This window comes from Protopterus annectens, chromosome 8.part0 (assembly GCF_019279795.1).
Source record: "Protopterus annectens isolate FY-2018-M chromosome 8.part0, PAN1.0, whole genome shotgun sequence".
In the NCBI taxonomy this organism is placed as follows: domain Eukaryota; kingdom Metazoa; phylum Chordata; order Ceratodontiformes; family Protopteridae; genus Protopterus; species Protopterus annectens.
This window is the reverse complement of record NC_056741.1, coordinates 1,502,410,323-1,502,554,501: the sequence shown is the minus strand read 5'-3', so window position 1 is coordinate 1,502,554,501 and position 144,179 is coordinate 1,502,410,323. Positions and strand designations below refer to the sequence as shown.

Sequence of the window (144,179 nt, the reverse complement as noted above, 5' to 3'; positions counted from 1 at the left end):
CTCAAATAAATCTTTCGAGTGGAAGATTTATGGGAAGCTATCAAAATATCTCTAACAGAGTGAGATAATTGAGGAAGCCTGGCTACGGTTGGAAGTGGAGGAACCAAGCAGTGAGGTTCAGAGAGGGAGGAGGCGATGAAACTGACCCGACTGATGGGTCAAAAGATCTGGAACTAGGTCCAGACTCCACGGTCGCTCAAGAGAAATCGATGCAGAAAGGGGAACCACACTTGCGAGGCCAGTAAGGAGTAATGAGGATCAATGAGGCCTTCTGAGCGATAGCTTTCTGTATTACTTGAGAGATCAGTGGGAAAGGAGGAAATGCATACAGAAGTCCCGGGGCCAAACTTGGACTAGCGTCCCTGCTGGGTTGGCCTGGTAAAGGGAATAGAGTGAAGTATTCTCTGCACTTGCTGTTTTGGGGAGTAGCAAAAGATCGCAGTAAGGCTGACCCCACTTGAGAAATATCTCTCTCACTACAGAGTCTTTCAGAGACCACTCGTGAGGCATGAGAATAGCTCTGCTCAACTTGTCCGCAATGTGATTGGACTTCCGGGGATGTGCGTTGCTATCAGAAACGCTGAGAAGAAATCGCCCATTGCCACAGTCTGAGTGCTTCTCGACACAGGGGTATGATCTGGTTCCGCCTTGTTTGTTGATGTACCACACTACAGACATATTGTCTGTCTGGATTGCAATCGTTCCCAAGGGAAGAGAGTCTTGAAGGGCTTGCAACGCTAAAAGCACTGCTCTCATCTCCAGAACATTTATGTGCAAGTGGCATTCGTTTGGTTGCCATGTGCCCTGGACTGTCCTGCCCTGATAATGCCCCCCACCCGATCAGGGAGGCATCCGTTGTCAGAGTAGCAACCGGAGGAGGTGGAACAAATGGTCTCCCCAACAGGAGCTGGGGAAGACATCCACCACATGAGATGCTTTTGCATGCTTGCGTGATCATAATGGTGTGAGACATTGGAAGTTCCTGGTATGACCATTGAGAAAAAGCATCCACTGAAGGATCCGCATGTGGTATCTGGCCAATGGAAGGAGAGGTATGGCGCTGCCATGATTCCCAACACCTTTAGAACTAACCTGGCTTTGGCTCTGTTGTTGTTGAGAAGTAGTGATACCAATTTTTGAATGTCTGATATCCTTTGGTTCGTTAGTGTTGCAGACATGTTTACAGTATCTAAATTTGCGCCTATGTAGGTAATAGTGCGACAAGGCGACAAAACAGACTTTTCGCAATTTATTGAGATACCCAGTTTTGACAGGCGAAAAGTGTAATCTCTGGCCATCAGAAGGAGATGCTTGGTGGGAGCTGTGAGGAGCCAGTCGTCCAAATATGGAAACACCTGGAATCCTTGTCGTCTCAGGTGAGAAGCTACCACTGCCATGCATTTGGTAAACACCGGGGCAGTGGTGAGACCAAAGGGCAGGGCCCTGAACTGAAAATGACTGGTTCCCAGCCTGAAGCGGAGGAATCTTCTGGAGCGTCTGTTCATTTTATGTGATAGTACGCGTCCTGAAGGTCTATAGAGCACATCCAGTTTCCTTTTCCCAATAGGGGAAGAATGGATTGCAGCGTGACCATCCGAAATCTTGTTTTCTTGACCGATCTGTTCAAGATACTGAGATCCAAAATTGGTCTCCAGTCCCGTTTTCTTTGGAACTAAAAAGAACCTTGAGTAGATTCCGGATCCTAGTTGGTCTGCTGGCACTGGCTGAATAGCTCTTTTGCAAGCAGTTTTGAAATTTCCAAAGCTGCTATATCCCTTTGAGCGGGTGGAACATCTGGAAGGGATTTTTTGACTGATTTGGAAAGCGAAGAAAGGGAATAGAATAACCTTCGAAATGATGGACTGTACCCATTTGTCTTGTGTCAAGGATAGCCAGGCTTCTGGGTACAGTGACAATCTTCCCCGACTGCCTCCGAAGATGGGCAGTCGGGCAACACTTCAGGGATGCTGAAAGGGCTTATCGGAAGGCGTTTCTCGATTGCCCTGGTTCTGCGGACCCCTCTGCCTCTAGGGCGGCGTCTACCATTGTTGTTCCCCCTCTGCCTCTGGCGGGAACCGACTCTGTCGTCAGGCGAAGTCCCTTGAGATTGTTTACGGAACCACATCTTTCCCCCTTCTGGCCTTTGGGGTAAGGCCTAGAAGGAGTAGAAAACGGACTCCGGCGGCAGAAAGGGTCTTGCCATCAGTCTCGCACCTAGTCAGGGTTTCTTTCACTTGTGGACCAAACAGAGATGATCCATCAAAGGGGAGTTCGTGAAAGACGTCTTGAAAGGTTCCGCAAAATTGCATAGCCGCATCCAGGCGTGCCTACGTAAGGCTACCCTGTTCCTGCGGCTCTGCTCGCTCCATCGGCCGCATAAGAGGAGGCGCATGGAGGAGTTGGAAATAGAATTAAGGATAGCCAGCTGCGTGTTCATTTTTCTTGGAAACCCGTAGCTCTAGGGTCTTTCAGCATTTCACTCGCTTCTTTGTTCAAGTACGTTTGAAGGCGAGTGAAATGGCACAGGTAATTCAGCGACGCATAGTAAATGTCGCTGAGGAGAACATCCGCTTCCGTACCTATCCATGGACCTAGATTCCTTGTTAGGTGGATGGACAGGCACTGAAGGATCAGCCAGTTCCTTCTTTGTGGCGGCAGCTACCACCATAGCATCAACAGAGACTCCTTTTGATAAAAATTCCTTGTCTGATGGAGCTGTGATGAATTTGGAGGGTCTCCTGGGAGTGGGGTCCACTGAATCAGGAGCCGTCCATGCCTTTTTAGCAACCACCTGCATGAGGGGTCGAAGGGGACACCCAGGAGGTGGAAGGACGAGAGCCAAACGCCTCAAGATACACAGATTCGTCCTCCGAAGGGTTGAGGGCTGGCCAATTTCCCCTCTGTTTAAGGATCTCCAGAATGTCTGCAAATGAGACATCTTCAGAAGGGGAACGGGGGGAACCCTCAGAATCATCCAGATCTGTGTCCGGCGTGATAGACTCAGGTGAGTCAATGTGCTTCCTCTTGCACTTCCTCTTCCGAGGGGGCTCTTCTGCCAAATCAGGAGAGGCCTCGGAAGAGGATGAAATCCTCAAAGGGAGCTCCTGAGAAGTTGGCTCTCTGCGGTCCGGGATGAGGGAGTGAGTCGACTTACCCTGAGGCAGCATAGAGGGAGGGGCTGACGGAGCCGACTGTGGAGTAGAGCCAGGCTCTAACACACTCCGCATGACCTCAGCACCCCTGTCAGGCAGAGCCAGAGGTCCCCGCTCCGAGGAGCTAAGGACCCCCCTCGGCACCGACAGTGATGGCTCCGAGGCCGATGTCGGAGCCGAACTCACCAGCCGAAGCACCGAGAGGGAGTGGGGGTCGGACAAGGGTCCGATGCCACTCACCCCCTCGGAGCCGACGAGGGAAGTCCGCGCCGAGATTCCTCCATGGAAGAAAACGGAGCCGACGCGGGCCGAAGACAATTGTCTCGGCTCCGAGGTGACCACAGTCTCGGTTCCGACATGACCCGGCTCGAACTCAAGAGAGTCGAAGGAGGAAAGAGTTGATGGACGGGGCAGGCACCGACTGATGAGTCGGGCTCTGAAGCATCTGGGCTAGTGCCTCAGACTTGAGTAGTCGACTCACCACCCTCTGAAGGTCATGATCGGACAGCCTCGATGACCTAGAGGAATGAGACCTCTGGCTCCGTTCAGACAGCAGGGGAGATCCTGGAGCCGAATGAACGGAGCCAAGAGAAGGTGACCTAGACCTCTTTCTGGTTGTCGGCTCCGAAGATCTTGTCGGAGCCGACACGGTACCTCGATAACCTCGGCTCCGGCCGAGCGAGGAAGCCACAGAAACTGTGGACTGAGTCTTATCGGCTCCAGCCGGAGCCGATAAAGGCAAAGGTTGAACAACCTGAGGTCTCGGCTCAGAAGCCGGAGCCGAAGACCTCGATGCCTTGGAGGGCTTCCCTGTTGAGACAGACAGGGAATCCTCAGGCTTCAACAAGCCTCTCAATATAAGCTTGTTTTTCTTTCCTGCAGGACCCTGGGGCTGAAGCCATGGCAGACAGCACAGGAGTCCTGCAGGTGCAAAGGCCCCAGACAATAGACACAAGAAGTGTGAGCGTCTGTCAGAGACATTTTCTGACAGCACGCATCACACTTCTTGAATCCCGAGACCTTTGCTTCTTTAGACATAGCCTAACTGGTGAACACAAACACACACACAAACACACCAGTTATACCCTGTCAAAATTACAAAGTTTAGTAAAATTACTAAAAATAAAGTACAATAAACAGTAGAACACTACACAAACACTCCCTAGGGAAGGGAAGGCCTAAGGCCCAAGGGAAGAACTAAAAGTTCTTTAAACAAGAAACGGGAAAAATTAGGTTCGGGGATAAAGTTCAATGAACTACACTAATTTAAGAATAATTAAACTAAAAAAGGGGTAAAAAGAGTAACTTTTTATAGAAAAAGCTAAAACTCACCAGGAACCGGTAGAATAACCAACCTCGAAGCTGTAGCGGCAAACGAGATCTGAGGTAACTATCGCCTAGCATTGTGGGATATAAGGGGAGCCTCGAGCCGGTGGAACCAACTCTCGAGCTTTAGAGTGGCCGAGTCGGAGCCGAGGTCGGCTCCGAACCCATCCAGCAAGAATGAAGGCGAGATAGACAACTTAACATCCAGTGATAGTATCCAGAAGACAGTGTGATGTACAAGCACATATTTTATATGAGGTTGTTCAATCACAGCTGCTCAAACTTTATTGCTCAAGGTATGATTACTTATATTTTCTGCTCATTCCATGTACAAGTGATGTGTTGTTGCTTAAACTGTATGACCCTGTATGCCTTGTATTGCTGTTCAGACTAACACCTTCCAAGTGAAAAAATAAGGGAATGAAATTCATAATATGCCAACATATTGTACATCTTTCAAATCCAAAGTCACCATCTAGGTTTCTCAAGGATGCAAATGTATCAGGGACTAGAGAGTCATTGGTCTGGACTTCCTCAGCTTGAAGTGCTTGTTGAAGCTGCAAATATACAGTAATGGCCTGCAGTGATCTTATTTTGAGGGAAAGAACAGTTTTGCATAATAATGTATTACTTTCTAAGAAGGTAAAACCTTTTCTACAACTTTTTATTCAAAAGGTTCTGTACTGGATAATAGAAAAACGAGCACCTACAAAACTGACTGTGGAATTTGTCATAAAATGCTATTTTATATGTATGTATATGTAAACAGGATGTGCTGGAGGGATAGATTCCTGTCCCAGAGACTTCCTATACTCTGGAACAAGGTACCCATCTATGTCAAGCAAAGTTCTTCATTAGCACTCTTCAAGAAAAATCTTGATGAGTGGATGGGAAATAGGTAATACACCTCGGGGATCACTTCTGTGTCTCTGCTTGACAGTGGCACAGGAAAATAACTTTCTTGGGTGGCGTAAGCCATGGAACCTTGCTGGCTAGGCTTACGTAGGCCCTTGGGCCAATAGCCTAGTACATACCTATGAACCTATGAACCTATATGGTTACATGTTAAAAGATCGAATGTTTGAAACATCGAACTGCATATGGTCGAGACCATATGGTCGATGTTTCAAAACATTGATCTTTTAGCGTGTCTAAAAGTAACAGAAAGAAATTAGTTGGAAGACTATACCAACTCCGAGATCACACTACACTGAGAATACAGCGCGGAACGGGAAGTTTTCCTATTCCCTGCTGTAGCGCAATCTCGGAGTTGGTATATTTAAGTAGGGGGGTGTGGTGGGCACAGCCCCCACATGGGAGGTGCAGGGGGGCTTGCCCCTCTGCATTACAGTCTTCTAACTAATTTCTTTCTTTTACTTTTAGATATGTTAAAAGATCGATGTTTTGAAACATTGACCATATGGTCTCGATGTTCGATGTTTCAAACGTTCGATCTTTTAACATGTGTATATATGTATATGTATATATATATATATATATATATATATATATATATATATATATATATATATTTTTTTTTTTTTTTTTTTACGTTTTAAATATCAATGATATCCTTACTGAGGTAAATGCATGCTGAAAAAAGTGTGGCAGAAGGAAGCCCCTGCACCCAAAGGGGAAAAAAACCCACGTTATTTATTACAACTATTGACAAACAAGATTAACCTCAACACTTGTAATAGTTCTCAGTAGTTCCTGAGTAACTCAAATTTCCTCACACTTTTTTTTGTAAAATGCCAGAACATACTGTTTTGCTTACTTACAGACAATAACGTCTACTCATTCATTGCCAAAGAGCTTAACCTTCAGCATAAAAGCTTCAAAAATAGATTATGATTTTTCATTTTTGAGCTGAGATATTGCTCCTTCCCCTGGCTGACTGAACTGAGAGCATCTCTTCCCTACCACCTAGATGGGCATTCCATTCTTTCTTCAGCATGACTGACATCTCAAGCAGCCAATAGCTTGCATGAAAGAGCTATCCTTTGCTAGAGAACTTTTTGGGTTCTATAAATGTCTCTTCACATGGATGCTAAGAGAGACAGAGAGAGAAAGTGAGTAAGACTCCTGAAGTTGTGTCTCCATTTGAAGCTGTTTAGAGCAACAAGTAATCTTTAAGGTTATATTTCATAATATCACTGACCTACTACATTAGCATACACTTCATTGACCAAAAATAGTCGACACTCAAAAAAAAAATAAATGGTTTATTCAGGGGACAAGCACCTGTTGCTCCCACACCACCAACTGTGAAATAATAAAATAATGTGGAAAGTGCAAATTCCCACTCCCCACTGTGTTGCGATTCTCCCAAACAAATTATGGCATCCTGTGATAAGCTGGCAGTTTGATAAAAAAACTTCCTTCCTAAACATTCACTATAATAAACCTACCACAAAACATGCTGAACCAATTCTACTGATAATGGTGCAGTATTTTGTCATGTCCTATCCAATATGTCACTGGAGAAAACTTATGAGTTTATGTAGTCAACACTCAGTACATCAGGAATGTCTGTGTTCCAGATTTTGTTCTTTGTTTTGGTTTTGTGGGACTGAGAGAAGATAGAAAAGGTGAGTTTTGTTTTAATTTTATTCCTTTTCTGCCTTCTCTCTATCTCTTCTCTGAGTTCATTCATTCTCAGAGTGGGTACTTATAGAAACGGTGGGTATGAAGGCTTGTCACCTCGTGGAATGAGAGGTAGGCGGTTAAGAAGGACTCGACACCTGTAGAAAAAAAAGTGTTGTAGAATGTATTTAGTGTCACTAGTTTAGAATGTGATTTTTGAGATATAATGCTTTTTGCAGCAATTAACTGCATGTTATTTAAACAGGATGGTATTAATCATAGTAACCCCCCAAAAAAAGAAATAATACAAAAAAGAAGGCCAGCAGTCCATATAAATAGCACTGTTAAATTATCCAATATGTTAGATCACTGAAGAATGTAGACAGTTATGTGAATTGTTCCAAAGATAAAAAGAATTCTAAGGGCCAAAGCATCGAAAAAAAAATATGTGCAAGATGTGATGTAAATAGCTGATGATATCTATAGTACACCAATATCGTTAACTTACATCAATGTAACATAATGCATGCACCTAAACCTCCATTCCCGATGTAACATAATGCATATTCCTAAACTTCCATTTCCCGTGTAACATAAGGCATGCTCCTAAAAGATAGTTACATTTTTTTAGCATTTAAAAAGATGAGTGTACAACATGAGGGTATATGCCAGTAGGCTAGCTTCAAGTATTAGCACATCATATGATAAAGGAAGGTTCCACAGAATTCACTTTATAGTGTAGACCTCTTGGCATTTAGACCTTTAGTATTTTTGTTGTGTGTTATGTATTTAATCTCTTGATATGACAATTGCCATTTCACAGGTTCACTACAGGTGCTGGAGTCCTAAGTGCTAAAAAAACACTGTCTCAAAAAAAGGCAATCAATGACCTTGTAGCTCAGCTGGGCTTCTGTCTGTGCTCAAACTCAAATATGAGTTTGAACAAGCAACTACGGGGAAGGAGTAAGAGGCGGGCTTTAGGATTAGGGAGCAGGAAGGGAGTTTTAGAGTTAGGAAGCAATCAGAGGATTTAGGTTTAGGAAGCGAGTTGGAATTTTAGATGTAGGATGCAAATGGGGAGTTTAGGGTTAGGAATAGGGAATGGAAGTTTGGGTAATGGACCAGGGAGTTAGGTTTGGAACTGGGAAGGAGTTTTAGGTTTAGAGTTTACATTCTGGTAGGGCTAAGTAGAGGGTGTTGGGAGGGCTATACAGAAACAGGAGATTGGGTTAGTGGGAGTTATTTGTTTTTTCCAGCAAGTGGCAATGAGCAGGTGTTCCTCAAGCAACCAGCATGCAAGCACCTATAGTAGACCCCCATTTCACAACCTTTTTCCTCAAAGTCGTTTCAGTTAGGACTAATGGAAAAATATATATAATGTATCTTCATTTTTGCTGAGACAGGTGTACTGCATCACTTTTGGAGATGCTGATCTCAAAATAAAAAAAAAATAACAAATTGTTCAGTTACGTTTTCTGACCATGACCAAAGGTCTTCAATTTAAGGAGCTTTAATGAAGCTTTCTGCATCCCTTCCTTTACGCCTTCTCTTTTAACTGGAAATTTTTTTCTTAAAGTCCAGAAATTGCAATGTCTGTCTTAGACAATCAGTTGTTTTGGACCATGGCACCAAAAAAGAATGGTCTGGAACTAGAGTACTCCTTTTTCAGCCCATGCAACCTCAGCAAGTCCAGTTCCACAACTTTGACAGTATCAGTTCCTTCTGTGACTTCAGCCAGAATGTCCTGACTGTAATAAGTTTACATAGGTTAATAGGTATTTACTAGGCTAACAACCACAAGGGCATATTTAAGCCTAGCCATGCATCCCAAATCTCTGACAAGTTCTGGTATCCGTGATAATTGTAAGCAGGGGTTTGGGAGTTGAAACATTTACAAGCAGGAGCATGGGAGATGAAACATTTACAGGCTGCCTCTGTCTATTAGAGACACAGGTGCCAAACCAGCGATAAATTTTCTGTTCCCCATTCAATTGTCCACATTATACTTGAATTGGGTTAGGGATGAACTCTGCTTCACATGGATGGGAAGCCTGTTCCAGAGACAGATTAATCTCTGGGATATATACCTGCCTCTCCAGCAGGTTCTGTTTATATCACAGGCAAGGTTTAAGTCTTTAGAATGGGTAATTCTGATGCAGTTTGTTTTGCTGATATTCAGGAGGCCCATCAGAGTGAGGTATGCCAATGCCCTGTATGTCAGGAGTAGATCTCCCCTCAAAAGCCTGTAGGAGACAGAATACAGGGATAGGGCCTTGAGGTGGTCTGCATAGGACATTTTACTTATGCCCTGTATTCTTTTAGTGAGGAACCTCTGTAGACATTCCATTTGTTGGATATACTTAGGTACATACCAAAAAGGGCAATTGTACTCAATGACAGGTCTGGTGAAATCTGAATATAGTGGAACAATTAATTCCTTGGACCTAGAGACAGAATGGATTCTAAATCACCGGGCTTATTTTGAATGACTACGACTGAGATATAGTTCAGGATGCCAGTCATATTATTCAGTCTGGTTTAATTTGTTGAAACTCTTGGTTGGCATAAGGAATTCACATTGTCGAAATCTTTCATGTTGGGTTATGCTAAGAACATCTGGGATATGTCTTTATGTACTAACATATGCCTGATTAATTACAGTTGACAATAAATTAATTCAGCAAAACCTCGGTACCAAACACCAGACGTAAAGTGTCACATAATCATGTAGAATATGGTTAAGCAGATATATCTGGCAGATCCTAAGTCAACGTTGCTCATCTTCAGATCAGCAGTTTAGTCATTGCTGCCATGAGAGTCAGTGATGAAGCCCTGCTGCAACAATTCCTCAAGCCTGTTCTAAAGAGGATTATCCAGCTCAAAGCTTGTGCAGTGTCAGGGGGACTGAGGTATAACATGCCCATATTTGGTTTGAAAATATTCCATTGCTGGCAACAGTGATACAGTCAGCTACTTCTTTACGGTCTATGAGGCAGTGGGCACATCATTTGTATTATTATTAGGAAAGTCTGCTTCTTTTGGTATTACCTCTGGTTAGTGGTTTGGGTTGTGAGAGTCTACAGACTGATAATCTAGTATTTACCTGGGATCCTGTGAAGTTTCATGGTCACTGTGAGCATCATGTTCCGAGAAAAGACATAACAGAGACTCACAAATCAGTTTCAACAAGGTGATACAATCTTATCAAACACCTGAGTTTTTCAATTAATGCATAAACCCACGAGTGGCTAGCATGCAAACAGCATTAGTAGTCTAAATATTCCTAAGTACATTTCTTTGTCACTTCATCACAGATAGTACTAAGCATACTTACCATACCATTAAAAGTTCTGGTTAGGAGGGAACAAACGTGTGACTATTAGTGAGTCATAGGATTTATATGCTAATTACCTATGAAAAGAGGGAGGGGCTAGAGGCAATTTTTTTCTATTTAAAGGGAAAGAAACATTCCAAAGTTTCCAAGAGAAATAAGAAATGTTTTCCCACCCACCCCTTTCATCTGTGTTTTAAATCCAGTGTTTTTCAAGCTGTCTACCCATTATGCTAATTTGACCACAAAATTCACTCCCGTTCTTCTTTCACTGAATATTATGGTAAGCAAAAAAATATATTTTTGAGGAAGCACTCCACTTAAAAGAGATTTATTTATTTACTTTTCAGTTGTATTCCACAGACCTAGATTATTCAGTGTCCAGTGTTAACTACAGGTGTCAGCAAGTTTTCCTTAGACAAAATCTAATTCAAAATTGAACTCTTCCTCCTAATATAAATAATCTGGTTATACACTGTGTGTCCTTAACATTCACTGATACTAGATCCATACTTTATACTCTTTGTTGATTCTATTATCTGTGAAATTAATAGACCCCCCCCCCCAAAAAAAAAAAACCTGCTACCTGTCACCATGGTGAGTCCAAGTCTGCTTTCGCCTCTTCCTTAGCCAACCTGCTAACACTCAATTTTGTGATGCACCATAGCAACTGTCTCAACACACTTCTTCTAACAAGTACTGGTTCCACTTGCGAAAGTTGTACTTATTTATCTAAATTAGAGGCTAATATCTCCATCCCACCATCTGTCAATCTGCACCACAACCACACTGCATTAACACATCCCTAAAGCATTACTTCCACATATAGTGAGGTAGTAAAGAAATCCTTGCCTAAGTCTCCTAGGTGTACTGTTAGCTTGCCTGTGACACCTAGCACATATACTAATACCACATCCACATCCGCAATCACACCTGCTCTTACTGGGAGTTACCTCTGTTGCAAGCCTGTATGCTTAAGGTCCCATATGTCTGCAGCACATCCCAGACATGTCTTAGTCATTGGTGACTCCATTGTAAGATGAACAGATACAACACCTAACAGTTTTGCTAAAGATAGGGTGGCAGTTAGTTGCCTCTCTGGTGCAAGTATTATGGATGTCACTAGGACCCTTAAGTCCATGAACTGACCCAGATACAGTGACAACCTTGCAGCTTCCCATGTAGGGGTGAAAGAGCGTAGGTAGTCCCCTCTGTGGGAGATGCAGTGAGACATTGTTGAGCTCTCTGCTTATGTCTTGGAAGAGGTCATGGCCCTGGCATTGAGTTGCATTCTAACATAGCAAGAAGGATAAAATAATTGACTTCAATAATTAGTTGGTAAATTGGTGTCATTCTATGGTGATCCATTATGAGTCTGCATGGGATAAAATTATCTATAGGCCTAAATGCTTTGCCAGCTTCTTTCACTCCTTGTTTTTTATATATTGGCTAAAAGATTTGTTTCTTCCTCAGTGCCCTTTTTAGGCAGAGTTCACCTAATGAACATTCCAACATAGTAAACATCAATCTGGATAATATCAAGGTAGCACTGCTGAATGTCAGAAGCTTAAACAACAAAATCTCTGAACTTGAGGTCTTAATTAACCTTAAGGACATCAGCATTTGTGTAATATCAGAAACCTGATTCCATTGCAGTGATAGCACTCCTTGCATTGCAGGGTGCAGCACCTATCATGCATTCAGATCCATTGCCATCTATGGAGGTATCTATATTTATTCATAATTTCATTGTTTCTCACCAGATTTCACAATACACATCTTAAACTGGTGGAAGTCCTAGTTACACTCAGTAAAATTAAATACCACATTATAGCCAATTACAGATCCCCAACTGTGATTCCCTTCTGAACATGCTGAATACCCTTAACCAATTAGAAAAGTTAGCAGTTGAACCAAGTAGCCTTTTTATGTGTGACTTCACCTATCCACACATAAACTGGCAAACATTTACTATTGACAATAAATATGGCCAGAAATATCTGGACTTCTTAAATGCCATGTACTTGACCAAATTGTCCCTACCAATCAGAGGTGTTAACCTTCTTGATCTTGTGCTCACAAACATTTCGTCCAATTGCCCTACCCCACTTGTTACACCCTCCCTAGTCAATGTCATACATAACCACCTTGCTGTGATCTTCTCTATGACAGCTTGATTTATGGCCCCTAATATCTCCTCTGTATTCAAGGATTACTCTAAGATGAATTATTTTCTATTTGTTGATCTTACTAACAATCACAATGGTATAGATTGTCAATGAATTTTGTACCTGAGGCTCCTAATTGTACTCCTTCTTGGACAGATGCATTATGGCATCATTACCTATCCTGAATAATCATAGGTTCATAGGTTGGTACTAGGCTGTTGGCCCTAGGGCGTATACAAGCCTAGCCATAACAATTCCCTGGATATTTCTTCCCACAATATTTACTTCTCTGGACCCCTGTCTAGCAGGGGATCTGACATGATCCCTGGGGTGAATTTCCTATCTCCCATCCAATAGTCAAGGTTCCTTTTGAAGAGGGCCAAGGATGCACTCTGCTTGACATGTATGAGCAGTCTATTCCAGAGTATGGGGAGTCTCTGGGTCAGGAAACTATCCCTCCAGCATGTTTTGTTCATTGTGATGACAAGGTTTAGATCCCTGGAGCGTGTGGCTCTGAGGGATTAGGATTTCTTTAAGTGGAGCATGTCCAACAGCTCAGGGCTTGACATTGCCTTGTATGTTAAGCAGAGTTTGCCTCTGAGTTGACGATATGCCACAGAGTATAGCTGGAGTTTTTTAGACTGTCAGCATAGGGCATCTGCTTTAGGCCTGTAATTGTTTTAATGAGGTATTTCTGCTGCCTTTCCAGCTGTTGCAGATGTCTTGTGAGGTACATACCAAAAGGGGCGTTGTACTCTATAATGGGTCTAATGAGGGATGAGTACAGTGGGACAATGACCTCCTTCTTTCTGGATGAAAATCCCTTAGTGATGAGGTGTACCACATAGAAGGATTTCCTGACTGTTGTGGTGATGTGGTTATCGAAGGTGAGACCACTGTCCACCTGTGTCCCTACATCTCTCATCACACTTTCGGTGTTTAGTGTACTGCCACCTATGTGGTAATTCATGGGTATGTGGTTTTCCCCAAAGGGGATAACTATACATTTCTTGGCATTAATCTTGAGCCCATGGCTCTGGCACCAAGCATCTGTTTCTGTAAGGCCCTTTTGTAGAATATCCACATCATTTGGGGATTCAATTATGGCTCCCAGTTTGCAGTCATCTGCGAACTTTGTTAGCTAGAGTCCCTTAGTGTTGGCCTGTACTTCAGAAAAGTAGATGCCAAATAAGAGCGGTCCCAGGGCTGAACCCTGAGGTACTCCACTTGTCACTTGTTTGGAGCTGGATTTGGAGTTGGCTATTTTTACAGTCTGGGTTCTGTCAGTAAGCCAGTTGGCAACCCATTGAGTAACGTAGGGATTTATGCCCAGCTTAGTAAGTTTATCTATGATTCCAGAGTAGGGGATGGTGTCGAAGGCCTTGGTAAGGTCCAGATAGGCTGTGTACACCACCTTACCCTCGTCCACAGCTCTGGAGACTGATTCAAAGAAGTCAGTCAGGTTCAGGAGACAAGATTGGCCCTTCACGAACCCAAACTGGGTGGTGTCCAGTGTTTGATGGTTGCCAATGTCTTTGTTTATAAGTTCCATGATAATGCATTCAACGCCCTTGCAAATCAAGCTCATCAGACTGATGGGACGGTAGTTCCCAGATCCAAGGTGGATCCCCCCTTGTGGAGTGGGATAACTGTAGCTGTGTGCCACTCAGTGTGCATGAAGCCTGAGGTGAGGCTATGATTAAACATGACACTTAGGTGAGGTGCTAGTTCATTTTGTAGTTCATGTAGTACACAGCCCGGGATGTCATCTGGTCTCATGGATGCTGTATTCTTAGCTTTGGAGAGTGCAGTTTCTACGTGTGTGGCCATGATTACTAGAATTTGGCAATCTTTTGGTATTGAGATGGGCCCATTAGGGGGTGGGGGTGGGGTGAAGTTGGCACTAAATTGATCTGCCAGGATATTGGCAATATCCTTGGGATCAGTGCATTAATTGCCATTCTATTGTAGCTCAGATCAGATCTGAGCATTGCCATTTAGATTCTTGACATAACTATTGAATGCCTTGTGGCTGTCTTTAGAATCTTTGGCAATTTTATTTTCATAACTAGCTTTGGAGGATTTTATGAGGGATCTCAGCTTCTTACTGAGGCTGGTAAGGGTGTTTTTTGCATCCTGAGATTTTCCTCTTTTTTTGCAACAGTTTCTTCCTTCTGTTGTATAGTTTGTTTATGGCAGGGGACCACCAGATTGGCTTCCTTTTTTTTTGAGGAAAGCATCTTGGTTCTATTTGGGATGGCACGATTCATGCACGAGTAGATGTGCTCATACAGTGCCTTAGTGTAGGATTCAGCAATCGAACTTTCAGATCCCGTCTGCATGGGTGTCATGAAGTTTGTCACTTCTGACTTGAGTAGCGTGAAGTTAGCATTGGAGAATTTTTTTATGGAGGTTTCCTTACTGGGGGGTGGGGGGAGGGGTGTGGATGTCAAGGGTGATTTGCTTATGGTCAGACCTAACCAATGAGGGGGTGACCACTGATGTGGAGCATCTATCTCCCATGTTGGTAATGACCAGGTCTGGGATATTGGAGCCCCTGGTGGGACAATGGATTAGTTGATCCAGGGCATTGGAAATTACAAATTCCAAGAACCGTTGGGAAAAGATGTTGGTACCCAAGTAGTTTTCCCAGTTAATGGCAGGGTAGTTGAAATCACCCAGTATTAGGGTGTTTGGTTGTATTGTAATATTTTCCAGTATGTTTAGAAAGGTGTAGTGAGAATCTTGGGTCATGGTGGGGGATCTGTAGCAAGCTATAATTTGGATTTCAGTCTTACCTAGTGTTAGTTGCATCTGGAGAATTTCAGATGCATTGTGTTGGGTAACTAGCCTGGACACTCCTCCACCTTTAGTGTTCTGGTCATGGTTTGGTGGCCGAAAAGTGTGGTAAGAGTTGTAGCCTGGTATTGCAGGGATGCTCTCTGTAGCCTTGAATCAGCTCTCAGTTACTGCACAGATATCGATGTTCTGCATTTTTAGGAGTGCCTCGAGAGAATGCATTTTGAGGTTTAGACTTCTAGCATTGAGTAGCATTGCCTTCAGATTTTGCATGCTTGTATCTGTTACAGTGGTGGTTTTGTCATTTGAACCTTGCCTAAAAAAAGGCACTATAGGGGTGGCAAGAGCTTTAGCTAGTAACCTGAATCCCGGGGTGACAGGTGCAGACCATCTCTGGCAAAGCATTGTGGTTTGTCAATCATGTCTTCCCAGGCAGACAGATACTGGATCCCTTTTGAATGACATCAGAAGCTTAGCCAATTGTTGAAGTCAATCATTTTGTCCTTATACTGTGGTATCATTCTGGGTGAAGGCAGGATGCTACTCAGTGCTAGGGTCATACTTGCCTGGGCCACATAATCTGAGAGCTCTTCCATGTCTCTTTTCATGTAGTCCAGGGAGGTACGTCTCAAGTCATTCACTCCAACATGGACAATGACAGAGTCATATTTGTACTTGTTGTGGAGTGACTTGAGTGCATGCATTATGTGGTGGATCCTGGAACCCAACAGGCAGCTGACTGTAATTTTCTCCTTGTTCAGCCTGGTGAGTGGGACATCAGTGTGCCTGACTATAGAGTCACCTATGACTAAAGTGTTGGGTACATTGCCTTGCCTTAGGGGCTGTTGTTGGGTGGCACACTGGTGTTGTGAGCTATGTGTCACTTTAGTTGTGACTGGTGTTTGTTTGTGTTTCAGCTTCAGAGGTCCTTGATGCTTGGGCAGGTTAATGTTAAGGGCCTCCGTATATGTGGGTTTAGTGTTGCTATGTGTGGGTGTTGATGGTGTGGGTTTTGAAGGGCTATGTGTTGCTTGAGGTGTAGTGCAGGTGTTAACCTTCTCCTCTTGACTGTCTAGCACAATCTTGGTTGGAGAAAGCTTTGCTTCCAGTTTGGCTATGTAAGTGCATCTCTCACAGGTTGTAGTGTTGGGTGGTAGGAGAAGAGGGTTGTTTGTGTACATGAGGCAGTTACTGCATTGCCCCAGTATGCCCAGATTCATCAGGTGAACAGGAGAAATCACCAGAAGCTGACCCTTGGACATGCCTGTTTAGGTGCTATTTTTTAAAGTACAAGAGCTGTTTTCCCTTACCTTTGCAAGGTACTTTGCAATTATAGGCTGTTTAGTGCGTACGATTAATTTCGCCTTATTGACAAGGAGAGTTGAGTGCTTGTATCAGTTTAAGGCTTCCTAGTGCTTTCCGTCAGGTTTTAGAGCAAGTGCTAGTTACAAGGGTTCAGATTTTAATGCTACTACTGAGAAACCAGCTAGTTCTAAGGGACAATTTGAATAGCAAACTTTCTGGCACCTGGGATAGTTTAACCGTAGCCCAGCGGTGCTGCACGATGCAAAATGCTCAAACACACGCATTTTTAAGCCAGAAAGTTGAAAGGGATAGAAATCAGCCCAAAAAGGCTAATAAAATTACAATTCTACAGCTGAACCACTTGCTCTGCAACCATATAATTTGTACCCACAAAGAGGTCCTAAGTAGAAACTAGTTGAAAGACTTGTGTGTGAACCTTTGTATCTACAAAGTTTTTACCACTGTACAACCTGGGGTAGTGTTTCACCATGAAACAGTCACTGTAATTATTGATTTTTAAGAAATGTGCTAGTCGCTTATGCTGATACTAGCAAGTGGAAAAGAATTAAACCCAAAGACGCCAGCAACCCTAACCTGTTTATATACCTCTTTATTTTTTTCTTGTTTTCACTGTCCTTTTTGTGTCCTCTCTTTACATTTTCTTCCCAGTCCCATCACCTGTACTCTCCCTCTGCAAGCAGTCATACTGCGGATATATGCCCCTTACCCTGCTCTAGCATTATGCTAATAGAACTCCTGTGCCTTCAATCTGAGCCAATCTGGGCAAACTTTTCTACTACTCCATTCCTGTCTGGCACAACATCCTTTTTCACTACTTACTTCTCTCTGGCTTTATCTTTCCTGATTGTTTTATGCTTTCTTTGATTGTGAGCTAAACTCAGACCTGGGCGCTAGCCCTGCTCCTTTCTGCCCTCATTACGCTCGGGCTCCACTTCACTTCCCTACCCTACCCCCATTCCCACCCACCCACCCTTGATACCATCCTCTCCCACCCCTTCCTTTCCCAAACATCCAATAATAAATAACTTCCTGTCTAAACCCCCTGTTTCATCACTTCCTCTATTCAGCTACTTTCATAGCCACTCCTCCTCTACTTTTCACAGCCACTCCTCTTCTCCCCTCCCCTCCCACAAACATGAAACACCTTATAATTATAATTTCATTCCTCCTGATACTCTCCACCCTAACAACTTACCACACCTACTTCTCTCATCCATTACTTCTCTCTCTCCTACATTTTCCACTATAAATAGCAACACTTCTTCCTTTTATAATCTCTCCTCTACCCTTTTCAATCTCCCCATCTCTTGCTATCATAAACCATATAGACTACAAACACATCCCCCTACTTATAAACCCAAACTAAAGCTGCACTAACTGCATCTGCCCTTGCTTATATCTTCTCAATTCACCAACAACTTACTTGTCTCTGGGGACATCCACCCCCATCCTGGTCCCTCTGCCTCCACACATAAACTTTCACCTTCCATAACCACTCCTGACCAGTCAAAAATCTCTCCCTCTCCATTAACTCCCACAAACTCTACCTCCACTAATCACTTATCCATATATTCCCTAAATATCCAAAGCCTATCCAACAAAACTACTGACTTCCATGTATGGGTTGCCCACAAAAACCCTCACATTGTATCATTATCAGAAACATGGTTGAAGCCACATATCTCAAACAATGAAATTCTCCCACCAGGCTATAACATCTATTGCTCAGATAGGCTATCTAAAAAAGGAGGTGGTGTTACCATCCTATACAAAGACATTCTCAACCTCTCCCCACTACTCACACCCTTACCTAACTTTCATCCTGCTGAACTCATAGCACTAAACTGCTACCTTGGCCCCCATAAGAAACTAGTTATTGCTTCTACCTATATCCCTCCTGGGAACAACTTAGCAATCCTTGAAACTATCCTATCCTGGTTTTGACTTAACATTCCACATGAAACCCTCATCTTGAGTGATGTCAACTTGGACTGGTCCAAACTGAAAATAAACTCTCCCCAACTTAGTATTAACCTCCATGGTTTTAAACAACTTATATCATCTCCAACTCACTACCACAAAAACCCACAGTCTAACTCAATAATTGACTGGATACTCAGTAATTCCCCACAACTATACCTCAATCCTACAACACACCCTGACCAACTTAGCGACCACCTACCCATCTCTGTCCTTCGTGCCCCCTCCCAACTTCCCAAATCCCACATCTATAGAGTATGCCGCAAACTCTCTAACTTTGATCTTGTCCAGTTTAACTCTATTTTATCTTACATAGACTGGTCCACCCTCAAACACATCCCTCTAAATGATGCCATACAAATATTTAATAATATTTTCCTATACACCCTTAACTCACTAGCCCCCTCTAGAAAGATCAGAATAAAATCCAAGTATGCTCCCTGGCTCTCAAAAGAAACAAAGTCCATAATGCTAGAAAGAGACAAAGCTTGGAAAGCATGGTCAAAATCAAAGGACTTACCCCTACTCCATAGCTATAGACACCTGAGAAATCTTGTCAAAAAGCACACCAACAATGACAAAAGGTCCTACTATAACACTACCCAACTTAATAACAAAACCAACCCTCAAAAGGTCTGGGCCTCCATTAATAATATTCTTTCCCCTGGCTCCCCTGCAAACCCCCCTACCCAAACTCAACATCTCCTGAAACAGCTGTTCTACTCAATAACCATTTCAAAGATGCTATTAAATCACACATGGCTCCCACCACTAATCCTACTCCTCTGCCTAACCCTCCTAAACCAACCAAACACTCACCGTTTTCTTTACGCACTGTTTCCACTTCCTACATCAGATCACTTCTCCAGAAACTCAAACCCTGCTCTCCCTCCACTGATAACCTACCTCCTTCTTTCCTTAAACTCGTTGCTGATTCTATTGCCCTCCTAATATCCATACTTATAAACAGATCTATACATGAGGCTACTGTTCCCTTATCTTGGAAATCTTTTTACACCATTCCCTTACATAAAGGTGGAAACTCAACTGACCCTTCTAACTACAGACCTATAGCCATCCTATCCCCCTCTCTAAGATTCTTGAAAAATGCATCCACTCTCAACTACTCAACTACTTTCTTGAACACAACCTCCTAACTCCCACCCAGCATGGCTTCCATCCTAAACATAGCACAGCTACTGCCCTCCTACCTTTTACTCATACAATTGCTGAAGCCCTTGATAATAACAAACTGGTATCTTGTCTCTTCCTTGACTTATCAAAAGCTTTTGATACAGTCTCCCACCCTCTCCTACTATCCAAACTTTCTAACCTCAATATGACTTCCTCCTCCCTTGCCTGGTTCTCTAGCTACTTATCCTGCAGACAACAATCAGTAAAATGGCTCTCCTCTTCCTCTCTTTTTCTATTTGTCCCAACTGGGGTCTCACAAGGCTCCATCCTAGGACCCCTTCTCTTTAATATTTTCACCAACGATCTTTATACAGCTTGCAATACATCTTCCCTCATCCAATATGCAGATTATTCTACTCTCATTACTACCTCAAATAACATCACCATACTCCAAGATCTCACACAACAGGTCTTCCTAGATACTGAACATTGGCTATCTAGCAATCTCCTCATCCTTAACCCAAAAAAGACCAAACTCCTACTATTCCTCCCTCAATCATTATCCCACCACAAATCTTCCTTTGCCATTACATCCTCAAATAACACTACTATTCAACCAGAATCCCACACTAAACTCCTAGGGGTCTAAACTCCTAGGGGTCATCATCGATGATGAGCTCAAATTTAACTTACACATTCTACAATGTATAAAAAAGACAAACCAAAAGCTTGACCTATTATATCGCCATAAGAAATTCTTAACAACTTATTCCAAACACACTCTTGCTCAAGCCCTTCTCCTTCCCTCCCTTCTCTATGCTGCTCCCGTACTCACCCATATTCAAACTACTATCTTAAACAAACTACAGCAGACTTATCACAAGATAGCTCGATTTATTACCAACTCTCCCTTTAATACTCATCACTGCCTACCTCTAAACTATCTCCAATGACATGAATTCCCACATCTATTGTTACTAGCCCAAATGCAAATGTTACACACTGTAGTCCATAAACCTCTAGCATGTCCTTCTCTGTCTTCCTTCAGTACTAAGTACTCTCCACCCATACCCTTAGGACATCAAATCAGCAACTACTACAAATATACTTTATATTTTTATATTATATTATATTTTTCTCTGTTGTACATATTGTATATTTTCCAGGTATTTTTCTCTGTTGTACATATTGTATATATTTCAGGCATTTTATAGTGCATGAATTAGTGTGTCTCATATCTACATATGTCAGTTATTATAGATGGCAGGTCTAAATAATATTCCCCTAAATTGCTTTTTATTAATTTTTTTCTTTGTTGTACATATTGTACATACTTTGGTACTCTACAGTATTAGAATTAGTTTTTCCTTGACTTTAAGTATTGATTTTTTTGTAATATTCTCCATGTGCCCGCTATTACTTAAGGAATTGTAAAACTTTCCTTGCATTTATTTTTAAACTGTTTATTCTAAAACTGCATTTTTATTTCTCGGAGCTTTTCTCCTCTGGTCCCCACTCTAAATGGGCCACAATCCCAGCTGGACTAACCCAGTTAACAAATGCCAATAAATAAAATAAAATAAATAAATAAATTCAGAGGTGGAAACCACTCCTCTGGTGTTAGATAGGCAGTACAATGCTCACCACTCCCACTGGTAAGCAGTATGACTTCCCTCTATCACAGCAAGGTCTGGATAGCTCTGAACTCAGAAAATAAAGTCCTGAGGCCAGCAGAGCATGGGATCTGGACTATACTAACTAGGAAAGGCAGGAAACGAGCAAACAAGATAATATTTTTTTGGGTTAAAACAGGCTAAACAATGCAATAATACAGTAAATAAACACAGAAAAGGCTAACGCACTTGAGTGTGTAGCCCTAAACAGTAAATGCAATTAAAACTCTTCAAAATTAGCAATTTAAAACTTTTTAAATGAAGCAAGGCAAGTGCACAAATGAAAAAGAATTTAAGAGGCAGTAATACAGTAGAATAAGCAGCTAGTCTACATATACAGAGAAGTCTATATATACAGAAAAGCAGCTAAAACACACTTAAACAATTCAGATGCAGTGCAACCTAGAGCACTTGAGTTGTAGCAATATTAAGGCAAATACAGTTTTAATAAATGCACTAAAATATAGTCTATATTTCCAAAATGTTTGAGAAGCACAGTCAGAACACAAGGAGATTCAGGCAATTTCTTTTTAAAGAAAGTGAGAAAGGAGGAACAGAAGGAAAGAAACTAAGTGGGTTGGCCTTCTCAGATATTCTCTCTGTATTAGGTAGAATGAGCTAATGACACTAGACTGGGAGGAGTGTCCCAGATCAAGTTTACAGTAGGGGCGGGCAACTGCAAAGCCACCAAGTATACTAAAGCTAGCTGCTAATAGCAAGTTTAGAATTAAACCCATATGGTGGAACTACCACATAAACAAACATTATAATAAAAAGAAAAAAGCTCCTGGCCATCATTAAAAGATCTCTCAGTTTCTGGAATAGGCTACCTTTACCTGTCAAGCAAAGTACTTCCCTAGCAACTTTTAACACCAGTTTGGGCAACTGGATCAGTGATTGTAAATTTTAACCAGGAATATGTGGGGACGGTCTACTTAATGATGGAGAACTGCTAGTTTCCCATCATTACTGGGTGATACGGCTGAGCTTCTTGATTGTGTTTTTTTTTTACCATTAGCTTAGTAAGAACCTAAGAACTTATGAATCTAAGTTTCTCGAATGTCCCTAGTTTTGCCATAATACATTCCAAAACCTTAAAAAATAATACTAAGACTAATAGGCCGATAATTCCCAGGGTCAGTAAAGGCACCACAAGTGCCATTTTCCACTCCTTGGGGGCATAAACAATGGACAGACTCAGACAGAAGAGCTGATGGAGGGGATTTTGCTAAGAGACACTTTACACTTCTGAGCAGATATTCAGGAATATTGTCAGGACCCATGCAGTGTTCTTAATTTTGGAATGTGCCAAAAGGCCTTGGTCCAAATTGATCTCAGGAGGGGGAGTATGATGTGGAATGGATGGATGGGGAACAGAAGGGTGGATGGAGTGAAGCTGGAAGAGAATCTGTCCACAAGAATATTAGCAATGCCCTTGCAGATCAGAGAAGGAGGTATCATTTTTGATAAGTACAGTACAGAATTATATGTTACTTCTAATTTCCTAATACCACTGAAGAGGGCCTTATGGTTATCTTCTGAATTAGGTGCAATTCTAAGTTCACAGTTGAACTTACATTTCCTAATAGTAAGTTTGAAGGCAAAGAAGATCAGAGCTACAAGCTATGTCACTTAGATTAACTGTATGACTTCTGCTGATTTTTCTACATAAATGCAAGCATAAAGCATTGGCATATGTACATACATGCTAAAAAAACTGATCAACACAGACTCCAAACAGAACACTTTTGGGAACTACAGTTGCCTAGACACTAAGTGGTAGTTTAGTAAAACTCAGTGCACAATGCAGTAGCTGAATGGAATTAGCAAATAAAGTTGCTTTTAAAAAGACATATAAACAGGAAATTACCATCAATGTTGTCTTCTCCTTGAGGTTTTGCTTATAAAAAAAATAGAAGATCAGTATTAGGACCTGTATTTCACATTTGTAAATCTTTTTCTATCTATTGCATTTCAGTTTGCACAAAGGAGTAACAACAGTAGACTAGTAGCACACAAATATTAGCTATGGCATTTGGATGTCTATTTTCAGATGTAACATTTTCTATGTAGCTAGAATGGCTGTTGATCTGTAAGTCAGAACTTTGCTAAGATAAACCTCCACGTGTTAGTGATTTCATCTCAGTGGTAAACTTTGATCTTAATATACAAAATGCATGTTTAATGAGTAGCGCTTGAGAAAATGCAGTCTAGAAGTTGTCAAGGAAGAGAGTGCTACTGAAGAAATCACAGAAATGACTCACCAGTGTCTTTACTGTGTCTCAAAGGAGCAAGTTGAAGATGGACAGAGACAGACTGAAATGCATCAGGGTAAATGGGATAGGCCTGAAAACGTACATGAAGGACATCTTAGAGAATGCTTAAGACCAAACGTGCTTTTGCATCTTTACAGATAGACATGTAAGGAAATATTTCTGCACAGAGCTGCTGCATTCGATAAACAGTGCAACAGCAGTGATACAATAGTGGTGGGGGAGAAAAAATGAGTGCTGATGAATGAAAGTTGTGACCACAAGAGTGTCATGAAAAAAATGGAAATACAGAAAGCTGTAATCTGGTTACTACTTAGGGTTGTAGTGTTGCTATAGAAACAAATATGTGCAGCAGTATTGGTCATTGTAGAAATCTGGGTTCAGTATATACCTTAACCGGTTTTGTGGGCAGTCTGGCACATTGACAATTACTTTAGTTTCCTTTAAGTGACAGGAAACACAGAACTGCCTGCAGTGGCAAAAGAAATGTTATGAAAGCTCAAGTGAAGATGTACTATATTGCATTACCCAGTCATTGTAGTGGCACAGGCTGCTCTGCATTTGCAGTCTTTTTTCACAGGTTTGGCATCATTTACTTATGTTTTTAAGGCTATAATACAAGATATTTTTATTACATTAGTTTTATTGCCATTCTGCACAGAATGAGATATCAGCACACAAAAGACTTAGATTCCTTAAACAAGGGATACAATTGACAGAAAAATTAACAGCCTCTAAGAGTTCAAGTAGCATAACCTAAGGTGAGTATGTTAATAATTATCATTTTCTAGTACTACATAGTTGCACTATATTAATAAATTTAAATTCAGACTGATGTTATAATTTGTGAAGTGTACCAAATATCCTCTTAAACCATCTGCCAATGTGGATAGAAAATAACACAAAACAGTGCATTTTTCACAATCAGCCCCAAACCGAATAGTCATTTTGGTCTCAGCCTTTTGAAAGGATAGCCTACCTCTACCATAATCATGCAAACTTATATTACTTTGCCCCTGGCCTAGAGCTAAATCTACAAAATGCCATAAAAGAGACAAGCTCAGCAGATAGTCATTGAAGAAAAGGTCACCTCTAAATGATATTGACAGCAGGTCTGCATTTCAATCATATCATTCACATACTTATATTAAGTAACAAAACAGTAACTGAAATGCATACTGTCAGAGTGGAAAACATATAGATGATTCTTTTACAAACAGTGTATATCATAAGCATATTTCTGATTGGATGTAGCAATGCATGTAGGCCAGCCAAAGACACCACTAAAAATTACTGAACTGCAAACTTTACTAAAATGAACAGTTCTATTATAAGAACATTAACACCTCTTCCTCACACCTTTTGTTGCTGGAATAGCACTAGAATGGAATAATGAGTTCCATCTTTCTGGAAATTTTAAGGGAAGTTAACATTGATAACAAATATGGTGGACATACCTCTCAAATGTACAGATTTTCGTAGAATATCCAGATTTTGGCCTCATATTTTTGGTCCAGTTTTCATAAAATTGTGGTTTTCTAGCAAATTAGTGACAAATCTTTAAATACTGAAGTTAGAAAATAATGACAAACATTTGAGCTTTGGAGTTCATATTCTTCAGAAAATTTATGCTAATGCAAAACCTGTTATTCTATCAACTTTCTAAGTTTGTAAGAGCAAGATTTAAAACTTGTCCCTATTTTTGGCCATTTGTCACACTTTTATTTATGGCTTTGTCCAAATTTCTTGCTGTAAGAGGTTGAAAGGTATGGTGGTGGCTAAACTGAGAAGAAAGAGGGTGTCTACATATACGGCATAGGTAAAACTATGTCACTTCACTTTGATTGCATAGTACAGGAAGGTTTTCTACATCCTGTAAAACAGATGAGCTACAGACATCAAGCATGTCGGTGCCTGTAGGTGCTAGCTGAACAACAGTGGGCACATGAAAAGGTCACTCTCTTTTTTAATTTATCCAAGTCTTTTAGGTTTCTAATACCATGGCGGGAGTGGACCCCCATTCCTAAGTGAAAGTACGATTAAAGTTCATGAAATTAGTATTGTTTCAATCTTTGATGTTAGCCAGAAGTGCTCTTCCAAGCACCCACAATGTGTCCAGTAACATATCTAGGTATGATTGTAAATTCTTACTTATAAGACTCATTCCTCCTACTACCATTGCAATTATCTGGGTATCCTTTTTCCATGTTGTCCTTGTTGCGGCCTGCAGATCCTGGTATTTTATGACTTTGTGTCTCTCTGTACATAAGACACTATGGCATCTGGGTGATGCAATTTCAGTGATCAATGTTACTTTTGTCTTCTTTTCATGGACTACTATATTAGGTTTTCTCGCATCTATTTTTCGAACTGTTGATAATGGGTGATCTCATGTAATATAAATTTCATTTTTATTTATTTATTTGACATTTGTTGACCGGGATAGTCCAACTAGGCTAGTGCCCTTTTTCAGCAGAGGCTCGAAGAGAAAAACTCCACAGTCCAATTAAGCAAAACATTTACAGAATTGAAGTAAAATCCAATAAGAATACAATAAAAATTACAGGATTAAAGTAAAGGACAAAAATATATACAATAGAGTAATTAAGCAGCAGTTCATTTAGGTACAAGTAAAAATCAGCAAGAAATGCATTTGGTCTATGATAGCAATTGTTGAGCAGCAATTGTGTCTGGGGGTATTAAATATAAGGCAGTTGCAGGTTGAAGACAGGAATCATGTATCCAGAAGTTAGGAAGTGAAGGAGAGTGCTTAGTAGTAGTGGCTCGTGTTTCCAGTGTTTTTCATCTACTTCAATTTTATGATGTGTGTACAATCCCCAGTGCAACAGCCTTGCCACATTATTATGCCTCTCAGTATACAATCATTAGTATATCGCAACCAGCAACAAGATGTATGACTGTTTCCAATTCTGTTTAACAAAACCTACATTTGTCTTTTTCTCCCACATGTTCAATGGACTTTGTAAACTAACGTGTACGTAGTCCACTATCTTGGGCTGCCAATATTAATCTTTCATCTTTTGGTTTAAATTCACCTCTGCTTTATCATTCCTGCATTCAATACTGATCAACATGAGGTTGTTCCAAGATTTTTCTATACTTACAGCTATATTTATGCAGTTTCCGCACTTCTTGCCATGTCATCTGATCTTTCACCTTATAGTCTTTCTTTTGTTTTGTTTTTTGTCAAATTCAGTTGCTGCCCGAGTTTCATCTACTTCTGGTTTGATTTCCATTCCTGCTTGAGGCTGATATGCCTCTGCTAAACTAAGCAGGGAACTTATTCTCCTCATGTTTTAAAACGTTCACTACATTTGGATCTTGTGAGGTCAGCAGATATGTATGCAGTCCTAAAACTGCAGAACTATACAAGTAATCAATTTCAAGGATGCCCATACCTCTTTCAGAATGGGGAATATATAGTCTTGGTATGCACTGATTTTTTTATACATCATTTGGGTAGCATGAAACATCCTTCTTGCTTTCCTGTCCAACCTATCCAACACCTTTCTGGGCCAGTCAGTCACTCACTCCAAAATTCTACGTTAGGACAGGAAGAGCAAATTGGCTTATAGCTTGGACTTTGGTCACTAGATGCCAATGCTCTTTTCAGTATTAAGTCTTCTAAAATATTCCTTTCTAATTTTTGTTCACATTTGTTCATATTTTATTGTTGATCCTTCATTAAATTACCAAATATTTATACATTCCCACTTGCTCAAGTTCTTTTATGTCATATTCTTGTCCCAAACTGATGTTTTCTTGGTGCTGCAGCTTTCCAACTTTAAGTTAGCATTTGCACATTTATCAAGACCAAATGACATTCTTATATCATCTGAAAAAGATTTGACCACTTGCAGTTGTGCTTTCAGTTCCTCATCTGATGAGCTATAGAGTTTTAAATTGTCTACAAAAAGAAGATGAAAAGTCTTTACACTTTATTGTTTTCTGGGAGCCAAATTGTAGCCATGACCTAATCTGTTAAGCAGGCAGCTTAATGGGTTAAGGGCAAGACAAAAGAGCAGTGGTGACAAAGAGTCACCCAGGAATGTCCCCCTTTGGATTTTTATCCCTGGAATAATAATTTGTTCTTTATCATGGCTGAACTGCAAAGTGATTTGCCACTGTTTCATGGTCACTGTAATGTAATTGATCAGAGCAGGCTGTACCTTATAGATTTTTAAGCACTCTTTTATCCATGAATGTGGGATACTGTCAAATGCCTTTTTGTAGTTTATCCATGTCATACTTAGATTCTTTACCTTCTTACAGTTCTCTGCTGTGACTTTATTTAACAACAAATGATCCGTCTTTCCATATGACTTTCTTTTTTCTACTGCCATGATTGACTTTCCTTTTAAATGACTATAAACTCTGTCCACATCAATTCCAGTATATAGTTTATAGGTTGTCAGAAGGTAAGTTATTGATCTATAGTTTTTAGGATAGCTTGCAGGTTCGCTCTTAAGTAAGAGCATTGTTTTTCCTGTGATTAACTAGGTTGATGTCTGTTCAGGGTGCGCATACAAATAGATCTTACTCATGGCTAAATCTTCATATAAAGATGTTAATACTTTTAGCCAGAAGTTAGGTACTGCATCTGGGCCTGATTTATATATATAAATGCATATATATATGTATATATATATATATATATATATATATATATATATATATATATTTATATATGTATATATAATTAGAAGCTTTTCTTAACTTTATTTCAGTCTCTCTGGCCGTTACTTCATCCCATTTCATATCCTGTACGTTTGAACTTCTTTTTCTATTTTTTACTTCTTCTATCCATTTAGAATCTTTATGTTCCACAGGATCTTCATAGATATTTCTCCAAAATGTATCTATTTCTTCTTTTTTAGGTGGTGTTTCAATTCCTTTTGTCTTGTTTCCCTATCGTATATAAAACATTTTGGGTCATCAATAAATTGCTTATTTTGTATTTTTCCTTTATATTTATCTGCATATCTTCTAAGTTTTTTTATGCCTGTACTGATATTTTTAATTTATTATTTGCAATAGTGTACAATAGATTCTGATCTGTTCTGATACTGTACATTGCTTTTATCACGGCTATCATTCTGAGCATTTTTGTTGATCTGTTCCCTTTTTTATACTCTTCTAACAGTGATACCTCTTGTCTTAATTGCTTTATAGTTTTCTCCATTCAGTACTTCCATGATGGCATTTGATTTCTCCTCTTCCTTTCCCTTACTGCCCTGTGTTTTTGTGGTAAGAATTAATCTGTTACTAATCTAGCTGCACAGTAATATATCCTATTTATTTCTGTTATAGCACATTAATTTCTATCTCTCTTGTCGCCTTTTCACACCATGTGGCACATTGGCCAACGAGCACCCCTCTAGTCACTTGTTGCTTCTGTGGTTATTGTTTTTTATGGGGTTGAGTTGCTAGCCTGATGCCCAACCCTTCTCAAAAGGCATACCATACACTCACACACACATTCACACCTAGGTACAATTTAGAGTGGCCAATCCACCTGCAGCATGTCTTTATAATGTGGGAGGAAACCCAGAGGAACACAGGGAGGACATTCAGACTCTGCACAGAAGGCACCCCAGCCGAGAATTGAACCAAAGAACCTCTTGCTTTGAGGTGACAACACTAACTGCTGCACCACCCGCCACTCATGAATTTCTATAAACAGTCCTAGAAGTTCTATAAACAGTCCTTGTGAAGGCACTAGAAGTTCTATAAACAGTCCTTGTGAAGGCACACCCAAGACTTGAGGATGGATTCAGCTCCAGCTATACTATTTTCCTTTACTTGCTGATTTATCATCCCTCCATTTGGACAATGCCACCAGTGTGACTTCCAGGCAATGAAACACAGATAGTGTACTGACTTAGGCTGGTCCCAATGTCTTTAATGACTGTGGCCACAAGCAATAAACTTAGTAAATGTGCATAGGGATCTAGGCACAGTAGATATCACTTTGATTGTTAAAAAGTGACAACATTTTAATGGAAAAGCCATGATCTCTCTCTCCCTCTCCCTGTCTTTCTCTGTCTGTCTCTGTCTCTCTCTTTTCTTAGATGTGAAACTAAACAGTGCACATGAAAGGACTTTTACCCAGAGACCAAAACTGTTCCTAATATCTTTGGCGCTAGTACACTCCCTTTATAGCTATTGTTTTGATCTACCTGCATTTCTTAGTATGTTACACAAGGCTGAATATTTCCCTGTAATTAGAATTAATTATGTTGATCTATCTGCATTCCTTAATAGGGTTCAGGAGGGGGGACTTTTTGTATACTGTTTAGGTAAAACTGTAATCATATTTTTCTTTGACAAAGTGTCTGCAAATGTGTGAATTTGTCAAACATTTTAAGTGATCTTAAGTAAAATAATTTCCTGTTTTGACTATTTTGTATATTTAAAATGCATAAGGATACTTATGCAAGTACTTTATATACAGTAGACATTTGTCACACCAATCTTCAGAAAAAATGCAAACTTGGCCAAACCACAAGATTAAGGCACATTACTTATTTTTTATTTTTATCTGAGTTATTATTGTGCAACTAACTGCAATATTCTTGAATTACTGAAGGAAGAACAAAATGTAATTTGTTTACATCACTGAGGCAGAGGCTGGGTGCTTTGAAAGGAGCAATTTGCCATCCTTCTGCACAAGTGTGCTATTAACCTCCCAGATCAAGCACATTGTTTGAGACTTTGACTGGCTTATTTAACTCACATAACTGGAGAGGTACAATATATATTGTTGCATGTGTAATTAGATGGTATCTGAGATAACTGCACATCTGGGATGATGTAATAAATACAAGGCAATGTGTTGTCTACTCCTTTACTTTGCACACCATTATATAATTCATCTGTGAGTCAGTGAGTGAGTGTTTTCTGAATGCATTTTTGCCTATGCATAGAAAAATGATACTCAAGTAATTTGCAATATAAATGCTCAATTTTCCTTATCAATTTTATGATTAATTATGAAGGTTACCTACTGGTGTACTTTTGTGATACTATTAATGCAAACAATAGGCTTGATAGTGTGTGCAGTAAACATTTCTAATGCAGGTGTGGTGAGGCAAACACATAGTAGTAGGGTGCATCTCAGCCTTGCAAGTTGTGCAATAGAACTTAGTGTTCAAATAAAGGGAACAGGAGTCGCTCAGGTGGCATAGATGGATAAAGGCCTGACCATGACCCAACTAACTCAGGTTTGATTTGCTGCTCAAGCAACAGGGAAGGATGGGCACACCATGGTGGGTGATAGGACACTCCCTAAGCAGAGGGATGACCCATAGAGGGGAGTTGCCCTCAGATAAGCAACAAGCAAGAGCAGTGGGGAAAGGGAAAGGAAGTGTGTAGGGCATGTAAAAGAAACACCCCTGTACAGAAGCTAAAACAGACAAGCCCCTGGGATGTCCATAGTATCCACAATCAGCTCCCACTATTTTGCAGTAAGTCCAGAGTAGTAGGAGACTAGGTAGTAGATGCAACATGGGCAGGAGGCACTGGGGGTCAAGACAATAAGAATGATATGTAAGAGGGGACCAAAAAAAAAACACTTAAATAATGGGAAGAAGAAAATATTTCTATGGACATCATGGAGGCTTTACAAAGTAATACATGCACTAATTAAAGTGCAAGCATCTTATGCTACCTTTTATGCTATTCTGAAAATATGTACAGTATCCCCTAGCACAGATTTAGGTGATATTTGTGAATTTCAATAAAGCAGTATAATATTGTTTTTCATATTTTGTGCTCTCTCTTCAATAACCGAAATTGCTCTTCTACAAGGTAAGTTCTCAGTTTGTTTTTTTTTTTGCCTAACTGCAAAATATCTCTTTTACAAATCACATGTAAAAATCAGTTTAAAGATACAGATACATATTGCATATTGCATGACCATAGAGAAGAATATCATGTTCATCAATTATCTAACATTTCCACCTCAAATTTGCTTACATATTAAGACAAATGCACATGCTCGGGTAAGGGGTAGATTTAACTTCTGAATCTATAAATGTTAACTTTGTTATAAACTTGTGTTGGATTGTTAATCTGGGGAGTTTGGTTAGTCATACCTATAAATAGGCTCAGAAATATACTTGTATATTTAATGCATTACGTACTCAACATTTACTTGATACACTCCTCATTTATACTTCTGCCTTTTAATGTTTGCTGCATGCTCTCCTGACTTATCCATGTGCCTGCACTGGTGTCTTCTGTGATAACTAGTACGATTATTACCTGGCTTCCCGCTCTATTTTTCACTCCTAATCCTCACTAATTTAGACTCCTTTAACAGACAAATGTAAACACTAATTTAATTAACTAAATTATTTGATTGAAAGATGGAACTTGTTATTCATAAGACCGCCTATCTCCATAATGTCGGAAGTAGTAGGCGAATATCAGTCATTGTACAACATACTTGTAGCCAGTGTTTGTAATTTCTGTTAGACCAGATTGCATTTATGCTGTCTGTCTATGTTCAGTAAGATGACCTTACTTATTTAACAATACTGCAACATTCCTCACATTTTCTGTATGGCGCACTTGCATGCTTAGAGTTTTTCTCCAACTACTTTTTTTTAGTTTTCTTCCTGATCTTTACGACTAATCTGGTCAACAAACTAAATAATAAACAACTATATTCTTCTGTACTTTTGAGCTACAGTACTTTCTGTTACTGTGTACCTGCTACCTAATACAGTACATACAAACTAGTATACTAGCTGTAATGCGTATCTTAGATGATGTACCAGTTTTGGAACTCATATAACACATATTACTCTGCATTTGAATTTATATACTTCCTGCTAGTATGGAGCTGCTGTCTTGTACTGGATGTTAGAGGTGACATTTTATCTGTTCCTGAATGTAACATAAGTGATTATTTATTTATTAATGAATGCATGTATTTATATATCTGTTAACTGGATTGGTAAGACCATCTTCAGTCACAACAGGGCCATTGTACACTAAACAAATAAGACAGAATATAGTAGGATACCAAAAAAAAAAAATATGAGGTAGTTCAGTCATTTGAGTTTATTATCTTTACACAAGCTACAATTAATGGTATTGGTATTACCATGATTTGTAGGTTTACATATGTACTGTAGCAACTTAGAAATACATTTCTCAAAGGGGGTATAAAAATAAAAACTGAAATAACTTCTTGTAATTACATGTCTCATATTGTACAATAATTATTTCCATTTGGCTTCTTTGTAAAGTTTGACAGAGAGACTTTCTTGAAAGATAAGATACATGATCTGTGATCTTTTGTTACACGGTAGGAAATTTCATATAGCATGGTACTATGGAAAAGACTGGCTTTTGTCAAGTGGGAACAGTAACTTTTATCCTTAGTTGCATGGCAACATTAATTTTTCACATGTATGGTTAAGAGCTCAAACTGAACTTCTGTGATATAGTGGAAGAGTAGTCAGGGTAAAGCAGTGTGTACGCTAGTACAGAGAAGATTACTGTGTCACAGATTGGCAGTTAGAAATTCAGCATAAAAGGGTGACGCACAGAGGTTGTTAACAAGCAGATACGATGTGTTGTGACTAAGAAGCAGATCCAGCTGTTTGCTCCCTTTTAACTTGGGTGAGTTAGGGGTCAAAATATGTAGGTCATATCATAAGTGAGACATCAGTAAGGTATTTTTGGAATACTGATTCTAGCCTGAACAAAGAGCCGTTGAACATGTCTGCACATGGTTTTATTTTTATTTTTTTTTGTGAGTGTGTAACTTGTACTGATGGTGTTTATATGGGGCATGAATGGGTGAATGGCATCTCATTAAATTAAAAATATCTGAATAGGATGACATGTTCAACTGAACTATCTAACATTAATGATATGAAGGAATAGAGCAGAAGGTTCTGGTCCATTGGTCCATTGGTCCATCAGTAGATGGTGCCAAAGGTCACAAATTTTGTTTTGTCAGAGTATGAGTTGTGTTTTTAGTATTATTCATTTAGCTTTGTGTGCTCTGCTTGTGTGTTTTCAAGGATGGAGTTTAGTAACTGATTTAGTTTCACTATGTGCTATTTCCTGGGGAGATTAGAAGTCCCCTGAAGGAATCCATAAACAAGGGTTTCTTTGTTGGAGATAGAGTTCTGAATTTTAATTGAAAAGACTTAAAATTCAAGATAGTTTTGAAGCCATTCATGGGCAATTTGTTAAAATCTAAAAATATCACTTAACATACAAGAATGGAGTGATTAAAAGAATCAAATGCTTTTACATACAAGAATGGAGTGATTAAAGTAAATCTTTTGCATACAAGAAATTAAAAGAATCAAATACTTTTGGAATTAATGAATAAGGCTCCAACAGTGAGTTTGCCTTTGTCACAACTCTTATATATAAAAGGCATTTAACTTATCACAGAGCTGTGGAAATTCTGTTTTCTTTATTATTTAGATGAGGGTCTGTCTGCTTTGGCACTAATATTAATGAAGATGAATGAAGATGGGTAGAGCAGTAAGGTATTAAATGCCATTTTTCTGGAGTCGTAAAAAATATATATGTGTGTGTGTGTGTGTGTGTGTGTGTGTGTGTGTGTGTGTGTGTGTGTGTGTGTATGTGGTAAAATGAGTGAAAAGGTTTCAGATATCTCAGTTGTCTGTTGAACTGACACAATGTAGTTATTTTAATATTTTCATAGGATATTTTTAAAATTGTTCATCAATAAAATATTTATGTTCTGCTATATCTTTATCAATTGTCTATTAGAATTTGCAGACTGTTTTCTTAGTATTTCCCCTTTGTAATTTTTGTCTCAATCTTAAGATATGATTTAGGTAAAAAGGCAACAGAGCATATTAAAGCTATTGGTGGACTTTCTTTCATGTTAGATATTGCCCTTATGTTTTACTTTAGCTTTGATGTCCTGATGTAATAAGTGGCTGAATGTTGATTCTATTCTTCTAGCTGTAAGGGGAAAGGTTTGCTCTGAATATATGTCAAGATATTATTGAATAATGCTATGACACAGTTGATGTATTATTTAGAGAGCTACAGCAATTTGTTAGTAAGAATACAGTAAGGAAAGCTGATTACTTAGCAAGGGCTATACATATGACAGTCACTAGTAGGTCATGCTTAGTGGATTTATGTAATCTGGCGGTTACGAGTGGGTTGTGATCAGTAAGGATGTTAAGACTGATACTAACATTGTAGCCTCATTCTGTTCTCTTTGTTAAAATCCAGTCAGTGGTATTACAGCCAAAGTGAACAGTAAAAGGTATTATGTGGGAAAGGCTCTGGACTGCTTAGGCTTGTGACTTAGGCCAGACCTGATTATCACAACAGCACTCTCGATTCATAGAATTCATAGTAGTTATTCTAGAGAAGGGGGATGCTCTGGATGATGAATCTATCTCTGCATCACATTCTGTCTGGAGATGAAAGTACAAATCTTTGGTTCTAGTGTTAGCTGAGCTGTTTGACTTTCTGAGATATAGGAAGTCAATAGTGCAGGAAGTGAGACACAGAGTACAAAGACGGGGCTTTCAGTCTCTCCAGATAACTAAGGTTCTCAAGACCAGAGATACTTCTTTTAGGAACCTATGGGGCTTTTTTTAATTTTTGAGATGCTGAGTGCGATACAAACAAAATGGAGCATTGTGCTTCATGATACATCTAAACAGTGATGAATGGAGAGGAATGATAATACACTTAGATCTAGAGGAAATATCTTTGCCATAATATGTTGTGCTAAGGAGAAGGGTTTCCTGACTAAAGTAGCTACATGATGACCAAAGGAATGGGCACTGTCAACCCACATGCCCAGGTCTCTAACTACCTTTTGATTTTGTAATGGTGTTATATATAATGTCTGTTTTAGGTAACTTACGTTTTCCAGAAAAAAAAAGCAATAATGTAGTTTTTAGAGTTCAATTTAAGTCCTTTTTTTGCACAAAAAGTATTAACAAGGGTAAGACCTTTCTGAAGGGAACAGATATCTGAAGATGTTTTGACAGTTACACAAAGTTTATAGTTATCTGCAAATCTGGTTAACCAGACGTCATGGTTATCATTTTTGACATCAGAGAAATAGATGCTAAATAGAACAGGACACAGTGCAGATCCCTGATAGACTCTAGTTGTTACTTTAGCACTTTAATTTTTAAGACATTCACATTTTGTATTGTTCAAATCTCCAGTACACTGTAACTTTTTCCACAAAGTCTGCACTTAAATTGCTTGAAGACAGATAAATATGACTGATATCATCTATTGCTACTCTCAGTGTTTATATTATATACTGTTTGTTTACTGCATATAACTGGATACTGGCTGTGTATTCTGACAGGATATGGCTGAAATGGGCATTTACCTCATAAAATGTTAATGTTAAGTTATCCATTGTGTGCAATCACCTACTGCTGTATATCTTCAACCTGTTTTCCCTTGTGTTCCATTTCAGATTGAAACTTGACACTGGCTAAAGATGAATAATTTAAATACTTGGAGCTAAAGCAACACTTACATGTTGTTTTATGGATATGCAGTTGTATGGTGTGGTTTATGGATTTATGCCTTCCCAGCCCTGAAAATACAGCACTGTCTATATGCATAAAGCTGGAGACAGATGTGTTTATTATCATGTCACCTACCTCATCCTTGAAAAGAACATTGGAGTTGTCACTAGAAAGATAAGCAATGACTGGAAGGCAAGTTTCCAATCTTACCTTTTCTGAATATTCTGGTAGGCTGTTGGTAGTAAAAATGTGTATTGTTTTCTAGCAGGAATACACACTGTCCTATAGTGCTATCTCAGCATATATGCATTATAAGGCAAAGATTCCTACACCAAACATCATATATTGATTACTTGATGGTACTTTATGATACCAACACATTACTCTGGTTCTGCAGAACCTATAGTGGTTGCCTACAAAGTCTCAAATCACCTTTAAAGTTTAGCTTCTGTCTTATTTAGCCACATAACATGCATCCCCAGTTAGGAAAGCATCCCTGATCCTCTACAACCTTTCGAGATCTTTGCATTCCTCTTCCACTTGCTATTGCAGAGATTCCTGAAGTGCACCTGGAAAAGGAAGAGGAAGGGTGTGGCCATGCCAGACTGCCAGGTTATGAAAGAACACCATCTGCCCCCACACTAGACACAACATCACAATAGAACAGTGGGAATGTAAAGTGATGGATAAGCAGTCTTCTGTCTCTATGGCTGTGACTGGCACAAATAATATCTCCAGCTTGTATTCCTTTGTTATTTTATTCCTTTAACTTTTTTTCTTCTCATTTACTTTGTTTCGCCTTTAGAATTATAGAGTTACTTGTGTCTCCTTCCCTGTTCACAGGATTTATTTATTTAGATGATTTTCTAATGTAGCTCATAATGTCAATTTGCTTTCTTTGATAGCTCCCATTAACAGTGTTTTAATTTGCTCATGATGCTTGGTTCTTTGGAGAGAGTTGCAGGAACTGGCCACATAGTGCACAGTCACAGTGGGATTCATAGATACACTATGCACTTTGTAACACTGGTGTGCACAGAATTTTCTGAAAACTGGATGTACATGCATCAGAAGACAGTGAAGAGGATATTAAAGAAATTCATATATAACCTTGTATTGTGACTGGTCATTGTGAAGATTGCATACAAGCCTTTTTTTTTGGCTCATTAGTATTTGTTTTTGTATTACAACAGTGTTTTTATTTCATTTTACTAATGAGACGTTAATCCCAGTTGCTTGCATACTTTTTTGTTTATGTTTTTTTTTTAGTAAAACTGCAAGAAAGATGCGAGACGAACATATGTTGTTGAACCTATATAGTAGCATGAAAATGTAAAAGACTTGTGATTTTTTTTCTAAGTGTATAAAAAGGATGCAATTGTTGTTTTTCAGTGGATATGCACAACTATATCAAACAAGTATTTGTCATCCTATAAGACTAAAGTGTAAGTGATTTACTATGCAGTCACAGTGAAAAAGCTATAAATAACCATGAAAGTCAAAGCTGTAACCTTTTTTGGGGTGGATAAAAAGCAGACAGGCTGCAGACAGATCATAAACTAAAGTTTATGTTTTGTTTTATTTGTGGGATTGTAGCTTCACACACACACACACACACACACACACACACACACACACACACACACACACACACACACACACACACACACTCATCACCAGGCTCGACTTATTCTTGCCTTACTGCCTGCATTACATCTTGGATTTTTTCAGAAAGGCCTCAGGAGGTGTGGCAGGGACTACATGCCAATATGTCAACATTATTAATTGTCCTATAGCAGCAGCTGCCTTGTATTTCCCAGTATAATGCTGAAGAATGTTGTTTAGGGGGTCTAATCTATGCAGTGGGGACAGCAGCATTTATCAACATGTAGCTGTTATGTTGTGACCCATTGTCCTGTTTGATGCTCCCGACCACCCATTTATTTAACCTAAAATAAAACTAAGAAAAACTCACAGAGATATCACTGCAAAAAAAAAAAAAAGAAAGATCAGAACTAAACATTTTATTCAAGATTTAGCATTTTTATCCCCTTATTATCATAAACTTCATCAAAATAGTAATACCTCCTGAAACATTTTTAAATGCCTTCTAAAGTATAATGTGACACAAAAATTACAAAAAATAAAAAGTGCTGGAATAAAAAATACTAACAATAATGTTTTTACACTTACATAATATAATTTAAAATAATGGGCTCAATTTACAATAAGCACTTTAGTATTCAGGTTCACATTAAAGTCTGATACACAGTCTTCCCCAAGTTTCCATTTGCCATTCCAGTTTTGTATTTGTATAATTCTGTTTTTGTATTTTAATTCCCATTCATGTGTCCTATGCAATACACGCCATCACAAAAAACTGCAACATTTATACCCTACTAGTACAAAGATTACTGACATTCTTATGTGTTATTTCATATATAGAAGTCTTCTCAAGATACATATTTAGCAATGTAAACTTGTGGGATTATAATTAAAGTGATCATCTATGCAAAGTCCTGTATAATGTGAAAACCTGATTACTACCTGTGTAAATAAATCTACAATATGAGCAACTCCCACTTTGAAATTACCTTTTAAGCTATCCTCCACCATCTCATTTGTACCATGTCACTCTAGCAGAGCTTTTAAATGAGAATTGTCTTTAAAATAAAATGGGGAGCTTTGCCTACCACTTTAAATGACTCTTTATGCCAAAAATTGTTTTCCAATTGTTTTGGACGATGGCTGTCTACACTATTACTACTTATAGAAGCAGTCAATCAAAATAACTGGGTCAAATCTTTATGTTCATTAATATTTGTATGGTGTTGTCTATTTTATGTCCTTCTCAAAATGGACATATAAACATTGCACCTGTGTATTTTTACTTCATCCGTCACAATCTGAGCAAACACTTATGAGTAACCTCTCTCCATAAATAATGTCTTTAAAATTTCAGTTTTTGCAAGCTATCAAATCTGATTTTAATTTAGAAAAATGAGCAAATTGACCTTTCAAAGCATTTTTCATAATATGCACAGGGTGACAGTCACTGAAAGCAAGTATTCATGAACAAAATGGAATAGACAAAGCATCATTAGCAGTATTCTATGGCATCCTTATATTAAGAAAATTTACAGTAGCTACCAACTTCCTGTCACTTCTTCTTTTGGCTTTTCCAGGTTAGGGCTCACCACAGTTGATCACTTTTCCGCTCATGATTGACAGTAGAGTTTTACAGTGTCAAGTTGTCAGCCTGGCACCCAACCTTCCGCAGAAGGCACACACATGCATGCAGTCACACCTAGGGCCAGTTTAGAGTGTCCACTCCACCTACAGCATGTCTTTGGGATGTGGGAGAAAACCGCAGCACCCTGAAGAAACCCACGCGACCACAGGGAGGACATGCAGACTCCACACAGAAGGAACCTCAGCTGAGAATTGAGCTGGAGAACCTCTTGCTGTGAGGTGACAACGCTAACCTCTGCACCACTGTGGCCGCCCTACCAACTTCCTGTCACTAAATTTTAAAAGGTCATCTGTACTGCTGCAAAATGAACTCATCCAAATACTCTTGTGATCCCACTAAAAAGAACTAAATTATCTGTATTACACCTACAAAATAACACAAGCTTGAACATATGATTAGTATATTAAAAATCAGACTCGCATTAATCAATACCAAATTTGCAAAAGACAGGGCCATAGTGGCCATCATTTGTATATCTTTGATTTGCTTAAAATACCTACCACAAAACAAAGAAATTGGTTTAAAAAATAATTTCTACAAGTGTGTCTATCACACAGATAAGAAGCAATAACCCTTGCTGCGATGTGGAAAAGTAAATGACAAAACAATACTGGTGAAGAATTTCTTTAATGCAGAATGTTAAGGGCTTTAATTTGTAAATAGTGGAACTTTATCAGAACACTTAAATGTATCCAGTTCATTTAAAAGCTGTTGCATAAAATTGCATGGTCGATCTAGGCCAATTAATTTGAAACATCAATCAATATAAAAAAACATATGCAATACTACCAAGACCGGAAAAACAAACTAGCGATAACCACCACTAATTCAAAAGCCAAGAACTCGACTCAGGCCAGTCCAGAACGTAAAAAACATGAAAAAACAACAAATTTTATTAAGCCACTGTAAAAGCTTTTCGTTAGTACCTTGCACTAACTTCTTCAGACAAACAAAACATTCACACGATTACAAGTGAGTTTAAATACCAGCATTGAAACACTTAACCATGCCCTTGCTCTCCCTTTAGCTCCTTAAAGGTACAGATCACAGCTAACTAAGGTGCATTTGCAATTCTCTATTAACATAATAAAAAATTCATACACCGAGACTGTAATAATAGCAGGCTTTGAAACTAAAAGAAAAAAGCCCAATATTTTGATTATTAAACTGTATAAAATAGATAAATATGTAAAATATATAAAATAACATAAAAATAAAAATAAAAATAAAGATGTTCAACCTACAGCATAAATACTAATAGAAGCGCGACACTTCCTAATCAAAAATTACCTATGCATACATTGTATCTTGCCTGCTTTCAAGTAAAATAACTAATGTAATCAATATAATAAATATAATGAAATTAATGCATACTGTCCTAAGCATCTAAATAACTAGAACAGCTACCCAAGAAAAATAATATAATATTATAATATTCTATTATTAGTATTTATGCTGTAGGTTGAACATCGTTATTTGTATTTATTTTTATGTTATTTATATAAGAATTTTGGATCCATTACTAATAAAAAGAAAATGTTTTGCTATACTAAGGGGGTTGTTTATATTGAAGTATGTAAAAACTGCCAAGGTTATTATGTGGGGAAAACAAAAAATGTTTTTAGACTTAGAGTCTACCAACATTTATATGATATCATGCAGAAAAATATGAAGAATGCTTTATTTAGGCATATTAATGACCAAAGTAATCACAGTTTTAGTTTTTTTATTCTTGAACAAGTTGATTTGGGACAAAAGGGCAGACCTGTTAAGGAATATTTGGAGTACATTGAGTTAAAGTGGCAGATCAGACAGAATGCATACTCCCCTCCAGGTCTTAATGATAGAATTTCTATAGCACCACTTTTGAAACTTAAACAGTTATTTATGTTATGATTTATTTATATTGTCATTGGTATTTTTTGCCTTATAACATTCTTTACATGTGACACTATTGATTCAACATTTGGTTAGCTGACTTTTTGTGTACTTGCAAATAGGGGGAGTATTCACTACTACCTTACACTTCCTGTGATGTTTCTTAATTGAAAGGAAATGATGTGGGGTAATATTTTAGTAATTGACTATGTGTGTATTTAAGGAGTTATCAGCCAGCAATTCACTGTTCTGAAGAAGTCTGAGTATTGACGGAAGTGCTTAACTTGTTGTTTTATCATTTTTAAACTGTGACTTTATGTGTATTTGTACTTCATTTTGATCATTGGATTGAGTAAAGAATTTTTTCATTATTCGGGCTCCGTCTCGTTGGATACCACCTTGCATCTGCTGTTCATTCTAGTTTTTATTCTGCTTACTCCTTATTTTTAGCTTTTTTCAATATGGGACAAATGTATTGCTTGTGTTTGCTCTTCCTTAATCTTGGTTATGAGTTCAAACTCTTATGTTGCCATCAGCCAATGGCTTAAGATGATGGTCAGTGTTGATGGGACACTCCAACCCCATATGCAAAAATAGGAAAAAGGGGGTTATGGATGGATGGACTCTTGTTTTGTCAGCTAAAGCCTTCCTATTTTAATTTCTCGTACACTTCATAAAGTCAAAACATACAATTTCTAATATGGAAGCACAGGGCAAAATTAAAACTGGTAGCAACTCATCCAATCAAGTTACATTAAAATGGGAATAATAAACAAAAGAAATGGACTATAGGATCTATATTATAACAATGAACAATCAGATGATCGAACACTGTTATATTAACCCCTAAATCTCAAATATACATATTTCCCCAGGGAAAAAAATCGCTGTTCCTAAAAAAAAAAAAAAAAAAACACTAAATAAAGTTGGGGACTTCGCCCCCCACACTCCCCCCACTTAAATATACCAACTCCGAGATTGCACTACAGTGGAGGAAATGGCACTACCCGTGATTTCTTTCCCTGGGTAACAAAATTCACGGTTTCGGACGTTCGCTGTTTTGCTGGTTCGACGTGTAGTGTTTGAACTAACAGTGTTCAATCATCTGATCGTTCGCTGTTCTAAAGTAGATCTGAACTATAGACATGTCAGTTTTACCAGTAAAATGCAAAACACAGTATCATATCTCTAAATTTATTAACTCTCAGAAGATACAACCATGAGGGTAAGGAGAAACATCTGTACCCTCAGTATTCTGTGATTTTACTCAAAACATTTTCTTTTATTTGACAAAATTAGGACTTGACTAAACATGATTGAGAAATCCCATTTTGATTACACTCACATCAAAAACATACGACTCCTACAAAAAACTACACCCACCCTTATGTTTTTTTTTCCTTTTATTAGCATTTGGATGCCATTTTATGCCACAATTAATACAATTCATTTAACAGTGTTTCCCCAGACTGGCAAAGTCCTTAGCACATTGTCCTCCTTTATCACCCAATGTGGGGAACACTGTATAATAGAATTTTACCTATTTATAAGTTCATAGGTTTTTACTAAGCTTATGAGCAAACAGACCAACAAGAGGACAGACCATCAAGAGGCTTAGTCATATTATCCAATACTGGTAAGAGATTAATAGTATCCCTGCTTAAGCAGATTTTCCCCATCTAGTGCAGGTGAAAATTTTGAGCCTCTCATCCAGTCATCTGGACTTTTTTGAATGTTTATTTATTTATTTATTTTATTTATTTATTTTACATTTGTTGACCGGGCTAGTCTAACTGGATATATGTCCATTTTCAGTAGAGGCCCGGAGAGAAAAGCTCCAAGCATAGGCAGTGACATATGATATATTACATGCAAATAAACAGAATATAAAGTTAAAACATTTTTTTGCCTTGTTTACAGATCTACAGACATTATAATTTATATCTAGTACAGTGGAGGATAGCATATTTAGAGTAAGAATACTCTTATATAGTACTAAGAAGGAAATCTTGTTAAATACTAGTTAGAGGTTAGGTTACTGGTTAACCCAGGTAAATGTAATAGAACAACAGAGCAGAGAAGTCTAGGGAGAGTACGATAGGGATAGAGATATTAGTCGGGGTTAGAGCAGGGGCATAGCCAGTGTGTATTAAGGTATTCTTTATTTATTTTTTATTTATTTATTTATTTAACATTTGTTGACCGGGAAAGTCCGACTAGGTTCCACAGATCCTGTTTTCAGCGGAGGCCCGGGGAGAAATTAAGATATTTTTTGAAGAGCAGTGTGGAAGAAAGAGTTGTGAGTTCCCTTGGAAGCAGGTTCCAGGTTTTTCCCACTGTGTTAGTGAATAGTGAGTCCCCTGCCTGGTTGTTTGATTTAATAGTGGAAACTAGAAGCTTATTAGCTGAATGTAGTGTTGGCAGATTTTTATATGGGGTAATCAGATTAGTGAGGATTGGGGTATTCTTGGGGTGGTAAAGGATCTTTTGGGTGATGGTGTATTGTTGATAAGGTAAGTGGTTCTGCAGTTCTAACCATCCTAGTTGTTTGAGGTTGTGACAGTGGTGGGTTCTGAAAGGGGTACCAGTGGCAAATATGGCAATGTTGTTATAGTCTTAGATCAACTGGTGCCCTAGGCAAAAGGGCTCTATGGCGCCCCCCAGTACACCACCCGGTGCCCCCATCCTGGTCTACCTACACCAAATAAATACTGGAAAAGTGCCCCTGCTAGAGCAGCGTCCTAGGCGGCCGCCTAGTTGGCCTATGCCTAAGGCCTGCTATGAGCTGGTTGCAAGTTTGCTAAGGTTGCTTTTAGATAGATTGGTATAAATGGCAGAAGCATAGAACAGGGTAGAGATAAGGAGGGTCTGGGCAAGAGTAGTTCTAGTTTCCGGTGTAAGGAAGGGTTTGATTCTATAAAGGGAGCCTAGTTTTCTGTTGACAGATTTTATAATAGTATTAATATGATCATCATAGCTAAGGTTATGGTCTACTGTAATTCCTAGGAGTCGGGTTGTAGTGTCTGGAGCTATGCTAGTTCCATTGTTGGAGGTTACTGTGAAGTGAAATTGTGGTGACTTTTGGGTAGGAGCAAAAAGCAATAATTTTGTTTTTTTTTTTGGGTTAACAAGGAAGCTATGTTGCATGAACCAGTTTTCAACAATATTAAATACTGCTTGGGTGAGGGTCTGGAGAGAGGTTAGGGACTTAGCTGAACATATTAAAGTAGAATCATCTGCATATTGTATACAGGTGGCTTGTGGAATTTTGGCATTGAATGCACCTATTTAAGCTGCTTGTTATTTTATAGTAGTGTCTGATGAAGCAACAGCAGTTGTGAAAGCGCTTACCTTTTCTTTTTTGTTTTGTTTTTGGTTTGAATAAACGTAGTTTTTGTGTGTTAACTTGGTACTATGAAATGGCCTGAAACCATGCTGACAGTTAGCAAGTAAGTTATTATGAAGAAGGTGGTCAAGTAGTTGTTGGTGGATGCATTTTTCCATTATTTTAGCTATTGGAGAGAGTAAGACAATTGGTCGAAAGATATCTCAGTACAAGTACCACCTTTATGTAGAGGGATGATATGAGAGACTTTCCAGATGGAAGGGATTGTGCTTTCTGTAATTGTTCTATTTATAAGGGTGGAAATGGGATAGGCAATGGCTTTAGCTGCTATTTGCAGGTATTTAGCTGGTAGACAGTCAGCTGAAGGGGTGCATGGTTTGAGTTTTTGAAGGAGGGTGCAGACAAGGTATGTAGGTATGGGTTGTATATGAAAAGAGGGAACTGGGCTGTTTGTGGCAATTAAAGGGTTAGTGCTAACAGGTGGTAATGTTTTAGCTAGAGTCTGAATGGTTTCAATGAAGTAGTTGTTAAAGGCATCAGCAATTTGCTTAGGGTTATTATGGGAGATACCTGATGGGGCAGGAGTTTTAGAGTGCCCCGGCTGAAGTAGTTTGTTAATGCCTGACCAGAACTTTTGTGGTTTTTGCTGGTGGGTTTGTTGGAGGTGAAGGTAATAGTTTTTTTTTTGTCAAGCAGAATTTCTTTTTTGGTGGCATTTCTTAGCTGTTTAAAGTAAAGGTAGTCTGATGGGTTTTTGGAGGATCTCCATTTGGCCCAGATTTTATTACATAGAAGGATATTTTGCCTGTTTTTTTTAGTGAGCCAAGGTGCAATGTTGTCAGGGAAGTACTCTGATATGTTAGGCGAGATTATTCCAGCCAAGGGGAATATATTGGTTTACATACCTGTCATGCTGACAGGCATCATTAATGTGGCAGCACAGATTTAAGTCTCTAGAGCAGGTGTTTGCTTTATCCCTAGTTCTGAAGGAGCTCAAAGAGTGTGGATTCACTTGTAGCATTAAAGATTAAGTAGAAATCATGACTAAAGAGGTGCTACAACACTGAGTAAAGAGGTAGAGCTTTTAGTCTATCAGAGTAGCTAAGGGTACTAAGACCTGAGATTTCTTTGGTAGCAATATATGGAAGTCTCTTTAACTAGTTTAAGTGCTTAGTGGGGCACATGCTAAAGTGGGCATAATATTCAATGATGTGAGGCACATGACAAAGGGGGCACTATATTCAATAATGGGCCTAAAAAAGGAGGAATTATGTAGTACTATAACTTTTTTCAACCTTTGGGAAACATCGGGAAGGCTAGGTTTTGCAAAGTAGAAGAATTTTATAACTATGACATCACATTAGCAAAAGAAGAGTTTGTTACCAGCATAGGTACCCAAGTCTGTGATGACTGGATCACTTTAAAGTGAAATGTTATATATGATACGCAGTGCTGATAATACATTTTTTTACCACATCAAACATTTGTTTGGTCAATTTCAGCATCAGAATGATATTTGATAACTGCCTCCAGTTTGCAAACTTTAGGGTTTAGATCTAATATGGTGATTAACAAACTTATACCGCAGTTCTAAATCTTTTGCCGTTCTATTCAATTTACTCATCTTTTGGTCATTTGATTAGTGTCTAGTTAGAAGTTTCATAGGATCATAGGACATTACTAGGCTAATGACCCTAGGGCCCTTACAAGCCTAGCCAAGTTTTACCCTTTTTCCATGATCAGCACCTATTGCCCCTGTCCAAGAAGGACACAGGTGGAGCCCCCAGGGAGAATTTATGGTTACCCATCCAATCGTCCAGATTGCATTTGAAGAGGGCCAATGAGGTGTTCTGTTTGACATGAAGTGGGAGTCTGTTCTAAAGGTGTGGTAACCTCTGGGAGACAAGTTTGTCCCTCCAGCAGGTTCTATTAATGTCACATACCAGGTTAAGGTCTTTAGGGTGAGTAACCCATATACCATTTGACTTGTGGATATGCAGCATTTCCAATAAAGAAGGGTCAGAGATTGCCTTATATGCAAGGCAGATATCGCCTCTGAGTAGTCTGTATGAAACAGACGAAAGTGATAGTGATTTCAGATGATCCACATAGGACAGATGCTGAAGACTTTGAATTTTCTTTGTGAGGAGCCTTTGTGGTCTCTCCTATTGCTGCAGGTGCTTGGAAAGGTACATACCAAAAGGGCCATTGTACTCGGTTATTGGCTTGTTGAGGGAAGAGTACAGGGAGGTTATAACTTCTTTATTTCTGGAGGCAATGCCCTTACTTATGAGATGAGCAATAAAGAATGCCCTTCTTACCACTGTGGAGACATGGTGATCAAAGGTAAGTTTTCTGTCAACCTGTGTGCCCAGGTCTCTCACCACTGAGTGCGTACTTATGGTATTGCTGTTGATGTGGTAGTTAGCAGGAACACCGCTCTTACTAAAAGGGATGATAATACATCTTTTGCATTGAGTTTAAGGCCATGACTTTGGCACCAATCATTTGTTTGTGTAAGACCCTCTTGTAGGATGTTGACATCATTTGGAGATTCTATGACTGTTCCCAGTTTACAGTCATCAGCAAACATTGTCAGCCACAGACCTTTAGTTTTTGCTTGTACTTCAGAGAAATAGATTCTAAACAGTAGAGGTCCCAGGACTGATCCTAGTGGAACACCACTGGTTACAGGTCTGCTGCTGGAGGTGGATTCCCCTATTTTGACTACATGGATTCTATCAGTTGTAGATCAATATATGTGTATATACCTTTAAGACGCTATCCAAGAGCTTGCACAAGAGTATAAATACTGAGCACATGCAAGCCTGACTGCCATTTTGTAGTTAGCTTTTGAGATGTGAACATGTATGTATGCATGTAAGGTCTGTCTGTTAACTAGTTCGTTCATATTTAGAGATGCTGCTATCCATCCTAACATGTTTCTATGTATTAAAACATCTAAATGAAACCCCAAGCCTTCTTATTATTTGTAATAAAGACAAACGAGTGACATGGTGCCAGAAATGGCATGTCTAAAGGACATGAAGTCAGAACCGGCATATCTAAAAGGACCTGAAGTCAGAAACAGCATACCAAAGGGGTAAAACTTCACAAAATAGGTCAGAAATGAATTTCAGGTATTAAAATTTGCTCAGTACTATTTCTTTTGGTATAATATGAAATGGGGCATACAGAGCATTCCAAACAATATTCGCATAAACAGATATGTACGATATTGATAAAAGTATTCAAATTACTACGGAAAATGTTTGAAATAAAGTCTGAATTGCATAAAATGAATAAAATAAGGGGGAACAACCGCATTTCCACAAAGCATATGTATTTTCATATTAAGCAAAGATATCTGAGTTATCAGAAGTGTATAAAGTGTTTGCATCTTTGTGCAATGTTACAGTAAAGTATATTTCGCAAAGTACATCCATTGCAAGGCATATTTTGCAAGTAACGTATTTAAAGAGTTTATTGTGCATTTGAATGTTGTTAGAAGCTCACATAACAGTTTGTTCATACATAATTACAAGGGCCATATTTTCAGTGTGTTTGTGTATACTTTGTGGGCATGGCAGACGGATTTCAAAAACCCAGTACACTTGTGTTTGACAGTAATATTGCTGAGAACTGGAGAGTGTTTGAGCAAGTGTATGACATTTTCATACAGGCTGCATTTTCTGATAAAGATGACAGTGCAAAGGCATTTATTCTACTTAATTTAGCTGGGTCAGAAGCCATAGAAAGGGAGTGTTCATTTGTGTATGCACCTGCTATCTATAGTGGAGAGGGGGAAACCATCATATTGTTGTACCGGCTGAGTCAAGGAAGGACTCAGGGTGCTTAAAACGTAAATTTAGAGAAATGTGTAACCCCTAGACAAATGTTACAATGGAAAGGCACTTATTTCACACAAGGGATCAAAAGCCTAGTGAAACTTTTGCAGCATATATAACTGACCTGAGAGATAAGGCTAAAATGTGCACATTTGGTGAGTTAAGGGATGAGTTGATAAAATACAGACGTGTGTGGCATAAACGATAATGCTGTGTGAAAGATTTTGCTTCATGACAGTGATTTAACTCTGAATAAGGTCATTGAGATTTGTCAGATATACAAGCTTACAGAAAAGCATACACATATGCTTACAAATGAGAGCAGCTCTAGAAGGCACAGTGAGTTCATGTTGATAGTATACAGCATATTATTAAAAGAAACAGGCCCAAGCAAATGGCAGCTGTAACCCCTGCAGCACTCACTGGTAAACCCTAGACCTTTCTAGCAAGTTCCAGAGTCCACACAGTCTCAGTGAAGCATAAGAGTGAGTCAGCAAATTCATAGCATTGGCCCTCACCCAGTTTCATTGCCAACTGTCATAATTATGGTGGTAGTCATGAATCTAAAAGGGGAAAATGTTCAACTTTTGGTTAATGCCACAAAAGTAATAAATGGAATCATTTCAAAAGATTTTGTAAGTCAAAAGGCCCACATTCTTTTATTAAAAGGGAAAGAAATGAGTTGATCAATTAGAAAGCTATGGAGAAGACTTGCCGCCCACTCCTTATGTTGATGGTGTGTCAGTGCTTCTTGAAACAGTCAATGCAGTAGATTTAAGGGCCAGGAATGAAGCATTTTGTACTGCTTGGATAAATGGCAAACCCATAGAGCTCAAAGTTGATAAAAGCTTCAAGTGCAATGTTATGTCAGCAGAAACATTTGCTAGAGTGTAAAGGTGAAAGGCTTGATTTGGCAAGGTGTACAAAGCTTGTTGCTTATGGAGATGAAGAAATTCAAACTGAAGGCTCAGTAGTGCTTTCAAGTTACACTGCTGGAATGCTGGAAAAAGCTATGACTTGTTATTTTATGTGGTCAAGAGGCACATCCAGTCATTATTAGGGATCAGAGACAGTTTGAAAATGGGACTGCTTTCATTTAATAAGGAAGTTCACCATGTTAGCTTAAAAGACCACTACTCTAATTTTGCCCAGCACATTTTTTCTACATATGCTGATCTTTCCAAGACAAACTATGCAAATTTCCAGTTGTGTACTCCATGAAGTTAGACCCAGAGGTCAGTCCTGTTATCAGGCCAGCACATAACATGCCAATAGTCATGCAGGACAGAGTCAAAGCCGAATTAGATAAAATGATGTAACAAGGTGTGATCTGTCCAGTGGAAACTCCAACAGAATGGGTATTTTCCATGGTAGTAGCTCATAAGAAAAGCTCAGATGACATCAGAAGATGTATTGATCCACAAAATCTGAACAAAGCACTAAAAAGACCTCATCATCCAATGAGCACAGTTGAAGAAGTCACGGTCTTAATGCCAAATGCCAATATTTTTTTTGTCTTAGATGCAAAGAGCTCATTTTGGCAAATTCAGCTTAACAAAAAATCCTCTTTCCTCACTACTTTCAGTACTCAGTTTGGCAGGTACAGATTTTTGAGAATGCCATTTGGGATAAATTCTGCAAGTGAAGTCTTTCAGCATGCAGTGGAGCAATTTTTTTCTGGGTATCCTTGTGTTATAGTAGATGACATATTAGAAGGAGGTTGTGATGAAGCTGAACATGACAGAAACCTCAGAAAAGTTCTAGAAAGGGCACGCCAACTGAATCTTAAACTCAACCCACACAAATGCAAATTCAGACTACAAGAAGTTCCTTATGTTGGTCATTTATTTGCTAGTACAGGCCTACAGCCAGATCCTTCAAACCAATCAGCCATTCTCGAGATGCAAGCTCCAGGCAATGTTCAAGCCCTGCAATGTTTTCTTGGCATAGTGAACTACCTAGGCAAGTTCATTCCAGACTTGAGCCAATTATCAGCGCCACTCAGAGACCTGACACGTAAAGATGTATCCTGGTGTTGGTTACAGCAACACCAAAGAGCGTCTGATGTTCTGAAACAGGGAATTGCTAGTCCACCAAAAACTATAATGTTCACAAGCCAGTTACACTTTTCTGTGATGCTTTGAAATTTGGTCTTAATGCAGTCATTCTACAAGAGGATCAATCTGTTGCCTATGCATTGAGATCTCTTACCCAAACTGAGATGTAGTACTCCAAGATTGCGAAAGCGCTTTTGGCAATTGTGTTTGCATGTTCCAGGTTCCATGATTATGTTTATGGTAGACCTATCCAGATCAAAACAGACCACCAACCATTAGTCACTATTCAGAGAAAGCCAATGCATTCAGCTCCAGCCAGACTGCAATGCATGATGCTGAGATTGCAAAAGTACAGTTTCAATCTTGTCTACAAGAAAGGCAAACTTCTTTATCTTGCTGGTACATTATCCAGAGTGCCTAGAAATACCACTGTAAAGAGTGAAAATCAAGGGTCTCATCTGATTGATGATTTTGAAGTCATGGAAGTGAGAAATTTTTCTTTCACACTCCCAATGAACTGAGAGATCACATAGCTACAGATCCAGTTTTACAGTGGCTCAACCACTTCCTCAATCAAGGATGGCCATCAAAGTAATCTAGCTTACCTCAAGAAGTGCAACCTTATTTTCCATACAGAGATGAGATTTTTGTCTGATAAAGGTATCATTATGAAAGGTCCGAAGGTAATTGTTCCTAAGTCCTTGCAACCAGAGTACATCCCTATCTTGCATCATGGTCACCCAGGAATCAAATACACAAAAAGAAGGGTGAGACAGATAGTATTTTGGCCTTCTATGTCAGAAAACATTGAGAGAGCACTTTCTTCTTGTTCAGTATGTAATGGCACAAAGCCTCATCAACAGAAAGAACCACTTCATCTTAACCAGATTCACAGACTACCATGTACGATCCCACACAGTTATTTCTGACAAGGGCACACAGTTTACAAGTCAACAGTTCAAAAGATTTGCTGAAGAATGTGACTTTACTCATGTCACAAGTAGTCCAGAGTACCCACAGTCAAATGTTTTTTTTCAGAACGTGCAGTGCAAAGTGCAAAACAGTTACATGAGAAGTCAAAATCACATAATACTGATGTTTTCTTGAATCTCTTGAATCTCAAAAATGTTCCTTATGATAAACATCTTGGTTCACCTGCTCAGAGACTTCTTTTGAGACAAACCAGAATCACATTACCAGTAGTCAATTATTGGTTCCATGTGTCAAGAACAACATATCAGTAAAAGCCAATCTGTTGAAAAAGCACCTTTCCCAGAAGTCCTGCTACAATAAGACCAGCAAACCGCCCAATCCATTACGAGAGGGAAAAGTGGTAAGGATGCAAACATCCAAAGGTTATGATCGGATTGGTGTCATGAAGAATATTAGTCCAGAGCCGAGATCAAACATTGTGAAAACAGAAGAAGGAATTTTTAGGCAGAATCTGAAACATTTGAGACCGGTGTCTGAGCCTATACCACAGCAGACAGCCTGTGAGACAGACTCTTTATCTCAGAGTGAGTTGTCCAGAGTTCCCATTCCAGAGGAATTTCCAGAGGACATTCCTGTTCCCATGAAGTTCCTGATATGAGTTCTGCACCGCAGACAGTCTCTGTTGCTAAATCTACTCCCATCTGTTATGTTACAAGATATAGTTGAACCTCTAAACCTTGTAATAGATATGAAGCAACTTGGAGATGAACATTGTGTTTTGTTTCTGATGTACATAGTAATGAATGCCTAGCTCTGTTATTGTTTTGCATAAAGGGCAATCTTTTTAAGAAGGAGGATGTAGATCAATATATGTGCATATACCTTTATGAAGTTATTCAAGGGCTTGCACTAGAGTATAAATACTGAGCACATGTGAGCCTGACTGGTCTTCAGTAGTTAGCTGTTGAGATGTGAACATGTATGTATGTAAGGTCTGTCTGTTAACTAGTTTGTTCGTATTTAGAAATTCTGCTATCCATCCTGATGTGTTTCTATGTATTAAAGCATCTAAATGAAACCACAAGCCATCTTATTATTTGTAACAGAGATGAATGAGTGACAAGTGAGCCAGTTAGCAACCCATCTAATGATATAAGGGTTGATACCTAGTTGGGTGAGTTTGTCAATGATGCCTGATTGGAGGATAGTGTCAAATGCCTTGGTTAAGTCCAGGTAGGCTGTATGCATAGTATCAGAGATAATCTTACTGCTGTCTGACTACATATTCTTTCTACCTCCATGATCAGCGTGTCTATAGCACGTTATCGAAAGTTTACTTAATCTAATCAATAAAGGTCAAACTTTATTGATCGATTAAGTAAAACATCGAATAACGTAAAAAAAAAACAAATTAAAAAAAAACTAAATGGAGTAGGCAGGGGGCAAACCCCCCCTGCACCTCCCACACCCCCCTAATTAAATATACCAACTCCGAGACTGCACTACATTGAGGTAAACGGAAATCTCTCCTTACGGAGATTTCCATTTACTTGCACGATGTTCTTCACTTTCAATATTGTCATGCCGACAATATCAGACTCAATATTGTCAGCTTACGACAACGTGAAGTAGACCCTGACCAGCATACTATCAAGCAAAAGTAACTAACATTTGCATAAGGAATTATTAACTTTGTCATTGTACTAACTCAGGAAAAAGTGAATCATGCATTATTCCATTTACTCTGAGTCAGACTGATCTTTACATTACTATTACTTAGTAACTGAGGTGAGGAGGGAAAGCCCAATGATTGTTTGTGTTCTTACTATTAGAATATTATACCAATAAGTTATGTGGCAGGACAAGAGGTAAGGCTGTTGGCAGATTTTAAAGTAGCTGCTTTGATTTTATTTTCCCCATATGAATAAAGAATTCATGTTATCTTTTTGGGTCATAGGGTTTATTGCAAATTTAGTGATTTAGGAGGTTGCACTTACTATTCATGTTGAAAGGAGCAGAATGAGCAGAATGCTATAAGTTCTGTACTCCTAGCAAGTACTTGGATTTCTATTCCAATACTAATACTGACTGAAATTCTAAAGGACTGCTGCACTCTTAAAATGAGATTCCACTCACCTAAGATGGCAACAGCTTAATTGGATGCTAAGATCCCAGGGGAGTTAATGAAAAGTGTAGTGAATTTCATTGATGCCCTGGCCCAATTTCATCTCTGTATAAGTACCACTTAAGGCAAATGAAACTAGTTTCAGTTGTCTGATAGTATTTCTGACAGTGATTGTGAAAACAGTGCAAATGATTTTTATAAAGACAAAATGCTTTATATTACTTCCCCAGTATCATTTTTTAGAAGTATACACACTCAGTTTAGTGGTTATATAATGGTTTGGACAGCTGTTGCAAAGGAAATATATTTTTTTCAAGAGCAAAATGTTATTAAATTAGTTCCCTGAGAACATAAACAGCAAACAAAGAATGTTTCAGCTTGGTGTGCTTGTGAAATCAAAGTAACTGACTTTTTATCAATATCAAAATGCTATATATTCCTTTCTTGTGGTCATCCTTTTTATTTGAAGCAAGTAAAGGAAGTTTAAGTTGTTTGCTGTCTCCTGAAACAACGTCACTTTTTTATCAATGGAAAAAATGCTGTGTGCTCACATTTTCATAGGTAAATACTAGGCTGTTGATCCAGGGGACCAAAAGTTGCCTAGTCACAGTACCCAACAATGAAGTCATTAGCCAATCTACCTGCTATCATACAAAAAAGTCCTGTTTACAGTACTGTTGAAATGTATATTTTTGAGCAGGTGCAAAGGACATTATTAATATTACAGGTGTGTAAAAGTTTGCGTAGAACCAAACTGCAGAGGCCATGTAGGCTAGGCAGATAGCCCTCTTATGGTGCTACTATCACTAGAAGATTGAATAAAGCAAAAGTGCTTTAAGCCAGTCTGTGCAACTCAAAGAGGACATGACCATGAGTGTTTTTAGTAAGAAACCTCTGTGTTTCTCAACTTGGCTCATATGCCTGGTTATGTACATAGCAAAGGGAGCATTGTACTCAATTATTGGGCCGATGCAGGAGGAGAAAAACAGAATGTGATATACCCTTGTTAATTTCCTAACAATGGTAGTCAAATGGTCGTCAAATGATAGATAATTGTCTATAAAGGTACCCAAGACTCTGATGACTAAGTCAACTTTTCATAGGTTCAAAGGTAAGTATTAGGCTAGCTGCCATTGTGGACCATTGTAAGCCTACCCAATTTCCCTTTTTTGTGCTCAAATTAACGTAACCAATTTGGTTAGAGATTGGCCTCATCCATCTCATGGTTGATAACTTGTGGGGCCCATGCATATGATAAAGCATTTAGGAGGTGCATCTGTCCATTACTATTACAGGGGCAGTCCTGGGATAAATATTTTTGTTTCCCATTGATAGATCCAAGTTGCGCTTGAATATCGATGGGGTGAACTTTGTTTTATGTGCATGGGGAGTCTGCTTTAGCATTTTAAAGTTTTAGTGGCAGTGTCTCTTATATAATAAAAGCAGATGTATTTATGCTTGCCAAAAGACACAGTGATGCATTTTGTGATCTTTAATTTGTAGTTGTGGTCAAGGCACCTCTTGTTTGTGCATGTTAATCCCTCTTGAATTATCTGCATGTCAGTCAGTGTGCTTGTGACTGCTCCTAGCTTGCAGTCATTGGCAAATTTGGTAGCTAGCCACAGGCTCTTAGTTCTGGCCTTGACATCAGAAAAGTATATGGCAAAAAGGAGAGATCCCAGGACAAATCCTAGGGGACACTATTGGTAGCTATTCTTTTAGATGAGAGTGTGCCTCCAACACTAACATACTGCATTCTACCCATTAGCCACTTTTCTACCCCAAGGGTAACATTATAGTTAACTTTTAGTTGAATTGACTTGTTAATGATGCTAGGATGATCAATGTTTCAAAGTCCTTGGCAAAGTCTAGGTATGCAGTGTGGATCAATTTACATGACTCTAATGCCAGAGTGACATAATCAATAAAGCTGACCAAGTTTAAGAGGAAGGATCTGCCACTGACAAACCCAAGTTGATGAGTGTCCAGGTTTTTGAGATTTCATATGTTCTTGCTAATAAGTTTCATAATGAAACATTATATCGTCTTACAGAAAGGGCTGGTGAAGGGTATGGGTCTATAATTGCCTGGATCAATCATAAGATCCCCCTCTGAAGAGGGGTGACTACTGCAGTTCTTCATACTTCTGGCACAAATCCAATGAAGAGGCTGAGATTGAACAGATTTAATACTGGGTCAGCCAGATGATATTTTTGCACTAGCCAGGAGATAGCCTAGCACACTTTCAGGTCTCGTGGAGCTGGTATTACTGACCTTAATCCTGAGAGAGGCACAGACATGCCCATGTCTAGTGGATAAATGAAGGGAGAAAGGAGGTGAAGTCTGAGCTGAATTTATCTACTAATATATTGCCAATTTCTTCTGGGGTTGAGTATGCAGTGTTATTTAAGACCAATTCAGTTCAATTATGGGTGTTGCTTGTAAGGTTCCTAGCATAGCTAAAAAAGGTCTTATGGTTGCCCTTGACATGAGAAGCAATTCTTAAGTCATACCTACCCTTGAAAGATCTGATTATGTTTCTAAGCTCTTTATTCATTCTTGACTGCTAGACAGTTTAGCTTACCTTTATGGGCTAGAAGTTTCTTTGAGTATTATGCAGTTTGTTAATACAGGCATTCTACCAGTTAGGTTTGTTCCTCAATTTGTTATTGTGTTTATGCCTTATGGGGACAAAGGTCTCAATACAGGCATGTAGATGTGTGTAGAATTTATTGTTGAAGGTGGTAGTGTATGACATGGGGTCATTGAGGTGGGGAGGGTGTTTGATGTCATCAGCTAAATAAAGTACATTATCTCTAGAATAGTCCCTGAAGATGGTAAGGCTCCTACATGTTTAAGAGTTTACTATTAATGTAAAAATTACAGATTTGTGTTAAGATTTGATCAGTGAATTCACAACCAAGGGTGCTGTGCAGAGCATGGCTATATTGGTAAGAACTGGGTCCAACACTCTATTTCCCTGTCATTGGATCCAAGGAGTTGGCTTTAACATGGTCCACAAACATTTTTGTTTGTTTATTCATGAAGGAGTTAGTTTCCCCAGTTAGTTTAAGAGTAGTTGAAATCACCCAAGAGGATACTATTGGATCAGTCATGAGTGATACCAATTTGTTAAGGTAAGCATAGTGATTAGTCAGCATCATGGATGGGGTACAGTAGTTGGCTAAGAAATGGTACTTGTTTTTATTTATGGAGAGGAGGATGTGAGAAATTCAAGGTCATTTTCCTCTGTTAAGAGTCTGGAGGTGAAATGGCTTCTTAGGAACACTGATACATCTCCATCAAATGCACACCAACCACCTCAAAACTAGGTTTGAGGGTGTGGCAGATAATATGTCACTGTAGCATGAGGGGTAATTTCATTATTTTGAAACCATTCCTGTTACTACAAACAAGTCTACATTCTCAAAAGTCAAGAATGCTTGTAGTATGTGCAACTTTTTGTTTAGGCTGCTAGCCTTGCCCGCTAGTACTTTAGTAAAAGTCAGTTCATACTTGGCTACATAGCTAATTTGAGGAGTCAGACTTTTCCTAAAAAAGGCACTGTAGGAATTTCTTGGCCAATGTACTGAAGCTATGATGTGAAAGAAGCAAAACATTCTTATCAAAGCATCCAGGGATGTCAAGCATCTCGTCCCAGGCTGATATATATTGGATGTGCTTGACACCAGCAAGCCAGAAGTTAAAGTAAAGTATCTTGTATTTGTACTGACGCATCATTCTTGGTTCATAGGTAGGTACTAGGCTACTGGCCCAAGGGCCTAAGTAAGCCTAGCCAACAAGGTTCCCTGGCTTATGCCACCCAAGAAAGTTAATTTCCTGTGCCCCTGTCGAGCAGAGCCACAGAAGTGATCCCCTGGGTGTATTTCCTATTTCCCATCCACTCATCAAGATTTTTCTTGAAGAGTGCTAATGAGGAACTTTGCTTGACATAGATAGGTAGCTTGTTCCAGAGTATAGGAAGTCTCTGGGACAGGAATCAATCCCTCCGTCATGTCCTGTTTATTGTGGTGACATGGTTTAGGTGCCTAGAGCGTGTAGCTTGGAGGGATTGGGATTTCTTTAGATGTAGCATGTCCAACATCTCTGGGTTTAACATAGCATTATATAGAGACCTTCTCAGAGTATGCAATATGCTACAGAGTAAAGCTGGAGTTTTTTTGAGACGGTTAGTGTAGGGCATCTATTTGAGGCCAGTAATCCTCTTTGTGAGGTACTTCTGTGGCCTTTCCAGCTGCTGCAGATATCCTGTGGGGTACATTCCAAAAGGGACATTGTACTCTATAACGGGTCTAATGTGTGCTGAGCAGAGGGAAACAATGACCTCTTTTTTCCTGGATGAGAACCTTTTTGTGATGAGGTGTGCCACATAAAAGGATTTCCTGACTACTGTGGCGATGTGATTATCAAAGGAGAGACTACTGTTCACCTGGGTCCCAAGGTCTCTTATCACACATCTGGCGTTAAGTAGACTGCCTTTTATGTGGTAGTTCATGGGTACAGAGTTTTTACCAAAGGGGATGACAATGCACTTTTTGGCATTGAGCTTGAGGCCATGCCTCTGACACCAGGCATCTGTCTCAGTGAGGCCCTTCTGTAGGATGTCCACATCATTTGGGGACTCGACTATGGCTTCTAGTTTGCAATCATCTGTGAACTTCATTAGCCAGAGGCCTTCTGTGTTAGCCTGTACTTCAGAGAAGTAGATACCAAACAGGAGAGGTCCCAGGACTGAACCCTGTGGTACTCCACTTGTCATTGGTTTGAAATCAGATTTGGAGTCTGCAACTTTTACAGTGTGGGTTCTGCCAGTGAGCCAGTTGGCAACCCATCTTGTGATGTAGGGATTTATACCTAGTTTAGCTATTATTATAGAATGGGGGATGGTGTTGAAAACCTTAGCAAGGTCAAGATAGGGTGTGAACTACCTTACCCTTGTCTATTGCTTTGGTGACTGCCTCAAAGAAGTCAATCAGGTTCAGAAGGCATGATCTGCCTTTCACAAGCCCAAACTGGGTGGGGGTACAGAGTTTCGAGGTTACCAATGTCTTTGTTTATGAGTTCCATGATGATGCGTTCCATGGCCTTGCAGACCAGGCTCATCAGGCTAATAGGGTGATAGTTCCCAGGATCAGTGGTGGCTCCCCCTTTGTGGAGTGGGATAACTATTGCTGTGTGCCATTCAGTGGGCACAAAGCCTAACGTGAGACTATGACTGAACATGGTGCTTAGGTGGGGAGCCAGTTCGTTCTGAAGTGTAAAATACAGCCTGGGATGTTGTCCGGTCCCATGGATGCTGTGTTTTTGGTTTTAGAGAGTGCAGCTTTTACCTGCATAGATGTGATTACAGGGACTCTGCATTCTTCCCGTATAGATATGGGCCCTTTAGGGGGTGAGAGGGGGTAAAGTTAGCACCAAACCTATCTGCCAAGATGTTGGCAATTCCAGTTGGTTTTGTAATTTTCGTGTCGTTGTGCTGTAACTCAGAGCAGATCTGGGTGTTGCCATTGAGATTCTTGACATAGCTATAGAATGCTTTGTGGTTGCCCTTAGAATCAGTGATGATTTTGTTTTTGTAGCTAGCTTTGGATGATCTTATAAGAGATCTCAGCTTCTTACTGAGGCTGACCAGGGAGCTCCTCCACTCATGGGATTTTACTTTCTTTTGTAACAGTTTCTTCCTTCTGTTGTAGAGTTTATTTATGGCAGGGGACCACCAAATTGGCTTCCTTTTTTGAAGGATAGCATCTTGTTTCTGTTTGGGATAGCACGATCCATGCACTTGTGTAAGTGCTTACAGAGTGCATTTGTGTAGGATTCAGCAGTCATAACTATATTGTCCATCTGCATGGGTGTCATGAAGTTCACCACTTCTGTCTTAAGAAGCATGAAGTTGGCTTTGGATAATTTTTTTACAGTGGTTTCCTTAATGGTGGGTGGGTGCGGGATTCGGATATCTAGGGTGATTAGCTTATGGTCGGATCTCACCAACGAGGAGTTGACTTCAGGTGTGGGACATCGGTCACTCATGTTGGTAATGACTAGGTCTAGGATATTGTTTCCCCTGGTGGGGTGTGGATAAGTTGATCCAGGGCATTGGAATTTATGAATTCCAGAAAGCTTTGAGCGAAGGAGTTGGTACATGAGTAGTTTTCCCAGTTAATGGTGGGGTAGTTAAAATCGCCCATTATTAGGGTGTTTGGTTGAACCCTAATATTTTCCAGTATATCAAGAAAAGAGGAGTGGGAATCCTGGGGTATGGTGGGGGATCTGTAGCAAGCTACAATTTGGATTGCAGTTTCACCCAGAGTTAGTTGCACTTGGATAACCTCGGATGCATTATGATGCGCAACTAGCCTGGAGTTGTGGATATCCTTAATGAATATGGACACACCTCCACCTTTGGTGTTCTGGTCCAGGTTAGATGGCCAGAAAGTGTGGTATGAGTTATAGCCTGATAATGCAGGGGTGCTCTCTAGAGCCTTGAACCAGGTCTCAGTCACTGCACAGATATCGATGTTCTCCATTTTAGGGAGTGCCTCGAGTGACTGCATTTTGAGATTTAGACTTCTGGTGATGGTAGGATACTGCTCAATAACAGTTTTTCACCTACTTCATATGCATATTCTAAAAGTTCTATTATGACCTTCTTCATAAGATCCAAGGGAGTACATATCAAGTCAGTCCCAGCCATATGAGCAATGAGGCAGTCATACGTGTACTTAGAGAGAAGGGACCTGAGGGCCCTTGTGACATTATGGATCATTGCACCAGTGAGTCAGCTAATCACCCTGTCTTTGCTCAGCTTTGTAAGTGTGATGTCTATATGTATATATGACTACTGAGTTTCCAATAATCAGGACAATGCTGAGTCATACAGTTTGGCCATGTTGCCTTAAAGGCTTCAACAGTTTGGTCAAGTTTCCTTAAGGCTTAAACAGTTTGATCATATAAATCCTTAGTGTAGCTGTGTTTACAATAGAGTCATGCTGAGTTGTGTGGGGAGTTAGAGTTGTAGATGTCAGACTGCATGCTGTTGTTGCTTTCCCACAATTATTTCAATATACTAGATGCTGGCTTCACACAAGCATAGACTGCAAAGCAAGAATGTTGTGGATAAAATTAGTTCTAGTTACTTCCTAATGCTTCTGATAACACTTCTGAAAGCATTGCAATGGATTTTTTTTATCAAAGCAAATTGATGCATGTTGCTTTCCATAATCATTTTTTACTTTCAGTCATATTAATTTTTGACAGCAGTTATGAAATCAATGTCTTTTACCATTAGCAAAATACTGTGTGCTACTTCCCTGAGATCACCTTTTTTTACTTTACATTAGTAACAATATCATTTGTTTGCATACACTACTGACATCACTTATGAAAGCAATATCCCCCTGGATTCAGCAAACATCCATGCAGGAATAACTTATTCCTGCACAGAAGCGACCGTGGCTGTTCAGCACGGCAGCGCACCATGCATATGTATGAAGGCGCGCTGCCGTCCTGTAAAATGGACATGGGTCATTGTACGAGTGCAAGGGGTGCATCTGAGAGCATTGCTTGCACAATACACATGCCCCTTGCACACTAGAATTGCCATACGGCAATTTAAAATGATCGAGAATGCTCATAACACCCCCAACCCGTCAGGGTACGAAATGTGGACTCAGCCATAAGGGACAATCATCCCTACAAATCCAGAAAGTTGATAGAATAACAGGTTTAGCATAAGCACATAGTGCACACTTCCTAACCCGTTAGAGTAAGGAGTCTGGACAAAGCCATAAGGGACAATCGTCCCTACAAAGCCAGAAAGTTGCTCCAATAACAGGTTCAGCATTAGCATGAATATTCTGAAGGGTACACATTAAAAAACACAACAAATAAAAAAATTTTTTGGGATATGCAATAAAGTTTAAGCATAGCTGCACGGGTGTGTCTGTTGTTTAGCTATGCTTAGCCCAGCTAAAATGGCTGGATAAGTTAAAAAGCAATAGACATCCAGTATAAGCATAAGTATAATAGTGTAGTGGTTAGAGCATACACATTGTCTGTAGTCATTCATGGTTTAAGCCTCACCAAAGCCATTTCCATTCTGTATGTGTAAACATTACAATTGTAATTTATTTGTATATTTCTGTAGGAAGTAACTTATTTTTCTCAACCAGAGTAGTGTATTAGGCCCAGATGTCAGGTGTCAATGTAATAAAGTAGTGAAACCCCCATATAAACACAAGTGCCACATACAGTATAGTCACACAAGAATAAATTAATCACAGCATATTGGGGGATGTCAGGGAAGGTAAATAAATCTATATTATGTAATGAATGATGAATCAATCTCATACAGGTGGTAGACCAATACAATAAAACATAAGCAAAGCTAAGCATTCCACAGCTATGTTGACCGGGTGTAAGCACTGTGTACATATGAATACTAAAGAAAAGAATAGCCCAGCTAAGTGGATTTGCCCAGTGATAAGCAGTGCTGAACCCGCCCCTTTAAACACTGCCAACTTTAGCTAAGCAGGTTTGCCATAGCTTAGCTGACCTCAGCAGTTTCAAAAGAAAACAATCACGGCAAAGTGTGGGAAATCGGATCACCTACAGAACACCAACAGCCCAAAACACCATCACCCATATGGCCGACACCATACGGTCGACACTCACAATATTGACACCCCCCCTGTACCTTTAATATACCAACTCTGAGATCACACTACTGTGCAAGAATGGAAATTTTTCCATTCCGCACTATTGGGAGATAGCGTTTCCCCATTGTCGATATTCTGAACGTCCACCATATGGCGTCGGCCATATGGGTGTCGGCGTTGTGAGCTGTCGGCGTTCTGTATGGGACCCGGGAAATCGGCCCTATTTAAACCCTGTAGGCTGGAATACAGTCCATAACAAGTTGGAGCTCATCACTGCAGGCATCATGGCTGGAGTAGGAGAAGGTGTTCGTTTTCGTGCACAGCGCTGGGGCATTCTGGAGTCCAGGGTCATGGTGGGACCCCTTGTTGAAAACCATGATTTGAGATTGTTGCAGGGCCAGTACCAGGGCTCAGAATATAAAATGGAGGCCTGGGACTGTCTACTGGAATCCCTCGGACTGGTAAGCAGGTTTGGCATCACTATGCTGATCTCAAGCGGAGAAAGAGGGACCTTCTGGACCAGTGGGAACAACACGCTTGGGCAGAGAATGCCCCAGTAGTGTGTAAGTATCAGTATCAATTGTTGTTTAAGATAGTCCAGGCTGTGTATGTGATGGATAGGTAGTCATAAATATTTTTCTGTCTCCTGTACAGCTACAGCTGAGAAGGCTTCATACATGGAGGCACATAGATGCAGGTTGCAAAGGCTGTGCCATGAGGCTGATGAGTACTGATCTAGCTGGCAGTATAATCAAAAGTAGTAGAATATCATCTGTCAGTGCTGTAATCTGTGTATTGTTTGAACCAAATAAAACTGAAATGACCACAGACAATGCTAGTGATATACATAAAACAGTGATAACCTGTCAATAACACTATACAATTCTGGACTGTTGTGTTTTATTTGCAATGTGTTAGTAGGAATTGGAAATGTGTATAGCTTTTGCACAGCAAATATGGCTCTGATAGCATTAAGTATCTGAGGTTCATGTGGCAAATAGTCAAGTCTTGTACAACAGATTAAGCATAACAAAGTTCCCCTGCACTATGATCTGATAGCTGAATATTAAAAATGCTTGCTAACCCTTGTTCCTTGTAATGTAATATCTAAAACTGTGAGTACACAGTAGAACAACTGTCTGCCATGGAGGAATGTCAGAAGTACAAGGTCAGATTGGCCAAATCACAGACTAATAGGTAGAAAACACTCACACAAGAAATAGCAGTTCCTTAATAGCTTGTTTTGATAAACATCAGCATTGTGACTACTTTTTGAACAAACTGGCAGGGTTTGAATCCCGGGAGTGGTATTAAGCTGTTTGTATATTTCCACACAAGAATATGTGAGTATTGTTACAAACAGTTAGGTAGTGTAAACACACATTTTCCCACAGCTTCGGCAGGTAAGGCAGGCTGGATATTAACCATAGGATGTGTCTCTTATACACTGTGTAGAACACACAGTGGCCAGCCCCAAGGCTGCAGATGACAGCAAGAGAAGTACATAGACCACTTAGTTTTCCCCAAAAAATGTCCCTCATGTGTCAAGCCATCACAGCTATTGGTCACTGTCCCCAGCACCCATGGTGCTGTACAAAAATGAAGGTGGACTTTGACATTAGCACACACGCAGTATGATTGCACATATCAAAGCAAACCCTGTTACTGTGTAGAAACAGTTAGGTACTGTTAACCCAATTTTTTCCACAGATCCGGCAGGTAAGTACAGCTGTATATTAGGTGTACGAAGTTTGAACTGATAACTGTGTACAACACCCACACCACAAGCCTATAGGTAGCTGTAATTTCAGGTCATATCTGGAGAGTACTCAGTAGACTATAATGTACAGAGCAGTTGTGGGCAATGTAATAACAAATAGTTGTTCATTTCTCTGTCTCACCCCCACACTATCTGAAACAATAATACAACCAAAAAATAAATGGTATGTTTTTAACAAACCTACTGTTGGGACATGTTCCCCATTGTTATACCAATATTTCAGTGTCAGTTTATTGCTGTTCCCTGTTGAAATGAAATCATTGGTGGCCTGCTGCTATCAATGCAACCTGCATGATGCTGTAATATCCACTGTGGCTCCATATCTGCATGTGTTCTGTTTGCCATGCAACTGATTGAACATTGTGTTATGGTGTCTATTGGAACACCCATGCATGCTGTTATAACTAATCCTGGCATTGTATTATTCATAACTAACCAACATATGTTGTAAACTGTCAACAGCCTAGCTCGTCTGAGAAGGACAATCCAAGCAGATCCACCTGTTCCACCTCATCTGGCTATGGCACTGGGCCCCAGCACATCTGGGACCCACCCCGGATCTTCCTTGCCCACTGGTCCTGCAGCATCCATGGGTGTAACTGCTTCAGGGGATGGGGCTCACCCCACCTTGGAGTGGGAGTGGATAGGATCCTGTCACCCAATGTCAAGTCCGGGGTCTGGTGTGTAGGGAGATGCAAAAGGAGTTTGCAGCTCAGCTACGCCAGCTTGAGGGCCGCATGGCACATCTTGAGGGTCAGCCTGCCCCTCCTGCTCAGCCCCTAGCACAGCCACCTTTGGGGCTGTGAAGGTGCAGTGGTGACTGCCCATGAGTGGGGACCTTAGTTTGACTGTAACCATTTGTGGGCTCATGTGCCTACGATTCCCAACCACCCTCCCCATCAAGGTGTTCACCCCCCACATGTTTCATACACCACCCCTGTCTGCTGTCTTGTCTGTCTTGTCTGTTTTCCTACCCAACCTCCCTCCCCACATATACCTAATATCCTTCCCCAACAACCCACTCTCACCTTAAAAAAAGGGCAATCTGTTCCCACAAAAAAAATATGCCCCATACATAGTTGTCCATTTCACAGACATGTCCACTGGACACATGTAATCTTGTCCAATTGCCTAGACAACACATTACTGTTATCCTCACCCCTCTCTCAAGGGTATGAGTATCTAAATTCGCCTCCAAATTCAATACATATGCACATCTGTTGCTGCAGGAAAAATGGACAGCTATGGACCTTCTCTGCTCCCATCCTGCACATCTCTATCCATTTTTCATCTTGTTTTTCCATCTACATATTCCTTTTTTCACCACTTTCCTATCACCCCTTTTTCTTTTCTTTCAAAGAAATTAGAGCAGGGTTTAGCGGGAGTAAGTGCCAGAGTAACCATATTTTAGTAACACTTAGCTTCACACAAACCTGCTTAAAGCTGATTTAAAGTGCCTTAATCACCCTCCCACCATCAGCCGTTGTTGTGACCAGCAACAAAATTAATCACTCCTGCCAAGCCTTGAACCCGGGACCCTTCACACTACAGTCATCAACCGTTCTACTGCACCATCTGAGTTCTACAAGCTGCTCTTGCTTTGCCTAACTTATCATGCAGTCTGGTCATTTAACATTAATGGAAAAGCTAGCAGCCCCAGGTCTTGGACCCAAGACCTTGAACAATACAGTCAGCGGTCATACCACTACACCATCTGATTTACATAACCTATGCTTGTTTAGTCAAACATAACATTCAATACAGCGCCTATATGTTTAACCATGTATTACCATCACTGAGTGGCAGGCAAACCAGTTGACATATGCTCAAACACAGAATAGGTAAACAGTAGTTATCTTATCTAACCGGATTTGTGCATTGGTAAGCACCACTAAGACAAGCCCACACAGTTTAAACGCCTGTACATTTAACCATGTGTTAGCTCCACTTAGCCTTGCACAAACCCAAGAAAACCCACATAAAGCCACTTTAAAGTGCCTTAATCACCCTCTCTCCATGAGCCCTTGTTCTGCCCAGCAACAAAATAAACAGCCTTTGCTGGTTTTGAACCCAGAAACATGTACACCATTGTCACAGCATGTAACCATTAAGCCATATAAGCTACAAGAGCTCAGGATGATTTCATGAACATATCTTGCAGGACAATCACTGTACTATAGGAAATGTATATTGTGGAAGTAGTAAACATTCAAACAAGATACACATGCATATACATTTAAATATATATATATATATATATATATATATATATATATATATACATATACATATATTTATATGTGTGTAAACATATATCTGTGAATGTTTGCTGTATGTATGTGTGTATATATATATATATATATATATATATATATATATATATATATATATATAAAACACACTTGCAGATAAATACTGGTAAGCCTAGCAAACACCACAGTATAATGGCTGTGTGGCTAGATATATCCCCCATGAGAGTCACACAATACCCCTACATATCCTGTGGCAGGCCATACTGTAGATAGAATGCTGGGATGGTATGGGACATTCATCTGATGACCCCACACATACACAGTCCAAATAACAAGTACACACTATGCCACTACATAAATATGATAGGCCTTACACAGTGGCCAGACATACAGCAATCTCTTAGGTGAGTAATTGAAATGACTAAAGAGAGCACAGTGAAACCCAAACAGCCAGTAATCCTACAGTTGCCACCTTATCAAATGGCCAGAGTGTGATATGTTTGCACAAATGAGAATGTTTGCATTAAAAAACACACATAACACCACTGTTTTCCCAAAAAAGGCTTATTTCTGGACTATTTCAGTTGTTTATACCATGTAGGTGTGTAAAATACAACATAACTGAATTATGCAAATATTAAAGGAAACATGCAATACATTCTTGCTCCTACCATCTCAGGACATTTTCCAGTTGTCAGAATTGTCATCAGCAGTACCAAACCTCTCAACTTGTTATAGGCAAAAATATGGACAAAGCATAACATGATGGTGGGCAAATAGGGACTGTTTATAAATATTCTCTTACAATCTCAGAAAGCTGATAGAATACTAGAGGTTTTCCAGTCGCATTACTTTTCTGAAGGATTTTGAGTCTTACAGTAAAGTGTTTGTCATTAGTGAATGAGTCCAATCCTCAGCTTTTTGCCAGAAAGGAACCTAATTAAGGAGGAACACACAAAAGTTATGAAGCAAACATCTGGATATTATGGAAAATGTGTACAGTTGCGGGTTATGAGTAGGCCACAACTGGCCAAACAATGACCATGCCTTGCACAGAGGGACAGGTGTTAACCAAAGTGAGCCACACAAAGTATCAGACACTGATGACATGGCAAAAGCCTTCAAGTAGTACAACAGTACAAAACACACTTGCCTTGAATGCAAAAATCAATCAACACTCAATTACATGATTAAGCCAACAGCCTCCAATTACACTCCTCAGTGAACCACCTAGTGGGGAAAGTATGAAATGTCACAATGTAAATTGATCCTTTACATAACAATGCTTCACTTCAAACTGGTCTGTCAAACTGACAAACAGACTGTGTGCCAAACAGTAACCTCTAACCCACCACTGTCCCCATCACCATAGTATCAAAAAGTGCAGCTATATACTGTTTATGTTTTTATTAGTAATACCTCTCACATGTAGTAACAGCCTAAGAGTCAAACATGTACCCCCCCCAAAATGTGTTACATGGGTATATAACATTGTTTACTATACACTGACCTCTTGACTGTACACGGTCACACATGTTGTCTAGCCTATGGCCAATATTTATGGCCCCCACCCCAAAACATGAGTGGGAGTCTGCATCACTAGGATGAGAGCAGAAATGTCAGCCATAAATAATGATAGCCCATACCTATCAACCTCTTACTGCATGACATATGGACAAAGCCTGGTATATAGGTTCATAAGTTCATAGTTTAGTACTAAGCTAACTGCCCTTGTGAGCCATTTTAAGCTTAGCCAATTATCCCTTGTGAGACTCAAACCCTGCACCTTGTGTTTGCAAGACAAACACCTTAGCCATTAAGCCACCCTCCCACCCTATAAGTGTATATAGGGCCAAACACAGGGCCATATTCGATATATTACACTCATACACTGTGAAAGTTGCTGGTGTTACAGGACTGTTTGCAACATATCCTTCCTGAGGGATATGCAGTCACAAACACTAATGCATGTTTCCAGTTACTGATAGCAGTTAACAAAGTATGGCAATGATTTGTCAACAACAACACCCATTTGGGGAACACACTAAATATACCCAAACCCTGGCCATTATGTGTATAGCCCTACATTTGAGAGCTATGCAGACACATAACGTTGTCAGACTGTAAGATTTGCAAAACTAGCATGCACACACAAACCATGTTAAACTAGCAGTATTCAAAGCATATAACAGTGATACTCAGACTCTGTCCCTACGTCTGGAATCTTACATAAACCTGTAGTTGGCCTATGTCCACATGTCATGTTGTAAGAGATATTCTCACCTGCTGTCTGTAACACTGCTGCCCACACACACAGAAAGGATGTGTTCCTTTTAGGCAAGGTAAAGGGACAATGACCACAGGAAGTACACATTTATAGGAGTGGGTTGCCATGATACTGGCTATTGGAAGAACTACAAAGCTGCTCTGCATGCAATTAGCAAGTGGGGAACACCAATTGGTGCACAGACCATCACCTATCCATGACCATCACCTACAAAAGCCATGCTGTCACTTAATCAAACCCACTCAATCCCTGTACTACAGAGAGAGAGAGAGAGAGAGAGAGAGAATGACACAGAGTGAGACAACAACCAAACCAAAGCACTTAGGTTTGAATATAGAACAAACCCCCCAAAAAAAAGTATGTGAAACATTTAAGCATGTAATTCAATGTATTACTTATTTTACTTATTTGGTCTGTAATAATGCAATAGCTGAGTTTGAAAAATGTATATGTGGCAGCAAAACTTGCTGTACTGATGTCCTGCTGTACAACTGCTATGACCATAGCTACTGGCTCTGTCAGCAGTGGGAGAAATCACAGCCATACTTGTCAACTGTCCAAATCTTTATAGAATGTCTAGATTTTGAAATCAGACTGTTATGTCTGTTGCTCTTGACATTTCTACCTGTCTGAAAAATAGCTGAGGACTGACGTCATGAAGTAATAACAAACACTTGAGTGTAAGACTACACATCCTTCAGAACAATCACAGTAATGCAAAATGTATTATGCTAAAAACTGTATAACTCTGTAACAGGAATATGTACGATTTGTCCCTATTTAACCCCCCCTCCCCATCATATTAGGCTTTGTCCACATGTAATGCTCTAAAACTTTGAGAGGTGGTATCACAGCCCAGGAGCCTGACTCACCCTGGGAAAGGACAGCTCACATTTGCCAACCAGTAGAGTGTCTGTCAAACAGTTGTGACTGTGCCACTGCTAGGTCAGTTAATGAGATGTTGTCCATATCCATATGTTACCTGTGAATATGAGTATGATATATGTTTGTCCTGGAGAGCTAAGAGACATATATAGGGCATGTGGATAGTACAGTACTGTTGCAGACATGTGTGCTGAACTGCATGTGATATCTTGAATTAATAACATTCAACTGTACAGTGTTCTGGTGGACAATAAGCACATTTGTGACTGATATCTGTAGATACACACAGATATAATTGACCTATGTCGGCCAAACCAGTGGCAAGTCTTCCAGCAATGACAATGTAACATAATAGTATAGTTATGACTGTTGGACATCTTCCAGGTTATCACAGTGGTGTCAAAGGCTAATGTGCAATCAACTTAAATATGTATGTTACAGCTAGAGTAATAGTACAGTCAAACACAGTCTTGCCACCATCCACATGGATGATGGCCACTGTCATCCCTATACACAGAAATGAATGGATGATAGAGGATTATGCAATTAACTGTGCAATATTGGTTGGAATAAGATAGTTCAGGGCCAGGAGTGTAATGACAACTGATTATAGGGTTAGGTTGTAGTTTGTAATGTTGTCAAGTAATATTCTGTGTTGATGTGCAAGTAGACAACCGTATGAGGTTGTGTAACCTTTTCTCCTGTTTATGTCTTCCAGTTACCATGCCATAAGGAAGGCTACCAGCCTTTACCTCCATTGGAGAATGATGTAATCATTCAGTATCTCATACAGCACTATGATGTCCTGTTTGGACATGGCACAGAAGCCCTACATGACCAAACAGCCCTCTGGGAAGAACTGGTCAACAGGATGAATGATGCTGGACAACAGAACCAGCATTATGACCAGGTCCGTCATCGCGCCAACAAAATTTTGCATCATGCACGGAACCGAGCAGCTGCTGTATCAAGGGAGCAGATAGCCACAGGTTGGGGTGCAGCCATCCAGCCCTCACTGACACATACGGAACAGCTCCTTGCCAGCTTTGGTGCACCCACCCAGCACACCCACCATGAAGCAGAACCCAGCATTGTTGAGGTGGTTGGCACCCAATCAATGTCTGAGGAGCATGCAGGTAAGGCCACAGTGCACATAACTAGAAGAGTGTTGATTCTAAATTTCTATCTGTAGAGAATCTGCATGCATATATCAGAGAAGATAGTCTGTAGCTGTAGTTTAGTAATGCACAGATCTGCACATCTATGGTGTTGGGCTGCATATTCTGTAGTATTTCTGTTTGTTCTGTTAATGTTCTGAAATGCTGCTTCCACCCTGTAGCAATGCCACATGAGTGGCTACTGAAATTACCTCTCTCCCACAACTATGTAGGGCCCTCAGGTATACAACTGGGGCAGCAGCCTGTGGCTGGTGAGTATGGGGTTATTTTGTTCATGTTTGCCAATATACCAGCCATGTTAAGGCCATGCTATATGCCTTGTACACATTTATCCCACCTACCTATAATGCATGTTGGACATGTTCAGTTTTGTTGGTGTTAACTGCACAGTATCACAGTGGTCACCATGGTGAAGGGTTGGTAGGAGTCCTGCAGTATACCTCACAACCTGTCAGTGCAAGATGTGTGGACAGAGACAAGGCAAATGGTGGGACAAATGGCCTGCAGTACTGACATGTATGAAACATAACCCTCATACAGTCGACACAACAGTGTACACACCCCTATGATGGTGTCAACTGCTCCTGATATATACAATGACAGAGCACAATAACACATTCCACACCCTTTACAACCCATAAACTGCACCTAACATATGCAATTAATGTATAAAATAGAATTCTATGTTAGGGTAACAAATATGAGGTGTACAAACCTTATAATACACTGGAAGCATACGTGTGTACACACTCCAATTAACATATTGTGGAGGCAGCTTGTGATGTACTGACAGCATTCACTCTTCTGCAGTACACACCTGCCATCAAGAACAGGCCTCTATGTCACACCATGTAATGGTCTGCTGTCTGAGAAGTATGTCCATGACAATTGGCTATCTGCCTGCAACACAGGCAGCCATGGCTTGCAGACATCTTCCAAGGCATGACATGGATCCCATACCTGAAAGGAAGTAGTCAGGACTAGGGTAAAATAACATTACCTCACTACTGTATATTCCATGGCAAACAGTGCAGACAGTCATCTAGAGGTGTATTAAATATGGGACGACAGTAATGTTGACAAGACACAAATGGCCATCCAATACAGATGTCAATACACAGTGCAAACTGGTCAGGGAGGCTACCCAGATACATGCAGCAACACTGAGGCAGTTGCACAAATGTCTAGCAAATCCTGCCTGTGTATTACGTGCATCAACAATCACATGGAGTCTGCATAAGTGTGACCTATGGGTTAGAGTAAGTAGATGGGAGATTTATCCCACAAGAAACATCATCCAGGCCTCCGTACAGGTAGTAAAAGCATGACACCAGGTCTTCCAAAGGTATGTATTGCAATGTGTAATGGTGTCATGAGACCAAGGCTCAAACCTACAGACAGTAGTCCTAAGGTTACATGTGGTGCACAAGTAGCAGCTCACATCACATCAGGGCTACCATCCCCAACTTGAAGGTTGCTGGTGTCAGAGTACACCTTTATGGTTGCTGTTCATTACTTGAAAGTAGGCATGTAGACATGGTGGAGTAAACGTGGAACACTGCAAACTAACACTCATGTGTAGCCCACAGCTGTCAGGCATCTGCAATAAGGCTGAGGATAGGGAGGGGTGTCAGCTTCAAATACAACAGTGAATTGAAGCATACATCCAAAGCTAGCTAAGAATGGCCATATCTTAACACATTCAAGGTTATGAATTGGCCCACTCATAATACACACTCCACAGCAATACTGAAGTCCCTGAGTGACTTCCATGGACTGTGCACATGAGTTGGCCTTGTAATCTGGCAGAGTTGTGGTACCTTTGTAGGGAAGGCGGACCTAATTATGCAAAGGCAAGGGTGTGCCATGCTACTGTGCCCCTTCCAGGAATAGTGACTGCTGTATTTCAGTTAGCAGGTGCTTCAACAAACCATTGGTTTAAGGGTGCGCATAGTTTTGCACCCCCATATGGTACGCATCTCAGTCAGCATCTCCATGACTGACAGTCATCTGACACAGGACTGGATTGCATAGGTCATATGTCACATATCAGGTGTGTATAATATTTTTGACTGCAGTAATGTGGCCCCATTGCATATCACAGAAGAGGCTGCCATGTCAACAGGGGTGTGTATGCTCTTGAAATCCACATGAGGCTTGGAAGGTTGTCAGTGTACACAGATGTTATTGCACATACATCAACTGATGATGAGGTCTGGGAATCACATGTCAGTCTTCATTAGTGACATCCATCCTCATATCATCCCAGTCATGTGTCAGACAAACACATAGGGGTTGATAAGAACAGAGCAAACATAACTGCTACACATCTAACACATTCAGCAATGATTTGTATAGTTGCGAGGTATGCTGTACAGTGCTTGCAGTGTGCTGTACAGGTGCACAGCATTAATGTGTACATGGGTGCAGTGTGTCCCAGGGGAATGGGCATCACCTACTAACATGACTCCTGCATCCCACATAGGTATATTGTTTGTAACCAGGATTTAGAATGGCTGCACTGCCTGATATTGAGTGCCATATGTCATGCATGTCAATTGTTGGGTACTGAGGTCTGTGTAATATGTTTGTGCCACCTCACCTGTAAGTGTGTATGTGTGTAGAAGTAAACCATAATGTACAGGTCTTAATTTACATTTCCTGTCTGCCCCTCACAGGTGGCGAGGTGGGTCAGGGTCCCGCCTGCAACCAAACTGATGTTAGTGTCCATACAGACTCTGACAGTGATAATAGGCATAGTGAGGCACAGGCAGGCTTGTCAGGGGCTGAATCTATGCCATTGGTTGACATCCCACTTTTATCCACCCCATCTCCACACAGAGTCACAATGCCCATACATACCCTATCACCAGTGGCCATAGATGAGGGACAGTTGGCAGGTGGTGGCATGGGACAGAAAAGTGTGGTGACTATGGCAAGTATGTCTGTACACAGCAGCCACAGCTGGATGACCAGCAAAGTACCACACATGGTGCTCGTAGGAGGGCTGCTGGCCATCATGCCCCTGGCAGAAGTGCAACAGCAGGTATCACCAGACACATGTTTTGAGCCATCATGGAGGCACAGACACGTATGGAATGTTACACCAGAGATAGTCTGAGGCTCCAGAGGGCTACTCTTCCTGCTGTATGTGACAACATCCGTGATCTTGCAGGTGCCCACTGTTATTTTGTAGAGATCATGGATAGATGGTTGGGTGAGATGGTGAGAATCCTCGACCGTGTGGTGTCTGTGGTAAAACATGTGGTGGAAGTAGGGCGTCAGTCACATGGATGTAGGTCAGCAACACCAACAGGTGGAGGTCTATGTGGAAATGCAACAACTCACAGCCACACCTGTAGTGGCAGTACTAGCATTATCACTGCAGGGGGGGGTAATGTCCACACCACAATGCAGCGGGCCATGTGCATGTGGTCCTGGCCATTTCCAACAGAGACATGGATCCAGCAGACAATTGTCATCATCAGGGGAGAGTAACATATCTGGGCTTCTGCCTGGTAGTGCCCATGCAACCTCTGGCAGGCACAGTTCCCATGTCCGTGGCCGGACACAGTGAACTGTACACCCTGCCATGTACAGTCTGCAGCTGTCAAACAAACTCCTGTATAGGGCAGCCACATGGCAGAAATGTGTGCATACATACATACACACACACACACACACACACACACACACACACACACACACACACACACACACACACACACACACACACACACACATCACCAACACAGCTAAGGCACCTAAATACATACACACACCACATCTGCACAGCCCATTTAATAAAGAACCCCCTAACCCACACACATGATGTTAACCAAACAGCTCAGTCTAGGCCTCTGGCAAACCCACAACACACCCTGTGCATATGATGATACCTGTCCACATCCCTGTCATCCATTCCATCGATGCAGTGACATGCTAATACGGTTCTGATGCACAGCATGAATGTACTAAGGTTTAGCAATGTAATGCTGTTTAACATCTTGTCAGCTGTTATGATTAATGCTTACACGTCAGGGTGTGTAGCTGTCCAGCCATGATGCATTATAGCTGTCATTAACATTGACTGATTGTGGTCTCCATAATGTATTCTGTTTGTGTTCTAGGTGGCTATGTGTCAGCAGGATGTTGGTCTGCTGTCCTTTCCTACAAGGGGTGTGACACTGTGGTAACACATTGTGTCATATTCCGGGTACAGCTGAACACAAGTAACAGGTCTGTATAACAGTTACAGCATGTGGCACATGGCTGATATATCTGAGGGGTGTATACAGGTGAGTGCATGGTGGCTGATGAAAGTAGCTCTTCTACAGTGGACAATGGTAAGTGTACTGGGTGGCACACACCAAATGTTTATGAATAACACACACACACACAGACTTTGGTGTTGATGCAATACACAAAGACTACTGTTCACATGGATGTACTTCATTTTGCAGTGAACTCATTTTGGCCTATGTAATGCCACAAAGACCAAATTGCCAAAACATCACATCAGTAAATAATCAGTCTGCCAGTTTAATGTAATTGACAATAGTACTGGCAGGGTATATGTCCTATTCCCCAATGTAGTGCAATCCTGGAGTTGGTAAACATAGATATGCTGGTATGAGTGGCACAGCCCCCCACTTTGGAGGGTGTGGGGTGGTGTAGAGCCACACATAGTGTGATTAACAACTACTTAACCTGTTAACATATACTGTACAGTATAACAGCACACTAAGTGGGGGGATACGCACAACAATAACCGCAATATGGGTGGCTGTGCCCACAACAACCACACCCAACTATATATACCAACTCCAGTATCACTGGATAGCTGTACAGTGGGGAAGAGGGCATTTACACATCCACTACTAGTTTTGATGGAATTCATTTCCACGAGATGATTGCTTTGAAATGTTACCTTTTCCCAGTTAGTTCTCAGACAAATGATCTCCAGGGACATATATCTTCTGCAAACTGAAGGAGATCCCCTCACATATACACACACTTACTTGGTAACACTGAGAGTAGAATCCCTACCTAGGTACTTATTGCTACTAATGTGTTTCGCCTTAATTGCACACACCACAGAGCTTTTAGGGTGAGGTGTGTCCCGAGTTTCCTTTTAAGTGAAGAACATCACCAGGCCTTGTACAGTATGGTAATGGAGGATGTACTGGGTGTTAATGAACAATATATAGTATGACATACTGTCATGTACACATTGACAAACACATACAGTCATAGACACATTTGACAAACCTGGGTTTAGCAGTGCTAACTATCTTGTCAGTGAGTCCATACTGTTACAGAGTTGTTGCACACAACACATGCATTATTGGGCTGGATAGTGTAATCAGTTACCTGTATGGTTGCTGGTGACAGCAGTCCTCATACAGTGGACTTTGGGACATGTACTGGGGGTACCATGGTGTGAAAACAGTATAACCAGCACCCACACCCAACATTGGATATTGTACTCACTGAAATCCATGATAATGCTCTGACATACCCACAATCACACATTGACCAGAACTGCAATACAAACCCTTCTCTATCTAATCAGTGCTATTACAGGGATATGCATTTATTGCACATGCCACAGGGATAGTAGGGTGAGGGTTTGTCATGGCTCTCCTAACATCAGCAACAACACCATCCCTTATAATGTATGGCAAGGTTTAGTGTATTTGGAGAATGTGGCCTCAGAATGCTGTCTCCTACAAATATGCAGACTCGCAATTGCGCATGTGTGTACCAGGCTAATGTCCATGGAGAGATGAGAAGAGTAGGGCATGTGAGTACATTGGTACCATGCCACCTGACATTTGTAAGCAGGCCATCTATCAACTGATGCCACATGAGTGATCCCCAGGGTGACAGTTAAATTCAACATCCACTCATCTGTTTTTCTCTTGAAGAGGGCCAGTGAGGTGATCCAATTGACATGTATGCAAAATATATTGCATAACATGGCCAGTGTCTGGGTTAGGGATCTGTACCCAAACATGTTCTGTTGACTGTGGTAGTCTGGTTGAGGTATCAATGGCAAGTGGTGCATACAGAGTGGGTTTTCCTAGCTGTGGCATTCATAAGACAGCTGGGCAAACATGTAAATGTCAGCCAATCAGAGATTGCCTGTAAGCAGCCAAGATGAATACCTGATATCTGCACATCTGTACAGAGGACAGACAGAAAGTAGCTAGCCAACAGATTATGCATTAGGATGCATGTTTTGATAGATAGATGCTGAAACTGACAGGTATGCCATTACTACATGACAGCAGTCCACAATGACATATCATAAAAACATAGTAGTCTACAGTTAATATTAACATTTCAGATCAATATCCAATAGGAGATGCATAAAAATATACAGGTCAAACACCAAGAACATGATACTCAGTACTCAGAGTCCAGCTTTGCATGCAGGGGTGTATGGTTCCAGTACTACAATCTACAATCTACTCTTTCTTGGAAAAGCAGTGTTAAAAGTAGTAATGTAATGATACAATACATGCATGTGTGACTGAATATAACCTGGGATACTACCCAAGTATGAAACACATACAAAGAGAAAAGATTGTGGTACTACCCATGTATACTCAGGTGTTCCATACAATATACTCACACCCCTTGCTACTGTAATGACAGCACATAGAAGCATGTTATGTACATGGAATTAAATACAGTAATTAAAGATGTCATTACCCTGCTATTTTATCAGACTGAAATGTGATCACTGGTTACCAGGGCTGAGTTATGCTTAGCAGGTGCAAGCATTGCTTTAATGTAAATGCTAAGCAGATTTGCGTACTGGTAAATTAAGCCTACACGGTGTAAGTGCCTATTCATTTAACAGTACATTTCCACCATTTACTATCAGGCAATTTCATACAAACCCACTTAAAGCTACTCAGAGCTGCCTTTACCAGTCTGTATCCAACATTCCTTGTTCTTCCTAGCAACAAAATAAACAGCCTTTGCCAGTTTTGAACCCAGGACCCTGTATACTATAGTCACAGCAGTTAACCACTAATCCTTCTGAGTTGTGAAGATGTCTGTTGTTTTTCAAATATATCATTCAGTACATATACTGAATAGTAGTGAACAACTGCTTTGACTACTACAATTGTTTAGTACTTGTAAGTGAAAATGGTGTTGAATCAGTCATGTCCTTATATGTAAATATACACATAGATTAATATGGTGGGATACATCTGAGAAGGTATGTACAACACTCATATTTACACATAAAAGGATATTGATATATGCTTATACACATATATACATATATATATATTCATACACACACACACACACACACACATATATGTATATATATATATATATATATATATATATATATATATATATATATATATATATTTCTCTCTCTCTCTCTCTCTCTCTCTCTCTCTCTCTATATATATATATATATATATATGGGTTCCTATTACCAGATCGAAAGACCATAATCGTGAATACGAAAAGAGTGACACGGGTTGCGCGAAAGACGGAAACGCCGAACGTCCAAAATAGCAAAAATTTAAATGTCGAAGTGTAATGGTTGGCCCGTCTGTGGTATAGCTCCATAAGGTAAGTGTGCGATAGACAGGACTTTAGGGTTAGGATGTAGGTTAAGGTACGTGAATAGATAGGTAATGTATATAAGATATAGTGTAGTGTTAGAAGTAGGGATTTATTTAACTGTATGTATCTGTATTTATTTTTTTGGGGTGTATTTACGGACCTTAGGGTTAGGGAGGGGTTAAGGATAGTGCATAAAAAGTTGTGTATGTGGGGTTTAGTGTAGTGTTGGAAGTAGGGTTTCGTTAAATGTATGTATGTGTATTATTTTTTTTTTTGAGTGTATGTCTGTAGGGGATGTGTGCGGTAGTTACAGACCTTAGGATTAGGGAGGGGTTAAGGATAGTGCATAGTTAGTTGTGTATGTGGGTTTTAGTGTAGGGTTAGAAATAGGGTTTTGGTGCTTTTCTTTAGGTTAGAAGTAGGGTTTAGTTAGTGCATGTATGTGGTTTATTTATTTTGTTTGGGTAGGTAGTATGTAGCGAGTGATGGGGTTGGCTGACTATGACAGTTTGTTATCTTATTTTTCGCTGTTTAGTGCGTTCGCGATTTTCACGGTTCTCATTATAGGTGTCGACGTTTAGGTATTCGCGTAAAGGGTTTTTTGATTTGGCAATATAGACCCTATATATATATATATATATATATATATATATATATATATATATATATACACACACACACACACACATATATATGTGTGTGTGTGTGTGTGTGTGTGTGTGTGTGTGTGTGTGTGTGTGTGTGTGTGTGTGTGTATAGTATATGCCCATATGCCCTTAACATGTAGTGGAGTCATACCTCAGCACCACAACTCTCAACTGCTTAGTGCAAGGGAACGTTATGTGTGATTTGCAGTTATAAATGTAAAATGTTGCTACAGTGACAGGGGTTGTGTCAACATACATGTTGTGAAGGAAGGCTCTTCTGAAACTGACATGTATGCCATCAGTTGCTGACAGACATCATAAAATCATCATAGTGAAGTACCACACAAATCACAGTAATGATCCTGTGGAATACAGAGGAAATAAGAGCAATAAACATGGACAGTCTGAAACAATCTGGTCATTCAGGAGGTATACCCAGAACGCCTTAGTTCAAGAAATGTGTTACAAGCCTGACAAAGGTGATTTTTAAAGCCATGAAAAAGGAGATATATCAGAAATACTGGACTAGATAAGCTCACACAGTTGATGCATCCACACCCTCCTGTCTGTCCCAATACATATTAACTGGAGGAGCAGAGATTCCAAGCCACATACTTCACAATAGTTAGTGACATACATCTTCACACCAGCCCACTGCTTTGTCAGAAATACACAACACATATGGTGGCCAGGCAACATTACATCTGACAAATATCTGGACATAACATCACACTAGGGTAAATACACTGCGCTGCTAAGCATGTCACCAAGCACTGTCTACACTTCAAGCAGACTGCCACAACACTAACCCAATTTACCAATGGGGGAATACATATGTAATTGCAAATAAAGCAGGCACTACAGGCATGTAACAGCATGGAGTAACAGATACCAGTGTGAAAGTGCATACCCACAACTGATCTCAACACAGTCACAGTCACATGATGGTAAGCCTAAGTAATAGTACAGTCTATGGCCTGTGTGAACAAACGTCATCATTATGTTTGCCACTCACACACTAACCCTACATATACTGGCCCAATTCACAGTGTAGTCTGATACCTAACTGTGGTATGGGACATGTCTCAGTCTGACCCTACAAACATATAGACTGATAGGGTATCAGAAACTGGAGCAGCATGCACCGTCAGACAGAACAGGACCAAGAACACTGACGTCTACCCTAGTCTGTACACAGGTCAAATAACATGATCATAATACACTGCTACATAATACAGATACTCTGCCAACAATCACCATAAGTACACAGACCTTACTACTGTACAGACTACCATAGAATGTTCAGGTTTCGTCCTCAACTATTAGGCCTCCTATACATTGCATGTATGGCAGTCTGATATATCAGTGGCTTGATATCAGGAATTATGTCAGTAAATAATGGTATACTGTACATATCCACCTCTTACTGCATGACATATGACTTGGGGGACAGAGACACAAACACAGGGCCAATATTGACATATTGCAGTTATAAATTGAGAACATTGCTGGTGTAGCAGGGTTTGTTGTGACATATCTCTTCTGAGGGATATGAAATCAGTAACACACATGGATGTTACCATTTTCCTGAGTACAATCATCAGAGTATGCTACTGCATTTATAAAGACAGAAAATGCTTGAGTAACACAACAAATCTCAGGGTCCAAACTCTGACCAGTCTGCGGATAGCTCTACAGGTGAGAGTTTTCTCAACCACATAACAGTGTCATTCCAGACTTTAAATCATCCAGAACAGCCATATCCACGCAAGCCCTGTTAAACCAACATTACTTCAAATGTAGAACAGTAATACTTACATTCTGTCCCCATGTCTGGAACATCCCTCTCCAGTTTGTTGGCCTGTCTCCACAGTGTTTGTTGTAAGAGGTATTTCCAATTAGCCTCTGTGATGCTGTATGTCACACACCCACATGAAGTCCTGTTCATAGTGAAGAAGGGCCAACACCCACTTACACTGCTTACTTATATGAGTGTGTTTCCATGCAATTGGCTATAGGAATGATACCACAGGTGTTCCACATGCAATTAGCAGGTGGAGGACTCCAATTCATGCACAGGCCATCAGCTGATCATGAGCATTACCTACCAAAGTCAAGCTACTGCCTATGCAAAACAGATACATTTTCAACATCTACCAGAGAAGGGGAGAGAGAGCGAGAGAGAGACAGAGAGACAGAGGGAAAGAAAGAAAGGGAAAGATAAAGAGCCAAGCGTGTTTGTGTATGATCTGTGGGTGGAGAGAGGTCTCTGGGTATTATAATAGTTTCCTATATATAAAAGTACGGCTGTGTAATGTCTACAACATCCTCTATGGTGTTTGACAACTGTTGGCCTTGTAATGTGACATTGGAACATATGGGTCCTCAATATGAAAATGTAGCAAACCCCATCCTGCAATAGATCCTGTTATTTACACAATCACACCAACACCCACACAGGACACTGATGACACACACACACTTGCTAGTACTGAGTTTCAAACCCCTACTTAGTTATGTATTGGTACTATAGTGTTACGCAGTTATCTCCAGCGCCATGGAGCTTATATGTTGGAGAGCTGTCCAAAGGTATATTTGAAGGTGAGTGACATCAGCTGCAGTGCTAAAGAAGGGGTAAGGGAAGTGCATTTAGTGTGAATGACCACCAAAATCAGGTGTCAACAAAAACTCACACACTCATTTTCACAGTTGTCGGGACCAGGATTAGAACTTCTACCTAATTAGTTTGCTATGTTATGGCATCACACAGTTATTGCAAGTGCTACAGAGCTTATATGTTGGAGAGTTTCCAAAGGTATCTGTGAAGGTGAGTGACATCAGCTGCAGTGCTAAAGGAGGGGCAAGGGATGTGCAGTAAGTGTGAATGACCCCAAAATCAGGTGTCAACAAAGACTCACACACTCTCACACAGAAACACACACATTTTCACAGTTGCCAGGACCAGGATTTGAACTCCTACCTAACTAGTTTGCTTCACTATAGTATTACACAGCTATCACAAGTGCCATGGAGCTTATATGGCTGTGACTTGGCCAAAGGGTTATTTCAAGGTGACTGACAGCAGGCATGCTAAAGTGAGCAATGGCAGGTGTAGTGAGTGTGAATGGCTTCAAAATCATTCACCTCCACACACCCACATACATTGTCACAGTTGCCATATCTGGGAGATTAGAACTCCTACCTAACTAGTTTGCTAAATTACAGTATTACACAGTTATCGCAAGCACCATGGAGCCTATAGGGCTGCAACTTAGCCAAAGGGTTATTTCAAGGTAACTGACATCAACAGGCATGCTAAAGTGGGCAGTGGTAGGTGTAGTGAGTGTGAATGGCCTCAAATTCATTCACCTCCACATACACACACATGATCACAGTTGCCATATTTGGGATTAGAACTCCTACCTAACTAGTTTGCTATACTACATTACACAGTTATCGCAAGAGTCATGGTGCTTATTATGCTGAGATTTGGCCAAAGGGTTATTTCAAGATGACTGACAGCAGGCATGCTAAAGTGAACAATGTCAGGTGTAGTAAGTGTGAATGGCCTCAAAATCATTCCCCTCCACACACACACACACACACACACACACGCACACACACACGCACACACACACACACACACGCACACACACACACACACACACACACACACACACACTTAGTCACAATTGCTATATCAGGGATTAGAACTCCTACCTAACTAGTTTGCTCCACTACAGTATTACACAGTTATCGCAAGCACCAAGGAGCTTACAGGGCTGAGACTTGGCCAAAGGGTTATTTCAAGGTGACTGACATCAGCAGGAGTGCTAACATGGGAAATGGGAAGTGCAGTGTGGGTGAATGAGCCATAAATCATTCCTCTGGAATCACACACACACACACACACACACACACACACACACACACACACACACACACACACACACACACACACACTCAGTCACACACAACTTTACATTTGACAGGACTGAGTATACAAATGCTACATGAATACTTGTTTTTACTATTGTGTTACACACTTATCACAAGCCCCACAGACACTCTAGGGCTGAGGGCTACCAAAAGGAATGTCTACAGTGATTGACATCAGCACATCATGTGATATCAGCCAGTTGGATGTGTAGTGGGTGGGACAGGCCTCATAAAAGAATTTTTTCTGTCACTCTCTGTCTCTCTCTTCCCCAAATCTCTGAGTGTGTATGTTTGATATATTATAGTGTGTTGGCCTAGGATATGTGTGAGTATTCATATCCAATCTGTGTGTGAAGCATAAATGGTGTACAATTTGGTGTGTGTGCACAGACATCTGCAAATGACAGATATGTATAGTCCACTGTGTTGTCAGACATGGGCTTCATTTCTCTAAGTGTAGGAACATGCCCAGTATGACCTTCTGTATTTAGTGTGTGAATCCATTCCAGGTAGGGTTGTACTCCAGGCCAGGATTTGGTGTTCTCAACCTATAGATAGCAACCTGTTTCTGCAGGATATCTTGCAGATAGGTTGACAATATGAAGTCACAATGGGCGACAGATAGGGGGATACTGTAACTATTGCTGTCTGTGCTGCTTGTGTTACATGGTTGGTGTTAGAAGAGATATTCAGACATATGTGCTGTTTTACACTGTGATGTATTATGTCATCAACTACTGACAGATATAATTATTTGCTCATAGTTATTTACTGGAAAATACAAGATGAATGAAGCTGAGTCCAGTATTGTGGTCCGCAGCCTGCACATTCTTGCACACTCCTGCCATTCTGGAGGGGTAGCTACAGACACTTGTTGATGGGTCTGTGTAAATGGTCCAGCACCTTGGTAGTATGGTGGCTGAGGATCCCCTTCTTGTACATATATCAACTTAACAGAATGGCCATATCCTGCTGTGGCCATACCTCTCAGCTGTACAGATTCACCCAGATTACCCAGAGGCAGGGCTCATATGTCTGGTTAGTTCCCCTTCACATTGTGGTTTAAAATCAGGTTTGTAGCCACCCATTACTGGGTTTGCAGGCAGGGGTAGTATGGGCACACAGAGTTTCAGACTTCACACACTCCATGACATCCATGCATCTACACCCCCAATCTGTTATTATATCCTCATGCTAGCATTATGCGAGCAATATCTGGGAAGTATCCCTATAGGTGTCTCTTTATCTCAGTGGTATTTATGGACTGGTCCATGTGGGGGGGGGGGGCATGCTACTGGGATTTGGCAATATGGCCTTGCATTTGTGTTCTGTTGACTGTGTTAGTTTATTTGGGACCACTACGGCTGAGGTACAGGCCTTTGACAGAGGACTGTAAGCCATCTGGTAGTGATGCAGGCAATCTGTAGCAGACTAGTCCATTCTGCCACTCCGACATTCACAGGCTGCAAGCTAGTAGATTTCCCTGGGGTGACAGGGTAAGTGCGCAAGGTGTTAATGGCAATAGTTCCTGTACATATTGACCCATTGGTCCAGATGCAGGCAGGGTGCTGCTTACAGCTAGGGACACACCTGCGTAGGACACCTCTTCAGCATGCTGAATTCTGTGGGTATTTCCATACAGAAGTGGGATCATACTGTACTCATTCCCAACAGCAAGGATATGACCTCTGATAAACATGTGGCTGATGATGGGGTGAGCTGAGTACATGTGTGATATGGAAGCTACTTTCAGCTGACTCACAGATATACCTGGGACATTCTCAATATGCTGTCTTGTGCAGGGACATAGGCAGTCTCTCATTACTTCATAACTGTGCCTTTTGTGGTCTGCCAGTGATTGTCCAGACTACATCAGTATTCCATACTACACAGACAACTAATGTGCTGCTAACCTGTATGTACAATTCCAAAGTTGTGTGCAGTTGACAGGTACATTTTATGCACTCTGTCTATGGTACTTCCACCTGTATTCTGTGTGTATGTATAGGCCCACATTCATGGCATGTCCATCTTTCAGACAGTGACAGATATTGACATCTGGACAGTGAGTATGGACGACTGCTGTCATGGGGATTGCTGAGAAGCATTGTGGCTGGCACTGCAGTTGTCAGAACCTGGCCCTGTCATTCACAGTACTGCCCATAGGACACCGAGACACAACCCTCCATGTCTACATGCTGACCACTTCCACACAATATTGAATACATGACAACCTAACACATGGACCCCTGCATATGGTACACATGCAACAATCTATCCTGTAGATTGGGCCAGTTCAGGTAATCTGTGCACCACTGTTATTATACCTCACACTTACATGTTACTGCATTTCTAAATAGGATTGTTGGGGGGGGGCACACCTTACGACTTTAAACATTTTCTATGACTGCTCTGGTATTTCAGGTACTCTGTTGGCTTCCATTTCATTTTGTATGCTGACCTATCATGCAGACTGGAGGCATATCAGTAGTGTACAGATCTTAGGTTTTATTGACCTACATCTCAGTTTCAGACTTCTTGCCCTTCAAAACTGACATGCAACTGCTAGGTATGTAGGTCTGGAGGGAGGCTGTTAACCATTGCCATCAATTGGAGGCCTTAGCCCAGCCTTTCTTTATGGTCATCTACACCTGTCCTGCTGGCTGAGGCTGGTGGTGAGTATGTGACCCTCAGTGACATGTATGTGTGTGTCCTATGGACACACATTTGGGCCACCATATGTACTGCGGTGGGATTTGTCACCTTGTCTAGTACTGCCTAGTATGTTGACAGCAGTATTTGTTATGGATTTCATGCTGCCCATATAGGTGTACACTATCTGCTGCCATCCCATTCAGCCACCCCAATTCCCTTGCATGCTCACATCCATACCATAAATACAACTATCAGAATATACTACTCCATTCAGCAATTGAGAGGAAGACTGAATTACTTTGTGACTGTGCCAGTATTGAGGACAGTGCTGGAGAGCTGACTATGTCGGATGCACATAGTACATTCCCTATACATGGTAAAGCGTAGGTAGTGTCATGTTTGGCATCCCTTTTACTGTATGTGCGAGTCAGAGAGAGGTGTCATTCCCTGGGTCCCTACCATGTCAGTGTATGTGCTATGCATTGTCTCTTTGCCAAGGCCTGGGAATACTGGGCACGCCTCCTAGGTAGTTCTCCCTCTGAGTCCCACTGTGCCTGTGATTGCCTTGGCAATGGTGGGGGCTGTGTGGCCTTACCCCATGCTGTTCCTCCTGCAGCTCTTTCCGCAGGATCATACTGTGTAGCATGGCACATACTATGAACATTTGTGTACATGTAGTTGGAGAGTACTGCAAGGCTCCACTGGATATGTCCAGGCAGCGGAACCATGACTTGAGCATCCCAAACACATGCTCTGTTATGATTCTGGTTTGTGCGTGTGCCTCATTATGGAGTTTTTGTTCAGGTGTATGTGCATTTCTGAGGGGTGTCATCTGCCACGGCTCCAGTGCATAGCCAGCATCCCCAACTAGGTGGCCATATGAGATGTCCCCACTGGCAAATGCCTGGTACAGCTGTGTCATATGCCAGATGTGGGAGTTGTGACAGCTTCCAGGACTGCCAGCACACACATTCAGGATAATGCCCTGGGCATCACACACAACCTGGCAGTTGATGGAGGGGAAGCCCTTGCAGTTTATGTAGACCCTACCTCACTCACCGGGTGGTGCTTTCATTTGTATGTGCATGCAGTCTATAACACCCACTACATCAGGGTATTCTGCTATTTGGTGGAAGAGACAGATATTGCTGATCAACACCTCACGGGTGTTGAGGAAATATATGTGCTCACCAGCATGTGCTGACATGGCATCCAGGAACTGGTGGAGTACCCTGGATGCTGATGCCTGTGAGATCCCCATGATATCCTCAGTTGCCCTTTGGAAGGTACCTTTGGCTAGTATTCTTAAGCCTACACATACCTTGGTCTCCACTGGGATGGATTCCCCCTCTGTTGGTTCTGTGTGTGAGGCGTGGCTGGCACAGCTCAACAATTTGCTGTAGAATGTCCCTGTCACCCTATAGTGCTCCACTATCTCCAGCTCATGAACCCCTGGTAGGTTACCCTGGGTCTGTATACTCTTCTCCTTCTCCTCACTGTGGGTTGGTTATCAGCATTCACATCCTCACCACCCTCAGCCTCTTGCACATATTGATGTATGAGAGCAACAGCAGCCCCTAACATTTTGTTAGTTTTGTCAGGTAAAAATTCCCCCATTTGTTTACACCAGTGATGTAGAATTTGTGGGAAAAACAGACTGGAAGATGTTTTCATTGTTTATAGTAGTGTGCTAGGCTGTTCCATGTGTAATTGGCTGATTCTGATACATTTCACCTGCCAGCTATGCTAGTTCTGCTTGATTGCCTTCCTACTGCTGTTTTCCCTTCCCATTGCCTTCCTGTTTAAGCCTTGAGGTGTGTTGCGCATACCCAGTGCTCAGATGTGAACAGAGCTGCTATTTCCTGTTTTTTTTTTTTTGTTCAAAACCCGGTGCACAGCTGGATCGCTAATTCACCTCATTTGCATGGTTTCACCAGCAAATGAGGTAATTAACAGGAGCATTTGTGCACATCCTGGGAGCTCGTTCCTGGATCAGTCGTCAGCCATATTCATGCAGCAGCTCTTGTACTATTCCTGCACTCTGTGCAGAGCTTGCTGAATCTAGGGGATCTTGTTTTACTCAGCAGCACTATATACTATATGTTGCTTCACCTGTCATCATTTTAAAACAACATGTGTAACTTTCTGGTCATTTTGAAATGCTGTTTGTACTTCTCCCTCATCATAAACTGTAAAGCAAGAACTGTTCAACCTAGCTTAGGTAAAATCTGTTTCAGTTCTTTACTAGCACTTTTAACAGTGCTTGTGAAAGCAATGGAACTGACTTATTTAAAAATGCTGTAGCTTACTTCCACCCAGGGACATCGGGAGGCATACGCACTGTACTGATTTCAGTACAACTTATTTAGAAGGGGGCTAGCTTTTTAACTAAAAAAAAAAGCGTTGGCTCTTTAAGGATGCTTGCTGGGTGTTGTGGATAAGGCGAACGGGAGCTGACATCATGTCTGGCTGGCTGCGAGCAGGAAATTAGCTTGAATGGAGCAATCGTTAACAGATAGGAGTGCAAGTGGGAAATGGATCAGGTAAGGTGAGTATGTGTGAAACAGATTAGGAAATTATGGAGTGTGTGTGTGTGTGTATGCCCCCACATAACACAATAGGTGTTTAGGCTCAAATCCTGTACTTTGCTTCAGGGTAAGAAGAGCCTAAAGTCCCTAACCACCACCATTTCTGAACTTTGTTCAGATTTTTATTTCTAACAGTTGTGAGCTATGGTGAGAACTGAAGTTATATTCCCCAATTGTGGTGAGAAGTGAGAACTGAAGTTGTATTCCCCCATTATTATTTTTGTTGTTTGTCCAGGTTTTTTGTGCTAAGGTGTGAAGTGAGAACTGAATTTGTATTCCCTCATTATTGCCTTTGTTTGTCCAGGTTTTTTGTGCTAAGAGGTTGAGAGCTATCTAATAGCCATTAAGTTTCAGTCTTCCCATTTTTCAAACTGCTGATTTAGCATAGTGGTATGTTGCACTGACTGTATTGCATATGGTTCTGGGTTCAAGACATGCATGGTGGTAACACAGCATTTTATTCTAGCAACTTTCCAAAATTATACAAGCAATGTTTAAAATGTGTCCCTGGTTTTTGGGCTTTTGCCCCCCCCCCCAATAAATGTTGGCTTTTGCCAGATTTCTTGTCCTACAAAGTTCAGAGATACAGCTGAGTGTCGAGTATATTTTACAAGGAGCTGAGAGCTGCAGGGGAACTAAAGTTTAGTGCTGCTTCTGCTGAGTCTGCTTGTATTGTTAATAGCACAACAGGTAGTGTATTTGCTTTTGATGCAGAAGGCTGTGGGTTCTTCTCCCACAGTAGGTAATTGCATTGCTGATACTGTACTGTGTTATAAAGGGGGTGGATGCTGTAGTCCTTTTTGGCAAAGATATCTAGTAGTAACTATGAACCTGTTATCAGTTTGCCATCCATTCCCTATTGCAATATTACTAGTGTATCACCTTTTTAATGCAACATAGGCAATTTATTCCTCAAGGGCAACAGGCACTTTATTTGTAGATGAAACAATGAAATATAAAGTTGTTTGCTAGCAGCAACCTCTTCATTAGTTACAGATTTCTTTAATGTGGAATTGTGTAGATGGCTTTTACTAGTTCAGAGATTGTGCATATGTACTGATACTGGTGGACTGTAGAAGTTTGAGTAGACTTTTATGATGGAAATGTTCTGAATTGGGCTGTTTTGTCATTATTGATGCATGCATTTTGTTTCATTGTTTACTGGAAAAATGTTCATAACAATAAATTTAAAATGCTGTCTAACAACTATACTGCACTGTACAAGGATTATAATTTAATACAATTAGGAAGGTGTATCAAAGAGCACGTGTATGTTCCATGTGCAAGGGGCCTATGATTTGAAAACAGCACAAAGTTAATCTTTATCTGCCACTGGAAAAATGTATTTTCTTTGAATGTGGGTTTCAATGCTGTTTCATTGAATGTGAGTTTCAAGGGCAGAGAAGGTTTAATGCTAAGTCTAGTTTCATTGTGAGAATGCATTGCTTTATTTAGCAGATATTTATTGGTGTTCGTGCTGTAAAATGCAAAATAAAACTTTTCTGGCAAATCATTTAGGAATGAAGTCATTAAATAATGACAGACATTAAGTTTCAGAAGTCATAACCTTCAGAAAAATGCATGCTAAAGCAAGATCTGTTATTCTATCAACTGTCTTAAGTTTATACAAGATCAATTTTTAGTACTGTTTGTATGTTCCCCCAATATATTTCGGTTTGTCCATATTTCCTGCATTAAGAGGTTGAGAGGTACGTGCAAATAAATCGCTTTATAGAATTAGGAATATCCAAACCTCTCAACTGTTCCCAATTTTGGCTCAAAATGTTGCTCCCCCCTAATAATCCCTCTGCAAAATAGCAATTTTGGAAGAAAACGTGGAGGCTTTACAATTATAAATAACTAATGATCAGAGTTATACATTACTTTTATTTCAGAAATGCATGTAGATTCTCTAATTTTGTCAGCTGCTCAAGTTAACAGTGCTCATATTAAAATGGTGTCCCTTCTTTGACAGGTTCCCAGCTGTATTGTCTGGCAATTTTATATTTTTGCATCACATTTGTGGTCCATTTTTCATAAAATTGCAGTTTTCTGGCAAATTAGTGGCAAATCATTAAAGACTGAAGTTAGAAAATAATGGCAGACATTTGAGTTTCAGATTTCATACCTTTCAGAAAATTCGTACTAATGCAAGACCTACTACTATTCTATTATCTTTCTAAATTTATAAGGGCAATATTTAAAAAAAAAGTATTTATTTTTGGGCCTTTGCCTCAGTTTTATTTATGGGTTTGTTGCTTTAAGAGGTTGAGAGGTATATGTGTGTGTGTGTGTGTGTGTGTGTGTGTGTGTGTGTGTGTGTGTGTGTGTGTGTGGTAAGTAGCATACCTCTTAACTGTCCGAATTTTGCAGAATGTCCAGATTTTTGCCCCATATTTTTTTGTCTGTTCCTCATAAATTTTGTGATTTTCTAGAAAATCATTGAAGGCTGAAGTTGCTAAATAATGACACATTTGAGTTTCAGACTTTGTGTCCTTTAGAAAAATTCATACTAGCACAAATCCTGTTATTCTAGCAACATTCTCATACTAGCACAAATCCTGTTATTCTAGCAACTTTCTAAGTTCACAAGAGCATTATTTAATATCTGTCCCTGTTTATTTTAGGCTTTGTCCATATTTTTTGCACTAAGAGGTAGGTGGGGTGTGTGTGTGAATGAAACACCCTAGTTAGGGGTAGCAGGTGGTTAGTAATTTACTCAAGCTCAAAACCTGTACCTTAGTTACAGAAAACAAAAGCATGAATCCTCTACCCCAACTACCATGCTGCATTTTTCAAAGAACTGACTTTCAGGTTCATTTTCAATTCAAGGAACCAAGTTTGAGTGAATCTATATTATATTACTGAAGAGGCATTACAGCAAATGCCTCTTCATCGATACTAAAAGAGCGAACCATGAATTGCAAGAATGGCTGTAGCTTGGCTGGGGAGGGGGGTAGCAGTTTGAGAGCTGTGAGTACAAATTTGAAAATCCTAGCTACGTCCCTGCTTCCACCAAGCATTTCTGGTGGTGCATCTCTAACCATTAATTCTATTGTATAGATACAGTACAAATCAACATTTCACAACTTCTTTTACTTCTTATTTTTCTTTTTACAGGACAATCATTCTATTTTATTTTCATCCGCCATTCTAGTACCTTTATATTTTGCAGACATCATTCCCCTTCAGTATTACTGAATTTAATTGAGCTCCATAACCTATCTCTCCCTTACAAAAATTCACTGATTTCTTAAATGCAACTCCTATAGTTTCTTTCCCTACCTTTACAAAAGTATTTTGCAAAAGAATTCTGTCTGTGTGACTGTGCAGTCTGTTCTGCTTGGTTGTGATATTTGAGGATGAAATTTGGCAATGTAGATTAATTGTTCTGACTTATTTCTAATTCTTTATAAATTTGTTACATATCTTTAATCCAGCAGCTACTACTGCCTTATGAATGTTTAAAATAATATACGAAATAGCTGAAAAGAAAATTAAGTGAAGTTTTAATTTAGAATGCAACTTTTCTGACAACTGATCCATATCACCTACCTTTTCAGTTGTGTTATTTTATTCAATAAGGGAAAAAGAGCTAAACACATAGAGTGGCATGCAACAAAAATGTGTAAGACATAAATTATAGGTTCTTATGCTTTTTCTGCATATGGCACCACAGTCTAATATTACATACATGAAGCATATTTCCATTATACCTCTTCATGATAAAGCAAACATTTATCTCCCTTACAGGCTAAAATGTACACTAGACATTCAAAATGCCTCTTCCTGTCTGTGAGTCACTATAGTGATCTATAACAGAAAAGTGGGCATAGCAAGGGTTTATAAAAGGTATGAAGGATTTATGAATTACAGGGAAGAATTGTCAACAATCTGCCATTGCTTTTATTGGGTAATTGATCTCCCCAAGGGCAACCTTAGACAAGAAAGGAAAACCAAGGTTTTGTCAGAGAAAGATCCAATGAGAGGAGGGAAAAGTGTCATGAATAAGATCATGTGTCAGGAAGAATGAAATGATAAGAGTTGCAGAAGGGGCTGACTTTGTTAAATGTATGTAACACAACACTGACTACTGGGACAATGCACACTCCCAGTGTAGTCCCTGAACATTGCTGCCTGTGACCAATGGATTGCATGGGATGTATAATGCTATCAATTAATGAATGCATGAGTAGCATTAGCATCTGTGGAAGTATGGCAGAAGTCAACATGAAGGTGGAGGTGCAGGACTGATGGAAACAGTATTGGGAAGAACAGATGTTCATAAGAGGTGGCAGAATGTAGGAAGAATGACCTAATGAGATGCATTTTGACAGGAAAATAACTTACAGTGGACCTTTTAGCAGAGTAAGAGGTTCTTGAAATTTTTGCTGTATTTTCACATGTGCCTGCTTCCTACAGTGATGACATGAAACAGACTAACACATGTAGATGGTGTTTGGGGTCATAGTGTAGAAACCTTAAAGAGTGGTGTGTATTTCAGATGATGGAGCTAGGATGTGTGGAGGAGTAAACAGAGTGGGCTGATGAAGATGGAGTTTACACTTGCAGGCAGCAGCTCTGCTATGCATCAACAATCCTTTTCTCGCCTACATTTCTGTGGTATAGATGGATGAATCCCTTAGTATGACCCAGGTGACCTGGATGTGATTAGAGGTATGAGCAGCAGTGAAGTTGTCAAGAGAAGGAAGAAGAATAACAAGTCTATGTTTCCTCATGTCTGTCAGGATGAAGTAGTTTGGTGTTCATGCCTGCACTACATGCTCCATAATAGTTTCCATGATGTGTATTAGAGAACACACTGAGGAGGAGACAACTTTGGGAATTATGCCATTGTTGGAAGCATGTTACATTCATTGCATCAACTCATGGCACGCCTATTTAAAGGCTGACTGTCATGTGTGGGGAAATGTAAGTACATATAGCAAAATCTCCAATTCACTGGAGAGTTGAAGGTATCACTCTTTGCATGGTTAGCTCTCACCCCTAACAGAACAAGTAGGATATGTGGCTCTCACCCCGTTAGGAAAGAATGGATCTATAGAGCAGCCACACAGGAGAATCAATGGTCATGGGAGAGCTGCATCCAAATTGAAATTTACACAAACTCAAATGGCTCCAAGACAGCACAGAGATACAAGGAGAGAGAGAGTGTTTGTGTTGGGGAGGGGATCTGAGTATGTATGTGCATGTATCTTTGTGCATCTGTGTATTTGTGTGTGTTTGTGCATGTGTATAGAAAGTGATAAGGTCAAGGAGTGTTGTGTTACACAAAGCAAGATGAAAAAGATGTGCAAGGAGAAGTAAGCAGGCAGAATTTTTCAATTCTGAGAAGTAAGGAAAGAGATTTGCTTAGAGTAAATAACCCAGTCCTGGACAAAGTGGAGGGGTGGAGGACAAGTTTGCTTTGCATTCTCTGCCTGATAGTGCACATTACTGAATGAGCATTTTGCATGTGCAACAGCCTTATCCTGCATATATGTTACCCATGTAAGAAGAGAAACAAAAAACACCCTTTAAGAAAGCTTTGATACAATCAGGGAAGGAATTTAAGAGGGTAGTTGCTCATGAAAATGAGTAGAATATGGTGGTAATAAATAGAATTAATTCAAAATGAAGGTGGGTTTAATCAGGTTAATTACATAACTGTGTAGTTCTACAACATGGGGAGAGACAAGATGTTGTTGCCTTCTCCACATAGGATTAGCCAGAATCAGAATTCTATTAGTGTGCAGATACCTACAAACAGGAAGACTGACCAGCACATGTATTTTAGCATGCAGACATAAACACACACACACAGACACATGCACGCACATACACACACACACACACACACACACACACACACACACACACACACACACACACACACACACACACACACACACACACACACACACACACACACACACACACACACACACACACACACACACACAAACACATGAATACCCAAATGAATATATATAAATTTCCATGCCATAAGAATATGCAAATGTTCTCATAAAAAAAAAAAAAACAGCTGCACAATTAGATAAACAGTTAATTAAGTTTCCACAAGAAACATGAAAAAAATCTATAAGCCTAACTTTATTATATGTAAAGAGAATGCACAGATTGCTGTAAAATATCAGAGAAAGGTCAGCTTTCAGGAATTATATGAAAAAGTTAATACCTTTAAAGTACAGGATTCCGTCATCGAAAGATACTGCATACATTATCTGGGATGACATTTCCAATGATTCGGCCATCTTTATGCTGTCAATCTTCAAAAAAAAAAGAATGAATAGCAATAGAATTAGATTGCTTGTAAAAATTGTGATAAAACATGTCGGTGTGTGACCTTGAAGCCCTTACTACCAGTTGCTTCAGATTAGTCTTTTCTAATTCATATCTAAAAAGCAGCCTTAAAATGAATGAACTTAAAATGGTCTGCAGTAAGGTTTCATAACTCATGCTCTGACATTGTTTTAATTTTATTTTTCATATCTGCTGTGGAAATGGTTGTTTTTATCAGCAGCCATTGATTTCCCTCTTTGTCTTTCTCTCTGTCTCTTCAACTCATTCCATACTTCTTAAACAACAAATTTTTAAGGACTCACAGTTTTTTCTTATGGGTAGAGATCTCTCTGGTTGTAGGAACAATGGCATACCCACACACCATCTTAATGAAGATTTTTCAGTAAGTGCAACAGGACTGTGTATGCCTAATTGTGACAGCAATGAACTATACATATGCAATGAAACAAGCAAAATAGGATCATAGGAGGTTACTAAGCTATTGGCCATGAGGCCCTTATAAGCCTACCCAAGAGTTTAGCCCATGTTTAGACAAATCAGCACCTGATGCCCCTGTCCAGCAGGGACATGGGTGGAATCCCAGGAGTATATTGTCTGTTTCCCATCCAGTTATCCAGGTTGTGCTTAAAAAGGGGTAAAGAGGTATTTTGCTTGATGTGGAAAAGGAGTCTATTCCATAGATGAGGGAGTCTCTGGGACACAAATCTGTCCCACCAACAAGTTTTGTTGATGTCACAGACTAGGTCGAGGCCACGCGTGAGGGTTACTTGAGTGGAGCTTGACATGCAGATATGCAGCAGTCCCATCAAGGTGGGGGTCCATGATCCCCTTGTATGCCAGGCAGAGGTCAGCTCTGAGGAGTCTGTATGAAACTGAGTAGAGGGATAGGGTTTTTAGCCTATCTGTGTATGGTAGATGTTTGAGGCCCTGTATTCTCCTGGTGAGGAACCTCTGTGGTCTCTCCAGCTGCTGCATGTGCTTTGCAAGGTACATGCCAAAAGGTGCATTGCACTCAATAATGGGCCTTATAAGGGAAGAATACAGGGATGTTATGACCTCCTTGTCCCTGGATGAGATACCCTTACTTATGAGCTTGGCCATGTCTGAATGAGACCCTCTTAGGAGATGTTCACATCACTAAGGGAACTGATGACAGCACCCAGCTTGCAGTCATCTGACAACTTGGTCAGCCATAGACCACTGGTTTTGGCCTGCACCTCAGAAAAGTATATCCCAAATAACAGAGGCCCCAAGACCAAACCCTGAGGTATGCCACTTGTTACGGGTCTACTGCTTGAGGTGGCTTCCCCTATTTGACTATGTGGGTTCTATCAGTGAGCCAGTTTGCTACCAATCTGGTAAAATATGGATTGATGCCTAGTTGAGAGAGTTTATCTATTATGCCCAAGTGGGGAATAGTGTCAAAGGCTTTAGCCAGGTCAAGGTAGGTGGTGTGCACCGTCTTCCCCTCAGCCATGCCTTTAGAGACTGTCTCAAAGACGTCGACCACATTTAGAAGACATGACCTTGCCTTGATGAAGCCAAACTGTGTGGGACCAAGTGTCTGGAGGTTGCCAATGTCCTTGTTAATGAGGTCCATGATAATCCATTCCATGGCCTTGCAGATCAGTCTAGTTAGGCTGATGGGTCTATAATTTCCTGGATTGGTGGACGCTCACCAGCTGGGACAAAGCCAGTACTCAGGCTTTGGTTGAATAGGGTGCCTAATGGTGCTGCAAGTTCTTGCCTGAATTAATGTAGAATGCAGCCTGGGATGATATTGGGTCCCATGGAGCCTGTATGTTTTGCCTTTAAGAGAGCAGTGATGACCTGCTCCCTAGATATAAGGGCAAGGGGGCAGGTACTGGGGATGTCCTGATTTACTGATGGGGGGACAGAGGGGTAAAGTTTTCGCTGAATCCATCAGCCAACAAGTTTGATATATCTACAGCATTTGTATATGTGGTGTCCTTGACCACCAGTTCTAAAAAGATCTGGGTGCTTCCTTTGAGGTTGCAGACATATGTGAAAAAGGCCTTATGATTGTCTCTAGTAGATGTGACCAATTTGGACTCGAAGTTTGCTTAACATAAAATGTTTTTAATCATTAACAAGGCCAGTGGATCATAAAAATCACAGCAAGAATGTAAAGATTAGTTTTTATTTTACTATGGAGAGATTAGTAAGGTGAGGCAGGTAGGAACTGGCTGGATACTATCCAAATATTTCATTTCAGGGTGAGAGCACCAGATGATGTGCATGTAAATCATCATATATGCATTACGTGTGGGAGATGAAGGACTGAGGGCATTGCTGAAAGTATTATTGAAAGAACACAAAATCATTTACAGTGGCAGTTTAGAAATCATTCAGGGCAAACCGACATTAGGAGAATTGGGAAAAATGGAATGCTTGTCAAAGCTGACTTGATATTAATCAATTTCTGATATAGCTTAAAAATATGACAATATTTTCAGGTTATCATGACAAGCCACTTGGGTAGTTAGCCTTATACAACATTTTTAGACTTACAAACAAGGAGAACTAAGCATCCATAATTGTAGATGACAATATACACTTATCAAGACTACATGCTTTGGCTATCATGCTTAACATAACAAAATGCAATTTTTATTAATAGGTTCATAGGTTCATAGGTTCATACTAGGCTATCTGCCCTAGGGCATTTATAAGCCTAGCCAGAGTGTGTTTGGCTTTCGCCACCCATTTTAAATTAATTTTGCTATGCCCTTTTTCGAGGTAAGTATACTGTGCCTCTGTCTAACAGTGACACATAAGTGAGACCCGGGGTAAACCTACGATCTCCCATCCACTCATCCAGATTCCTCTTGAAGAGAGTCAATGAGGGACTCTGCCTAACCTGGACTGGGATTTTATTCCAGAGTGAAGGGAGCCTCTGGGTTATGAATCTGTCCCTCCAGCATGTCCTATTTATTTCAGTGCTGAGGTTCAAGTCTCTCGAGCACGTAGCTCGATGGGATATGGATTTTCTGAGGTGCAGCATGTCCATTAATTCCGGGTTGGACATGGCTTTATGTCAGGCACAGATCGCCTCTGAGCAGGCGGTATGCCACTAAGTAGAGCTGGAGTTTCTTTAACCGGGCAGCATATGGCATTTGTTTGAGCCCTTTGATCCTCTTGGTGAGGTACTTTTGGGGTCTTTCCAGTTGCTGCAGGTATCTAGTAAGGTACATCCCAAAAGGGGCATTGTACTCAATTATGGGCCTGATGAGGGATAAGTAAAGAGGCACGATGACCTCCCCTGAGCTAGATGTGAATCCCTTCCTGATTAGGTGGACTATATAAAATGTTTTTCTAACCACTTTGGCCACGTGGTTGTCAAATGAGAGATTGCTATCAACTTGGGTCCCCAGGTCCCTAATTACTTCTTCTGTACTTAATGGATTACCACCTATGTGGTAATTTGTGGGCACTTTGTTTTTGCCAAAGGGGATGACTATACACTTTTTGGCGTTTAGCTTGAGGCCATGGCTCTGGCACCAGTTGTCTGTTTCTATGAGGCCCTTTTGGAGGATGCTTGTGTCAGCTGGAGAGTCGATTATGGCACCCAGTTTGCAGTCATCTGCGAACTTGGTCAGCCACAGTCCTTCTGTGTTGGCCTGTACCTCCGAGAAATATATACCAAACAAGAGAGGTCCCAGGACTGAGCCTTGTGGGAGCCACTTGTAACTGGTTTGGAGTCTGACATGGCTCCAGCAATTCTAACCATGTGGGTTCTGTCCTTGAGCCAGTTTGCAACCCATCTAGTGACATAGGGGTTTATATTTAAGCTGGTGAGCTTATCTATAATGCCCGAGTGAGGTATTGTATCGAAGGCTTTTGTGAGGTCCAGGTAGGCTGTGTGGACCACCTTCCCCTCATCAATGGCCTTGGTGACTGTTTCAAAGAAATTGACCAGGTTTAAGAGGCAGGATCTGCCCTTAACAAAGCCGAACTGGGTAGGATCCAGTGTCTGTAGGTCCACAATATCTTTATTTATGAGGTCCATGATGATCCTTTCCATAGCTTTGCAGACCAAGCTAGTCAGGCTTATGGGTGATAGTTTCCAGGATCCGTTGAGGCACCACCTTTGTGGAGAGGGACCACTGTTGCTGTATGCCACTCTTTGGGTACATATCCTGTAGTAAGGCTGAGATTGAACAGTAGTTTTATGTTTGGGTTTAGCTCTTCTTGGAGTTCATGTAGGATGCAGCCTGGGACACCGTCTGGTCCCATTGATGCTGCGTTTTTTTACTTTGGAGAGGGTGGCTCTTACCTGAGCATCTGAGATGTCAGGGGCAGCACACTGCTGGGATAGATATTTGCCCTTTTGGTGGGGGAGAAGTTTGCACTGAACCTGTCAGCTAGGATGTTGGCAATGTCTGTGGGTTTGATGTATTTTTTATCATTTTGGACTAATTTTGAGCATATCTGGGAATTCCCACCCAGGTTCCTAACATAACTAAAGAAAGCCTTGTGATTATCCTTAGTGTCCTGTGCAATTTTTCTCTCGAAGCTGGCCTTAGACGATTTTATGAGTGCCTGTAGTTTTTTGCTAATACTGATCAGAGATGCATTCCCTTTTTGAGATTTTGCTCTATCATGTAGTAGCTTCCTCCTTCTATTGTATAGTTTGTTTATGGCTGGGGTCCACCAGACAGGACGTCTGCCTTTGGAGGATTGGGTCTTGGTTTTATTTGGGATTGCATGATCCATGCATTCCTGAAGGTGTTCATAGAATGCGTTTATAAAGGATTCTGCAGTCTGGGCTGTATTTTCCACAGGTTCGGGGGCTTTGAAGGATTCCACCTCGGTTTTGAGGAGTGTGAAATTTGCTTTAGAGAAGTTTTTCACTGTGGTTTTCTGGGCAGGGGGTGGGGTCGGGATGTGAATATCCAGTGAGATTAGTTTATGGTCTGATCTTACCAGTGAGGGATACACTTCTGGTCTGGAGCATAGAGTCCCCATGTTGGTGATGATCAGGTCCAGTATGTTTTTCCCTCTTGTGGGAGTGGTAACAAGTTGTTCCATAGCATTTGAGTTTATAAATTCTAGGAACCTTTGGGCTAGGGTGTTGGAGCTAGAGTAATGCTCCCAGTATATGTTTGGGCAGTTGAAGTCACCCAACATAATGGTGTTTGGAGAGACCTTCATATTTTCCAGTGCTCTCAGGTTGGCCGAATGGGGTTCCTGGGTTTGGGAGGGTGGTCTGTAGCAGTCTATAAACTGGAAGGCAGTTTTACCCACTGTTAGTTGCACATGGATAGTCTCTGATGCTTCGTGCTGTACCACTAACCTGGAGGTGTGGGTATCTTTGACGAATATTGATACTCCCCCTCCTTTTGTGGTTCGGTTCAAGTTTTGGGGCCGAAAAGCATGGCATGAGGTATAACCTGGTAGTGCTGGTGTACTCTCGGGAGCCTTGAACTAGGTTTCGGTTACTGCACAGATATCGATGTTCTCCATGCTAAGGAGAGTTTCGAGTGCGTGCATCTTGAGGTTTAGACTTCTGGCATTGAGTAGCATTACTCTTAGTTTCTTATCCCTTGTGATACCTATGGAGGTGGGTTTGTCTTTTGAGCCTTGCCTAAAAAAGGCACTATGGGGGAAGCAAGAGCCTTTGCCAATATCCGAAAGCCCAGGGGTGACAGGTGCAAGCCGTCCCTAGCGAAGCATCATGGCTTGTTGAGCATGTCATCCCAGGCTGACAGGCATTGGATCCCCTTTGAATGACACCAATACTTAAGCCAATTGTTGAAATTGATCATCTTGTCTTCATATTGTGGCATCATTCTTGGTGAGGTTAAGATGCTACTCAAGGTCAGGGTCATACTGGCCTGGGCTACATTCTCAGAGAGCTCCTCTATGTCTCCTTTCATGTAGTCCAGGGAGGTACGTCTCAGGTCATTCACACCAGCATGGACAATGACAGAGTCATATTTGTACTTGCCTTGGAGTGACCTGAATGCTTGTGTTATGTGGCGGATCCTAGCACCCGTCAGACAGCTCACCATGACCTTCTCCTTGTTAAGACTGGTGAGCGGGACGTCAGTGTGCCTGACGATAGAGTCACCTATTACAAATGTATCAGGTGTGTTGTTTAGCCTTAAGGACTGTGACTGTTTGGCACACTGGCTTTGTGAGCTATGTGTTGCATGTGTTTTGTTTTGGGGTAGCGGTTGCTTGGGTGTCTGCTTTGGAGGTCTCTGCTTCTTAGACAGATTTTTATTTAGAGCCTCTGAGTATGTTTTTGTGTGTTTATGTGTATGGTTTGCTGTCGTGGTAGGTCTATGTGAGACTGGAATCGTAGTGAGTGTGGTTTCCTTCTCCTCCTGACTGGTTATGCCAGTACTGAGTTGAGAGAGCTTAGCCTCCAGTTTGGCTATATGGTTGCATCTCTCACATGTGTTGGAATTTGTTGGGAGGAGGAGAGGGTTGTCTGTGTACATGAGGCAGTTGTAACATTGCCTCAAGATTCCCAGATTCACCAGCTGGACCAGAGAGGAGATTGACAACTGACCTTTGGACATGCTAAAATAGTATTGGGAATTCCTTTATAATTGAAAAAAGGGCCAATGGGGAACAAGGTACTCAAGGGGAGTTTGTGAGGGTGCAGTGCTTTTAATTTTTTAGTGCTGACTTATATAATTGCTTTAGTGAGCAAGTGCCAGGTAACTTAAATGCAATGTGTTACAGGTAACTTAAATGCAAAAATGACAAACAGTAACATTCTTTCAAGTGAAACAAGAAAATAAGTACAGTAAGCAATGCAGATATCACTAGGGATCCACGGAAGCGCTGAAAAGCTGTGTTTTAGGTGGAATTAGTGTTTCAGCTAAATAACAAGCAAACAAACACCAAGCATACAAACAAAGCTAGATTCAGCAGGCCTGGATCTAGTCTATGCTACAGCAAACAAGGTGTACCAATTTCAGTAAGAAACAGTTGAAATATGCAGGCACTATAAGCCTTTAACCAGAAATTCCCAGCTCAGAAGGGCAGGGTCCAGCCTCTCCTCCCACAAGAGTGCAGACCACGAACCTTCTTAATGTAAAATAACTGGCCTGAAGCCCAAGTGCTTAAACCAGAACTAATACACTTTTAGGATAACAGACATTGAGCCCTCAATCAGCAGTTCCCAACTTAGAAGGATGTAAGCTACCTGTCCTGCCACCACAGTGCAGGCCACAAACCTTCCTAATGTAAAACAACTGGTCTGAAGCCCAAGTGCTTAATCCAAAAGACTTAGAATGATAGCTACACTTTAATCAAGTTACTACCAAGCAGTAATAAATACAATTGAATACTTTAAAGAATGCCTGGATTAGTGTTCAAGTTATACAAACAAAGCTAGATTCAGCAGGCCTGGATCTAGTCTATGCTACAGCAAACAAGGTGTACCAATTTCAGTAAGAAGCAGTTCAAATGTGCAGGCACTATAAGCCTTTAACCAGAAATTCCCAGCTCAGAAGGGCAGAGTCCAGCCTCTCCTCCCACAAGAGTGCAGACCACGAACCCTCTTAATGTAAAATAACTGGCCTGAAGTCCAAGTGCTTAAACCAGAATTAATACACTTTTAGAATAACAGACACTGAGCCCTCAATCAGCAGTTCCCAACTTAGAAGGATGTAAGCTACCTGTTCTGCCACTACAGTGCAGACCACAATCCTTCTTAATGTAAAACAACTGGTTTGAAGCCTAAGTGCTTAAACTAAAAGGCTTAGAATGAGTTTCACCAAGCAGTAATAAATACAATTGAGTACTATTAAGATGACACAAAAGCAAAATAAAGTAGGAAGAAACACAAATACAGTAAAAGCAGATACAATTTTTTTTTTTTTTGAGTGAGCAAATGAGATGGGCCCAGGAGTTACAGGACAGAAACAATTGCAAATGCAGGCCTTCAAATCAGAAAGTTGAGAGAGATGGAAGACTTCCCAAACGGCCAATAACTACAAATTCTGGGCCAGAACCACTCCTTATGTGGTAGACAGGTTACTTAATGCTTACCACTCCCACTGATAAGCTAGAAGGCTTCCCTCCAACACAGAAAGGCTTGGGGGGCTCAGAAGCTTACAAACAGTCCTGGATACAGCATTCCTTTAAATAAGTATGATTTAATTGTTAGTGTTATAGCAGCTGAACAGAGTTATGATTCTGGTGCTTACTGAGTTGGTCAGGCAAAACACAGACATGTGTGCATGTTGTAAACCCCTCAGCAAAGCACTCAGCAGTCCTATAGCTATGAAGGTGTTCTGGTTGTCCTGGACAGTATAGGTCTATATTTCTGAAAAGCTTTGAAAATCTATAGCAGATTTCACTGCAAATATTTTATGACAGATAGTAGAGGACAATATTTAATTATAAAGCCATAAACAGCTTTATGACCATGCTGTATGACATCTCAAATGAATATATAGCGAGACACAAAGGATGCTATTATATATATTTAGAGACAAAATAATAACATTTATTGAAAATACATATGAGTTGCACTTTAGATATAATGTGATCGAGGTAATGGTACCAGTACATACATATTCCAGGCATATATTGCATTCCTTATCCTAAAAAAAGTAACAAACCCACCTGCTTATACAGTCTGAATATAATGCAACTTGGTAGACTGGCAATAAAATAACTACGACTGAAGTTGTTGCCTACATGTAGAAAGCAATACCAATTATTATGCCTGCCTTTTAAAATAGGTAATGCATCTAAAGTTACCATTCTCCCTTGAGAACTTATTTATTTTATTTTATTTTATTTATATTTTAGTTGTCAGAGTAATGCAGTGATCACAGTACGACCAATTGCAGGCCCAGACATTCATCACTGCATTATTCTAGTAGGTCATTTTACCACTCAATAGGGCATCATCTAGAAGCAGAATCTTACCTGTGACAGAAAAATATCATACTTGTAGAAAAAATGCATATGATACTTACTTCCCAGAACACCAGTTCAATATAAATATATTCTGGACTTGAGCTGCATTTAGCACCCTGAACTGCAGTGATATGCCCACCCTGTATATAAACCAAATATAATGCAGCTTGGCAGAATATAACAGTAAAAAAAACTGAGCAAGGCTTTTTCTGTTGTCTACAAGTACAAAATACCTCCATCACTTGTCAGTTTTTACTTAAACCTTTAGGAAACTTTACTTAGAGAATCAGGTATATCAATACTTTTGATTGGACCATTTTTCTTTAGTATGTACAGTGAATTTTGGTAGTGAAGGCATCATTCTGGTATCAGAAAATGAGATTATTAAATAGAAATATGTATATTTTTTACCTGCAAAGTAATACCACTTAATTTAGATATGTTCTCGACTTGTATTATACTTCCCACCCTGACTATGTCCTATAGCCACTCTAATGAAAACTGATTATAATAAGATTTGGCAGACCATGAATGTGCAATGACTCTGCAAGTTAGAATTCATCTCCATCTAATTTTATTTATATTTGGAATCAGTAAGTAAAAAACTTATCTGCGTGTTTCAAAGTGAAAGATAATTCATATAAAATATTAGCAAGCATTAAACATAGCATACATTTTTTAAATTCTTTTAAAATATGCATGCTAACATTCAACCCAACATAGAAATATATATTTGAACAAAGAAAAATGATTCTATACACTGAATCTGGGGACTTATCCTAAAAGCAAGTATAGTCCAAGGTGAAAAGGAACTAGCATGAGTATACCTCAAAGTAAAAGCTGCAAAGAAAATTTCCATATGAGGAAGAAGATGGTTATGGCACAACCTATAAAACTTTATCTTATTCGATATTTAGCCTTATGTGTTAAAGAACAGTGATCTTATTAGAAAACATCATAGACTTCCCTATTTTGCAGTATTACAATTTGTAAACAACTTGAATACGACCTACCTGTAGAAAGCATATATAGACAGATTTTCATATTGTCATATTTCATTCAGAAATGTATAAAATCTAGAGCATCTGCATTACTGATGACTATATTTAATGTAATATTTACAAGCAAACTATAATATGCCAGTTTAATTTTAATCCCACACAGAAGGAAGCACATAAAGAGATGAGCAAATAAAATGCAAACATATAAAGTAGTTTAAAAGCATTGAAACTCCTGACTCATTATGAAAGTTCAGAGCTATCCAAACACACACATGAAAAAACAACTGCAAACACCACAGCACACCAGACAGTGGACCCACAAATGATCTCCACACAGGTAGAATATCAAAGATGAAAAACAATTTAATAAGAACTGCACAAAAAGACTTCCACTGTTACAAAATTCCTGTTAAGTGGTTTCACCCAGTCCAAATACCAGGCTTCATCAGAACAGTGAATATCATATTCAAACAACTTTAAATAGCAGTTAACAAGTCATATGACTCCCCCTTCCCACCAATAAAAATGTGAACATTGTTAAAAACATACCATGCCTACATTTTTAATAACACACAACCTTCCATATGTTGTCAACAGTTATACAACTGTAAATCAGTTCATTTTAACAAAACAATACAAAGTGATTTATAATCTGGCAGCCCTTAGTTTTAATAAGCTGCTAATGCTAATATTAACATTCAGCCCTGGAGCTCTCCCTGCGTCCAGTCTCAGTTGCCATAGCAGCTCCTTGTACTCAAGTCTCGATTCCCAACTACCACCTCGGGGGTCAACCATAACTTGTTCCAGAACCAAAAACTTAATATTCATTTCCTTGCAAACTTGGGCATGTTTAAAAAAAGCATTTGTATCCTTCCCCTTATTTACTTCGTACACCCTCCTTTTCAATTGCCTCTCCATTTTCCCTATATAAAAACTCATACAGGTCATACATAGTCCCATATAAACCACACCTTTTGTCCCACAATTAAAATATTTAGATGCTTGAATTTTAAATTTCCTAGAAGGAATATACACTGATCCTTGATTGATCATGTAACCACATTGATGGCAGGCACCACATTTATAGGTGCCTTTTTTTCTACCTCGTGTGTCCTGAAACTCAAACCCTCTTTCTATTAATTCCTTAAGGTTCATGTCCCTCCTTCTCACAAAGTGGGGATGTGTGGGGAGAAAACCTGAAATTTCCTCATTCACTTTTAATATAGACCAATACTTCATGACTATTTTTTCTACTTCAGTTGATGTTGTGGAAAACATATGAATAAAGGCACCATTCAATTTAGATGCCTCAGGAGTGCACGTTGCAGAATCAGTCGTTCCAATACCCAATAAAGGGAAGAATTTAGAATCTCTATTGTCAACAACTTCTTTAACCACACTGTCTACAAGTTTTTTTGGATAACCCCTTTCTAGAAATAAGGAAATAATAAACTTCACCTCTTCCAAGAATTGGTCCATCAAACTTGTCATCCTCGAGGCTCTGATCATTTGGCCCTTCACAATCCCCTTTTTTTGATAAAAAGGGTGTCCACTATCGAAATGCAAATATGCATTTGAAAATGTCTTTTTTCTAAACACTTTGGACTGAAAACATCCATTTCTATAATCCTTGTACAACGTAACATCCAAATAGTTTAAACTAGATCCATTTACACATGAAGTGAAGGCCAAAAACTCCGTAGATTCATTAATATAACAAAAAAATTCCTGCAATTTCTCTTCCAAACCCTTCCATAATAAACAAATGTCATCTAAAAATCTTGTATAGTAAGTAATATATCTAGCCCAGTCAGTTTGTAAAACAAATTTTTGCTCCCAAAAGTATAACACACAATTGGCATATAAGGGGGCACAAGGTGCCCCCATGGGCACCCCCTTCTTTTGCTGGTAAAATTCACCGTTAAAATACATAAAGTTATTCCTTAGGACCGTTTAAGTAAATTCAACAATTAAATTAATTGTATTGCCATCCAATCCTGATTCCATAGTAAGCACCTCACCAAACCATTCCAGGCCGATGCCATGAGGAATACTTGGGAAAAGTTCAACCACATCTATAGTAACCATCCATATGTCCACTTCAAATTTATCCTTACTCATACCCTTCAAAAATTCCCATGAATCTTTGTTAATATGCGGTATTGATGCCACAAATTCCTTCACCTTCAAATCCACATATGTGGCCAAGGGTTCTGTTATACTACCACCACCTGCTACTATGGGTCTAAAATTAATGTTACTAATCCCTGTGTGTGTGTCTTTGGAATCGCGAAAATAATCGGGATCCTGGGCTGATCAACATACAAAAAATTGTATAACTTCTCATCAATACTCCCCTGTAGCAAATGGTCAAGTAAATAATATTTAATTTTGGCATAGGCTATATTGATCTCATTACGGGAAACCAAGGAGTAGTGTTCAGTGTTCTGCAAGATGTTATACATGTGTGTATCATAATCCACCGTATACATCAACCCCACCCCACCCCCCTTATCAGGTTTCATAACCCTACACTTTTGTTCATTTAACATTCTCAATATGTGGTCATCATCCTCTGAAAAATTCAAACTCAGACCGTACTTAAAATTCAATTCCTTAATTTCCTTTTCTATAAGTTCCTCAAATATCTTTAAAAATGGATGGGTAGGGAGGTTAAATAAACTCCTCCTAGAAAATTCATGCTGTGTGTATTCTTGTCCTTTAAATAAAATATTTAAATTTAATTGTCTAATAAAAAGTTTCAGATCAATAATAGTATTGGCTAACAACCCAGGACGAGCTGGAACAAAATGGAACCCTTTAGAGAATAATTCAAAATGTTCATCAGTCAAACAAATGTCAGTAAAATTGTAAATAGTAAAATTCCCTTTTTTACAAACTCTGTTCTCCTGATTGCATCCTTCTCCATGTTCATTACCCATGCCTTCTTCTACAAAATCACTGGGCAAGACATTTAATTCTGGGGGTAATTCCACCCCCTGCCCCTGTATCTCCCACCCCTCCCAACCCTCTGATATTGAAAATCCTGAACTGAATGTTTTCTCTCTTTTTCGGCCAACCTCTCACTTCTCCTGAGGGCTGGTTGTCCCCCCGAAGAACCTGCAAACTGATTGTTTATATTATGGCCTTCTTCTGTCCTACTATCAAAAACATTATCCACTTTGAGGGGCGGAACGGAATGCTTTTGCTAAAGGGTAAGCTCTCCCTTCCCTATATTCAAACAAGTCCTTCTCAAGTTTCCTTAATTTTCTGGTAATAATTTTTTCACAATGATTATCAACCTCCCTAAAAAAAATTATCATATTTCATTTTCTCCCTACTGAACATACTATCACTTGTAATTTTGTGGTGACCAGAATTCAGTTCATTCAACAGGGCCTCGGTTTGAGCCTCATATTCACTTATCATTAAATTCATCATCTCAATACCTGTCCTGTTAAATAATTCGCAAAGCTGTTGATACAAAACACTATCTTGCTTAACATTATTGGGAAATTTAAAAACCCGGAGTCCTTTCGGGACTCTATTAACTTGAACACATTCTTTTAAATAGTCAATTTCTAACTGATTAGTTTTAAAAGCATGCAATTTTTCACTAAAAACTCCAAAATGATCGTCAAAATTAACAGTATTGCAATTAAATGTACCTTCATTAAAATTAAATCGCCTGGTAGTCCATGTTTCAAAAGTAAAATTGTTCATATTATCAATCGCACAACATTCCTGCAAGTTCTTATTATTGTTGTTTCCCAATACTTGTTGTGACTGTACATGCTGTGCATTCATGTTGGTACTACTCGTACGAACCTTGCTTTCTGCTACAGCCCGAGAATACGTCGTCGCATGACCATTTCATAACTTTTGAGCATCAGGAAGCTGCTGTTAATTCCCCGGAAAACCTGACGATGTTTCGGGTACGCGTTCACGTAAATTCTCAGTCAACTCAGTTAATAGGAGTATAACTTGATTAAATTCACTCCTAGTAACCAGAGAATTATCCACAGAATCACTACTTTCCCTCAAAATAGATGGAGTATCCAGAAATTTGTCAGAGTCCACTCCTTCGGCCATGAAGTAAAATCAAGAATATCCAAACACACACACATGAAAAAACAACTGCTAACATCACGGCACACCGGACAGTGGACCCACAAATGATCTCCACACAGGTAGAATACCAAAGATGAAAAACGATTTAATAAGAACTGCACAAAAAGACTTCCACTGTTACAAAATTCCTGTTAAGCGCTTTCACCCAGTCCAAATACCAGGCTTAATCAGAACAGTGAATATCATATTCAAACAGCTTTAAATAGCAGTTAACAAGTCATATGACTCCCACCTCCCACCAATAAAAATGTGAACATTGTTAAAAACATACCACGCCTACATTTTTAATAACACACAACCTTCCATATGTTGTCAACAGCTATACAACTGTAAATCAGTTCATTTTAACAAAACAATGCAAAGCGATTTATAATTTGGCAGCCCTTAGTTTTAATACGCTGCTAATGCTAATATTATCATTCAGCCCTGGAGCTCTTGTGGGACAGCATTGATACAACATCAAAATATTTCATGTGTTTTTTAAAAATAAAATATGTAGTGTCATGTGATATGCTGGCTGTGGTCATGTGATACTTGTTTGCTCTTATTTAAATGGTGATTATTCTGTGTAATTGTATTAGCATTGAGAAAGGGTTGTTACCCAACAGCTTTGCTTTAATAAAGTTTTTCCTTAATGTTAGAGCGGTTTATTTCTGAGCAGTGAAAACCACCCAGGCTAATCATCACAAAAGTGCTCATGAAACCTTTGCTACACTGATAGTAAAGTATTTCACAATTACTTTTTCAAGGTGAAAGGGCTTTTTTGTTGTGTATCCAATGCACGTGTTGATTTCAGTCAACTAAGAATAAGTCAGGGACAGACCTCATATTTTATCTACTGAATTTATTTATTTAAGCAGACTTAACAACCTCTGGAAAACTCAGTCATATTTTAATTTTTTTTTCTTCTACATTACTGATTCCATTGTATAAAATATTAACAGTTTATAATTACCATATGAGGTTAACTTTTATTGCTTCACTTTCTTTCTCATTAAGTTTTATAAAGTAAAAGAAAATTTATGCAGATATTAAAATATTAATTTTGGCAGGAGGTAATTATTGTGTATTTAACTTTGTCTATTCTGCACTGACTAAACAATTTGCAGATTCTTGCTAACCACTAACCTCCTCTTTCCTATTATTCACTGCAAGTTCTCTCTGCATTGTGCCAGATATACACTACATATTATATTTCAAACATTTTAAGGTACTTTTTAGTTTACTATTTTGATACAGTTAAATATTATTATTATTATTATTATTATTTTGCTGTGTTGTGTGCCTTTATGTTTCTTGAGTCTATACTGCTGGGTTAAGTAAAAAAAGGTCCAAGAGGATTAATGATCTGCCCCAGTTAGATATCAACTGTCATAAGGAAACTGAGGCAATGCAAGATAAATTTTAGCACAGAGATATCCAGAAAACATTCTTTCAGCAGCTACTGAATATGTTTTGAACAACCATTCCACTTTTTCCACTTTATATACTCCACAGTCTAGTTGTGTGAAAATCAGGCTGTCCCCACTTGAAAGATGTGACCTTTAAGTCATGAGCTATGATTATAATTTATAGTATGGATCTGAATTCTTTTACTGATGCTGTTAAAAAAAATGGTATTTTAGTGGTGGATTTTGAAAAAAAGTGATAATGCATTAAAAGTGTATTTGAAAAATGTTTTTCATAGATCCTTGACTTCACAAGATTCAGTGGATACCCCTAGCATTAAGAATTTGGACACATTTGCTTGTAATATATCTGGACAGTACAAATACTATAGCAACTAGTCCTTGATATTGTAGTGTAGCTACTGGGAGTACATATCAGCCAGGTGTCTACTTTTAATGTAATACTACACAAGTAATTTATTTTGCTGAGTACCTTAAGTGTGCTGTTTTTTAAACTGGTAACACTGTACATAAGTATCAACATGAATAACATACTTAAGCTATTATTCATAAGAAAAAAATGGAACCACTGATCTTGCTAAAGTTAAGTATCAAGATGAATGTCATACTTTGGTATTCTTATAAAAATGGAAGCACTGCTCTTGTTAAAGTTAAGTATCAAGATGAATATCATACTTCTGTATTCATTATAAAAATTAAGACAATGGTCTTGCTGAACATGCAGTTTATTGTCAGTCATTTAAGTATTTTTCATGTATTAGAGCACCTTATACTGAATATTTGGCAGGAGACATTGAAAATGGGTCCCCTACACATGCTTGAGATGAACTTGCTAGAGCATCAGTAGCTCAGAGGGAAAAAAAGAGGAACAGCATAAGACCAACTACTTTTTCCCATAGGAGATCATAGCTAGTGAGATTTTTAATCAGCACTTGTTCAGAAAAAAAAAAAAATTTCATCTGCTTTATTTTACTTTTGCATCATCTTAAAAGTACTCAGTTGTATTTATTACTGCTTGGTGTAACTCATTCTAAGCCTTTTGGTTTAAACACTTGGGCTTCGGACCAGTTGTTTTGCACTGAGAGGGTTTGTGGTCTGCACTGTAGTGGCAGAACATGTAGCTTACATCCTTCTAGGTTGGGAACTGCTGATTGAGGGCTCAGTGTCTGTTATTCTAAAAGTGTATTAATTCTGGTTTAAGCACTTAGGCTTTCAGGCCAGTTATTTACATTAAGAGGGTTCGTGGTCTGCACTCTTGTGAGAGGAGAGGCTGGACTCTGCCCTTTCTCAGCTGGGAATTTCTGGTTAAAGGCTTATAGTGCATGCATATCTGAACTGCTTCTTACTGAAGTTGGTGCACCTTGTTTGCTGTGGCATACACTGGATTCGGGCCTGCTGGATCTAGCTTTGTTTGTGTAACTTGAGCACTAATCCAGGCATTCTCTAAAGTATTCAATTGTATTTATTACTGCTTGGTAGTAACTTGATTAAAGTGTAGCTATCATTCTAAGTCTTTTGGATTAAGCACTTGGGCTTCAGACCAGTTGTTTTACATTAGGAAGGTTTGTGGCATGCACTGTGGTGGCAGGACAGGTAGCTTTCATCCTTCTAAGTTGGGAACTGCTGATTGAGAGCCCAGTGTCTGTTATTCTTAAAGTGTATTAGTTATGGTTTAAGCACTTGGGCTTCAGGCCAGTTATTTTACATTAAGAAGGTTCGTGGTCTGCACTCTTGTGGGAGAAGAGGCTGGACTCTGCCCTTCTGAGCTGGGAATTTCTGGTTAAAGGTTTATAGTGCCGGAATATTTGAACTGTATCTTACTGAAATTGGTACACCTTGTTTGCTGTAGCATAGACTAGATCCAGGCCTGCTGAATCTAGCTTTGTTTATATACTTGTTGTTTGTTTGCTTGTTATTTAATTCCACCTAATACGCGCTTTCTCAGCTCTGTGGATCACTAGTGATATCTGCATTGCTTACTGTACTTATTTCCTTGTTTCACTTGAAAGAAAGTTACTGTTTGTCGTGCACTTAAGTTACCTGGCACTTGCTCACTAAAGCAATTATATAAGTCAGCACTAAAAATTAAAAGCACTACACCCTCACTCCCCACTGGCCCTTGTTTTCAATTATTAAGGAATTTCCAATATTATTCTAGCATGTCCAATGGTCAGTTGTCAATCTACTCTCCAGTCCAGCTGGTGAATCTGGGAATCTTGAGGCAATGTTACAACTGCCTCTCCTCCTTCCAACAAATTCCAACACATGTGAGAGATGCAACCATATAGCCAAACTGGAGGCTAAGCTCTCTCAACTCAGTACTGGCATAACCAGTCAGGAGGAGAAGGAAACCACACTCACTATAATTCCAGTCTCACATAGACCTACCACGACAGCAAACCAAACACATAATCACACAAAACATACTCGGATGCTCTAAATAAAGATCTGCCTAAGCAGCAAAGACCTCCAAAGCAGACACCCGCTACCCAAAACAAAACACGTGCAACACATAGCTCACAAAGCCAGTGTGCCGAACAGTCACAGCCCTTAAGACTAAACAACACACCTGATACACTTGTAATAGGTGACTCTATCATCAGGCACACTGACGTCCCGCTCACCAGGCTGAACAAGGAGAGGGTCACGGTGAGCAGCCTGTCGGGTGCTAGGATCCGCCACATAACACAAGCACTCAGGTCACTCCAAGGCAAGTACAAATATGACTCAGTCATTGTCCATGCTGGTGTGAATGACCTGAGACATACCTCCCTGGACTACAGGAAAAGAGACATAAAGGAGCTCTCTGAGCATGTAGCCCAGGCCGGTATGACCCTGGCCGTGAGTAGTATCTTACCCTCACCAAGAATGATGCCACAATATGAAGACAAGATGATCAATTTCAACAATTGGCTTAAGTACTGGTGCACTCAAAGGGGATCCAATGCCTGTCAGCTTGGGATGATATTTTTAGGCAAGGCTCAAAAGACAAACCCACCTCCATAGATATCACAAGGGATAAGAAACTAAGAGTAATGCTACTCAACGCCAGAAGTCTAAACCTCAAGATGCACGACTCTAACACGACTCAAACTCCTTAGCATGGAGAACATCGATATCTGTGCAGTAACAGAAACCTGGTTCAGGGCTCCCGAGAGCACCCCAGCACTACCAGGTTATACCTCATACCATGCTTTTCGGCCCCAAAGATGGACCGACCACAAAAAAAGGGGAGTATCGATATTCATCAAAGATAACCACACCTCCAGGTTGGTGGCAAACATCAGAGACTATCCATGTGCAACTAACAGTGGGTAAAACTGCCTTCCAGTTTATAGCCTGCTACAGACCACCCTCCCAAACCCAGGAACCCCACTAACCTGAGAACACTGAAAAATATGAAGGTCTCTCCAAACACCATTATATTCTTCAACTACCCAAACATAGACTGGGAGCATTACTCTAGCTCCAACACCCTAGCACAAAGGTTCCTAGAATTTATAAACTCAAATGCTATGGAACAACTTGTTACCACTCCCACAAGAGGGAAAACATACTGGACCTGATCATCACCAACATGGGGACTCTATGCTCCAGACCAGAAGTGTATCCCTCACTGGTAAGATCAGACCATAAACTAATCTCACTGAATATTCACATCCCGACCCCACCCCTGCCCAGAAAACCACAGTGAAAAACTCCCCGGCCTGTGGAAAATATGGCCCAGACTGCAGAATCCTTTATAAACACATTCTATGAACACCTTCAGGAATGCATGGATCATCGATCCCAAATAAAACCAAGACCCAATCCTCCAAAGGCAGGCGTCCTGTCTGGTGGACCCCAGCCATAAACAAACTATACAATAGAAGGAGGAAGCTACTAAATGATAGAGCAAAATCCCAAAAGGGAAGGCATCACTGATCAGTATTAGCGCACTCATAAAACTGTCTAAGGCCAGCAAAATTGCACAGGACACTAAGGATAATCACAAGGCTTTCTTTAGTTATGTTAGGAACCTGGGTGGTAATTCCCAGATATGAAAAATACACTGAACCCACAGACATTGCCAACATCCTAGCTGAATCCAAGCAGAGTGCTGCCCCTGACATCCCAGATGCTCAGGTAAAACACAGCATCAATGGGACCAGACAGGTCTACATGAACTCCAAAAGAGCTAAACCCAAACATAAAACTACTGTTCAATCTCAGCCTTACTACAGGATATGTGCCCAAAGAGTGGCGTGCAGCAACAGTGGTCCCTCTCCATAAAGGTGGTGCCTCAACGGATCCTGGAAACTATAGCCTGACTAGCTTGGTCTGCAAAGCTATGGAAAGGATCATCATGGACCTCATAAATAAAGATATTGGGGACCTACAGACACTGGATCATACCCAGTTCGGCTTTGCTAAGGGCAGATCCTGCCTCTTAAACCTGGTTGATTTCTTTGAAACAAACACCAAGGCCATTGGGAAGGTGGTCCACACAGCCTACCTGGACCTCGCAAAGCCTTTTCGATTCTACTCGCCAAAAGCCTTGATTACAATACCCCCGGGCATTATAGATAAGCTCACCAGCTTAAATATAAACCCCTATGTCACTAGATGGATTGCAAACTGGCTCAAGGACAGAACCTACATGGTTAGAATTGCTGGAGCCATGTCAGACTCCAAACCAGTTACAAGTGGTGTCCTACAAGGCTCAGTCCTGGGACCTCTCTTGTTCGGTATATATTTCTCGGAGGTACAGGCCAACACAGAAGGACTGTGGCTGACCAAGGATGACTGCAAACTGGGTGCCATAATCGACTCTCCAGCCGACACAAGCATCCTCCAAAAGGGCCTCATAGAAACAGACAACTGGTACCAGAGCCATGGCCTCAAGCTAAATGCCAAAAGTGTATAGTCATCCCTTTGGCAAAAACAAAGTGCCACAAATTACCACATAGGTGGTAATCCATTAAGTACAGAAGAAGTAATTAGGGACCTGGGGACCAAAGTTGATAGCAATCTCTCATTTGACAACCACGTGGCCAAAGTGGTTAGAAAAACATTTTATATCCCACCTAATCATGAAGGGATTCACATCTAGATCAGGGAGGTCATTGTGCCTCTTTACTCATCCCTCATCAGGCCCATAATTGAGTACAATGCCCCTTTTGGGATGTACCTTACCAGACACCTGCAGCAACTGGAAAGACCCCAAAAGTACCTCACCAAGAGGATCAAAGGGCTCAAACAGATGCCATATGCTGAAGAAACTCCAGCTGTACTCAGTGGCATACCGCCTGTTCAGAGGCGATCTGTGCCTGACGAAGCCATGTCCAACCTGGAATTAATGGACATGCTGCACCTCAGAAAATCCAAATCCCATCGAAGCACGCTCTCAGAGACTTGAACCTCAGCACTGAAATAAATAGGATGTGCTGGAGGGACAGATTCATAATTCACTCTGGAATAAAATCCCAGTCCAGGTTAGGCAGAGTCCCTCATTGACTCTCTTCAAGAGGAATCTTGATGAGTAGATGGGATATCGTAGGTTTTTACGTATTACTTCTGTGTCACTGTTAGACAGAGGCACAGTATACTAACAAAGGGCATAGCAAAATAAATTTAAAATGGGTGGCAAAAGCCAAACACATTCTGGCTAGGCTTATAAATGCCCTAGGGCAGATAGCCTAGTATGAACCTATGAACCTATGATTCACTTCTTTACAAAGATTTCTCCCTTTTTAGAGTTGGTGTGACTATGGAGTTGGCAAATATAAGTGTGGGTGGTCTGAGAGGTTTCCCTCACATCAGGGGTGGAGGTGAAAGCATCCTTTGCAAAAAACAAGTTTGCCTTTTTGGATTTTGGGCATTAATTTTTCGTTCCTTTGCAACATCGACTTTCAGAAAGTTTGCATTTCATAGTCAAACATTGAAATGCACTTGATTGTTGAGAATACTATTTGCCAACACTTTTAAATGCTGACAAATCTCTCAGTTTTAATGATGTCATTAATCATAACTGCAGTTTAAAAACAAAAAGCTTAAACATTGATTTATTAAATTGCTGGTGTCTGATTTTTTTTGTCACGTGATTCTAATTAAATGCTATTTTATGGGTAAGTAGTCAGATAAGGTTCCATTTTTTGTCAGGAATGAAAGTGTTTATTTGTTAATTTATTGGTTGTTACATTTTAATAAAATCCACTCAGTTTTCTGAATCACTGGAATAGCTTTTCCTATCTTTGGAATGGTTTAGCAGTCCATCAGCCTGCCAAAAAAGTAACACCTATAGCAGACTTACAGAATGCCAAGCACTGCCATTTAAAACACAGAAATTAGCTCCCCATCTACATAAGGTGGTGTGTTTTATCTCTAACTCAGATTACAGTTATATGATATTTTAACTAATGGAAGTGAACATTATAAAAGTTTCCCCATTGTAGAGACATTCAGAATTGTTAGGAATACAGATATAGCCTAGTCAAGACACATATTTACATGAAACATGTATGTTAACCTTAAATAAAACTAAAAACATTAATCGGTTTTAAAAAAACTTTTCTATGTTAGAGAGAGACTTAATATTATTAAGATGTCAATACCTCATATGATCTTATTTCCACTATAGAATTTATTACCTCCTCCAGCAGTTAAATGGATTTATCAAATAAAATGTGTACTAACTGGATTTTTATGGATAGGAAGAATACTTGACAAGTCATAGTTGTTCCTATATGACAGGGTAGACTGTTTTAAAATATGTAATTGCGTGTACATTTACAAACATCATTAATATTCAATATGATGAAAATGGGTCTATGCAGCAATACATAACATAACTGAAACACAATGCATTATTCTTAGGTTGTTAGAACTACAGTCTCATGAATCTGGGCTAATACAATATTGTAATCCATATCTATCCTAGTTATTTTTTTCCTAATAATAATATTTTATTGCCAGGGATAAAAAATATATAAGAATATATAGTCGTTTTCCCATAACATAGCATATGACCCCAAATGTACATATATACACTTGGATTATCCAGATTAAGATCAGATAAACATCCTTTCATGGACGCCAGAACCGCTCATTGTGCCCTGAAAATGCTGCTGATATAGCGATTAAATGGAAATATTCACATTGGTGTTTCTGAGGTAACTACAAGCTTAGGCAGTCAGAAAAAGATTTTTGAGTATTATGGAAATGTCTATGCAAGTGCTTTTGAAGCATACCTATCAACTTCTTTCCTCAAAAATTTTGGACAAAGCCAAAAATAACAGGGAATAAAAGCTTAAAACTAGGGACAATTTTTAAACATTTCTAGTTAATTTAAAATTTAATAGAACAAGTTTTGCATCAACATGTATTTTCTGAACAATATGAAACTTTAACATCTTTCATTAGTGACTGGCTGTAATCCTACACATAATTCTCAAGTTTTGCTTAAGAATTCTGGGCAAAGCCAAAACTAATGGAGGTTAAAAGGCCAAAAATCAGGGACAGGTTTTAAATATTGCTCTTTTAAACTTAGAAAGCTGCTAGAATAACAGGTTTTGTATTAGCAGGCATTTTCTGAAATCTCAGACTCAAATGTCTTATTTTTTAGTGAGCACCATCCTCAGTCGTTTACCAGAAAACCACAAATTGTATGACAAGCAGCCAAAAATATGAGGAATAGTCCAGGCATTATATGAAATTCTGGAGAGTTGAAAGGCATAACCATGAGTGATTTACCTTTTATGAGGGACAAGGGGAAAATATGAGGCAAAATCAGGATTATTTTCCAAATTTCTGGACAGTTTATTTATTACTTGATTGCTATTTGTTTACCAGCTAAGTGGGCTGGTCTATTGACCATTTTCAGCCACAACCTGGGATCAAAAGCAGTAAAGACAACAATTTACATAAGTATAATAGGACATTACATTCACATACATACTTCATACAGTTGAGAGGTTTGTTTTATAACTAAAGTTTGATTTCCATCAGATGGTACAGACCTGCATCATTCCTGCCTTTATCCCACTGAGTACCAGGACAAGATTTGGCTCTGCTGACTATTAGGCTGTTTTCAGGCAGAATTTTTCACATAGGAATTTTTCATTTGAGCTATACTGACTTCCAAGGTAGTAATCACGTCACTGTATTTAATTATTCATTAATTCTCTTAAACTCACTTTATGCTATTCAGGATCATTTTGTGGGTAGGCAAATATTTTTGACAAGCTATTTGAGTAAACCATAAAAATAGTTTAGATTCATAAATTTATAGATACTCCAAGACCAATGAATCTTATGAACATTCATGTCTTACCAGTCATGTCCCTCAGGCAGCACGCCATCTCCAGGAGAGCCATTTCAGTCAAACCCAGAATAAATCTGTGGATACCCATCCAGTCATCTAATGTATACTTAAAGTAAGAAAGTGAATCATACTGCTTAATATGTAGGTGATGTTTATTACAAAGGTGTGGGAAGTTCTGCCTTATAGGCATGCCTCTCCACAAAGTTGTATTCTACTTGGTGAAGATTTAGGTCTCTGGTTCTAGTACTGGTGGATATAGTGGACTTGCAGAGAAGCTGGAGGACTAGGGCATCTGGGTCTCTAATGATGCAGTAAGACAGACTGAGGTCTCCCCTAAAAAGTCTGTAAGATACTGAATAAACGGATAGAGCTCCTTGTGATCTTTCTGGATAGGAACCTCTGAGACCTTGCTAATTGTTTGATATGATTAATGAGATACAACCACAAGGGGCACTGTACTTGATAATTGCCCTGATAAGGGAGTGATTACCTCTTTTAGACCACGATGATATTCATTTGGCAATTAGGCTGGCTAAATAAAAGAATTTCTTGACATCCCTTTTGACACGATGGTCAAAACAGAAGGGCTATCAGCCAAAGTACCTACCATGACAACATTTTCATTTTCTAGTGTTTTGTTGTCTATACCATAAGATGAGGAGAGGGGTTGTCTACCAAAAGTGATGATACTATACTTTTTAGAATTTGAGCCCATTTTTAGTACAGGAAAAGCTTACTCAAGAGAGTGTGGGTGTCATAGGGTAATGTAACAACAACCCCCAGTTTGCAGTCATCTGCAAACTTTGTTGGCCTGAGGTCCTGAATATCTGCTTGAAGATCTAAGAAGCAAATACCAAAAATGAGAGGTCCTGTCACCAAGCCTTGAGGGACACCACTGGTCACTTTCATACTCACTGAAGGGTTATCTACAGTTTACAGTGTGTGGGTTCTGTCTTTCATCAAGCTATCCATCTTTCCACATATGGGTCTTTTTTAAAGCAATTAGCTTTAGTATGACATTAGCATGGGGAATAATGTGGATGTCCTTTGCCAGCTCAAAATACAACATATGCACTGTGTGGCCTCCATCTACAGCCAATGTAACCTTTTTGAAGAAGGTTATCTGGTTAAATATACACAGGATCTACCCTTTACAGTGCTAAACTGTTGGGGGTCAAGTCTAACAAGAGTCTTACTATTACAGTTTATGACGTTAGTTATAGTATACCGCATGATTTTGCAGATGAGACTTGCAAGGCTGATACAACTTTAATTACTCAGGTAATTTGTAAGGCTATTTTTATGGAAGTGCATCACCACTGCAGTGCACCACTCATCAGGGACAAAGGCAGTAGCTTAACTTAAGTTAAACAATTTGAGTGGTATATCTGCAAGGGCATATTTAACACTATTTATTATGCAACTTGGTGTATGATATGTTGCAACTGATAAAGATATAATGAAAAGGATTGCTGTATACTAGAATCTGACAAAACCAAGCATCTTGCATTTTTTTTTATTCAAGTGTTACAGTACTATAAAGTGTTTTATGGAGAGTAACCAATCTTGTTGATAAGCTGTGTGCATCACACAGCTTAGCAACAAGATCTACTACTCTCCATAAAGCACAACACTTAAAAGGATCTGTCCTTGGCAGTACTGAATGTTTTGACTCTGTTCTTTGATGAAATGAAACCCTAGGAAGTGGACTCCATGGACCCATAGCTGTCCAATGTTCCTTCTATGCAAATACAGTGAGCCCCCTGCTTCCCCTCTTTCTGGTTTTGCCACACCATTCACATTATTTTTTTCTTGTTATCTCAGACTTTATTGTACTCTTCAGAATTTCCTGAATTCACAGGTTCATAGGTATGTACTAGGCTATCTGCCCAAGGGCATTTATAAGCCTAGCCAGAGTGTATCGGCTTTCGCCACTCCATTGATTAATTAACTGATCCTCTGTCAAGCAGACCCAATGAAGTGATCCCAGGGGTGTATTTTCTGTTACCCATCCACTCGTCAAGGTTTCTCTTGAAGAGTGTTAGTGAGGGGCTCTGCCTGATGTAATTTGGAATTTTGTTCCAAAGCATGGGGAGTCTCTGTGACAGGAATCTATCCCTCCAGCATGTTCTATTTATTGTTGTGGTGAGGTTTAGCTCACTAGAGCATGTGGCTCACAGTGACTTGGATTTCTTTATGTGGAGCATATCCATCAGTTCTGAGTTGGACATGGCTTTGTAAGTCAAGCAGAGATCACCTCTGAGTAAGCGATATGCAACTGAGTACAGCCGGAGTTTTTTCAGTCGGGCTGCATAGGACATATGTTTGAGGCCAGTAATCCTCTTGGTGAGGTACTTTTGTTGTCTTTCCAGCTGTTGGAAGTGTCTTGTGAGGTTCATCCCAAATAGAGCATTGTACTCTATGATGGATCTAATGAGTGAAGAGTAGAGAGGCACTATAACCTCTTTATTTCTAGATGCGAACCCTTTAGTAATTAGATGTGCCACATACAAGGATTTCCTAACTACTTTGGCAATATGATTGTCAAAGGAGAGATTACTATCTACCTGGGTCCCCAGATCTCTTATTACCTCTTCTGTATTAAGGGGGCTGCCACCTATGTGGTAATTTGTGGGTGTTTTGTTTTTCCCAAATGGGATGACTATGCATTTTTTGGCATTTAGCTTGAGGCCATGACTTTGACACCAGGTGTCCGTCTCAGTAAGGCCCTTTTGGAGGATGTCCTTGTCAGCCAGAGAGTCAATTATGGCTCCCAGTTTGCAGTCATTGGCAAACTTGGTTAACCATAGTCCCCTTGTGTTTGCCTGTACTTCTGAGAAGAATATGCCAAACAGTAGGAGTCCCAGGACCGAGCCTTGCAGGACACCACTTGTGACTGGTTTAGAGTCAGACCTGGAGCCCGCTATTCTTACAGTGTGAGTTCTGTCTGTAAGCCAGTTGGCAACCCATCTTGTGACATAGGGGTTTATGTTCAGCCTGGTGAGTTTTTCTGTAATACCCGAATGGGGAATGGTGTCGAAAGCCTTGGTGAGGTCAAGGTAGGCTGTGTGACCCACCTTTCCCTCATCTATGGCATTGGTGACTGTCTCAAAGAAGTCAGCCAGGTTTAGTAGGCTAATTTCAGACTAATATTCATAAAATCTAACAATGATCTGCCCTTAACAAAGCTGAACTGGGTCGGGTCAAGTGTTTGGAGGTTCCCAGTGTCTTTGTTAATGAGTTCCATGATGATGCGCTCCATAGCCTTGCAGACCAGGTTAGTTAGGCTTATGGCGCAATAGTTACCAGGGTCAGTTGTGGCCCCTCCTTTGTGGAGAGGAATAACCATTGCTGTGCACCATCCTATGGGCACATAGACTGTGGAGAGGCTGAGATTGAACAGTGTGTTTAGGTGGGGGGTTAGTTCGTTCTGTAGTTCATGTAAGACACAGCCTGGGACACCATCTGATCCCATTGATGCTGTGTTTTTGGCTTTTGAAAGGGCTGTTTTCACCTGTGCATCTGTGATTTTTGGGACACTACACTTTTCCGGTATTGTTGTGGGCCCTTTTGGAGGTGAGAGGGGGGTGAAGTTTGCACTGAATCTATCTGCCAGGATGTTGGCAATATCATTAGGTTCAGTATATTTTGTGCTATTTTGAACTAGTTCAGTGCATATCTGTGAGTTGCCACTTAGATTCCTAACATAGCTAAAGATGGCTTTGTGGTTATCTTTTGAATCCTTCACTATTTTTCTTTCGAAGTTAGCCTTGGATGATTTCATGAGGGACATTAGTTTCTTACTGATACTGATCAGGGATGTCTTTCCTTCTTGGGATTTGCTTTTTTTCTGAACTAGTTTCCTCCTTCTATTGTATAGCCTGTTTATTGCAGGGGTCCACCAAACTGGTTTCCTTCTCTAAGAGGAGTGAGTTTTGGTTTTGCTAGGGATGGCATGATCCATGCGTCCTTGTAGGTGCTCATAGAGTGCATTTGTAAAGGTTTCTGCATCTTGGGCAGCGTTTTCCTTTAGCATGGGGGCTGTGAAACTTACCACCTCTGTCTTAAGTAAGGTGAAGTTTGCTTTAGAAAAGTTTTTTACTGTGGTTTCCTTAGTTGGAGGTGGTGGTGGGGTGTGGACATCCAGAGTGATTAGTTTATGGTCTGATCTAACCAATGATGGGTTGACCTCCGGTGTGGAACACCTGTCACCCATGTTGGTGATAACCAGGTCCAATATGTTTCACCTCTGGTATGGGAGTTTACCAGCTGATCCAGGGCATTTGAGTTGATGAATTCCAGGAAGCACCGGGCCTGGGAATTTGAACTCGAGTAGTTTTCCCAGTGAATGGTAGGGTAATTGAAATCGCCCAATATCAAGGTGTTTGGTAGGACCTTCAAGTTTTCCAGTGTCTCCAGAAAGGTGGAGTGGTGGTCCTGGGTCATGGAGGGTGATCTGTAGCAGGCCACAATTTGCATTTCAGATTTGCCCGATGTTAGTTGCACATGGATGATCTCAGAGGTATCATGCTGCGCTACTAACCTGGAGGTGTAGGTATCCTTGATGAATATGGATACACCCCTTCCTTTTGTGTTTCGGTCCATGTTCTGTGGCCGAAACGTATGGTATGAGTTGTAGCCTGGTAGTGTTGGGGTGCTCTCTGGAGCCTTGAACCAGGTTTCAGTTACTGCACAGATGTTGAAGTTCTCCATACTGAGAAGTGCTTCGAACGTGTGCATTTTGAGATTTAAACTCCTGGCGTTGAGTAGCATAACCCTCAGTTTTTTGTTAATTGTGCTGTTTACGGAGGTGGGTTTGACTTTTGAGCCTTGCCTAAAAAAGGCACTATGGGGGTAGCAAGAGCCTTGGCCAGTATTCAAATGCCTAGGGGTGACAGATGCAAGCTGTCTCTTGCGAAGCAATGTGGCTTGTCGAGCATGTCGTCTCAGGCTGACAGACACTGGATACCATTTCAATGACACCAGAAGCTTATCCAATTGTTGAAATTGATCATTTTTTTCTTTATACTGAGGTATCATTCTTGGTGAGGGCAGGATGCTATTCAGGGTCAGGGTCATACCAGCCTGTGCTGCATGATCAGAGAGCTCTTCCATGTCTCTTTTCATGTAGTCCAGGGAGGTACATCTCAGGTCATTCACACCAACATGAACAATGACAGAGTCATATTTGTACTTGTTCTGGAGTGACCTGAGTGCTTGTGTTATGTGGCAGATTCTGGCTCCCGACAGGCAGCTAACAGTAACCTTCTGCTTGTCCAGCCTACTGAGTGGGACATCAGTGTACCCGACTATAGATTCACCTATTACTAGTGTGTTAGGTATGTTATTTTGCCTTAAGGGCTGTGATTGTGCGGCACATTGATTTTGTGTTTTATGTGTTGTCTGGTTTGTGACAGGAAGTACAAGTTGTTTGGGTGTCTGCTTTGGAGGTCTGTAATGCTTTTGCAGGTTTTTATTTAGAGCCTCCGAGTATGATTTTGTGTATTTATGTGTATTTTTTGACAGTGCTGTTTTAGTAGATCTGTGTGCAGCTGGAGGTGTGGTGCAAGTGTTAACCTTCTCCTCTTGACTGTCTGTTTCAGTCTTGGGTGGAGACAGCTTAGCTTCCAGTTTGGCTGTATAATTGCATCTCTCGCATATGTTAGTGTTTTGTGGTAGGAGGGCAGGGTTGTCTGTGTACATGAGGCAGTTGCAACATTGCCTCAGGATAACAAGATTCACAAGCTGGACTGGAGAATGCACCTGAAGTTGCCCTTTGGTCATGCCTGAATAGTAGGGTAAGCTGCTTAGTCGCTTGGTCGGTGAGGGGTGAATAAAGAGCCTTGCCCTGCTGGGCAATCAGTGTCAGGGTATATTAGTGCTTGCTATTAGGTCTGAGCAAGTGCTGTGCTGTAAGATGCTTTTTGAGTGCTTAGGTTGAGAGTTAGACTAGTTTCAAGTGAAAAACTGAAGAGGAGACTTAGTGGAGCCGCGAATAATTTAACTATAACTAACCGGCACTGCCCGGTGCGCAAAACCGTGCAAACGCGGTTTTTATAGTAGGGAAATGAAAGAGATAGAAATTAGCCCAAACTGGCCAATAAACTACTAACTTCTGGTATGGAACCACTCCTCCAGGGACAGATAGGTTGCTCAAAGCTCCCCTCTCTCACAGGTGAACACAGAAACTTCCTTCTATCCAAGTAATGTATGGGCAACTCAGAAACTAGTATCACAGCCCTGAATTCAGCACTAGCCTGAAAACTGGACTATACTAGCTTAGAAAGGCGGGAAACAAGGAATTGTTTTTTTTTTTTTTTTGTTGTTGTTTTTTTTAAAAGATAAGGCAAAAACAGTAAAAAATACACTTAAAACAGCTTTAAACGACTACAAACGATCATAAAAGGCTATTGCACTTTAGTGTGTAGCCTACAACAGTTAAACAAATTATTTAAACAAAAAACAACTTTTTAAAAGTGCAGGCAGTCAAATAAGTATAATATGTGAAAAAAGCAAGCTTTTAAATCACTATAAATGCTGGAAAATCTGTGTTTAGGTGGAAAACAGTTAAGTACAGCAAGAAAATACAGAAAACTGATACTTAATGGGCGATTTCAACTACTCCACCATTAACTGGGAAAACTACTCATGTACCAACTCTTTTGCTCAACATTTTCTAGAATTCATAAATTCCAACGCCTTGGATCAACTTATTCACACTCCCACCAGGGGCAGCAATATCCTAGACCTGGTCATTACCAACATGGGAAACCGGTGTTCCACACCAGAGGTCAATTCCTCATTGGTCAAATTTGACCACAAGCTAATCAGCCTAGACATCCACATCCCACCCCCAGCCCCAATTAGGGAAACCATCGTAAAAAACTTCTCAAAAGCCAACTTCACACTTCTTAAGACAGAAGTGGCAAACTTCATGACACCCATGCAGACGGACAATAGAGGTATGACTGCTGAATCCTACACAAATGCACTTTATAAGCACTTACACGAGTGCATGGATCATGCTATCCCTAATAGAACCAAGATGTTATCCTCCAAAAAAAGGAAGCCAATCTGCTGGTTCTCTGCCATAAACAAACTCTACAACAGAAGAAAGAAACTGTTGCAAAAAAAGAGTAAAATCCCATGACTAGAGGAACTCCCTGGTCAACCTCAGTAAGAAGTTGAGATCTCTCATAAAGTCCTCCAAAGCTAGTTACGAAAACAAAATTGCCACTGACTCTAAAGACAACCACAAAGCATTCTATAGCTATGTCAAGAATCTAAATGGGAACACTCAGATCTGCTCTGAATTACAGCATAATGGCACTAAATATACAGAACCAACTGATATTGCCAACATCCTAGCAGATAGGTTCAGTGCTAACTTTACCCCCCTCACCCCCTAGAGGGCCCATCTCTATACCGGAAGAATGCAAAGTTCCTATAATCACGGCTGCACAGGTAAAAAACACACTCTCCAAAGCCAAGAACACAGCATCCATGGGACCTGACAATATCCCAGGCTGCATTCTACATGAACTACAGAATGAACTGGCACCCTACCTAAGTACCATGTTCAATCATAGCCTCACCTCAGGCTTTGTACCCACTGAATGGTGCACCATGACAGTTATCCCACTCCACAAAGGGGAAGCCACGATGGACCCCGGGAACTACCACCACATTAGCCTAACGAGCCTGGTCTGCAAGGCCATGGAACGTATCATCATGGAACTCATAAACAAAGACATTGGTAATCTCCAAACTCTGGACCCTACTCAGTTTGGATTTGTAAAAGGCAGATCATGTCTCCTAAACCTGATTGACTTCTTTGAAGCAGTCACCAAAGCCATAGATGAGGGTAAAATGGTTCACACAGCTTATCTAGATCTCGCCAAGGCTTTCAACACCATCCCCCACTCTGGAATTATAGATAAGCTCACTAAATTAGGTATAAATCCCTATGTCACAAGATGGGTTGCCAACTGGCTCATGGACAGAACCCACACTGTGAAAGTAGCGGATTCCAAATCCGACATCAGACCAGTGACAAGTGGAGTACCACAGGGTTCAGTCCTGGGTCCTCTCCTGTTTGGTATCTACTTCTCTCAAGTGCAGGCCAACACAGAAGGTCTTCGGCTAACAAAGTTTGCAGATGACTGCAAACTAGGAGCCATAATTGAAACTCCTAATGATGTGGACAAACTACAAAAGGGCCTCACTGAGACAGATACCTGGTGTCAAAGCCATGGCCTGAAGCTCAATGCCAAAAAGTGTATTGTCATCCCCTTTGGTAAAAACTCTGTACCCATGAACTACCACATAGCTGGTAGTCTACTTAATGCCAAAAATGTGATAAGAGACCTTGGGACACAGGTGGACAGTAGTCTCTCCTTTGATAATCACATCACCACAGTGGTCAGGAAATCCTTCTACGTGACTCATCTCATCACAAAAGGATTCACATCCAAAAAAAAGAGGTCATTGTTCCCCTCTACTCATCACTCATTAGACCCATTATAGACTACAACGCCCCTTTTGGTATGTACCTCACAAGACATCTACAACAACTGGAAAGACCACAGAAATACCTCACAAAGAGGATTTCTGGCCTCAAACAGATGCCCTATGCAGACCGTTTAAAAAAACTACAGCTTTACTCCATCGCATATCGCCTACTCAGGGGCAATCTCTGCCTAACATACAAAGCTATGTCAAACCCAGAGCTGTTGGACATGCTCCACTTAAAGAAATCCCAATTCCTCTCAGCTACATGCTCTAGGGACCTTAACCTTGTCGCCACAATAAACAGAACATGCTGGAGGGATAGATTCCTGTCCCAGAGACTTCCCATACTCTGGAACAGACTGCCTATCTATGTCAAACAGAGCTCCTCATTAGCACTCTTCAAGAAAAATCTTGATGATTGGATGGGAAATGGGAAAGTCACCCCGGGGATCACTTCTGTTGCTCTGCTCAACAGGGGCACAGGAAAATAATTTTCTTTGGTGGCGAAAGCCAGGGTACATTTTTTGGCTAGGCTTGTATGGGCCCTAGGGCCAATAGCCTAGTACCTACCTATGAACCTATGAACCTATGAATCACTCCAAAGTCTCTGTTCTAAGCTAGAAGCATTCTATCAGTTTAAGGCTTTCTAGTGCTACCCAGTTGGTTAGTTACAGGAAAGATGGGAAACAAGTGCAGATGTGGTTTTAAACCAGAAAGTTGAAAGAGACGGACAAACTGTCCAAATGGTCAGTAAACACAATTTCTGGGCCAAGAACCTCTCCTCTCATGGTAGACAGGCTACCTAGTGCTTACCACTCCCACTGATAAGCTAGAAGGCTTTCTTCCAACACAGAAAGGCTTGCGGGGCTCAAAAGCTTACCAACATTCCTGGATACAGCAACTCTGTATCTGGACTGGGCTAGTGACAGGAAAGGTGGGAAACAAGCGCAAGTGCAGCTTTTAAACCAGAATGTTGAATGAGATGGGAAAAAACTGCCCAAATGGCCAATAGCTACAATTTCTGGGTCAGGAACCACTCCTCTTGTGGAAGATAGGCTACCTAATGCTTACCACTCCCACTGGTAAGCTAGAATGCTTCCCTCCAACACAGAAAAGCTTGGGGAGCTCAGAAGCTTACAAAGAGTCCTGGATACAGCAAATCTGTACCTGGACTAGACTAGTTACAGGAAAGGCGGGGAACAAGTACAAACATAGACTTTTAAGCCAGCAAGTTGAAAGAGATGAAAAACTGCCCAAAAGGCCAAATAAACTACAATTTCTGGGTCAAAACTCACTCTTTCCATGGAGGATAGGCTACCTAGTGCTTACCAGTCCCACTGATAAGCTAGAAGGCTTCCCTCCAACACAGAAAGGCTTGGGGGGCTCAGAAGCTTACTAACAATCCTGGATACAGCAACTCTGTAACCGGACTAGGCTAGTTATAGGAAAGGCAGGAAACAGGCACAAGTGCGGCTTTCAAACCAGAAAGTTGAAAGATATGGAAAAAAACTGCTCAAACAGCCAATAGCTACCAATTTCTGGGCCAGGGACCACTCCTCTCATGGCAGATAGGTTACCTGATGCTTACCACTCCCACTGATAAGCTAGTAGGCTTCCCTCCAACATGGAAAGGCTTGGGGGGCTCAGAAGCTTACAAAGACTCTTGGATACAGCAAATCTGTACCTGAACTAGACTAGTAACATGAAAGGCAGGAAACAAGTGCAAACATAGACTTTTAAATCAAAAGGTTGAAAGAGATGGAAAAGCTTCCCAAACGGCCAATAAACTATAATTTCTGGGCCAGAAACCACTCCTCCTGTGGTAGATAGGTTACCTAGTGCTTACCACTCCCACTGATAAGCTAGAAGGTTTCTCTCCAATACAGAAGGGCTTGGGGCGGGGGCTCAGAAGCTTACCAACAGTCCTGGATACAGCAAATCTGTACCTGGACTACTCTAGTTATACGAAAGGCAGGGACCAAATGCAAAACGGGCTTTTAACCAGAAAGTAGAAAGAAATGGAAAAACTGCCCAAATGGCCAATGAACTACAATTTCAGGGCCAAAACCCACTCGTCCCATGGTAGATAGGCTACCTAGTGCTTACTGCTCCCACTGATAAGCTAGAAGGCTTCCCTCCAACACAGAAAGGCTTGGGGAGCTCAGAAGCTTACCAACAGTCCTGGATACAGCAAGTCTGTATCTGGACTTGACTAGTTACAGCAAGGCAAGAAACAAGCTTAGAATTTTTTTTTTTTTTTGTTTGTTAAAGAAAAGCAGCTAAAACAGCAGTAAATACTATTCAAATTGTAGTGCAGGCCACCACACCCAAGTGTGTAACAACACTATGGCAAATACAGTTCAAATAAATGCAATTAAATTAACAAATGATTAAAAAACAAGTGCAGAAGGCAGTAAATTAGAAGGCTACTAAGAAGCAGTAATAAGTGCAGAGTAAGAGCGACTAAACAGAAGAGCAACTAAGACAGCTGAATAATATATGTATATATATATATATATATATATATATATATATATATATATATATATATATTTGTTTTTTTTTTTTTTTTGAGGGAGGGAACAGAGCAGGATTAAGAGGCTACAGGGGTGGTCCTTCCCAAATGCTCTCTTTGTACACAGTAGCAATGCCTGAAATCAGAATATGATCTCACTGCACTCAGTTGAGTGAACAAATGAGATGGGCCCAGAAGGAGTATCCAAACACAAATTTACAAGAAGGGCAGGCAATTTCAAAGCCACCAACATTAACACCAAAACAAGAACAGGGAGGATGGGTGAGGAACTAACTATAGAGAGATAGCCACAACTTCAGCTGAGTCAATATTCAGTGAAAAACACAAATAAATAAATTACAGTACTATATGCAAAAGAGCAGATAAAACTTTACTTAAATTCACTTATACGTCCAGCTGATTTCAGGTAGATGTTAGACGGCCAAAGCTCTGCTATCCTAACTGGCCAATACTACACTATAATAAATGAGGAAGAAATAATCAAATTAAGCTTAGGTCACGGCTCCCCAGAATCCACTGGATTCTATATGCTCTGATTTGTACTTTAGAGCCTTCTTTATTTTCAGATCTCTTGAGCCAAAGATAAGCTGAACAAAAATTGTGGGTGAATAAAGACATTCATTCTTACTCTTCGTTTTCTTCCTGCATCCTTTCACCACTAAATGGCAAAGACTGCAGCGTAATAACTCTGGAGGAAGTAATAGAATTAAGCTGATAGTCTGGAGGCTAATAAACCTCAGACGTCATGGGGTTCTAGATGCTGTGATGTACATTTTACAGCTTCGCCCCAGCTTTTTGTTACAGTTATAGTTTGGACAAAAATCATAGCTAACTAAAAGAAATACCCAGTCCTATTTTTTTCTTTCAGTGACAAAAATAAGTAGTGTCCAAGGCTTAGTGATCAAAGCTGACAAAAAGTAGTTCCCAGTAAACTGAGACTATAAATGCTTGTAAGGCTACACGAATCATATCTTAGAACAGTCTCTGTCTCCCCATCAAAAGAAAAACAAAAAGATAGCTACTTTCTTTGTGTATTCCTCTGATGTTAGATCGGGATGAAAGTGAATGAACAGGTAGCATCAGTCATATATTTCAAGTTGCTGCTTTCACAAATTGTACAGTTTGCCTCTTCACCCCCATTCTCAAAAGACAGCTACCATCTGTATATCCATCTGACAAACAGACTACAGTAACATATTTTAAATGACTGATCTTAGATTTATATTCACAATATGCATCCTTACTCTACCCCCAAAGTTAGCTACCCATGTTCACTTCTGATATGTGATTGTAAGATAAGTGGGAAAAAATGATCATAGTCATCTATATTCACCACAAACAAGCAGTGGGAAGCTGTTAAACACATCAGTCAAACTTTTTTCTAAAGTCTGACTGAAGTGTTTAACAGCCTGAATGAAGTGTTTAACACCTTCCCACCACTGGCAGCAGCACGTGTGTTATAGCATTAATGCACTTTTTCCCCCTAAATGTTGAGTGTGTGACTACTGGATCATACACCATATACGTGGAACATTAATTTAATTTATAGCTTTCTATAAAATTTCTGTGCAGTCATTCCAAATGTTTATTCACATTTTCACTATACTCATCTTCTATCATAGTTACATATGTATGTATATATGTGACATAGGGTTATCTATTACAACCACGAAACCGCAATTGCGCGAATACGGAAACATTGACACATATTGAGCAAACCGCGAAAACACCAAACGTCCTGAAGTGTGAAATTCAAAATGTTGAATTGTCATAGTTGGCCCTTCTCCAGTATAGCTCCTTAAGGTAAGCGTGCAATAGTTATGGACCTTAGGGTGAGGGTGCGGGTTAAGGTAAGTGCATACATAGTAATATATGTAAGCTTTAGTTTAGGGTTAGAAGTAGGGTTTTGTTAAGTGTATGCATGTGGATTATTTATTTTGTTTGGGTATAGCTCCTTAATGTAGTTGTGCAACAGTTACGGACCTTAGGGTTAGGGTGCAGGCCAAGGTAAGTGCATACATAGTACTATATGTGAGCTTTAGTTTAGGGTTAGAAGTAGGGTTTTGTTAAGTGTATGTATGTGGATTATTTATTTTATTTGGGTAGGTAGTATGTAGCGGGCGGTGGGGTTGGCCAACTATGCCGATTCGACATTTTGAATTTCACGGTTCAGGACATTCGGTGTTTTCGCGGTTCGCTTAATATGTGTCAACGTTTCTGTATTCGTGTATGTGAGGTTTTGCAGTTTTGATATAGACCCGTGACATAGTGCTATGGCAGTAGACAGCTAAAAATCTGCCCTTTTAGATTACTAACTGGCCCTTTTGCCTGCCAGCCTCCCTCTTCCCATTCTTCAGCAGCTTCCAGCACTCCTGCATCCTTTGATATCTAACTCATAAAACATGAAACATTTATACAAAGATAAACTAAGGATGCCAAGAAACAGAAATTATTAATAAGAAAAAAATAATTGAATTGATTTATCAAATTCAACGGGGCAACATCAAGAATAAAATTTACTCAGAGAAATTGAAATGGGAAACTTCTTTGCAAACATCCTTTTTTGAACATGGCTGGACAACATGAGAATGATTAATATATTATATAAATCAGTGAGAAACAGGTTTATACAATATTAGGTAATGTATGGTATTCATTTTTCCTCATACTGATTATATTTAATGCATTCTATAACTAACCCGAGGCAATGACACTGCCAATATGAACCAGCTGATTTATATCAGTTGTTGGTTGTCATGTTCCCAAATTATGCAGTATTCGAGTAGAGCACATGAAATTGTGTAAACTTTAATATGTTCAAAGGTTCCACTCTCTCCAGAGGTATATTTGTTGGATATGCTATATTCCCAAGTTAAATAAAGAATAAGATATATATTGCAACGATGGTTACTTAGCAAATTATATCAGATTGTTGAAAATCTTCTTCCTTACTGGAGTTTCCGGTTACTACATGGTGGATGCCATACGCTGAAGACATACATTGTCATTGGGAAAGTTAATACAAGTGACTTAAAGGTTGATACTCCATTGGATTTTTGTGTTTATAGCTTTCTTTTCCTTCTATTTTTTCTTCTGTCCTTCATTTTAATGAAACATTTTATAGCATTATATGTATTTTATGGAATGGGGTGGCCACGGTGGTGCAGCGGTTAGCGTTGCCACCTCACAGCAAGAGGTTCTCTGGTTCAATCCTCAGCTGGGGTGCCTTCTGTGTGGAGTCTGCATGTCCTCCCTGTGGTCGTGTGGGTTTCCTCCAGGTAATCCAGTTTCCTCCCACATCTCAAAGACATGCTGAAGGTGGAATGGACACTCTAAATTGTCCCTAGGTGTGAGTGTGTGTGTGCCTCCTGTGGAAGGTTGGGCACTGGGCTGGCAACTCAACACCATAAAACTCCACTGCCAATCATGAGCAGACAGGTGATCCGCTGTGGCAACCCCTAACCGGGAAAAAGCTGAAAGAAGAAGAAGAACATATGTATTTTATGGAATATGAATAAAAGAGGAAAACATGGAAGAGAATCATGTTTTTTCTTCTCTTTGATAGCTCATAGATATAAGTTGTTTCATGAAAAAAAAAATAAATAGGGTGGTCAAATGCAGTACACATTTAATTTTCAGGTGAAACTTTTAGACAGCAGGGTACTGACAGGAAAATCCAGTTTGCCTAGGCTGGATATGCTCCGATTTCCTTTTATACCATTACATATATACTTTGTTTTTAAATAAATAGCTAATTAAAAGTAGTTGTCACAGGTCAACAGAATGGAAGATGGTTAAAATTAAACGAGAATTCAGAAATACTACCCCTCTATTAAAACATAAAGCTGACAAATGAATAGAATCCTTTTGTTATGGTACTATTTTAAGACAGAGTCAGAATGAGAGGCATATTGCTTAGATCACTGACTTTAGCACTGAAATATGACATGTTGTAACACATGCAAATCAAAACTGTTACCATGTACTCAGTACAAACGTTTAAGCAAGCATCTCAATATGGCAGTGCTGTAGGTCACCCCAAAGTAGAAATGCATAAATGAGTCACCTTTAAAGCATGATGTCATATCTGTACTAGAGTTTTCTGCTCAAAGAATTTTGATGTAGAAAATAATACACAATTAGCAGTGACATTTCTGATGAAATAGAAAAAACACACTGAACAACTGGAGAAACGGTCACCAACCACTTTTACTGTGTTCCTAGTACTTCGGCATCAAGCCTTCCAGGGAATAATCATACACAAGAATGGTGTACCTTATATACATTTCACTACATTCATTATTATTTATTGTATTTATTTTACATTTGTTAACCGGGTTGGTCCAGCTGGGTAAGAATTTACTCTTTTTCAGTGGAGACCCGAGGGGAAAAGCCCCAAACAGACATACAAGTAGAGACAAATTTACAATAATGCAGAGCAAAACAATGTCATGAATACAATGGATAAGGAAAAAAAATGCACGCAATGGAATTAAACATAGTTATATACAAAAATATAATAAAGGTGTAAAAGGAAATACAATGATAATAAATCAAAAGGACTGCAGTAAGGGAATTAAGGTTACAGGTAATCATTTGAAAATAATATGGCATTATTAGATTAGAGGCAAGAAGGAGAAATTGTGTAAGTGCAGGGGGCCTCAGATCTGAGGAAGAAACTAGTGCAGGAGAAAAAAAGAGAAATGTGTATGTACAAGGGACCTCAAATCAGAGGAAGAGATGGTACAGAAGAAGACAGTAGTAGATGAGGGATGTAGTGATCTAAAGGGAGGGTGTAAAAGCGAGAGCATATAGATATAGTAAGTTATAGAAATAGAAAAGGTCTTATAGATCAGACTTAGTGGTAAAGTGTGAATAGGGAGAGGGAGGGGTTAAGTAGGGTGGTTGCAGGTACATATAGGGTTGTTATGGAGATACAGTATTAGGTCATGTTTGAAGTTAGAAAGGGAGGTATGGCTTCTGATTTGGAGTGGAAGATTGTTCCAGATAAGGGAAATGGAGTGTTTATAGAGTATTTTACCTATGTTCTTATTGAGTCTATAGACTTGTAGTAAGTGTTTATCGGAGCTCCGCAGGGAACGGGGATGGGTATACCAGAAGATCAGGTTGGACAGAGATGGACAGTCAGAGATAGAATTAAGAATTGTAAAAGCTTGGAATAGATGACTTTTGGCCAGAAGGTGTGGGAGTTCAAGCCAATGTAGTTTTGTGAGTGCTGTGCAGTGATGGGATTTATAGGAGCTGCTGGTGACAAATCTAGCAATTTTGTTGTAGGTTTGGTCAAGCTTTGCCAGCAGGTTATTTTGTAGATTAGAAAATAGAGGGGAGCCATAGAGGAGGGCAGGGAGGAGATAGACTTGGGCTAGCAGAAGTTTTGAGTTGGGGGTCAGGAATTTGCTATTTCTGTAAAGCAGGCCCAGTTTTGGTGTGTTTTCTTTATGTAATGAAGTATGTGGAGGTCTAGTTTGAGCTGGTCATCTATGATGACACCCAGGAGTTTAATGTGTGAGTTTGGTCTTATGATGGTGCCATTTAGAGAGGATAAGAGAAAGCTGGATTTGTGTTAGGCTAGTGTTTTATAAGAGCTTAGTTTTAGAGGGGTTCAGGATGAGTTGATTGTTGGTGAGCCACTTCTCAACAGAATGAAATGAAGTTTGGGTGGAATGGTGGAGATTGTTAATAGAGTTAGAAACGGAGATCAGAGTTGAATCATCTGCATAGTGAATGATAGAGGAGAGGTTACAAGCAGTGTGTAGGTCATTGGTGAAGAGACTGAAAAGGAGGGGACAGAGAATTGAGCCTTGAGGAACACCAGTTTGAACTGCCAGAAAGGGAGAGAAGGCATTTAGCCATTTAACTGCTTGTAGGCGATTGGACAGGTAACTTGAGAACTAATTAAGAGTGGGGATGTACATTTTCAGCTGAGAAAATTTATGAAGTAGATGGTTGTGAGAGACAGTATCAAAAGCCTTTGAGAGATCTAAGAAAAGGCAGGACACGAATGTGTTATTGTTTCTGGCCTCAGCTACTGTATGTGAGAAGGAAAAGAGTGCAGTGTTAGTACTGTGTTTGGGTCTGAACCCATGCTGGGTGGTGGTTAAAAGATTGTTTTGAGTAAGGTGAGAAAGTAGTTGAGAATAGATACACTTTTCGAGAATTTTGAAGAGGGGAGAAAGAATAGCAATGGGACAGAAGTTAGATGGTTCTGTGGAGTTACCTCCTTTATGTAGTGGAATAGTGTAGTATTGCTTCTAAATAGAGGGGACAGTGGATTCTTGGATAGAACCGTTGATTAGAATGGTGATAGGAAGGGCAATAGAGTTAGCAGCAAGTTTAAGGAATTGGGGAGGTAGGTTATCAGGGACAGGAGAACAAGGTTTGAGTTTACTGGGGAGAGTTTTAATATAACTAACAGAGACAGGTTTGAGCATGAAGGGGTCTGAAAGGTTAGTGGAATCAGACTGGGGATGTGAAAAAGGTGTGGGCTTGGTAGTGGAAGTAGTAGAACTGGAAGTGGAATTAGAGGTAAGGTTGGGGTTGTTGGTGGTGTTAGGTACTAGTTTAGAAATGGTATCAATGAAGTAGTGATTTAAATGGATGGCTGTATCCTAGGATGATTGATTGGGGAAAGGGTTGGGAGTTGTGGGTGTGCCAGGTTTGAGAAGAGTTTTTATGGTTGTCCAGAACTTCTGGGGGTTAGAAGTGTGCAGAGATTGGTCAGAGAAGTGAAATTTTCTTTTGCCCTGGTTGACTCTTTTTTTTTTTGTAAAGTTTCTAAGTTCCCTGTACGATTGTAGGAGGGCAGGAGATTTGCTTTTCTGATGTTGTTTCCAAGTGGCATCTCTTTTATGCATAAGGTGGAAGGTTTCTTTGGATAGCCAGGGGGCATGTTTAGCTTTGACTTTTATTTTCCTGATGGAGGCAAGAGAGCTGAGTATGTTTAGGAATGTCTGGTTGAAGTAGCTGACTGCATCATTTAAAGGTGAGAGTATAGGCAGGACCAGTTAATTTTGGAAAGGATTCCAACGAAGGAGCTGATATTGAATTTTCTTAGGTTACGGATATATTCTATGAGGTGAGTATTAGTGAGGTTGGGTGAGTATCTAGTAATGTAGATAGGCAGGTGGTCACTGATGGAGTCAGGTAGTGTACCTGGCTGGTGGTACCAATTTGGAGAATTTACGAGAATCCAGTCAAGGATAGAAATGGAGTGTTTTTTGCCAAGGTGGGTGGGAGAGGAGGCAAGTTGAGTAAAACCATGTAGAATGAGACTATGAGAAGGTGTAGTAGAATTAACTGAGTTCCAGTCTATATTTACATCCCCAAGAATGATAGTTTCAAAGGGGATGTGATGAAAATACCAATGTCTTCAGGGATGGTAATGTTATTCCCTGGTGGGATATAGATTGAGGCTAAGGCTAGTTTTTGGTAGGTGTGAGATGGCAGATTACTATGAGTAGCTCTGCAGGGTGGAAGGAAGGAGGGGAAATGGTGAGTGGTAAGATATCGAGAGAGTCAGAATAGAGAATAGCGACACCGCCTCCCCTTTTGGTAGATCTATCCAGTCTGTAGATGTTGAAACCTGGAGGGCAGATCTCTGAGTTGTGGATGTTGGATTTTAGCCAAGTTTCAGAGAGAGTTATGATGTGGGGGTTATAGTCTTGTATGAGTGTGTGGAGTTCAGACACTTTGTTGGAGATGCTCTGAATGTTAAGAGAGAGGAAATTTAATCTTTGGGAAGTGAAAATAGATGGGGAGGTAGTAGTAAGAGAGGGAGTGATAGAGGCAAGAGGGGAGGAAGTAGTAGAGATAGTAGATGGAGTGGAGGAGTTGGAAGATGAGAGTTGGTTGTTAGGACCAGGATTGGGGTGTGTATCACCTGAAAGGAGTAGTGATGTCAGGATAGAAAGAAAAAAGTTAGGTTGGGGAGAGGATACAGAAATTTAGATTTTAACTTTGGGATTTGTTTTGGTGAGGGGAGTAATTTTGTTTTGAAAAATAAGTAGTGTGGTAGAGTGTATTGAGTGTGGGCATAGAAGAGTAAGGTGGGAGCTGGATAGAACTTGGGAGGAATGTAGGTTCCAAGTGGAGGGCAAGGGGAGGATTGCAGAGGAGTGTGATAAGATGTGAGGTATGTCAGTGTAAATAGCAGAGAAGAGAGAAAAAGAAGTGACATCATCTTCAATGTGCATAACAGTGTATAATATCTTCAGTGTGAATAACTGTGTATAATATCATCATTGTGTATAAGTTCAATATAATACATTAATAACCATAAATAAGTCAAATATAAATATCTCATGTCACTTATTAATATCAGTTTGAATATCATGAACCAGCAGGCCTGAAAATTCACAAATAGCCAAAACTACATAAATGTCTATATAAAGGAATGAATTTGAATACACCCTTCTTATATGGTTTGATAAGCACTAATTCCAAAAAATGCTGTCCATTGGGTAATTAGAACAAAATTGTATACCTAAAATATCAATTATCTTGAAAGAAGTTCTCATGCGAATAAGCCCCTACATATTATCCAATGGGGCCATAAATTACCATATAATCATTTAGCAAAAATCAGTGAGTCTGTACTATTGTAGTAGACCAATATTGCTTACAAAAATATCATGTTAAACAAAACAGACCTGCATACATTTAGAAAAAATTGAATTTGTGTCCATCAATACAAAACTTTAATTCCCTTAATCTTCGTGGATGTGAGGCTCCAAATGACAAAAATATATATGCACACCAAAAAACATCCAGACATTAGCCTTCACTTCTTCATCCATCGATCATATGATCTCACAGGTCCAAACACAGTTTGTCCATAAATTCTTATTAGTCACTGTACATATGCCCCATAAACATTCCACAAATGAAGATACCATATGGACACCTTAAAGTTTTAATCCATTTTACAAGTGATATTTTTCCATAAAGTGTTTATTTTGGTCCAGTAAGTGAAATGAATTGTCAGTACAACATACACTACTGTCCCATGCACAATATTAGTGATTTTGACTTTTTTCCATATGTTCCTAGCACTCCTTTTTGGATGCTTCCATGTCGACTTACTTTCCTGAACAACAAAGATTTTTAACCCAATCCACTTACGAATGGGAACACATCACAACCACTTTAAACTTTTATATTCTCTCAACTCCTCTGCAATCACCTCAAATCACCACCATGACAATGTAGTCAAGCTTTGTTGACAAAATCCCAATGCTTTACGCCGGACTGGACTAGGCACCCCAGCATAAATCAGGTTAACCGTCAACACGACTGCTAAACTGGCCCCAACAGCTGTAATAGTAAGTGAGGTCCAGCGTGCTAACTAATCGCCTCAGCTTATTTTATAAGGAAACAGCGGCTAATAACTTTTTGAGTGCAGACAGCGTGCATCCAAAATATTTACTTGATTCTCTCCCTTATGGAGAATTCAAGTGCATTACTGACCATATTCATGACAGAACCACATTGGATGGGGAATTTAACATTGTCAAATGCAAGTTGGCAAAGAGAGGGTATTCTAGTCAGGTGTTAAATAGTGCTGAGGAAAAAGTGAGAAAGCAAATTGCTGGTTGGAGAGCATGGAACCATGCAACACATCATGGGGGTGGAGATTATTATAAAGTGGGCAAGGATGATATATTTTTTGTTAATAAATTTTCCCCTTTTTCAGCTACATTGAAGATGTTAGTGTACAGGTTTTTGCCTATTATACAGCAGGATGAGAAAGTGGGCAACATTTTCAAGGGCAGGGTTGTTTTTTCTCATAGTAGATTTCACAACCTGAAGGAATTATTGAATAGTAGGGTAAGTAGGATGGAAACTGGTTCTAACACAGTAGGCACCTTTAGATGTGGAAGGTGCAAGGTGTGTGATAAAGTCAAGAACATTTCAGGTACTTTGATTAATGGAAATAAGTTCATTTCCCTGGGATCTTACAATTGCAGTACCAGTGGGGTTGGTTATGCCATTGGATGCGATTGTCTACCTGTAAAGTGGCATATAGGCCAAACCAGAAGAATGGTGAAAAGAAGAATTATGGAGCATTTGGGGGATGTGAGGCATGTTAGGCTTAATTATCCTGTGGCCCAGCATTTCCACGCTGTGCACAATGGTAACAATAGCAGTTTATTTTTTTCTGTTTTAAACAAACCTTATGCAGTACAAGGCATGGAATATGGGCGCATTTTGTTAAGGATGGAAAGTAGATAAATTAATGTTGGAAGGCCTTATGGGCTTAATATGGAGTTAGATTTATATGTCTAGGATGAAATGTTTCAGTATGCATTATTTTATAAATGCACAGACATATAGGATGAATGATTTATATGTATAGGGTAAAATATTTAAATATTTAAGCATTTGTTAATCTAAAGATATATAGGTGCATTGACATGAATTTCTTAAACTATTAAGTTAAATGCAATATGAATCTAAGGGGTTGCATTTTAAAAGTTTTCTGATGCACTTTAAATGTTTCTGAAGCACTTTAACTGCTCAGGATGCATTTTAGATTTAAATTTTCTTGACTCACTGATTAATTAATATTGTAGGGCAAAATGTTTTAGTATTTGTTAATCTACAGATGCACAAGTGCTTTTGTATGAACTTCTTAAATTATAATGTTAAATGCAATAGGAATGTAAGGGGTTGCGCTTTATATGTTTTAATGCACTTTAAATGTTTCTGAAGTACATTTTTGCTCAGGATGCACTTTAGATTTTAGTTTCCTTGATTCGCTGGTTAATTGATCAATTAGTGTATAATTGAATTGAATAATGAATGTAGTGAAATGTATATAAAGTAACCATTCTTGTGTATGATTATTCCATGGAAGGTTTGATGCTGAAGTACTAGGAACACAAAAAAGTGAATGGTGACCGTTTCTCCAGTTGTTCCATGTGTTTTTTCTGTCCTTGGTGAGTTGGTTCATGGAGTTGTGTTTTCGGAGATTTCTGATGAAATCTCAAAATCAAGAAATTTGGTTAGTAAAAGTTATTTTGCTATTATATATGACAACTGTTAAAATTGTGTGACAGTCGGATGTGCTTTGTCTTGCTTATGCCCTATGGTTCTATTAATTGTACTGATTATGGTTAGTCACAGTGATGTCACAATGATCGATCGTTATAAACTGAGGTGTTAACAGTCTATTCTTGGTGCCTTAAAACCTATGCTAGATGTAAATGTCGAATACAGCTGCAGTGAGATAATTACTTAATGCATCCTAACACTCTAGTTACAGCATTAATTATTTGATATGTGCTTTGTCGTGCTCCTTAAGGTTCACAGCTGTTAGACTATAACAGTATTGTCTTCTTTCTAAGTATTTCTAGTATTGTTTTTTTATAAGCTGCATGCTGTTATTTCTTATCTTTATGTCTTGCATTTTGCATTTAGTTTTATCTATTGTAAGAAAATAACTCTATTGGAACATTTCTTTTTTTCTGTAAATTAAGTAAATAGATAGATAGACAGGCAGACAGAAGACCTGATTCCGCATAAAATGTAATTACACATAACTTAAAAAATCTAATTTTTGAATTTATTCCCATGTTTAATGACAGCTTATACTCCACAGCCCCAATGTCCCTGTTGTAATAGAAAGACAGAGTATGTGTTTGAAAGGGTAACTTTTTTAAATGTCAGGACCTCCTACAGTGATTCCCAAAATGCAGAGAGTGAATGGTTGAAAGAACAGATTTACATATACTAAGTCCGAGATGCCATATTCCCTTTTCTCTGAGTTATGACGTTCTCAGAGTTAGTATATAAGTTCGGGGGTGTGGGGTTGCAAAAAGAAGTTTTAAGGAGAAAAGTGATTTTCAAGATTCTATCTTCTCTGGGTTTCTGTCTTTTTTCAGCTTTTTGGCATTCAGTTTTACAAGTACCAACATTTCAACAGGGAGCCTTTAGAAAGTTATTTACAGACATATTGATAGACAGATTAATTATTCCGCATCATATAATGACATTCCCTAATAATAATTAACAATTCAGTTTGAAATAACCAATGAAAATAATGCAGTACTTGCCTAAAGTGCTCATACTGGGGCAGAAAGGTGGTGACAATTCAGTTTAAAATAACCAATGAAAAAATAATGCAGTAGTTACCTAAATTGCTCATACTGGGGCAGAAAGGTGGTGGTGTAAAGTTATGAGGTATGTGTGATATGTGAAGAGGCAAAAGCAACAATATTATATAGATAATTACAATGAACTGACTATATTTATCTGTCATATCCACTTTCATTGTAAAAGTCTATGTGATGCTATCACAAATAATAGGTTTATACTAAGCTAACTGCTCTTGCGAGCCATTGTAAGCCTAACCAATTATCCCTTGTGAGACTCAAACCCTGCACCTTGTGTTTGTAAAGCAAACACCTTAACCATTAGCCCACCCTCCCACCATCAGAGTTATTACATGCAAAGACAGTACTCATATTTAATGCTATGTATTTTAATTTCTTCAGGTGTGCTAAAATAGAACAATAGAGTCAATGTTCTAGTAAAAAAATTAAAAATAAAAAAATCCACACATATATACAAGCACATACAAACACACACACATACTACACATGCACAAGCATGCACACACACACACACACACACACACACACACATGCATGAATGCACACACACAATGAAATATATTTGCTGTGACAGATTTATGTATAATGACATTAATTCAGTTGGGAAATTATATCTCATTTTCAAAGGTGTTCTGCTTTTAGCCCAGATAAAAATCAGCAGAGGGAAAACAGGATGTATATAACCTTTCATGGTCAGAATTGCAAACTGATCAGAAACCATGGTGGAATTCAAACCTAAATCCTACCATTTCATTAGCCATTTATCCAGCTTTTATGTACTATATTGTATTTTTACTTCCTAGTAGCCGGAGACATTTTTGAAAAAAGATACCTACTCAGTTTGTAAAGAGATAAACAAATAAATAACCAAAAATAATGCTACTGTAGATAAATGTAAATGCCTTCTAGAAACCAACACAGCATTTTATATTTGTATCTCCGTAGAAAAAGAAATTTTGGAAGTAGCCAAAGAGAAACGTTTTGCTGAAACAAGAAAACAATTCCCAGTAAATCATGTTACTAAGTCCCTACCTGACATTTTGATTCAGTTAGTGCAAATGCTTATATAGTTATGTTAATTTCTTTATCAGCATTTGAAGAAGACCTTTGGTTCCTGAACCATTCCCACATCTGAAGGAAACTGCTAGTACGATTGCATCACAGGAAAACTGAGTCACTCAGAATAGGTTGTTACTTAGTGATACTCTCTCTGTTGCTTGTCAGTTGAACATTAAGACAGGCACAGTCTGTTTATTTATTCAGCAGACATTCCTACAAACACCCTTGATAAACTGCATCAACCAGTCATACAGACTTGTGCTACATAGTTTTGTTATTGCCATAATGTATACACACAAACTCTTTATAATAAGACAGGTATAAAATAATATGTCTGCAGGAGCTTACCTTAAGTGCAATTTAAAACTGGTCTTCTGAGTCAAACTTGTTTCCTCTTAGCCAATCTGGATAATATAACTCAGTTTCTTCACGTTTAAAACCCTGGTTCGTAAACACAGATGAAGTTGTTTGCTTGCTAGTTGAAGAAAATGAACTGAGACTTTAGCAAGCTTGCATTTATGATTCATGTGCTTCACTTCCTGTATGTTACAGCATAATAAGGACGTAACACAGAATTCACAGCAAACATTGTTCAGTGAAATATTAAGAAAATTCATGCCCAGAAAGAACCTCTAAAAGATGAACCAATTTAAAAAAAATACTTGAAAATGTTACGTAATACATTATATCCTATTATAGTAGACAAAGAAAAGTGATTAGGAATTCTCTTCAGAAGTAGTATTTATTTTTTAGATGCATTAAACCATTATATCTTAACTCATTCTAAAAGAAATGTTCTACAAAAAACACCACAAAGGAGTTTCATACTCAGTTTTAGACTAACCCCGGGATTCAGCAAACTTCCGTGCAAGAATAACTTTTTCTTGCATGGGAGGGACTGTTCCCATGCAGCACGGCAGTGAGCCATGCATATTCATGAGGGCGCTCTGCCATGCTCTAAAACGGATACCATTCTGTGCATGAATGCAGGGGATGTGTCTGAGAGCAGTGCTTTCAGTATACACATGCCCCCTGCATTCCATAATCGCCATACAGCAATTTAAATATAGCAAGAGTGTTCTTGGACACCATTACTTGTCAACCAGACAAGTAATCTGGACAAAGCCATAGTAAATAAAGGACAAATGTGAGATATTGCTCTCACAAACATATGAAGTCTATAGAATGACAGGCTTTGCATTAGCATGAAGTCCGCAAAGGGTATGAAGTGTAAAACTCAAATGTCTGTCATTATTTCCTAATGCAGTCCCTAATGCTTTGCCACTAATCTGCCAGAAAGCCACAATTGTATGAAAAATGGACCAAAAATATAAGACAAATATCTGGGCATTCTGTGACAATCTGTACAGTTGAGAGATATGGCGGACACTGTTAGTGTCCATGGAGCATACCTCTCAAATGCAAAGCCTGTCATGTCATCACCATTTTAAAAGCACAGACCCCCACAGATAATGTTGCAGAAATCAATGTGCATACCCCTACAGTACAAAAATAAAACACAACAGTTAATTTTTTTTCAGTCCGCAATAACGTTTAAGCATAGCTGAGTGGGTGTGCACATCGTACAGCTCCACTCAGCCTAGCTTTCACATCATAAGGAGCTAAATAAGTATATACTTCAAA

General features: G+C 40.0%; 1 long non-coding RNA gene across 1 annotated transcript; it reads right to left on the bottom strand.

The window, feature by feature from the left end:
• Window positions 1-23,345: 23,345 nt before the first annotated feature.
• Window positions 23,346-143,386, bottom strand: LOC122809523. The gene is made up of 3 exons (XR_006365917.1): window positions 142,884-143,386; window positions 94,418-94,508; window positions 23,346-23,375 (listed from the first exon to the last, which is right to left on the bottom strand). It is a non-coding gene; the product is annotated as an uncharacterized LOC122809523 (long non-coding RNA).
• Window positions 143,387-144,179: the final 793 nt, after the last annotated feature.